The sequence below is a fragment of the Pezoporus wallicus genome, unplaced genomic scaffold (genome assembly GCF_028554395.1).
Source record: "Pezoporus wallicus isolate ANWC-B61680 ecotype Strahan unplaced genomic scaffold, APGP_CSIRO_Pwel_v1 contig_7237, whole genome shotgun sequence".
In the NCBI taxonomy this organism is placed as follows: domain Eukaryota; kingdom Metazoa; phylum Chordata; class Aves; order Psittaciformes; family Psittacidae; genus Pezoporus; species Pezoporus wallicus.
The window spans coordinates 84,314-200,391 of record NW_026635802.1 but is presented as its reverse complement, the minus strand read 5'-3'; the positions used below and the strand labels follow the sequence as shown (position 1 = coordinate 200,391).

At 45.9% G+C, this 116,078-nt stretch overlaps 2 protein-coding genes across 4 annotated transcripts; one reads left to right on the top strand and one right to left on the bottom strand.

Annotated features, from left to right (window-relative positions):
- Positions 1-2,031: 2,031 nt before the first annotated feature.
- PLCD1 (phospholipase C delta 1) lies at positions 2,032-60,238 on the top strand. 3 transcript variants are annotated; one of them, XM_057398273.1, is made up of 15 exons: positions 2,032-2,387; positions 16,238-16,402; positions 31,172-31,400; positions 36,258-36,387; positions 40,644-40,872; positions 41,990-42,191; positions 43,674-43,818; positions 44,858-45,007; positions 50,359-50,526; positions 52,318-52,474; positions 54,292-54,408; positions 55,162-55,340; positions 55,851-55,983; positions 58,542-58,691; positions 59,069-60,238. In XM_057398273.1, exons 1-15 carry the CDS (start codon positions 2,354-2,356, stop codon positions 59,158-59,160), a joined length of 2,280 nt encoding a protein of 759 aa, XP_057254256.1. In that variant the 5' UTR covers positions 2,032-2,353; the 3' UTR covers positions 59,161-60,238. The 3 variants fall into 3 exon arrangements, with proteins under 3 accessions (XP_057254256.1, XP_057254254.1, XP_057254257.1); XM_057398271.1 differs by lacking the exon at positions 2,032-2,387 and adding an exon at positions 11,204-11,473; XM_057398274.1 differs by lacking the exons at positions 2,032-2,387; positions 16,238-16,402 and adding an exon at positions 29,429-29,513.
- Positions 60,239-63,100: 2,862 nt separating this feature from the next.
- On the bottom strand, positions 63,101-98,336 carry VILL (villin like). Its single transcript, XM_057398270.1, has 20 exons — positions 97,783-98,336; positions 86,112-86,193; positions 84,566-84,640; positions 82,275-82,471; positions 81,067-81,175; positions 80,631-80,741; positions 78,930-79,129; positions 78,764-78,842; positions 77,294-77,392; positions 74,908-75,061; positions 73,796-73,896; positions 73,041-73,178; positions 72,330-72,488; positions 71,285-71,464; positions 70,396-70,541; positions 69,566-69,710; positions 68,709-68,897; positions 66,005-66,073; positions 64,781-65,038; positions 63,101-63,501 (listed from the first exon to the last, which is right to left on the bottom strand). The coding sequence occupies exons 2-20, from the start codon at positions 86,178-86,180 to the stop codon at positions 63,388-63,390; spliced, it is 2,592 nt and encodes an 863-aa protein (XP_057254253.1). The 5' UTR covers positions 86,181-86,193; positions 97,783-98,336; the 3' UTR covers positions 63,101-63,387.
- Positions 98,337-116,078: the final 17,742 nt, after the last annotated feature.

The window sequence follows — 116,078 nt, the reverse complement described above, 5'->3', positions numbered from 1 at the left end:
AGCCAAGAGGCATCTTCTCCATAGGAAATACTTGGCGATCAGGTGATGTAGCATTCCTCTGAGATGAAAAGCTAGTCCTTCCATTGCATACAATTAAATCAACATTTGAGTCATGCTTTCGGAGTGGAGATAGGTAAAGTGCTTTGCTTTGGGTTTGCTATGATTTATGGTTCACTGTTGGATTGAACCCTGTGAACATTTTTTGCTGTGAACACTGCAAATGCTGTTTGCTGCCTGTCCTGGGCTGTGTGTGCACAAACAAAAGAGGAGAAAGCAAAGGGGTGCAGGTGTCTGATGAAAGGAGAGCTCTCCTTGACTTCCTATAACTCCAGTTCATCTGATGATCTCAGCACCCCTACATATGGACCTCTTGGAGGGTGTGTTACAGAGGGAGGCAGGCTTCTTACCCAGCCTGGCTGACACTTAACTCCTTCCAAGCTCACTTACATAGCTACAGAGCAAGTGGGTTAATGAAGGTGTGTTCTGTGTTGAGTTCTTCACTGTGAGGGTAGTGAGGCACTGTGACAGGTTGCCCAGAGAAGCTGTGGATGCTCCACCTCTGGAAGAATGCGAGGATGCAATGGGGCATGATACAGAGAAGAATGAATGAGTTAATATAATGCCATTTCCCATCACCACTTTCAAACTGCCCTTCTCTACTTTTCCTCCCTTATAAAAACCGTAATGTCCTCATCACCTCAGCTTTACTGGAGTTTCCAGTCTGGCTGACTCAGCCACCAGCCTCCTCTACACTCCCCCCCAGTACTTTTCCCTATCTCCTGAAAGGATGAGTTTTGGTGGTGTTCTCCAGAAATCCCACTACCTTGAGGCTTTTGGGGCTGTACAAGGAACCTCTTGGGTGCCTCCAGCTGCTGTTCCGCTTGCCAGCATCCTACCTTGCTGCCAGTTTGCCCCTGTCTAAATCAATGTCTCCTTGTGTGTGGGATTGCAAAAGGAATGCTCCTCCCTGAGTCCTTTGGAAATTGTTTAGCAGAGATGACGACACTCCTTCCTCCCTCTCCCCCCCCCCCCCCCATGTTATGCTGGTGGCCTTGAGACAGAAGAGTAGTCTTTTGAGGAGTCACAGGATGAAATCTCTCCTCTTTTTTTCTCCTCCACTTGTTTGGTTTTGTTAGCTTTGTACTAGCATGAGGAGTTCTGCTATATTAGGGCAGTTTTCCTTGGGTGGCGGCAGTAGCCTCATATTTGTGGACTGTAAACTATCTGAGAGCAAGTCTGGGCTGTTAAAGGAGCAGCCCAGTTCCTGGCAGGGAGTGACAAACAGTCTTAGTCCTAAAGTATTTTTCATCGTGTCTCCCAGATTTGTTACGGGAGAGGGACTTTCCCCTTCTGTCAGTGGTGCTGCTGGCTTACCGCTGCTGAGGAGTGAGGGCTTTGAATCTGCCAACAACTCCATCCATTAGTTGCATCAACGTAACCTAAATAACAAGAAACTGAAATGAACAACAGCAAAACAATAACTGAAACCCTCCCTCAAACATTCAAGTAGAGGGAAACTTTATTTTTGCACACTGGATTCCCTCTTTTCCTCCTCGTTTGCCAGCATTGTCTTCCTGCTCTTAAAAACGTACCTCATTCAAGAGTAGAGGACAGAGTGGAAGAAATCAGTTCCACTCAGTAAAACCCTCAGGACAACGTAGTTTTTTCTGTCCCACTATCTCAAATGCAAAACTTGTAACTTCTGCTTTTAACCTCATGCCTCTGAGAGTGTTTGTGGTTACAGCTTCTATGTCTACATTGGCACTTTGCGACCTGCTTTTTCTTCTTTCCCCTGAGAAAAGAAATATGCCCCACTACTATGCAAAAGCTCTTTAGACCCAGTCTCTGATCAGTGGTATCTGCTTGAGGCCCTTTTCTTGCTTTGAGGTACCACGAAGGACAGATTTGCCGCACTCGGCGCCTTCTGGAAATCTTGCCGGAAAGGAGAGGAACGTGATAACGTGCCAGAAACAGGAAAAGAAGCATCGTTCTGAAGCTGCAGCGGTAGCGAAACGCGGGAGGCTGGGCCAGCGGTGAAGACGCCAGATCTCAGCGGGGAGGAGCCAGGGCCAGCGGCGCTGGGGTTCGGACGCTCCCTCAGTCGATGCGCCGGGCAGACGGCGGTGTGCGGATGCAGGAGAGAAATAAATGAGGAGTCATAGCGAAGACCTAGTATTTCTAGCCAAGGGGAAGGAGCAGGCCTCTCGGAAGGGAGCTGACGTTGGGGATTACTGGAGCAGCGGGAGCTGAGCTCACGGTTCTGGCTCCCACCCCGGGCCAGCGCTAACTTGTGGGCACAGCTGCTTCCCGGAGCCCTTTCTGCTGCTGCTGCACACCGGCTTACTTTGCAGCAATGGAAGCGAATGGTACTTTCCTCGCTTGTAACAGTAAGTCTGTAGAAATGTCCTTGCGTTTCAGCTCTCTTATCTTGTCCAAGAGCTTTACTATCCCTCCTTTCTTCTCTCCTCTGCCTCCCCATTCTCTCATTTGGAAGTAAGGCAGCACAGAGTCGGTATTACAGAGAGAGATACGACAGATTCTTCTCTGTAATAGGGTTAGCTGCGTTGGTGGGAAAGGTGTCATGGCTGGGTAAGTGTCCGCAAATCCAGAAAAGTTGATACAAATCTCCTCCCCTTTATGGTGAAACTGAGAGCGGGACGGTTGCTCAGCTAAATAAACTCTCTGGGCTCTGGTGAAGACAGCAGAGCCAAGATAAATCACCTCGGCTCAGGGTCTGCCCCCAAGACTCTATCTATAAATGTTAAATACAAAATAAGTAATGTTTCTGCGAAAGAAGTCCTCTCTGCCCTTTAGGCAAAGTGGTATTTAAGAAGGTTTGATTGGTACCAAGACTGGGAGGCTTGCCTTACAGACAGGGTAATGAAATATCTCTTATTCCCTTGTATGACTTTAATAGATTGCTTTGTTACCTCTTCGTTGTATTTTACTTACTCTGATGAGCAGAAGGAACTCAGAGCTGTGATAGCTACAGATTGAAATGGGATATTGTGATCCCACAGAAATGGGAAGAGGCTACAGTGCCTATTTTTATTTCATGAGGTAGATGCTTTCTTACTATAGATGAGCTATGAACAAAAATAAATCAATAGAGCAATAAGTGATTGACCATAAACATAATCAGTTTAGCATTACCAGGAGAAATGTGAAAAGATTCCCACAGGCTCAAGTTTTCCTAGATGCTAGAAATCTGACAGGAAGGTGAGACAGAGGTTAATGTTGTATTTGTTGTAGGTATCTCATTCATTATAGAACCACTGGGGAAATAAAGCTAAGAAATACATCTGGAACTATTGAAATATTTCCTATTCTGGCCTGTGGGTCATTTTTCAGTAAATATTATTTAGCCTTCTGGGGTTAAGAGCCAAGAAGAATTCAGTGGCTATTTGTTAATCTGTTTTCTTCTCTCAAGCAGAAAATACACGATACTGAATGAGCCAAGCTTTTAAAAAAGTATTTACTGAAATTCCTTGACACATAACACACACAAGTGCCAAAGTCACTCTGAATGCCAGACTACTGAGACAAGAAAAGTTGCTCACATGTTAGTTTGTTAGCAGAATCAGGCTTGTGCAAAGTAGTTTGTAAGACTATGGTGACAGGTACTGTGGTTTGTGATATGTTTTCCCTATGGCTGTATGTATGTATGTTGAAACTCAATTAATTCTTTCAGTTTTTCTCTTCCTTTTTTTTTTCCAACATAGATACAGCAACAGCTGTATTTACCATGTCAGAATTAGCCACAGGCACATGGCTCAGTCTCAGTAAAGTATGTGACAGTAAGTAGGAGACACCTGAGATATGTTCTGGTAGCAGAAGTGGGTATTACTATGGATGAGAGTCTCCTAAAATTTTATATAGTTTTGTTTGCTCCACATTTGGATAGAGATCTAAGTCCTGGGAAGAAAACTGAGCGTGTTCCCTTGTCTCTGCAGAGCTGGAGTAGCTGCTGTGATTTAGTGGTCTGTGCCTTGTATTTTGAATGCGTGAATTCAGCTGAATGGGCTTCTTGTTGCTTATTTTATAAAGAGTCATCCACATTTAGTACGCAGTGAATCTGCTAAACTCCGTGAGCTATTAATAATCTTTGTCTTGAATCATGAGTTAGTTTGATTCTGAACTGGGAGCTCTTGTGCTCACGCAGAGTATAGAATAGCTAATTTGTACTATGCATTGTTCTTATATGTTGACTTTTTCATCCAAGACACTGTGTACATTGTGCAGGGAATGCCACAGCCCTGTTACGGAAATGCCCTTTGCCACAGCCCAGGGTGAGAATCAGCAGGGAGGGTTAGTAAAATCTTAGAAAATAGGCCATTTCCTTGTTTCTTCTGCAGCTAGTCCTGAGCATTAACTTCTAGATTTAAATTTCCAAATGAATCATCTCTACCTGCCCTTCTTAGCTGAGAGCACTGAGGAGGCTCCTTCTGGGCTTCAGCCTCTGTGGGTGGAGATAATGTTAGCTGGGATCAGCCCTGGTGACTTTGATCTCCTTTCCTACAAACAAAATACTCCTAGCACACCTCATCTGATGCAGGTTGTGCCTGATGCTTTTCATGGGAGTTTTTTGAGCCATAGTGTTTCCAGTAGTGCAGGAGAACTTGCAATACTGACACTTATCAGAACATTGAACATGCAGCTTGTTCCATTACAGGACAAGTAAAATTAATTTGGGGTCTTTTTTCATTTTGACACAAAAGCTGCTAAGTTTCCAATCTGAGCAATGTCTGTTAGTAAAATTAAAGCCTGCAGTGAGTTTTGAGATTGCTGCTCGTGTGCAAACCCTACCATCAGGCCCAAGAACAGATTAACTGGGGCAAGACGTGGCTCAAAAGTAGGTGACTCAGGGAAAGAAGATGCTTGGAGAAAAATAGAGTTTAATGAGGAAATGAAAGAGGAGGAAGAAGGAAATGCAGTTGCTTGGAAAACCGCTGCGTGTAGCAGAGATGAAAGGATACAGCCATCTACAGGGAAAAGCAACTGGGAGAGGTATGTGGGGAAGAGATGGTTTGTGCAGGATCTGGAAACTCAGCTGACTGGGTAGGCAGATGAGGGAGACAAAGGTGTTGATAATTTGGGAGCAAAGTATAGTTTCCTTTACAGGGGGACTGAAATATATAATTGGGTATTTATGAAGGAAAGCTGCAGACAAATACTTAGTGATTTGATCATTCGGGGTGGGATTCAGCTGGCTAAATGTGGGTCTCTGCAAGAAATGCTAGGTTTTTAGAGCTCTAGAGAGATGAATTGTACTCTGTCTTCTCCTGGCCTCTTGTTCAGTGCATGTTAAATAACTAAATACTACAAGACTAACCCCCCAGGCCATGTCTTTACAGTGGGTGGAGGGTCTCAGTCCTTACTCAGCCAAGCCTACAAGAACAGAAAGCTGCAGAGCCTTGTCAAACATGGAGATTTCTCTTTTCCTTTATGCAGGTAGAGAAGATTTTGTCACAGTTTCTTCTAAACCAAGATACTTCCACACCTTAAATAAGCCAGTTTAGACAATGTGTGTGGGGTCATTCTCACACCTCAGGCTGCCCCTCATATGGATGCCTTTTAAAGCCCTGTGTTGAGATAACCACACAAGACAAGTCTTGTTTGCTGTATTTGGCTAAAGTTAGAAGTGACGAAATTCCAGATAAATCACTGGGGGGGGGGGGGGGGGGAATTAAATAACGTATATATGCTCCCCTAGTTTTGCATAATTCAATTGTGCAATTTAATTATTGCACAAATTTTGCCCTGCTACAGAAATGCGACGAGTGACCTGCACTTTGTCTGTAGAAGAAATTTCAGCTCCTGAAGAAAAGGTCAAGAAAAGCTGTTACGGGATCTTAAAAATAAAAAAGCTCGGACCAACCTACAGTTGACTTTGGTTTTATGAAAAGAACGTCCTCATCAGTGTGTGCCCAGAAACACAATTTAGAAATTAGGCAGCTAAGCTGCCAGAGTGCTTCTGGCTGTGGCTCCTGGTCCTATCTATCAAGTTGATATCCTTCTTTTCAATTACTTTATTCACGCTCTTTTCACACCAGCGACTGGAAAAGCTATAATTTACTGCAAGCCAGTGTTTGTTTTAGTGCCTCTCGCTCTGCAGCCAAATCTCTATATGCACTGTAATGCAGGGACCATTGGAAGGTCTGAACCAAACCTTCAGTGTGGTTTGGTGCAGTGAACTTCAGTAAGGTGTTTTATCTGGATTTCAGTAAAAACACAGGTTTTGATGGGTCACAACCTGGGCACAGATCCAAGCTCCCTTTGAGTGACCCAGACTGGCAGAAAGATTTATGAAGATTTTCACAAATAAAGGTCACAATTTGAACTGCCTGTGAAATGTCTGAGCAGGCAGCCTGGCTTCGTCTATACAAACCAAAGCCAGGGCTCTGCACTGTTTAACTGCCAGCACATTCCTCAGCATGGTTTTGATCCACAGCAAGCTAGCCCATAGCATGATCTGGGTGATGGCCTGGTCCTGCAGCCCTTTGCAGTAGGCGGTCTGGATATAGCCAGCCACTTTTCGGGAAAGATAGCTGGGCTGGGCAGGCTGGTCAGACCAGGGCTGGAGAAGTGACCATTCTCCCAGAAACCTTGCAGACAAGGCGAGGCAGCCAAAGGATACAGAAAGTGGTGCTGAAAAATACTGGGCATGGTGACAGCACTGTTGTAAATGCACCAGAAATCTGCCCATCATAGGACTTCTTGCCAGCACACCAGCAGAGGAAGGTTTTAGGCAGTGCTTTGAAGGGCAGCCACAACATGATACCTGGGGAGAACTCCTGCTGTATGAAACTTTAAGGTCACCCTGCCCCGGCTCAGCAGAACCTCTCAAGCACCCCGGAAAGGAAGTAGAGTTGGCAAGAAGAACAAATGTAAGGAAGAGAAGAAGGTTTGCTGATGCTGCCACAGGCTCTGTAGAGAAGCCCATTCTCAGTGTCACCACAAGGTGGAACTTGGTACATACCACATGCACCAGAGATGCGCCCACTGTCAAGAAGCAGGAGCATCTTTGGCCAGAGATGCACCAATGGTTATGGTTGCAGCATCCACCCCCTGGTCTCCACTCCCCGGAGGAAGCAAGGAGGGGAGGGCTGGTGTAGAGGAGTCACTGACGTTTTCTGTTGCTGGTGAGAAACTGACTATTCTCAAGCTCTGCTGTGCCAGAATGGTCCTCTGAGGATGTGAGGTGTGACTGGGGACAATAAAGCTGAGAACAGTGACTGGTGTCCTGGAGGTAGCAAGGAAGGAGGAAAGAGTGAGGTTTCTATATGTGGCATGTGAGAGGGCATGAATGAAGTGAAGAATGGACTCCAGAGGGAAAGGTAGGGCAGGTTGGACCCTGCAGACATGGGACTTTCTGTCCTGTTCTGGCAGGGTTTCAGCTTGGTGACAAGTAGCCATTGCTGGGACCACACTGATTCCAGGCACGGGCCTGCCAAGGAGCTGATATAAAAGCCAGGTTGGATATAATTATAGGGTGGTGACAGATGACAAAACGGGCATCTGCAGAGGCACTTCACAGGTAACATCGGTGATTTGCAAAAGCACTGCAGAAACCAACTAAATCCCTTTCACTTGGTGAATTTTCTGCTTTTCCAAACAGCAGCCTCTGCCCAGTGCTGCAGCTGGTTGCGCTCATTTCCAAGCAGTTGCTGCACTAACAATATTCCTCATACTAAGTGTGCAAAAGCAATCCTCAGACTTTAGTTACGACCAAGAACTTCATGTTCTGAGTGTTCCATCAAGTGACAGAAGGTTGTCACGTTACTATGTGTCAGCTGAACTATAGCTTTCCCAAACTCTCATGGATTCTGAGTTCACCTGGACTGAATGTTCTCAGGTTTGCTGAAGCCAAGGAATGTGTAGGGGTAGACACTGCAGTTCGTTAATGAGCAGTGACACTATGACTGTGCTATTACTCTTATTAAAATAATTCTATTGAATTTCACTGTGAGGCAGCCTGGGAGGGAAGATGAAATTAAAATGTGTCTTCAAAGAATGGCGTAATGTAAAATAGACATATTTTTTTCTTCTGGGCAGCAAATACAGAGCAAGGGCACAACCTTTGGCCTCTTTAGTGGGAAAATCTCCCCTTAGCATGATATTTGTTATTTGTTATGTAACTGCCATAGGCATTAGCAGTAATAATAAATAATTTACATCATGTGCATGATGCAATGGGGAAGTGGTGAGGTCATCACCAGCACAGGTGTTTTCATTCCAGGCCCAAAGTCTCCCAAGTCTGGGCAAAACGGCAGCTGACTTCTGTCACGTCACTTGTGTCAGCGTGGTGTAAAGAGACTATGATCAGCATTAGGGTTGCAGCACTTTTGGTATTGCCCAAACACGATGGTGGAGGGAGAACAAGTCCAGCCCTAAAGAGCTCAAAACCAACCTGCTTCTTCCTCTCTGAAGTGGTAATAGTGTTTCCTTAGCTCCCTTAGATAAGGATGTAATGGAGATTAATTCATTTTGGAAAAGTGTCTGAAGAGCAGCCTGTGCATTAATAGTTTTCTCACATAGCCCATTTCCTACCAGACTCTACAGCCTTTCTATTTCAAGTGTCTGCTTCCTGGATATTAAAGCTAACTTTAGGACCATATTCTGACATCCTCGTTCACATCGATTTCCATTTGCTCAGTGAGTAATCCAGCTGGAATTGATAGGATAATTAGCACAGCCCCAGTCCTGGGCATGGGGACATGAATAACTTCCCTCATGTGACTGGTGCCATTTATTTTGGTCATGTGGCTAAAATTGCATGCTTGAGTGTTTGCAGGCTTCAGACCCAGTCAGGTGTTGCCTGCAGTGAATAAGGGCTAGAGAATTTTTCCCTAAGCCATTTGCAGGAATCACTTCCTCCAGTGCCAGAGCATGACACAGCAACATGTAACACCAAAAAACAATGCCATGTAACCCACAGTGTCACATTTACCCCTCAGGCTTTGTCTGCAGGATGTGACATTGTCTTTAAATGACCTCAGGACCACAACAGATCTAGATCTGTTGTTTCCCAAAGGAGGGCACTTCTGGTCCGATGAATTTGTCTTCATTTTAAAACCAAACTGATTTTAAGTGCCTTACATCTCTGAAGCACTCACAAACACACACACTGCTGTTCTGTAGAAAGTGTTTAAACTCGGTGACTGCCGATCCTGTGCTTTGTGTGTTCAAGCTTCAGGGATAAGTACAGTAAGATGTTCTCTGAGAGCCTAGAAAGCCCTGAGCAGTGCTGTTGCTGGCACTGCTTATTAGGAATTAATGACAAAACGAAGCGCAGGGGCTCTGTGTGCTCCCAGATTGATCCCTATGGAACTCTGGCTGCTGTTGGACATCAGCTGATGCATGGAAGCAAATTGCGTTGCTAAGGCAAGTATGGGAGAGCACTCTCATCCCCGCTGCTTTAATTGGATCAATCTCTCCAGTACAATGTGAAATATGGGAAGTGCTGAGAGACTGCTAGCTAATAAATATCATCTAGCCATTACATCATGGTGCCCACCTCCTAGAGGTGGCAAAAGCAAAGCTCCCAGCTCCCTGGGGAGCACTACAGAGATTATGGCTCTGACATCCAGCCCCTGTATATATGCAGGGATCTCAGAAAAGGCTGGAGGGTTTCCTCAGACGCCTACTGACCGCCTAGCTAACATGCTCAGCAATGTCTCATCCAGAAAGCACCTTTATTCTTCTTTGCTGACTGTGATTTGTAGTTGCCATGTGTAAATAAAGCATTATGAGTTGTACTGCTGTTCAAGGACATAGGATGGCTCTGTCTTGTCCTCAGAGAGTTTCTTATGTGTGGCATATGGCAGTGATTAAAGACTCTAATCCTGACCTTGTGCTGGTCAGATATACCAGTCCTTGGTGTTTATCTGTGAGTATTGATAGACCTTCCTTCAAAATGCAGAGAAAGAAGGGAAAAATGGACAGATCACCAGAGATGAGGTGATAGAGAATGTTTCTAAAACCTCTGTTGAATATGAAGGGGGTGGTGATGGAAATGCTGGTGATGGAGAGCCTTCAGTTATGTCTCCAGCAGAAATGGTGGCATGTAGTTTGCTGCCAAGTTTCTTGGGCATATGCTGGTTCTTCAGTAGGAGACATTCACCCCAACTTGATTCCATGTCCTGCAGTATCTTTACCCTTGTCTTGCCTGGCAGGGCAGCAGCTAGCAAAGGCAATGACAAAAACCCACAGTCTGTGATAAGGTCTGTAAACTTGCCTAAGATGGAACAACTTAGTAAGTATAGCTGCTGTATTTCACCACAGAAGTGGTTATGGCTGGGGAAGAGATGGGTTTTAGTCCCAGCCATTGCTGTAACAATGGGCAGTGGTCAGGAGTTTCAGCAAAGGAAATTTATACTGGTCATAATGAACGAATTCTTCACTAAGGACATTTAAGCACTTGAACTGGGATTTAGATTGGCTGTGGCATCTCTATCTTTAGAGATATCCAAAACTCACCTGGACAAGGCTATGAGCAACCTGATGTACCTTTGAAGGTCACTCCACTTTGAGTGGGTGATTAGGTGAACTAGAGAGCTCCAGAGGTCCATTTCAACCTGAATTATTCTCTGATTCTGTGCAATCAGTGACTTGTTGAACCACTGAGGGGGGCTTGTTCCTGTACCAGACTCCAGGATAACTTTGAATTACAAGAATAAAGCCAGAGCTATGCAGAAATACAGGGTGACTCACCTAAGTCATACAGGAAATCGGTGGCAGAGAAGACACTATCCAGAGTCTTAGGAAAATGCTCTTCTCTAGGTGGAAAAAGAAGAGCATTAAAGCACAGTTTCCAAGCAGCTATTGGGCTGCGTCTGCCCTGGCTAAAAGGTGTTTCTAGCTTTCTCTTCACTGCCTGTCAGTGGGAACAGCACGGAGTAGCTCTGCACAGAAGAGAAAGGGTGGAGCCAAGCTCCCTCCGATCCAAGCATTTGTGGGCAGGCTAAGCTGACAAGCCCTAGTCACTGATTAAGAGCCGCAAGCAGTATCTGGGACTCCTCCAGCCCATGGAAGTGATGTCTAAAAACCCACTGGCATAGGGCTGTAGGAAAACTTGTTCCTTCTACCTGGGCAGGGGCTGGCAAGCGGCTCGGTGTGATTTTGCATCCAGCGTGTGCTGGTGAGCAAAGCAGGAGGAGAGACTTCCCACGGTCCCACCCCCAGCTGGACTCTGCCCTCCCCTGCCTTCCTCTGATTCTCTCCCGCTGCTGCCTCCCTCCGCGCCCTCCCTGGAGCCCCGTTTGACATCGCGCACGCTGGAGGCTCCTGGATGAGCAGCGATCCCCGCAGGGGTGGCGTAGCCCCCCGGCCTTCTCGACGCGCGACGCCTCTCCCTGGGCTCCACACTGGATCATGCAGTGCTTCCGAAGGCAGCCCAGGCGCAGCGTGTCCCAGGAAAACATCCTGCGGGAGCAGAGCCGTAGAGTGGCAGCATTGAATGGCATGAGGCTGGGTAAGGGACAAGTTGGCCAGACCCTCGGCACTTCCACATGCTGGCAGCCGCTTCATTTCTGCCTCTTTTCCCTGCGCAGAGGCGGTGCTCCACCCTAAAGGCAACTCCGTGGTTATTTTTAAACTCCCAAGGTTTCTTTTCCTTTCCTTTGCCTGTAACCACCCACCAGATGTGTAAACCGCTTCGTTTGAGGCATCAAAGTGGGACCTCTTTGGCAAAGGGTCGGTTTCCAAATCTCTTGCTGAGCTTTTTGAATTGCCGCTTGTTGAGGGTGTTTGGGGAAGGCAGTGCCCTTTTCCTGCCTGATTTTAGGACTTCTCAGTGGTGTATTGCCAGTTGCCGTAAGAGCCCGAGGAACCACTCAGAGGTCTGCATTTGCCAGATGAAAAGAAAGAGGAAACCCAGATTGTTTTGTAGCTTCTGTGGCTGGCTATGAACTCCTTGCTGGTTCCTGCTCTCTGGAGAGACAGCCCGAGTGGATACAAGTCCCTTAATTTCTGTGACTACAGAGGGCAGGTGGAAATGGAAAATCGCCATTTACCCACCCGAGTTCTTTGGATTTTATTGGGAAGGATTTCTGCCCTTTTAAGCTGGCAGACTTGACTTATGCCTGGTTTTAAACCAGGTGGGAGAGGGAGAGCGGGCAGGAGGTGGCTTGTTTTGTAGCAGTTGTAATTAATGTATTTATGTCAGATCAGCAGCTTTGCAAGTGAGCAATGCAGAAATACAGATTATCACTGTATTATATGGCATCATTGTACCTATCTCCATAGTGAACTCAAGCCTGGCTTCCTCCGTGACAGCTATTGTTTTATTGTGTTTCCTGCTTGCTGTAAAACTGAGACAGATAAGACAAAGGTCAATATTTTTGATGTCTTAGTGTCTAAAGCTTCATAGTGCAGTATATTAACTTCATGGTTATTGCAGCGCCGTGTTTGCTTGAGGAATTCCTACCTTTGCCAGACATGATTTTCACTCTGAACATTACTGCACACTAAATATATTCTGTTTCTAAAGTGTGTGATTGATATTTTGCCAGGAAGGGGGTCCTGACCCTTGGAAATTTTGCAGGCCAAATATGTATTTGGTATTTCACAGAGGATGCTAAGCAGGGCACAGTTCTGCCACGTTTCAAGCAGGATTTGGACATCTATGTCAGTGCAGTGATTGTGCTTCTCATGTCTAATGTTGTTATATAGTTGGAAACCAATATCCTTATCCTGCTGCACAGTGTGTTTTAGATGATGCATGTGTGTGATGACTCTGGTTTCTTTCATACAAGTTTCCATTACTGTGAGATGGAGCTCTGGACTGCGACCGTCCTCAGCTCTATGGCTCTGTTAGGCACAAATTCTCAGGAGCTGGCTCAGGCATAAAACCTGAAATGAGGTTTCTGCTGAGAAAAGGTGGTTTTTTTTTCCTGGAAAATAATTTCCATGACCAACTGAGACTAACGACCAGCTGGCACATCAGAGAGCGTTTGTGGTTCTTGTACCAGCAGATCAGAGGGTCTTCTGCTCCATCTATGGCCAAACAAAAATGCTGGTGCTTTTTAGGTAGGAATAGAGAAGCTAAGTGACTCACCCAAGGTCATTTAAAGGGTCTGTGGCAGTGCTTGGTCTGGGCATAGCAGGCAGGGCCCGAAACACTGGCCCTCTTTCCCAGCTGGTTTAGGTGCCGGAGCTTGAACTGCTGCTAGACAGACACAGAGAAGGCCTGGAACAGGCTGTGCCCACTCGGTTAAGGGGATGCCCCTCTTTCCTCCAGGCCCACCATTGGGTGATTCAGTCAATACTTGGGTTTACCACTGGCAGAGCTCAACTCTGTGTGGCTGCTCTCTGTCTGAAAGACCTCTCACATCAAGGAATGATGGAGCTGTTGGACATCCATGATTAGTCCTCTCACCCTTTCCTGGCCAAACCTGCTGTATCACAGAGGCAAGCTTGTCTCCATCCCCTCCCTGGCTTCTCTCACTGCTCTCTGACTCAAGCTCCCAGCTATCTTTGATCTTTGCCGTGCTCCCGCAATGCATCATCTGGCTTCATCTTTCGCTCCTGCTCTTGGGAAGTACAGTGGCCTCCTTTCCTGAGTCAGTTCACCTGGCCTGCTCCTCAGGCACAGTGGCCAAGGATGAGTGCGAGGGCTGCTCCCAACCCATAGTTAGGTCTTCTGAAGAGGAAGGGGAGTTCTGACCCACACTAATGCACTGACTGGGCTGTGCTGGTGAGCAGGATGAAGGGCTCTGAGCTCCAGCTTGTATCTGACCTCTGTGAATCAAGTGTGGAGGAGAGGAGTCTGCGCTTGACCACTGCATGTGACCATCCAGATTTGCCTGTATTACACTGATGCAGCTCTTTGGGATGTCCAGATAGCATGAGATGTTACCCATGCTGCATGTGGTGTCTGTGTAATGAGACATGCCCCATTTCACAGGGGTTTCTCATTACACATTTACGCACATAGGTACCCAAAGGAATTGGTGGGTTTCCTGCTTTCCTCTTCATGTCACCCTAGGATGGCATGTCTTTCTCCTAGTCCCATGATCATGCCTCACATGGTTGGGATCTGAAGAAAGAGAAGGAATGATGCTGGGAGCCAGAACAGGAATGTTGTGGGTGATAGAGCGAAGGAAGAAGTATGTTTCCTGCCCAGGAACCTTGAGGGGTACCACAGTACTGTTAGTGAAGCCTAAGTCTGTGGTATCTTCTCTGCACTTGCAAGACCTTTGCCATGCAAGGGAAGCCTTAACAACACAACTCAGGAGACCAAGAACCTGTGAAGCTGTTGTGGTGTCTGTTGTGGTGGTCTTGGCCTCTCGTCAACCCCTGACCATGCTTGAACCTCAGCAAACCCAGAAGGGTGTCCCAGGTCCCATAGCTGGGCTCAGTCTTTCACCGTTCCGTGCTTTGCAAGATACAGCTTTTTTCTTCTCTTGATGAGTTTCTTTCTGAGGTTTCTAGAGGAGGAAGCATTCAAATTCTCCTCTTGGGAACCTCCAGACCAAATAAGAGCTAGAGGCCCAAGGGATGCTGTAGCATGGGAAGACAATTAATTAATGAGATAAATAGCTAATTGAATGTAGAGGAAAGAGAGAGGCCACAGATGCCTTTTCAGGATCTCCCGCTCCCACTGTGGCACTTTCAACTCTGGGTGCCTCAGCCAGCTCCGCCCTGGCCATACTCCTTGACATCTGCAAAACCAGTAAAGTGTGTGAATGGCTCACTGAGTGGACACTGGACATCCCTAATATTTATCTCCTATGGAGACATCAGTCTTTCTTTGGCAATCAGAAATGATCTTTGGGTCAATGATCTTTAGGTCAGTGTATCCCAGTTACAAACTCATGGTGTTGCTTTTTGTTGCTGCCTCCATGACCCGCCTTGGTGCTCTGCAGGACCTGGCACTTCACTTTGCTGTATGAATTGTCAGGAGTTTGGGGATTTGGCAACTTGGTTCTCATGCTGGATTTTGCTTTTCAAGCAGACCTGAACTGATGTTTGGTAGTTTATTGCCTTGCCCTGTTTAACAAACCGCAAACCAAGCGCCATAGGGGAATGCCACACTGCAATATGAATGTTACTGCATAGATCAGTTAACTTGGATTTCTGCTTTGTGATACACTGTGTTATGTGGCATTGGAAAGTTTCCCATGATGTGTCAGGTGGCTGCAAGAGGCCAAGTGGTTATCTGCATTGTCAAGACGAGTTTAGCAAAAAACCCATTAGTCAGGATGTGCTTGATCAGTACTACAAAGTTAAGTGCTGTTTCACCAGCTTTGAACCAGCCTTTCATGCAATGTCAGAGATGCAAGGTGCCTATTACAGAAAGCCAAGGAAGTGTTTCTCATGTTTCATGCTCTCTACCTCCCCAGCCCACACATTCCAGATCTGTAATTAATGGTTTGTTTGAGGGGCAGATTGTCCAAGGTGTTTATGTATGTGAAACCTGTTTAGGAATGTGTATGTTGCTGTGACATTTGAAACGTTTAGAAAGCCCAATCTGTATTTTCAAAGTCTCAGCAGATGCCTGATCTCTAGATGCTAAATGCCTTTCTGAATCTAGGCCGTGAAATCTGGAGTTCATGGAACCAGTAGGTCTGGTTATTATCACTCGCATTGTGGTGGCCTAGTAGGGTAAGAAGGATAAAAGTCCTCTTGGATACTAGCTGGGAAATTAGGGGAACATGGTTGCTACCTTACTGATGTGATGCTGTCTCTCACCAGACTTATCTGTGTATGTCCTGGGCTTCGTGACACTGATCTTCAAAATCCCCCTGCGGATAGGGGGACTGCTTGCCAGAGAAAGGAGATATCTTTGTGTATTCCTGTTTCCACAAAGGAAATCTGTTGCAGAATGGATTTGAAATCACTTGAAAGTTCCTGACAGTACTCCAATTAAAAGTTACACAACTTTCTTTTGCCTGCTTTTACTGTTATGTTGTTGGTTTTGTTGTAGGCTTTGCCTCTTAACATTAGACTGTATTTGCTGGGAAGAAGATATTTTATGTTTGTAAAGCACTTAAGAATTATGGTACAAAAGCCTTTGGACTCAAATCTAAGAAATCTACAAGGCTCCAGCCTCTTGTGAGCATAAAGTATGACATGACAGATTCCTGAGTCTCTCTGCTCTGTAGTCCTCCCTGGACCTGGCTGCACTGTAGTGTTCTGTCTATGTCTGTGATTAGTGTCCTGTGGAAGGGAAAACCCTATGAGCATCATTTCTTGAGTTGAATCTTACAACAATACAACTACTATTTCTCTGCAGGGCTGAAAGATGACAAGGATCTGAAGTTCCTCCTGAAAGGCAGCCAGCTGCTAAAAGTGAAGTCAGGCTCTTGGAGAAAGGAGCGGTTTTATAAGCTCCAGGAGGACTGCAAAACCATATGGCAGGAATCAAAGAAGATGCTGAGGTCTCCAGAGTCACAGATCTGTAAGTAAAGTTTGCTTCATCATAGGCGTGGGGTTCTGTGGGCAGATGTGCTTGAAGTGAACCAGGACCATTATGCTTGCAGTGTGGAGCAATGAGCCCAGATCCTTCATACCTCCAGTAACACACAAACTGCGTGATGCTGTCAGCTCCAGAGACAGCTGGGAGGAATCTGCCATGTCAGGAATGGCCACATTTCCCAAGCTCATGAGCTACTGCCTAAAATCATTGTGGGGTAGGCCATGCTGGTCTCAGCAGCCTTGCTTGGCTTGTTTCTTCCCCAGAGCAAGAGTTCAGGTTACTCTGATGTCTGAAACCTCACGTGTGATACATGGCTTGAACATCTGTGGTGTGGTATGGTGTGCTTGGGCTGCTGGTCAGGGTTATGGCAGGACACTTCTTTTCCACCTACATTCCCTCAGAAAGCTGGTATTTAAGCCTTACGATGAACCACAGAGATGTCGAGATCCAAGGGCTGGCAGGAGCTATCTCTGGGAAGGAAGGCCTGTCCTCATCTTTATATTGGAAAGTCAGAATCTGCCCCGTTTTTAAGAGTTCAGCTACAGCAGTCACCATTTATGGACACAGAGTAAACCGTTCTGTGCCAGCATCACCCAGCTTAGTGCCATGATTGAGACAAGGATCCCAACTGTGCGATCAAAGTGGGATTGGGGAGGGTGTGTTTATATCTGTTTATGCCTGTTCTTATTTCTCATCCAGTGTTTTTCTGACAGATTTCTCTGTCATTGATCATAGACTTGTAAAGCCAGGAGGTAACTTAATAAAGTGGAATGTATTTTAAGGTATGTTGAAATGTAGAACGCACTGCCCATGTTATTTACACAATCCTTCTGATAACAGTCATAATTAAATAAATGAAGGGTGGGTCTTCCAAAGTACCCCCCTCCCACAAGCAGTGATAAGATTTTCAGGAGAAAGGTAGCAGGGCAAAATATGTTTGGTTTATCACCCTGACAGCCACACTCCTCTCACATGACCTTGGGCACCTCATTTAATCTCTTTGTGCATCCTTCCCCAAACATTTCCTTTTTCCTCCTCTATCTAGCTGTAAAATGCTTCGTATTGGAAGCTGTCCCTTACTGTTTGTTTGCATGCCCAGCATGGCAGGGTCCTGAGCTCAGCTAGGCTGTTTAGGTACCAACACAATAACCCATGAAAAAACCCAGCACATAGAGGCCTTGGGGAATGTTTGCTCCCTTGGAGTGCCTGCTCTGTGGAGCTCTGTCCCATATAAAAGCAAAGTCTTTTCCCAGTGAATGTCTTGGATGGGGCTTGGAGCAACCTGGTCTAGTGGAAGGTGTCCCTGCCTGTGGCAGGGAGCTGGAACGGGATGAGCTTTAAGGTTCCTTCCAAACCAAACCATGATTCTATGAAAGCAAATAAGGACATGAGTTGAGAAGAATGACTTTCAGAATTGCTTTCTTTAGACAGCAGTTTCCAAATGATGGGGGCTGAGAGCACCTCCAGCCTGACCCCACCTGATCCTCTGAAGTAAATGAGAGGGGGTCCCTATGCTGTGGCTCCAGGGACCTTGATGTCTGGTTGGAGAAACTGTGGTTGAACCTATTGCCTCTGTTGCTGGGGCAGTGGCAGAGAGCTGGCACAACTGTGATTTTTTTATATACTGAGCTGTAATAAGAGCCCTGCATCAAGATCAGATCCTTTGAGCTGAGTGTTGAGCAAAGATGGGGAGTGTGTCTATGTGGGTGTACATTTACAGCTCTCACGATACACTTTTCTAACTGAGCACGACCAAAGTTGCCATGCTGCTGGAGACAGAGGCAGTACCACTGCGGGAAGGAGATCTTGCTATGAGCTGGGAGTGTCCTCAGTGCAAAGTGAAGATGGAGGAATACTGCCTACTGACACACACCCCCACGTATGCTCCGTAATGTCTTCATGTATGCACACCTTTTCCCAGATGAAGATTCTTTTCTTTGTCATCAGAACAGCAGGAAAGGAGACAAGGCAGTCGAAGCAGAGTTTGTCCTTGCTGTGCTGAAAAAGCAAGCTCTGGCAGGGCTCCGGCCAGACTGGCTTTGCGCTCCTACTCCCAGTTGACTGCAAGAGCATGTCTGGTGCCAGGCTGACCTACCAGTGTTCTGGGGTAGGCTCTGTCGTACTTGGGAGGATGTGAAGCAGTGCCTGTGGTGCAGGCTTTCAGGAGGGTTGGAGGCCCACCTTGGGGCTGCTTTCAGCAGTTACTCTGGAGACACCTCAACCTGGAAGTCAATGAGAGAGATGAGTACTGACTGCCCAGTCCCATGCCATAACCCCAAGGACATCCATTTTCCCATGCCTTGCTCCTCTCTTGGTCTTCTGAGACCTTCCATTCCCAAGTTTTCAGAGTGGTCTCTGGGTTTGAGTTTCTTTCTTGAGCTTTTAACTTCACCAGGCTGCTTTGGGTTTAGGTATAGAGGGGATTATCCCTGGTCAGTGTCATTTGGCAGGCTTTGTCACTACGGCTGCCACCTTATTTGGTCCAGTGTGTGAAGGTGGTCAAATCAGAGGAAGAGTGCAGGTTCACGATTTGATACTCAAAATCAGGGACTTCAAAGAGAGTTTCTCCAGCCGGTCACCCTTCCTTGTTAACAGACAGTAACTTTGCCCTCCAGTATAAAGCCTTCCTAGAACTTCAGATAAGCTGCCCTTTTTTAGGGAGGAAAAAGAATGAGCAAAATGGAAACTGGAAGGTTTTAGCAGGAGGTCTAATCTTATCTGCAGCATTGCTGACAGCAAGCAAATGGAGACACCTCAGAGGAGAAAAGTCTGGGAAGGGTAAGGGTTATGTTCTTGTGTGGACAGTTTCCTGTTATTCTTGTTACTGTTCTTGTAATCATACAGCAAAGCTATTTGTAAACCATTGTGTGGTGATGTCTAGTAGATAAAACTGGGGACCGCCAAAGTTAGACAGAGAAATCTCAGATGCTTGAAGTTAAAAAACCCAACATAGCAGGGTTGTCACAGGCACAGATGTTGCCTGGGTTGGATACAGGGGTATGACCAGTACCTTCCTCTGTTGTCTTTATTTTAAACAACTAGAAATTTAGACTGGATGCTGCCATGATAGCTCTGTTACCCAGGGCTTTTTCCTTTTAGAACAGTATTGTGACAGGACTCTTTGGGGTATAGGCTGCCATTCCAATATCATTTCTATGCACATAGAAAGTACCTAATCCATTTTTTTTCTTTATTATCCATTATTTTTTGTAATATTTCATTTAGGCCAAAGGAAGGAGTTTTTTCCAAAAACCCTTGAAGCATCTTAAATCTACTGTTTTCCAACAAACATGTTATGCCTTGTGTGTACTCTCTGGCTTGCTCTAGCAAAAACATAGGAATGCTGGCATGAAGAACTACACAAAAGAACCTTTAAAAAATTGTTTTTCACCATGACCTGCTAAATCCTGTGTCTGAGCTGCACAGCAGGTCCATAAACACACTGCTGCTTTCTATTATCTTAAATGTCATGTAGAGATACAGTTGGGGTGAATGCTCTCCTGTGAGGAAAAGGCTGAGAATGTTGGGCATGTTCAGCCTGGAGAAGAGAAGACTCTGGGGAGATCTTAGAGCAGCTTCCAGTACTTAAAAGGGGCCTGTAAGAAAGATGGGGAGAGACTTTTTAGCGATGCCTGTTGCAAAAGGACAAGGGGTGATGGTTTTAAACTAAGAAGGGAGATTCAGGCTGGGTGTGAGGAAGAAATTCCTTACAATGAGAGTGGTAAAACACTGGCACTGGTTCCCAGAGAGGGTGGGTGCACCTGGAGACATTCAGGACCAGGCTGGATGTGGTTCTGGGCAACCTGATCTAGTTGGAGATGTCCTGCTCTTTGCAGGAGGGGTGGAACTAGATGACTTTTGCAGTTTCCTTCCAACCCAAACTATTTTGTGATTTTTTGGCCTGTGAGGCCTTTACGCATGTGATGGCTTTCTTCCTGGGCTGAGAAAACAGGGTTCAAGTGGCAGGATTAATAATTTTGGGGTGAAAAAAAAGTTTGTGTGATGGGGCTGCTAAACAGTTCAATTGGAACCAGTTCACTCCTGCATGTCACTGTGATGGGAGGGAGGAGAGCCGAAGGGGGAAGAGGGGCTTGTGTTGAAAGAGCAGCAGCCTGTTAGTAACACTGTCTTGTTTAGCTATGGTCAAACATCAGGTCTCATCTAAGTGGAAAGAAGAACAAAAAGGCATGTGCTGCATTCAGTGAAATCTATTTTTGAAAGTCTTTTCTTATACCAGCTGAAATCCCTAGTGTGAGCTCATTTAAGCCAGACTCAATTCCTTTAAAAACTGTCTGAACCTGGGGATTTGTAAGGATGGTTGAAACCTTCCAGTGAAACATCTTTTTGAGCTTTTGGTGGAGAAACAGAATATTCAAAGCCAGAGGGAAAAGACTAAATAAGTTATTTAGATTTAGGTGCACTACAGTGGAGCACCAGAGAAGCTGGTGTTTTGCTACCTCCTGCTCTCCTTCTCTGCTGGAGGCTCAGGGGGATGACGTTTCCTATGACAGCCATGAGTGAGCTCCCACCGCACCAAGGATGACTCACTGGGGGGTGTGTCGTTGAATCGAGAGTAGAGTAGTCAGGAAATAAGTTTAGGAGTTTTGGATGAGATATTTCAGTTTCAGGCCAAAAGCTTTACTTAAAAACTACTATTGTTGTTTGGGTTTTTCCCTGTATTTTCATTTAAAGAATCAGTTTTGGGAGCAATTTACAGAGGTGACCTAAATTACTTGTGCAACTGAGGGTTGCAAATGATAATTGGCATAATGTCATGTGATTGTCATCATGTTATGCAAGTGATTTAAAGTAATGAAATTGATATTTTGATCTAATAATTGATTATTAAAAATGCACAGATTTTGCTCCAGTTCCTCAGACTTCTGACCCAATTATAGGCTATTTTTATATGGTTTAAATATAGTTCAAAAATTTTATGTTTATAGCCTGTTACCAGTGTTCATCAGGAAATTTTTTCCTTCGTTTCTGGGTTCTTGTGAAAGTTAGGAATGCCCTTAAAATGTCATGTGATGAACATACTGTACCATTTTTGTGGAAGAATGAACAATTGTCTCCATTGAATTAAGGCACTGAACTTGCTTGCAGAAGAGCAGAAAGGATGTGATCTTGCTCTGTGCTTCTTGAGTTGGGAAGTGAAAACTTTAACTTCTCCGTGATAAATGCCTAAAGTCAATAGAAACTCTCAGCAACCTCTATACACACAGCAGGTAGTTGACTGCACTGACAGCTTCCTTCTGGAGCTGGATAGGCAGTTTCTTTAGGATCATTGCTTCACAGTCAGACATGTACTTGTTCCTGGAAAAATATTTGCTGATGTGAATGTGTTATGCAAGGCGGCCATCAGCTGTGAAAACAAAACCGTCTGTCTGTGGGTCTCATTAGTTTGTATCAAAATCACTCAACCCATAAACAAGTCATTTCAAATGCAGAGCTGCCTGTTTCTTAGATTTAATTTTAAATCAGGCCACCACATGTGTTGCTGGGACAGTTTTCATCACAGGCAGTGTGCTGACAAATATTGACCTTATTCTCCATAGCATATGTTAAATGCAAAGACAGAAGTGTTGAGAGCCTTAGATCCAGATTTAGTGGCACTGTAATGGCAGAAGTAGAAACTAGTTGCAGAAATAGTTTGCAGGGTCCTGGTTGTGATGTGTGGAAGGAATGTAAATAGAGATCACTCTATTTACATCAACGCCCCAAGCTGTGATGGGTAGACAGAAAGATTGAGTAAAGACCTGATATTAAAAGGTATTTCCAAACAACTTGTAAAATTACATGTGCATTATATCACTGGTTGTCAGCTGGTGACACACACCAGCAATGAGGGCTGACTGCTGTGCAGCAGATCTCAAGCTAAAACAACATGCTGAGCACATCAGCGGAGAGGGAGAGAAGAGAATGGATGAGGAATTAGCAGCTGGGACCTGCAGTAATTTACATGCAGGGAGATGAAAGAGCAGTGCGGTCAGGACTAAGAAGACGCAGCACAGTGGGGCTCATGCTAAAGCCACCCTTAAATCATTATGTGAAAGCCCCCTCGGGGATGAGGGTGATGGATAGCGTTTGGTGTTCCTGGTCCAGGGGAGCTGATGGTGCTCCAGCTTGTGCTGATTACAAAGGCCCTGATCCCAACTGTGTTTGGCCATTAGCATCAGCCACCTGTGGTGAAACTGAAATCAACTAAACTGCTTTTTCTGGGGTGAAACCAAAGAGAGAAGCAGCATGCAGTGCCAGCTTGCCCCACGTGTTCAGTGTGTTGTGAAATCCATGTAGTCTCACTGCAGATATCCTTGCTGGCAGGGCAGTCCTGGGGTCAGGCAGCAGCTTTCATCTGTTCTTGACAAGATGCTAAGCCAGCCTGGCTGAACTGCAGCTGGTGAAGGTCTGACCTCTCTGCAGACATGCAGTATTGTGTGCAAGCTATTAACAGCTGAGTACATTTCTCATCTGCATTTCCTGACAGTGAATAGAAGTGACTTACTGAAACAGAGCGGGGTGCAGTAATTCAACATGACTGAATGCCACATTGTAGAGATCACTTGTTAATAACAGGCAAGTAGGATAAGGAAAGGAAGGGATCTGAGGAGTATTTTCCCCAGAGTGAAGAAAACAGCTCCCCTCCCCTAATGAGTAACTGTCGTGGTTTAACCCCAGCTGGCAAATGAGCACTACACAGCTGCTCACTCACTCCCCCCTGCTGGCATGGGAGAGAGGATCGGAAGGGTAAAAGTGAGAAAAGTCATAGGTTGAGTTAAAGACAGTTAAATTAGTAATGCAAAAGCTGCATGCACAACAAAACAAGAAATTCATTCACCACTTCCCATCATCAGGTGGGTATTCAGCCATCTCCAGGAGAGCAGGGCTCCATCACACCTAATGATTACTTGGGAGGACAAATTCCATCACTCTGAATGTTCCCCCTTCCTCCTTTTCTTCCCTGTCTTTTATTACTGAACTGATGTCATGTGGTGTGGAATATCTCTTGGGTCAGTTGGGGTCAGCTGTCCTGGCTGTGTCCCCTCACAACTCCTTGGGAACCCCCAGCCTGCTCCCTGGTGGGGTGAGGAGCAGAAGAGGCAAGCACTGCTGCAAGCTGTGGAAGCACTGCTGAGCAGTAACTAAAACATCCCCGTGTTATCAGTGCTGTTTCCAGCACAAACCTAAAACATTACCCCATAGTAGATACTGTGAAGAAAAATAACTGTACTCCAGCCAAAGACAGCACAGTAACTCAAGGGCAGCTCTTTCAGTTGTGCCACCAAGTGTATCTATACATTGACCCTCCTCTGTCTCCTTATCAGCAAAGGCACAAGGAAGGAGAAGCAATTTTCAGTCCTTGTCCTTCACATGCTGCGGCAGGAGATGCAGGTTCACTTCCTTGTACTCCCTGTTTTCTGTAAGATTCTTGACAAAGTATCTCCTCTCAAAAGGTTGCCAGTCAAACAGGAGGGAGGCAAAGGGTGATTGCCCTCCGCCCCTGTTACAGTATCACAGTATCACAGTATGTTAGAGATTGGAAGGGACCTCGAAAGATCATCTAGTCCAATCCCCCTGCCAGAGCAGGAACACCTAGATAATGTTACACAGGAATGCGTCCAGGCGGGTTTTGAATGTCTCCAGGGAAGGAGACTCCACAACCTCCCTGGGCAGCCTGTTCCAGTGTTCCGTCACCCTCACTGAGAAGAAGTTTCTTCTCAAGTTTAAGTGGAACCTCTTGTGTTCCAGTTTGTACCCATTACCCCTTGTCCTATCATTGTTTGCCACTGAGTAGACCCTGGCTCCGTCCTCGTGACACTCCCCCTTTATATATTTATAGACACTGATAAGGTCACCCCTCAGTCTCCTCCTCTCCAAACTATAGAGACCCAGCTCCCTCAGTCTTTCCTCATAAGGGAGATGTTCCACTCCCTTAATCATCTTTGTTGCCCTGCGCTGGACTCTCTCCAGTAGCTCCCTGTCCTTCTTGAACTGAGGGGCCCAGAACTGGACACAATACTCCAGATGCGGTCTCACCAGGGCAGAGTAGAGGGGAAGGAGGACCTCTCTCGACCTACTAACCACCGCCCTTCTAATACACCCCAGGATGCCATTGGCCTTCTTAGCCACAAGGGCACAGTGTTGGCTCATGGTCATCCTGTCGTCCACTAGGACCCCCAGGTCCCTCTCCCCTACACTGCTCTCTAACAGGTCGTTCCCCAACCTATACTGGAACCTGGGGTTGTTCCTGCCCAGATGCAGGACTCTACACTTTCCCTTGTTATATTTCATCAAGTTACTCCCTGCCCAACTCTCCAGCCTATCCAGGTCTCGCTGGATGGCAGCACAGCCTTCTGGCGTGTCAGCCACTCCTCCCAGCTTAGTGTCATCAGCAAACTTGCTGATAGTACACTCAATTCCCTCATCTAAATCATTGATGAATATATTAAATAATACCGGTCCCAGTACTGACCCTTGAGGCACTCCACTAGTTACAGGCCTCCAACTAGACTCAGCCCCATAGACTACAACTCTCTGGCTTCTCTCCTTCAGCCAGTTCGCAGTCCACCTCACTACCTGATCATCCAGTCCACACTTCCTCATTTTAGCCATGAGGATGCTGTGGGAGACTGTGTCAAATGCTTTGCTGAGGTCAAGGTAGACCACATCCACCGCTCTGCCATCATCCATCCACCGTGTTATTTCCTCATAAAAGGCTAAGAGATTGGTCAAACATGATTTCCCCCTGGTGAAGCCATGTTGACTGCCCCTCATAACCTTCTTATCCTTGATATGCCTTAAGATGGTACCAAGGATAAGGTGTTCCATCACTTTCCCAGGGATGGAGGTGAGGCTGACCGGTCTGTAGTTACCCGGGTCCTCCTTCTTGCCCTTTTTGAAGACTGGAGTGACATTTGCTTTCCTCCAGTCCTCAGGCACCTCTCCCGTTTCCCAAGACTTGGTAAAGATGATGGAGAGTGGTCTAGCAATGACTTCCGCCAGTTCCCTCAGCACCCGCGGGTGCATCCCATCTAGACCCATGGATTTATGGATGTCCAGATTGCTCAACTGATCTCTAACCCATTCCTCATCGACTAAGGCAAACCGCTCCGTCGACCTGACTTCATCTAAGGTCTCAGGGGTACAGGGCTCTTCAGGACTGCCTGCAGCAGAGTAGACAGAGACAAAGAAGGCATTCAGTAACTCTGCCATCTCTTTATCTTCTGTCACCAGGGCACCCATCCCGTTCATCAGTGGGCCTACATTGCCTCTGGTGTTAGTTTTGTCTGCCATGTATTTGAAAAAGCTCTTTTTGCTGTCCTTGACCCTTCTCGCCAGGTTTAATTCTAAGGATGCCTTAGTCCTCCTAGCTGCCTTCCTACATCCTCTAGCAGCAGCCTTATATTCCTCCCAAGTGGCCAGCCCCTCCTTCCATGACCTGTAAACTCTCCTCTTCCACTTGAGCATACCCAGCAATTCCCTATTTAGCCACGCAGGTCTCTTGGCCCTCTTCCTTGACTTCCTACGTGTCGGGATGCTCCGATCTTGAGCACAGAAAAAGCAGTCCTTGAATGTCAACCAACTATCTTGGGCCCCTTTACCTTCAAACAGCCTTGCCCATGGGATTTCCCCTAGCAATTGCTTGAAAAGGCCAAAGTTTGCCCTGCTAAAGTCCAGGGTTGCAATTCTACTTGGTATTCTACTAGTCCTGCCACACAAGATCCTGAAGTCCACCATCTCGTGGTCGCTGCAACCAAGGCAGCCCTCAACCCTTACTGCTTCGACCAGACCCTCCTTGTTAGTGAGGATGAGATCCAGCAGCGCTCCTCTCCTGGTCGGCTCATCCACCATTTGCAGGAGGAAGTTATCATCCATACACTGGAGGAACCTCCTGGACTGTGGCTGGGTTGCCGAGTGGTCCTTCCAGCAAACATCAGGGAAGTTAAAATCCCCCACGACGACCACGGCCTGTGACTGTGAGGCCGCTCTCAGCTGCCTGTAGAAGGCCTCGTCAACTTCCTCACCCTGATCCGGTGGTCTGTAACAGACACCCACAACAGTATTGCCCCTGCCAGCCTGCCCCTTAATTCTCACCCACAGACTCTCAACTCGCTCATCATCTGTCCCTGGACAGAACTCGGTGCACTGTAGTTCCTCCCGCACATAAAGAGCAACCCCACCACCCCGCCTGGCTGGCCTGTCTTTCCTGAAAAGGACATAGCCCTCCATGACTATATTCCAGTCATGTGAGCTGTCCCACCACGTCTCTGTAATTGCCACCAGATCATAATCTCCTGACTTAACACAGGTTTCCAACTTAACACAGGTTTCCAACTCCTCCTGCTTATTTCCCATGCTGTTCCTCCTTTCCCTGTTTTCTTTAGGATTACTGAAGTATTTTACTGTCCATGCACCCAGCAGAGTCTGAGGAGCAGTGATGGGAGAAGAGATGGAGAGGCCAGTGGCCAGAGTTCATCTCTCAAAGCAGTGTGCTAATTAGGCACCTTGTCAGGCTTGTCCTTATGTCTCTTCAACACTTGTAGTTTTGCCTGCCCAGTGGCTTGTAGTGCATACATGTGACTTGAATACATTCCTGAAGCCTAAAAGCTCTGGGATTATGGTTTATAGGGTGATGGGGAGATTTGATTTATGTCTCTTCCTATTGCTTCCTTCAGGAATAATTCTCGCTCAAATGGCCACCCCCTCTCCACATGCATGCAAGGCTAAAATCCTTGCACTGGGGTGTGTTTCAAGGCCACCTTGGAGGGTCAGGCCAGCCCAGATCCTGCTGGAGAGAGGCAGGCAGCCTTGAAGGAAGAATCTAACTTCTGGGGGTGGGGGAGTTTTGGGTCAGGTGGAGCCGCAGGGGAGGCTCAACAAGGTTTTGTGAGTCACAGTTTTGGACTTGGGTACTTGCAGACTCTCTAAGTCTGGTTACCGGCACATCAGTGTGAATCACAGATTTGTTTTCCTTTGAGAGGTGTTCCTCTTCCTTCTGCCCGAGGAGATGATCTTGCAAGTGTAACTGCAAGCTCCTAGAAAGTTGTGAAGAGAGAAATTCAAATCAAGAGAAATACCCCAAAAATACGTGTTGGTTGCTTGAAAATATCAAGGCTGTTAAAACCAGCCGCCTACCTCCTGCGGGCCTGACTCACACATGCCTGCTAATGCTGTGGGTGCAACAAGAGACACTGGGCCGAGCATTGGTAAAGGAGGAGCACAAAGGCAGTATCCAGTGATGACAGTTGAAAGGAGGATTAAAAAGAAAGTTCTCAGCATCTCCTTGAGACTAGTTCAGACACGAGTAATTCCACTGGCTCCAGGGAATGCTGCTGTATGTCCATGTCAGCGGGGAGCCTTTGGCTGTGGCAGTGGCTGAATGGCATCCTCAGCAGCCAGAAAGGCTCATCAGGATGTAACCTGTTTGACTTGATGTCTGGAGGCCAGGAAGGACACAAGGTTCCTTGTGCTGTGCTTCATGTTTTGGGCTTTACACTAACCACTGCTTCAGCAGATGTAAATACTGAGGAGAAGTAGATGCAAACTTTCCAGATTCTCTTCTGCTTGTGGTTACCTCCCTGCTGTGGCGTGATGGGGAAGGAACAGGGAGGTTGCAGGGATATGTGATTGATGGCTGTGTTCTGTAAGTGTTCCTCTGCTGTGAAACATCTCTGTCCCTCAGTTATTCTGATTTCTCCATGCAGATAGCTCAGCTCAGCACACAGTTAGTTTGGGACTGCTAATACAGTATGCTCACTGTCTGGGAGCAGCTGATAATGTACTCATGCTGGGTTAAGATTTTCCAGAAAAGAGATAACATTTGCAGATGGCTTGGGCTGACTCCTTTGGCTTCATCTTTTTTATTGATAGTTGAAAGCAGTACACATGACCAAGCTATGGAAAGCTTTAAAAAGTGTCCTCCCTTACCCTGTTTTTTTTTAACTGCATTGATAGTTCCTCTCTTTATCTCTTGAGTGACTACAGTAGACACCAATCCTTTTCTTCAGCCTTCCTTGTACCTTTTCTGCACTGAAGAGCTCTGTGCTCTTTGTCATCCTCTTCTCGGAATACCCCAGAGGGATCAAGACAGCTCTTCCAGACACAGGTTTTCACTCTTTTTTTCCTCCCACACAGCTCTCTTTTCCAGTGGATTCACTTTGCCAGGTTATGGTTTCCAAAGAATCCATTCTAAATTTCCAATATTTAACATCAGATTTTCTAGTCTTGGAAACCCTAGGTTGTCGCCAACCCAGAGTTTAGGGATTGATTGCACAAGCAGACTAGCTAGCCATTCTGAAGGGACAATAACTTCTATGAGCCAAGAAGTGGTGAGCAATTGGCAGGTGATGAGGAACAACAGGATGATCCTTCCACTTGCACTGTTATAACCAGAAGAGACCCAGAGTGGAGAAGAATCATCTACTTACGGACCACCTGCATGATGCATGTCTGCATCTTTGATGCTCAGCCTGGACTTTCTGTTCAAGGGTCCACTGTAGCCATGGATTAAGAGTATGAATTATTTCACCCTAAAGTTTTTTGATTGAACAGGACAGAATATTTGTGTTCCAAAAGGTTCTTGGTTTTTGGTTTTGTTTTTTTTACATTGGCTATAAAAGGACCCTAACTAAACATTTTACACTTTCTGACTGAACTGAATCCATCCAAACATGATAGCATCCTTTACATGAAGGGTGTAGTTCTACCTGAGGCATAATCACAGTCATTTGCCTAATCTCCTACTTAGTGGGCTAAGAGCAAGGCTGTTTATTAGCAAAGCAGCTGCAAGGAAGTTGCAGCCCTTTTCTTTTAAGGCTGATTTTAGTACTCAAAACCAAAAACTTTCACTCTACAGTAAATTGGCCAGATAACATAATTCCACGGCAGCCCATCCCAGCCCAACCTTTTCCTCCCCTCCAACTGATCAACTCTTGGCCTTTACAAAGTGATAATGAAAGACCACACAGAGATAATTGCTCATAATTGTCAGGGAGGAGCTTTGCCAGCTCCTTGAAGGTTCTCATGGTATGTTCTTGTATAGGAACCAAACCAGCAAAGTGCAGTGGAAGATGTTTGGCCACCCCAACATGTGGTAAGAATTTAAAGCAAATGTCAGGTGTCGGTTTTGGAAAGTTACTGAGTTTTGAAGACTGAAGTTTTGGGTGGTCATGTTCCCCCCTCATCAGCTGAGCATTATCATGACTGCCCTGGGAAAAAAAGGGAAGATTTCAAACTCTAAAGAGCAGCTGATAAATATTGGATGATAGCAGGGAAGCCACGCTGAAAATGTGCAGGGTAAATACTGAGTTGTGCTTTTCTGCAGTGTTGACTTTGAATGAACTGGGCATTTTAATGGTGACATTGCACCTGTTTAAATAAAGGAGTGGATAAAATGGATGTTTAAAGGCAAGTTTCTCCTGTTCAGCTAACAGTGGGGATACTTTATAGGCATGTGCCACTTATCAACAATGTAAGCACAAATAAAATCTGTCTCACACATCTCTGACAAAGGAATTAAATTTTACCTGTAATTTATAGTTTGAGATAGAGAAGTTAAGCTTTTTTTTTCTTTTTTCCCCCCAAATTCTATGATTGTATCTGTCTGTGTCTGCATGCTTGTTTTAGAAGGTGGCTGAATATCTCTCAGCTGTATTGTCTTTTCTATGCATGCCCTGAAATGGTATTCGTAGATGTTTGCAAAATGTTAACTAGAGAAAATGCAATGAGGCTTTCTCACTTATGGGCTCCATCACTGTTGGCAAACATTTTTGCCATTATTGTGTGTAGGTGTCATCTCTACTTCAGTCTTAAGTTTCTCAGCAGTCAAATGTGATTAAGCAGTTTCTGGCTTTTCCTCTCATTCCTTTGCAGATGTATTAAGTGAGCCATGAAAGACATAAAGAGGCTATGCATGCTGCTGGGGGCTTGCCCAATTTTAGCACAGTTTGAGGGCAGCTGCATGCTCTCAGGAGCAATGCAGGCATCTCTCCATTACTTACACTTGTTTAATAATGTAGTCTCTCGAATGCACTGCTCTTTCTGGATTGCCTTATGGTGTGACTTCAGGGCTCATTTCCACTAGCTGAGGGGCAGAGGTAGAAATGGAGAAGGATAGACTTGAAAGGAGTGTTTTACTGTCTTGCAATGGAAAAGATCAAGTCTACCCTTGAAAGGGGTGAGGGTGGAGTATGGGTGACACCAGACTTCTCTGAAGTTGGTCTTTGCCTCCCTAATTCGCACTTGTGTGACTGAGAAGAATATATGGGATTTTAAATTTTGCCTTCTCACTTTTTTGCAAACTAAGGAATGACTGGTTGGCCCCTGCCCTCCTTTTACTGAAGTCACTTCTCATTTTCCTGTGAGGTGATGCTCACAGGGAGGCACATCTCCACTCTCCCCACCCTCAGACAGGGGCAGAGATCAAGTCAGGAATGCTCCAAAGTCTGGGACTAAGCTCTTGGCAGTGATTTATATCTCATAAACATGATATCGCAGTATGGCATCTAGCACATATCCTGAATCTTTGTTAAATAAAGAACAGGGAAAGGTTTTTCTTTTTAAAAATCTCTTGCTTTTTCTGCTCCTTTTGATTTGAGCTTTATTTAGTGACAAAGTTTGGGGAAGGGGGAAGAGGGAAGGGTATCCTCCAGAGGCTGCAGAAAAAAAGAGTACTTTCTTAATATCCCTCACCAAGTACAGATAAGCCTGACTGAACCCCTGCTGACAGCAGGCTCTGCTTTCTTTCCACAGTCTCCATTGAAGATATTCGGGATGTGAGGGCAGGCCATAAAACAGAAGGCATGGAAAAATATGCCAAGGATGTCCCAGAGTATCGCTGCTTTTCCATCATTTTCAAAGACCAGCGGAAAAACCTAGACCTCATTGCGAGTTCGGAGGACGATGCCAACCATTGGATCTCTGGCCTTGCGAAAATCATAGCCCACAGCAACTCCATGAACCAGAAAGAGAAACTCCAACAGTATCCTTTGCGTTATAAAGTGATTAATCACAGACAAAGATGCACTTGTCTTTCTCTGTGGGTGGAGATAGTAGACTAACACCCTTTTGTCGTATTAACCATGGGCACCGAGTTTTCTCTCGCACTGGTTTTGCACTCAGGCAAACTCTCTGGTTTCCAATGCTTTTTCCCCCTGTTTTACGGTGATACCAGCAAGAGTCAATTCAGGCTTAACATATCTCTTGAAGCAAAGAATTGCCTCTTTCAGGGAGCTCCAGATAAAACAGTCATTATTTTTTTTTTGTATTTCCCAGGGGTCTGTTTCATTTGTATTGCAGTAAACTCCAGGACAGGCACTTCTTGGTGAGGCATGAAAAGACAGTACTGTCTATCACGTTTCTCAGTAATACAAGGCGAGGGAACTGATTCTTCTCTTCTGACTGCCAAATTTACTGTGGGGTAGCTCCAATGACTTTGGTGAAATTACTCCTTGATTGCCTCGGCATGGGAGGAAGTTTTGCCCCAAAAGAATCTGTGAATGCTCTACTGACAGTTCAGACATCAGAAAGGAAAATTAGCAGAGCAGGAAACGAGGCTGAGTTAGTTGTGAAACGGAGCAGGAGTTGATTATTGGGTGAAATCCTGTCTCTGATGATTTCACAGGGAATTTTCCCTGGGGCTGCATTTCAGTCACTAAGTTGCTTTGCAGTCACAGCTCTCACATCCATAAAATGAGAAATTATCTGTGGGCACAGTTTTTGATGGATTTTCTCCAGTGCCTGTAATTCTGAGACACTAACCATGATCTGAACCTGCTGGCTGATTTCACTCTCATTTGACAGAGTTGCATCAATCATAAAATCCTTTAAGCTTTGTGAAGATAGGCATCCAGCTATCAGAGTGAACAGATAGTGTTCTCAGACAGAGAAAGCTGTGTGAGTTTCATGCCTTGTTCATCTCCACATCTGTGGAGAGGAGGGTAGGAGCAAAATCCTCAGCTGGGGAAAGTCACAGAGCAGGAGTCTGAGCATAAGCAGGCAGCAGGGAGCCTTGCCCTCAGTCAAGGCTTCACTCCATGTGGATTCCCTGCTGGGTAATGATGTACTGATGCTGAAGGAGGTGGCACATGAATGCTGAGCTTTCATAAGGCTTTTCTATTCTGTGGATTCTCTGAAGTCTAATAAGCACTTGCACAACCTTTGCACTTGCACAACTTTCCACAACTAATAGTGCTGCTCATTTAAAGGAATCAGACTCGAGTAGTTCTGATGTGCTGTGTTTATCTCCTGCACTATGAGTGTCTTTTTGGATGGTTTTTCAAGCCCTAGGCTGTAAAGTCATTCCTCAGCAGTGTTACCATTTGTGTGTCCATAGTGATAGGGAGCAGTCCCTAGACAAGTTGGAAATGTGGTACCCTGGCAGTTCTCCTTTTAGATGTGAAGGCTTCCTCCTCTCCTCAATGTGTGGGGAAAATCTGGGCTACAGAAAGTTGTCCCTGGCGTGTGTCAGGTTGAATATATTGCTGAAAAACTTCCCCGTAAGAAATGACAAGATTGCTAAAGGGGGAAAAATAACAATGACATTTGCAAGGGAAGAAGGCTGTAAATTTCCAGCATGGAAAAGTGCCTCTCTGTCTTTGGAAAGCAGAATAGAAGCTAAATAGGGTGGGTAGGCAAGCTGTATTTCTGGAAGAGTAATTACCGTGCAGTGCTGGCTTCCAATCTGGGATTGTCTCAGGCCATTTAACGTAACCTGGAATTACAGAACAGCATGATTTCTCATTTGAAATTTGATGATGTTTAATTAAAGCCTGGGATTTTAAATTTAGTCTGTCTTCACTGGGTTTGCTTGGCAGTGTGGGCTCACTCAGATCTTCCTTAAACCTCACAAGCGTTCTCCACATCTGTGAGCACAGATGGGACAAGGCAGTGCATGAGGAGAAGTGTTGGGTCCCCTGCCTGTCCCCCGTGACTGGAGAGTTGCCTTGCAGTGTATCTCTTCCAGCCTCTAAAACCTTGCAAAGCAAGTAAGGAATGTGCAAGGTTTTCAAAACAAATATGAAAACAAAAACCTTTCTAGTTTCAGATGGGTTTTGTCCTGTTTATAATATGACGGAGTTGCCTGTGTTAGCAAGGTGTTTTATTTAGTGTCTTATGTGTCCTTTCCAGCCCCACATGCTTGATGAGTACTTCTGATGTTTTTAAACATACAGTGCTGTTTCACTAAGCCTCAGATTCAACTCCGCAACAAGCTGGCAGAGACTATTTAACAAATATTCCAGGCATGTGTGCAGGGGAGACTTTAGACCGGCAAATACAGGGGACATTTCATTTTAGCAGTGTGGCACCATCTGCTTCAATTCTGGGATTTAAATATGAGCGTTTCTTCTGGTTGGAAAACACTTACCAGAAGTTTTGCAGCATTTCTCTTCTGAGCACATTCATGGGATATCTGCCAGATAGTTTCAGTCATTCCTCTTTGGTTTCTAATAGAAAGCTGGTAGGCTTGGAGCTGGCAGATCCTGTAAAAACAAGAGGCAGGAAGCAGGCTCTCTCCGGATGTATACAGGCATGGGAACAGCTTTTTCCAAGTCCACCCAGGAGGCCCAAATGGGTGCGTAAGGTGAAAGGAGACCCACAAGCAGGGCTGCAAAATGGTGTTTGTATCAGCTGAGAATTTCAACTGAAGTGTGTAGGTCATCCAGCTCCTCTAAATCCTCTCAAACCTGAGGGATCCAGGTGCATGGGGAGTTTGAGTGTTTTGGGGACTAAACTCTGCTGTTCGCTGCAGCAACAGGCTGAGGCTTCAGTTGTCCTTAGTCTCCTTTTTCTCTCTTTGCTGCTTGCCCTTGCAGTGAGAGGGCCCACTGTGTGCCTGTGCTTTTTGTGGGCTCTCTGATTTACCTCCTACTGGAATGGATAGAGCAGGAAAGCATCCTCCATTCACAGGCAGGACCCTGGCATACACTTTTGCAGATGCATTTGCTGCCCACATACTGCTTTCCAGGGTTGACTTTGGATATATGCATGACCTCTGGGTGCTCATCCTCCATGGAAATGACTGCAGACTTCTAAAATGGTGGGGTTTTTTGCAGTGCTTACAGCAAAAAGAGTAATTTCTACACACAGTTAGTGCTGCCTAACCCTGCTGCTCACCTGGCCATGACAGACTGGATTTCCTGTTGGCTCACAAGTGCTGCACATTACTCCTGCCTGTTCTTTTTAAGGAGGGCTGTGAAGGGGAGCTGGGGTGTGAGGGTCAGGTATGAATGGATGGCATTGCTGTTGGCACCATGTTGACATGCTGAGCAGACCCTCTCTGGAGCACATGTGGTGGAGGGGGACGGGTTTCCACCTGCCGTGGATGGAACTGTGTTCCCAGCAGAGCATCCTCTGTGCATGGGAGCTTCATGACTCGAACTTGGTTTTCTGGGAAGAATCAGACCCTGGTTCAGGGCCCTGGAGAGAGCTGGGAAATGCAGCCTCTCTTTATTTTGGTTTCCGTGTCTAAAGAAAGGGAATATTAATATTACCAGGCTTAGACAGAAGGGTGTGAGGTCATTGCTTAGCACCTGCCAAGATTTTTAAAGACAGAAAGTTCAACTTTCCATGAGACAAACAATACTTACAAACAGTTTACACTTACCTCCATAGTTCAGAAACACTTGAATGCAGTGGTAGCTGTGGTGAATGCTTTGTTTTAGGGTTATGTCTACAGACCCTAAGGCAGTCAGTTAATGCCCTTTTTGGGGGTTATTTTGAAAGGCCCAGTTAAAATGTTACGGTACTAAATGCCTCAGCTGGTATTTGCTGATCCTGAGGTTTACTCTGCTTAATATACAGGTTGGGCATTTTTAAAGATGTTTTTCAGAATGAATTTGAAGCAGTGCTTCCTGTGCAAGATACAGAAGGTTATATTTGTGGAGATCAAATCGTTACTTTGATCATTTTTCTATTGAAAAATAGGGTATTTTTCGGGATGCTTTTCTTACTTGACAGTAAAGCAAATTAGAAAGAGTCAGTTCCATGATGCAAAAAAGAATGAGTTTTTTGTTATTTAAAAAAGCAAGGTACCTCAACTGTCTAACATTATTTTCCTGAGAGACTGAATGAACATGGGAAATCCAATTCAGATTATCTGACATCACATTAAATAGCTCACTTTTTTAGTAATTACTCCAGATCCATAGATATACTAAAGTTATTATAAACTAAGCTCTTATGAACTACTATCACAGTATGATACAATATTAGATCCCATGCATTTCATGAAGGGTAGCCAAGACCCACAAAGTTTGGTTTGATTCTGCCCACAACAGAGTTCTTAAGACATAGCTAGAAATCCCTGAAAAAATACAGAAGCTGAAGGTGAGTCCAGAAATTTGTATTAATGCTTCTTTTTAGAAAATCTCTGCTCTTTGTTCACTTTGGTATACTGAATACTGATCAAATCTGTAATAATGAGTTTACCAAGTTGTACTTGAGAGCTCTTTTCATGCTTCCTCTATCCCCTTTAAACAGTCTAGAGCAGAATGTACTGTCTGTCATAAAAGAGAAATCAGACTGTTTCTGGCTGTGGCCAGAAACTCCTACAGGGTACAGAAAGCTGATCCAGCCTTTGGCCAGATGGTGAAAAGCTTCTCCTGGGTCACAGTAGCTTGTATTACAGTGCATTTTGCTTCTGCCAAAGCACCATTTTGCTCTTTCAGAGAAGAAGGTGAGATGATGTAGGCTGTTCAGTGGTAGCATGCTGATTTGCAGTAGCTGGAGAGGTGGTTCAGAGCCTTTATAAGAGGATTTCCTCCCTGCCGTGGGCAGCAGAAGGGTGGTATTTAGGCTAGGCACTGACCTGGAAAGATTTCCTTACATCATCCTGCAGCTGGATTCATACCTGCCTGCGGAAAGCTGATAAAAACAAAGACAACAAGATGAGCTTGAAAGAGCTCAAGAATTTCCTGAAAGAAGTGAACATTGAAGTTGATGACTATCATGCCAAGAAGATTTTTCAGGTAATGAGAGCAAGCAGATAAATTATTTACTTTTGTCTGAGGTCAAGGTCTCCCACAGCTTTCACCTTTTGTTGGAGACCTAAGCTAAAGTGAGCTCCTAGCATCTTTTCTTGTACCAAGGAAGCACTCTTGGGTTTTGGTGCTCAGCAGATTCCCACTAAGACCTAAGTTAGGCCAGCACAATGTTTTTCGTTAATGTGTGCTAAGTTCTTTCTCTGCTATTGATGCCAAGGATTTAGAGGTGAGATGCAAACATGGATAATGTGAGATAAAGGGAAAAACAAAGTTCTAGTGCTCTTTGAGTCCTGGGTGTTTCAGTAGTTCTGCGTACCACAACCACATGTCAATGCTGAAGTCTGGCTAAAATCGGTTTAGTTACAATTACGAATCTAGATCCTCATCTCAGAGGAGGAGGGTGCCAAGTGGCAGTATAAGTAAAAAGAAAGTGCAAATTAAGGAGAAAAAAAAAACAAAAAGCAAGACCAGATGCATAATAGATACGTAACATTGCTCCCAAGCCTGCACCAGCCTTGTTGATTTAATACCCCAAGGCATATTTAATCTGGTCAGGGACATACAATTCTAAATTCTCAAGATTTGGCTTGCTGGGTGAGCCTATCAGAATAAACGAAAGGCATGAAAATTTCTCAGTTGTTAAGCTTTTGGTTTCTCTCTGAAGAAGCCTTCCTGCTGAGGTGAGATAAAACATCTGGATGATTTCCAGACTTCCATCCTGTCTGAAGCAGGATTTGAATTCATGGGTATGCAGTTTTAGAAATGCGTTTTCTGATCAGTGTTAAACATGTGGGTGGGTTTGGGCACTGGACGGTAATTCTCCTGCTTCTTCCTGTAAGAGGATAGAAGGGAAGATTGGCAAGATCTCACTAGGACCTTCCCCCAAAGAGGTACAAGTTTCCTAGTTGTTGCTTTATGAGGTCTCTTTCTCTCTGGCAACTCTGCAAGAATTGGGGAAGGTCATCAACAGATCTTGAAGAATTTCAGCTTGCAAAATCTTCCAGATGTAGTGCCTGCTCTGGCTGGCATATCCCATGCTTGATTCCCTTCTCAGGAAGACCCTGGAAGAATAGCTGTAAGGCTAGGATTCCTCTGATCGAATTAGATGTCTGCAATGCAGACTTCTACATTGGAAGTAGTCCCTAACGCACATCCTTTGCAGTCTGTGTAGGTCAACCCAGTAATGGAGACCAGGGTGTGATTTACCTCATCCTAAAGGATGCATCTCACATATGTCAGATGAGTCACTCCCTACATGTTCAAACATTGAAAATTGGAAAAGAACACCCTTTTTTTTTTTAGAGGTGCAGTCTCCATTCAGTGAACCTCCTTTGCTACTGCAATAGTTACAAGACAGCTCTAGGGGTAGAAACTTGAAGAAGTTCAATCCTGTTTTTGCTTAAGGTCTCCAAGTAATTACTAAACCTTGATTTAAGCCATCTAAATGCAGACAGCCAGTTGAAGTACCCTCATTAGACATGTAATTGTTATAGGTTTCCTGCATAGCCACTGGAAAGAGGGTCTTCGAAGGTTAATTCAGATCTCTTGTGGGCTAAAGTGCCTTCAAGAAAAGTCTGTCTTACTTCTAAAGCAGTTTGATTTTCAGTTTACATACTGCCTAAAGGTAGATGGACTGAGAGACGTTGCAGTGTATTAAAAACGTGATCTTTTCTGTCTGTGTGAGTTTTTCTTCATTTAGTCACAGGAAGGAAGGCTTGGTGAAGGGTCCAAGAGAGAGCTACAGGGCTTGTTCTCACATTATTCTTGCCTTTCATCACCTAACTCTCTGTCCACATCTGGGTTTTAGACACACCTGAGTAAGACGTATGCAATGCAACCAGAAACTGTGCAAAACTTCTCTGGTAGTGCTCTTCATTTCAACCTGAATGTGTATTCTGGTGCATCAGAAAGGTTCTGACTTTTCCTGTCAGGACAAGGTTCATTCAAAAATCATGGTTCCAATCCATACAAGTGAGGTAAGCCACAGTATTTTGTGTTGAGATTATTTTTCTAATTTGGAGCTCTTGTAGCCCAAGCAAGGACCTCACTTTTATACTGGGCATCTGATCTGTTCTGGAATATGACTGATGCCAATGTGTTGTCCTATATCCATCACAGCCTTTAATGGCCACTAATGAACAAACTTCCCAAGGCACATCCCTTATAATGCCAATTTTGTAGAAGTAATATCATGTAATTTTTCCTGTTGTTTCTTAAAGAAAGGAATGTCTGTCATTCATGGCATCCCTGCAGTCTCCACCAATTCATGGTATCTGCTAAAGCCGCAGAACAGGATTATAGACATGGAAAGCAGCAAGGAAAAGACAGCTCATGTACTGCTGAAACCTATTGAAGGTGTCTGTAGTACTGAGCATTTCACAGGTTCTCCTGTCCCTGAGATTAAGCCCATAGCTTCTACTCAGCAGATCCTGAAGTCAGGGCAAGTTGAACTTTTTGCTGTTGTTTCAGTTTGTGAAACACTGTGCGTCATGATCATTTTGTTTGGGTTTATATGTGCACCATAAACAGACAGTGAAGGACTCCAGTGGGGAATTTACAAAGGATGAAATTCCCTCACTATCATCTTGCTTGGAGCACTGCCAAAGCCACTATGGCCATCACTGAGATCTTTAGCAGAGTTAGCTTGAGATTAGTATGATGGCTTGTTAAAGTGAGACATGAATTTCAGTCATAAAACCTAGGACAATAGCTCTACACATGTCATAACAGATCAAAGACAGAAAACAGTTTAATTCCTCTGGTCTGGCATGTTACCATCTGTCAGCTAAGTCATAGTAACTGATAGCATCTTGTCCATAGCAAGGGTGAAATGAAATGCACCAATATCTCCTCTGAGTGGGTTGGAGCACACTTCTGAGTTCAGGCCTGAAGAAGAAGAGTTTTTTAGGGCAAAGACTAAGTAAAGCAAGCCATGTCCTGCAGGGATTTTGGCATCCAGGCCAAAAATGACGTTTTTCTGATTTACCAAAATGTAAGATGTGAGTGGGCTGTATTAGATTGGGATACTACTTAAGGGTCTTACTGCTTGCTTTAGATACTGAGAGAGAGGGAACCATTGTAATAACAAGGCATTAACTAGAAGTGGGTTGACTGCTGAAATTTGCAGGGGAAAACACTTGGAAGCGGTATAACCCTCCCTGATGTAAGTGGGGATCTTCCTCTGAGATAGGCTCTTGTTTTCCATTGCAGCTTTCTTTTTTTCTCAGCCAATATTGAGTGCAGGGGTATAGATCCCAGAGATGACTGAAAAATAGTTGTTCACCTCTCCGTGAAGAATTCTGCTAGGAACAAACTACAACATTAATATCAGGATTTGCCACAGAAAAATATAATTTCTGATGAAAAATTGAACCCGGGAATATTTTAAATGAACTAGAAATATTTGTTGTTGGAAAAGTTGCTATCCTTCATGGGGACACTAATTTGCATATCTCAAATACATAACCTTTCATGGTCAGTCAAGTCCTTGACAGTGGCGCTCTGTCAGAGCTCTTATCTGGTGGAGAAGTTCAGACCTCAAAGAAAGGATATGACTCGCAGCTCCTTGAGAAGATGGTATCTGATTTGGGGTTATGTGGAGATTTTGTTACTTCATGTATTTTGGATGAGAATGGAAAATTTCCATGGAAAGAGGGATTTTTTTCATACCTGAACATGCACATATTTAGCAGTATTTTTAAGTTGGTTTAGATGCCATCTTTGCAACCAGCCCTGCTACTAGCTTTGACCGTCTCTCTAGGCCTGAGCTCAGACCCACTAAGGTCAAGGGGAAAGCTCAATTTACTTTACTTACTGGATTTTAGGCCACAGTCCCTACCAGTGGTTTAAGATGCATTGAGTTAGTTGTTCCCTATATTGCTCTACCCCGTGAGATCAAGAGTCACATTTCTCTTGAGTTTTGATTTGTACTTACATTGTCTTGAGCTGTCCTAACTTATGGTTTGCACTGTGTACAGTGCAGTAGAGCTTGAGGTCATGGGCCATGCCTGATACTTTTCAGCACACTGTTAATATGAGTAATAATGATAATTGTAACTGTTATATGACTGTTGGCCTTGTCAATGAGAACCATTGTCAATGACCAACTGCTTCTCATTCACTGGCCAGTAACTGTTTCCAATTATTTTGTGTTCTGCGTTGTGTAGCCCTGGTGCAGATTACGGCTGGCATATGCCAGAAGGAAAGAAGGTTTTCACTCCTTCTCCCCTCTACGTTTACAGCACTGTGACAAGTCCAAAACAGAGGCTCTGGAGGATGATGAGATAGAGGAATTTTACAAGATACTGACAGAGAGGAAAGAAATAGACAAGATATTCCAAAAGTACTCAGATGCAGAAGGATTTATGTCCTGCCAGAACCTGGTGAGGTTCCTCTATGAGACACAGCAAGAAGAAGATGCTGTTGTTGCTGCTCCTGCCTTAATTCAGAGATACGAGCCTAATGAAAGAGGTAGGTTGGAAACCATATCTGGTTTGGTTCAAAATCTTGCTTTTGTGATGAACTATGAATTGTTTTGCTGCTGTTTTCCTCTGCAGCCATGTGTGTCATTTTCTTCTCACAGCTGCTTCTAAAACACCAGTCTTCTAGAGGAACATTAGCAACTGTAAGAGAGGAGGGCACAAAAGAGCCTGGGAAATACTTGTCTTCGATTTTGACTTGGGTACACTGAGCTTCTGGAGAGGGGTTGATATAGAGTTGGGTAGGAGGTGATGAAATTCCTGAGGGAAGGGGTCTGATGGTTTATTCAAATGCCAAGACCTCTTGTGGCTTTGCAAGGTTAAGAATATAGCAGTATTTCTGTTCTCAAGAGGCAGGAATGGAGGCAGATGTTTTTGAATGTGGACACCTGAAAAGCTATCGGGTGATATCTGAGTAAAGGGCCCAGAAGGTGACAGCTGTTTAGGAGAGCAATCACAGAAATGTCTTCTGATCAGAAATTAAGTGAGTCCCCAGTCTGGAGTACCTTGGAGGACCTGTTCAAGAAATTAACACCGGATCATAGGTTTTGCACTGTCTGGGTATACCTTCAGGAGAAGCACAGTGCTTTGTGGATGTCAGACTTGGGGATTAGACTGAGATCTAGCTCAGACCTTCAAGATGGGAAGAGCTCAATTTCTCCACAAAGTTGGGTAATTTTGCATTTACTCTTTGCAAATCATGTATTCATCAGATAATCTAGACACGATTTATCTGGCTATGTTTAGGCATCTGACAACTTTTCTTTATTGGCATGGAGGAAGCTTGAAGTGCTCAAACAGAGATTTTTATACTGTAGGTCTCTAGAGAGGTGAGGTAAGGGCTGTTTTTGACACTTTAAAGGTGTTATCAAGGACAGTAAATGTCATGAAAAGCCATGCTTGTAAAGGAGTTTTAAAAGAGTGTTCAGGCAGACGAAGCTGTCATCAGTGTCTGAACAGCATCAATATCTTTACTCTTAGCTGAATGCCTAGGGAGCATATTTTGCCTTTGTGATTCTCTGGAGAGCAGTAGGCATCATGGTGAGGATGGCGGCACCATTGGGTGGTATCGGATTTTCAGTAGGGTTTTCTGTCTATTTATCTGGCAGCCAAGAGGGGTAACGCCATGACCAAAGATGGTTTTCTGATGTACCTGCTGTCCGATGATGGGAATATATTCAACTCCTCCCACCGTAAAGTTTACCAGGACATGACTCAACCTCTCAGTCACTACTTGGTGTCATCCTCGCACAATACCTATCTCATGGAAGACCAGCTCACAGGTCCAAGCAGCACAGAAGCCTATATCAGGTAAAGATTGTGTATTTGTATGTGTGTATTTGTGTGTCTGAATAGTTGATCCCTCTCTCATAGAAGACATAGGGTGCATCTATATTGTAAGGTACAAGAGGACTGAGAAGCTATCACCCACCCTGAGACCAGGCAATGTGGGTTGTCCCATGTTCACATCACGGTAAGTTGTTTCTAAGCCCGGTTGTCTATGCGCTGCTTTTCAAAGCACTTAGACGAGGGTCTCTGCTGGGCCCCATGTGGTGTACACCTGGCTGTTAGATGTATAATTACTACATTTAGGTGTAGTTTAAAATGTCTACAATCATGTGGGAACCACCTTGCATTGCTTCTGCTATGTCTTGTATTTTTATCAAGTGAGGCAGTGTTTCCTTATAAGCAAACCAATGACTTCAGTTCTGACTTTAGTGCTTCTCTGATTCTCAGGGAACAATGGCTGTCTAGAATCACAAGCTCAAAAGAGAAGGGAGTGAAATATGTCACAAGTTGCCTTTCAGTAGCTGCTTGAATTCCTCTTACAGGATCTTAAAATTACAAAATTATATTTTGCTTGAAAAGAAACCCCGAGAAACCCCATGATTCTGGCACAGGTTGCCCAGAGAAGCTGTGGCTGCCCCATCCCTGGCAGCGTCCCAGGCCAGGCTGGACAGGGCTTTGAGCAACCTGGTCTAGTGGAAGATGTCCCTGCCTGTGGCAGGGGCTTGGAACTGGAGGAGCTTTGAGGTCTACCACAACCCAAATTGTTCTGTGATTCTTACTGCAATAAGTTAAAAGGAGTTGTGTTAACTGAAACTTGTAGGGAGTAACTGTAAAAAAGACAGGATCATCTCTTAGACAGGTAAGTCTGTACAAGGGGAACCTACACTGGAAAGTAAATTAAAATGAAAATACGGATATATAGAGGCAAGAGTTTCAAGTAGAAATTCAGTCTGTAGACTCAGTTTGGGAAACTGGCCCTCAGCAGTCTCCCCAGCTGTGGCAGAGTTCACACAGCTCCCTCCCTGACAGCTCTGAGGATTCATCTCTCATGTCTTATTAGACCTAGATGAAGAAGTCACATCATCCAGGCTTCTTGACTGGCTTCTAAGGCTGAATGTCTTACTGTCTTTCTTCCAATGCAGCACTCTTGATTTTCTTCTCTTCACAATCTTTGGGAAAAGTTTTGGGGCACAGTTATGACTGGCCTTTCTCATCTGGCACTCACTATGTCTTCTTTGGATAATTCTTACCTTGGACTTACATTACCTCCTCTCTCAGATCCCACTACGCTTTCCTTGCTCAACCTTGAGCTCTCTTTGCTGACTCTGAGCTCTCCTGGTCCCATCCTTTTGCCATCTGTTTTCCTGTTTTTCCAAGCTCCTCTTTTCTTCCTTCCTTCCTAAAATTCCTGTCAGCCTTCCCAGGCAATACCCGTGCCTGATGCACCCTCATGAGATGGAGCAAAAGGTTTAGAACCCAACCAGATCCCTTCTTTGTTTCCAGAGCCCTCACTAAAGGCTGCCGCTGTGTGGAACTGGATTGCTGGGATGGCCCTAACTCAGAGCCTGTCATTTATCATGGCTACACTCTCACCTCCAAGATCCTCTTCAGCGATGTCATTAAGGCCATCAAGAACTATGCTTTCAAAGTAAGGATGAGGCACCACCTAAGATTTCTCATATTGCACAGTCCAAGACTGGTAGCAGGTCTCTGCCCTCCCAACAGAGAATATAAGCCATGAAGACTTTACCTTAGCTTTTCTCATGGGTACGAGATGTGTCCTTCTGAGTGGGCATTCATCTGCTTTCTGCAGAGGTCCATTTTGGGGAGTTGCAGAGCACTATATCCAAGGACGAGTTTGAATCTATACCAGCACAGCTGCATCCTGGACCTCAGTGCACCAAAAATAATGCCCAATATCTTGAGCATCCTTGGTGGGAAGTGCAAACAAGCCCATGACTTGTGTAGTTTTGGTGTCTCAGGGTCTGCTGTTAGTTTAGAGGAACCCATGTGCATGTGTTTTGGAGGGACTGATGCGAAAGTCTGCTTCTATTCTGTTTTAAAAGGAATGAGCAAGTCTGGAATCTTGTATGGCAGTTCTGGGCCAGCAGCCTTTAAAAATACCTTGGGTCTGTCCAGACTCACTGGGCTTTCTGCTATTTTCCTTGAGTGCACCTGTTACTAGTATCAGTTTTCCTTTGGGGCTATAAAGCAGTGACAATGCCAATAACTTCAGCACACAAAATGACCAGGAGGGACCACAGGGAACCAGGTCAGGCCTATTCACAAATGGAAGGAGGATTCATGTCACCTAAGGATTTGAGAAACCCCAGTGATTTCAAACCCTCCCTTCCCAGTCCTTCCTCTGAGGTAGGAAGGTGCTCAGACCCACAGTGCAAGTGGAGAATGGAGGCACAGGGAGCCTCATTAAACTGCCCCAGCAAGTCTGTGGGAGGCATCCTGACCCAGCCTGGTGCCCTGTCATTGGGTCATCATCTCCAGAAGGTACCAGCAGTAGCTACTGCACAGGTTGTCCATTTTTGACAAATGCTCATTTTAATAGAATGCTAGACCTTACAGTTGTCCCACTCACTTGCAGAGAAAACAGCACTGGGGTTTATATCAGTTGCTGTAGACTAGTGAAATTGCAGAGTTCACTGATGATGTAATTTGCTATCTTACTGTAGACCTCACCATACCCTGTCATCATCTCCCTGGAGAACCACTGCAGTGTCGACCAGCAGAAGGTGATGGCTCAGCACATGACGACAATTCTGCAGGACATGCTCTTGGTTGCCCCAGTAGATGGAAACAAATCCCAGTTCCCCTCCCCAGAGGTAAACAAGGATACTCTAGCACTTTCTGCTTTCTGAGGGTGGAACAAGGAAGAGGCCTGTCTTCTTGCTAGGTGCCAGGTAGTGGGCAATATACCTGAGGACTGGTGGGAACTGCATTTGCTGAGGAACAGAGATTGTCTGTGGGCAACTGTGGAATAAGGAATATCTAGAAGTAGCCTGTGCACATCAACCACAAAATGCCTGGTTGCTCTTTGTTTATTGTCTAAGGTCTCAGAGGAGATATTCCTGCAGCACTGAGGACATTCCTGGTTCCTTTACCAAGAGTGTGCTTCATCCCATGAGGAGGTTGCTTTTCTGGCATTTCCCAGAGGAGCTGAATCCTGAGAGTCTGTCTTGTGTCTTCTCCCCGCAACCCAAAGCTGAATATGACCTTCTTCAGGCTAATCCTCTGAAGCACTGTTAGGTTGCTGCATGTACAGAGAACATTAGCACCACAAGGAGTGACTACAAGGTGTCTCTGTGGTTTTAATCCAGCAAGACTGGATACTACCCATACAGGTAGCCTAAATCTATATAGCATGAAGTGTTCTCCCACTTAGAATGGCCTGGTGGGGTGGTGGGGATGAAGATGTCCATGGAGAACAAGGGGAGGCAGAAGGCTGCATAGAGATGCCCCTTTGATTCCCATGAATCAGGGCAGCCACGAAGCTGGGAGCTGAGCTTGGACGCTGCACGCAAAGAAGGTATACAGCCCTTAACAGTGGACCACCACTATGAAGTCTTTAGCTGACTATTAGAAAAATGTTGGAAATGGAATGTTGATGTGAAAAAAAAGTTTCCAAAACAGAAGCCAAAATGAAATGTTAATCTCTTCACTCTTTGGGTTTGTGTTTTCTTTCTCTCTTAAGCACTTTGGAGAAAGGGGTTTCTGTGTGGATAGCTGAAGTTCCTTTTAAATTGGATTTCTTTGCTAAAGAAATCATTTGCCAAAAATTGGTTGAGCATGCCTAGCCAGAGCTGGAAGGAGTTTGTGGGTGGGATAAAGCCGGCAGTCATCAGGGGAGAAGAGAGGAAAATGATCCACCCAAAATATCTTCTGTATTTGTTCATCCTCTCTCTCCCTGATTCTCTTTTCCCTTTTGTTTGGGATTGTCATGCGTCGCTTGATACAATGCCTAGCACACAGGGAAGCTGATCTGGGTTGGTCCCTGGGCACCAGTACAATAAATTAGGATGAATCATAACTTTAGTGCTGCTGCTTCAGCAAGACCTTTGCACTGACACAGACAAGGTGACTACATTTAAGAAGTGACTCTCCCAGGGTGAGAATACACCCAGCATGGAGGCAGGTCTCTGCAGGCTGTTAGCAAGTTGGAAAAATCAGTCTTCAGTGTCACCACCTGGATTATTATTTATCCTTAGTGCAGGATCAGGAAGGCTGCTGGTGGCTTTTCAGAACACTACCTTGTGACCAGGGGAATGAAACAAAGCAAGGAGAAACACCATGGAAAGAAATGTGTGATGTGTGAACCCCAGCTTCCCAAAGATGTTTTTCCCATTCCTGCGCTTGTCTCCTCTCCTGCCAAGATGGACATGTGGCCCCAGCTTGAACAAAACAGCCCAGATCTACCTTAGTGAATGGTTTGGGCTTATATGCTCCATTGGAGGGACTGATCTCTTTAGTTTAAAGGGAGAAAAATTGCCAACACAACAAAACCTGTCCTTTTCCTTCTGCTACTTTTCTTCTGCCTTCCTGCTGTGTGAACTAGGAGAGTGCAAAGAGCTGAATTGCTGCTTTTTTTGGTGAAAAATACATTGAAGCTGAAACATTAAGGGGAAAAAAAAAAGCCAAACTAGAAGCCTCTTGGATTTTCCACTTCCTTGTGAAGCTGACATGGGGAAGCCTGGGACAATGTAGTATTTTTTATATTAAAAAAAAGTTGGGCTCTGTCTGAGGCTGAAAGGCTGTAAATAAAAACAGGCAAAGCATTGCTTGCCACAGATTGTGTTATCAAGGCAGTGTCAGTAGTTACAGGAAGATCGACACAGTTTGGATTCATGCTAACGATTCATGCCACAGCCCAGGGCACCACATTATTGGGCTCCAGTCAGGAACAGTGTTGGGCTACACAAAGCATCTAAATATCTCCCTCAAGCTGCTGTCTTTAGATCCCAGTAGTAAATTAAAGGCTTGTAGGATGAACTGCTAAAAGCCACATGAAAGCTCCAGGCAGTGTCAGGGAAGAACTGATCCATCTCTGCTGCCGATTGCTTGGTGCAGGTCTTTCTACCCTATCCCTGATCTGGAGATTACAGGGCTCTGACAGGGCTAATTCCACCTGTCCCTGCATTCTAGCTAGAAATGCTGCAAAGACCAGCCCTGGAACAAGACTAAAACAGTTTCTGACATTGCATGCAACTATTCAGCATATCAGGCATATCTGGAAAGTCCTACAGATTTTTGTTCCTAGGCTTCCTTGTTTACAACAGTGGCTTTGGGTTTAACAGACCTGCCTTGGTAGGTGACCCTTAGGGATATGAGCCTGCGTAGTTGGGAGTGCGGTGGCAGGAGCCTCTGCCACCCCTTAACTCCACTGTCCCACCAGCTCTCCCATCCATTGCTGTGTCCAGTGTCCCCATTCAACATCACTTTGAGCCATGCAGCCCAGAAACCAATTCCAGTATAGCAGTGGTAATGCAGGGATCAGCACAATGGAGCACTGATGAGCTGAGTTGTCTTTTGCCTCAGGCTAGAAGCAATATCACATGTAGGGGAACCAAGAGAGATAGAACAAGTGCATATGTGTGTTTGTGTCTGCCTGCACCAGCTTATTTAAAATCTTGTTAGAGAAGACAAGCACTCAAATTTATGACTGCTTCCTAGCACTCATATTAAATGAAAGAAGACTGGGACTGGCAGCTTCTGCAGGGTGAATTCAGTGCAATGCAACTATAGAATAGCAGGAAATGGAAATGAAAATATTTTATTTTGAAGTGAATTTCACCCCTCATTGTATACCAATAAGCTAATGCATCTCTTCTGGAGTTAGGTGGCACATGGACTGCTCTGCTTTGTAGGCTTGGTAGAAGTTATCTGCACAGGGGATACTAAACCTCTGCAGCACTGAGGATCCACTGCTGGGAGCCCTGGTATGGGGTGTGATGAGGAGACAAGCTGGAGGCTGTGTTGCTGTGCCTTCACTGCTGATGTATTCAGCCATGTAGGATGGTCTGTGCTGGAAATTACACCTCCCACTTGATGGGTATGCTGTGGAGAAGCTGGGGAGAACATGGAGAAGCTTACAAGAGGGTAGTATCCCTTCTGGTAATTAAGAATCAAGCAATCTGCCGCAAATACCTTGTCTCTAGTTCTTTACTCTTGAGCTGTGAGATAAGGCAGTAGCACTTATTATGGGATGCTAGAAAGCAGAGGCAGATAATGTATTACATAGCAGGATGATATCTGCAGCCTATGAAGGACAAGGTCCCCCGTGCAATCCCTCTGGTCTTGTCCATTTGGATTGTTGACTGGAGCCTCAAAACTCACACAGAACTGGATTTCACCTTCTTCCAGTAGGTGTTGTAGAAGAACAGTGAAGAGCTGGATGTTGAGGCAGGAGGGTGGGAAGAGACATGAACAGCAGACTGACCTGAGACTCTAAAGATGAGCCGACTCATTTCCCAGCCACGGATGTGAAGAGCTGTGAGTGTCACAGCTCTGCCTGGAAGAGAGCTGGGAGGATGGAGGATTGTCTGGGGATGGGCAGAAGGATACTGCTATGCTCTGAATGCTCCTTTGGGCCTTTTATTCCCAGTAACTAACTGGTGCATTCCTTCCAGCTGCCTTTGTGTAGCTTTTGAGTGACAGGGAAAGCACCCCAGCGTAAGCAGGTCATTTGTGCTAGCTGAATTAAAATGCTCTTGGCTGATTCCTCAGGTACCAGTTTCAAATTTCAGCTTGCACCAAGCTTTATCCAGAGCTTTGGGGTGGTGAGGAGTTGGGCTGGTCTGTGTGATGTGATGTGATGCAATTTGCTTGCCCCCACAAAGGGGGAATTGTGTTCTTTGAAAATGCCTGTGCTGCTTTATAAAAGGTTCTTGGTTTTCCACAGCCCTGTCATTTGAGAATGATGGGGTTTGTTGCTTTTGCTGTTGTGGAAAGTGCAAGTAGAGGGTGTTGCAGAGAAAAGTGGAACATGCTACACAGACCGATGGCTATATTTGCTAATTCCGAGATTGCTTCTTTCTGGAGTACTAGCACCCTTCAAAGCCAGGACTACTGAACACATCCAGGTGTCGACAAGTCTCACACTTGACCTCACTGGAGGCTGCAGGGTTGAGGTGTGTGCCTGATTTTAATGCATAATCCTGTCACTTAGAGATTGCACCCAGACAGTCACCATTCTCTCAGCACTCCTCCCTGCTGCCAACATCACTGCTGCATCATTTGGGTTCAGTCAGCCCTCTCCAGGCTTCAGCCTTCCACAGTTAGGTCTTGCACAAGAGATACATCTCTGGTATGGTGGTCTGTGAGCAACCGTGCACGGCTGGTGTGTTTCTACACCTGAGGATTTTTTGTGGACTTTGAAAGAGGCTGGTGAGAACTGACTCAGCACAACAAATATGCTCCTTGGATTGGCTCAGCAGCCAGCTGTGTTATGTTGGCCCATGCTGCTGCGTATGATTAGTGCTGTACCATGGTAGCAGTCATAGGAGAAGCGCTTTTCAGAAAAGGAGGTATCTTTGGGAAGGGTCTGGAAACTCTTCCTTAGGCTGTCAGCACCTTAGGGTGCTGACAAGATCCTTTACATATTAAAATCCCATGTCCGCTTGGCAGAATACCTCTCCCCCCATTAAAATACCTAGTGGAGCAGAGGGCTGCACTGCTTCAGTCCCTGTGTGGCTGTCATCATTTCCAAGTTGTGCATATGTTTATAACCATACATTGCAGAGGCTGGGGTAGATTAAAATTCAGGGCCACACAGAGGGGCAGAACAGTGCCATGAATAGCTCCCATGAGCCCTGACCTCCAGGCTTGGCCTTGTTTGCTGAGCCACATTCAGTTTTGAAAACAGTATATTTTTACTGCCTCTAAACAGCACAACAATTTTAGTTTTCTAGTTGAGGGGAGGGTCATCTCTGTATCAGGAGGGAATCAGTGGGCTATCTGGCGTCTTCAAACTCATGGCTTGTGGTCTCAGAGGCTGGCCAGAGGCAAGGCAAGAACTCTGGAAATAGAGACTTATATTTACCTGTGTAACCACCAGTGACTGATGCAACTCCAGAAAGCCCTGGAGTTGCAGCTGAGGAGCTGTTATACCCTTGCTCCTTCAGGGTGAGCTAGAACCTTTTCTAATCACCGGCTATTTTGTACACTTTTCCTTGTGCAGCAGTTAAAAGGGAAGATCCTTGTGAAAGGCAAGAAGCTGAGTAGACACGAGGACCCTGCTGGAACAAATGGGAACAACAACCTGGAGGCAGAGGATGTCTCTGATGAAGATGAAGCAGCTGAAATAGAAGATGAATCTGTAAAGACTGAGATACAGCAGAAGGGGAAGGTAAGTAAAAGAATTAACTGAGTCCTGAAAAGGGGCAGACCTGGAAAGACAGAAAAGCTACGAACAAGATCTTTGCCAATTGCAATGGCTCTGAAACTCTGCATCAGGAAATCCTGTTTTGTTAGCCTGTCCCGTGACTCATGCTGGGAAACAACTTTATAGGTGGATTTTGTACCATGCCTAAAACAAAACAAAAACTCACCCAAAAACCAAACAAAACAAAACAATTGAAATAGACTTTTAATATGTCCCCTGCTAAGACAGTTTTCAGTGTGGTTTTGACCACTCGGCTGGGGATATGAAAGGGTAAATTGTTGAAACAGCTGGAGCTAAGAATCCTGGTCCTTGCTCACCTTAATGATCTCTGTCCCAAGAACAAGCAGAGATCTTGCAGAGCCAGCCAAGCATGAAGGTTGGCTTCTTTCCTTAAAATGTGGCTGGAGGACCTGGCAGCTGGGACGGCCCATGTAGCATTTCTGGAAGCAGTGGAAGGGCACATATTCAGTCTGTCTGATTTCCAGAAATCTATTTGTCGTGGGAGCATTATGACTTTGTTTGTTATCAGAGACTAGTGCTTTTCTAGCCACATTTTGAGACATAGCTGCACCCTCACAGGCCATATGTTTCTGAACAGGAGGAAGGAGGGATAGGGAGAGCTATGGATCTATGGGGAAGGGTGGTCTGTTTCCAAAGAAATTGGAATTACCATTTTGGGAAGAAAATTCTGGCCTTTACACCAGTATTTTACTCCCTCATATGTGGACACTCATTTTTTCAGACTGTAGGTCACTCAACCAGGTTCATAGGAGATGTAAATACATTCAATCCCACAGACAGCAAAGCTGATTGACACTGCCTCTGGATCTGGTCTGATCTATGCTTCCCTTTGCTGATTTGCTCACTCTTTGAGGATCTTACTTCTTTCCCTGAACTGTAGTTGACAATGTGTGTAATTTTGACGTCTGTCATTTTTTTTTCTGGCCTCTAATGGGAGCTGGTGGCTAACACTTCACTCTTGCACCAATGAATGTGGCTGTGGAGTAGGAGGCATCAAAGCATTGTAAGGGATTCCTAGTTCAAGGGAGAAAAAGCCCAAGCTCTGTGGAGGCAAAAACGTCCTTCACTTTCCCTTATTTCCAGGCTTGCATGCTTGGGACCAGGACAATAGGGAAAACTCATTGCTAAGACTCTATTGTAAAGTTTAACAAGTGGAGACGGCCATTGATGCTGAAATACAAGTGGTCACGCAGAGAGCAGCAGAAAGGGTATCCCACCACCAAGGAGAGAATCCAGATGGAGAGCATCATGCAACAAAGGTGCTAGAACAGCAAAGCATCTGTTGTGTGAAATCCTCTCTTAGCTCTCCACTACAGACTAATTGGGTTGGTTGCTACTGTGTTTGTGGCCCTAATCACTTGTGAGTTGTGATAGTCAAGCTGAAATACTCATTCATATAATAATACGCAAATAAATGCAGAAGGAAGCATGGCCCAGATGAAATATTCTTGGTAGTCACACTTGGGAAGTAAAGACACTTGGACAGGCCAAGATGGGCCTGAGAGGAAGTGATACTCTGAGAGGCAGGATTAGAACTCCATGCAGGGCAAGGCATATGGCAAGGGCAGCCTGCCCCTTTTCCACCCTCTTTTTGCATAGGGGTGCACTGAATATTGATAGTATATACCCTTTTCACATGAAGATGGTGGAGAAGAGAAGCCTCAGGCATCCTAGACAAAACATGATTATTATTTTTGAGTATGACTGCAGAAACTCTTGCTCTCCTGCTTTTAGAGTGACACCTTGAAGCTGGCCAAGGAGCTGTCAGATACAGTTGTCTACTGCAAGAGTGTCCATTTCAATGGCTTTGAGGACCCCAGCCATCCTCGGGCTTTCTATGAGATGTCATCGTTCACGGAGAGCAAAGCTCTGAAATTAGCCCAGGAGTCTGGTATGTATGTTCTGCCCTGGCAAAAGGCCATCCTCTGTCCCAGTCCCCCATAAAGGAACAGTGGTTAAGCACAAGGAAAAGCAAACCTGAAAGACAAGGGTTATGATCTCTTTGGTTATGCATGCCACTGAGAAAGTGGGAATAACTTAATATCATAGAGGCTGTTACCAAGAAGAGCATTTTATACAGGTAGTTCACATTTGGCTAAACTCACTAGGCAGAGGAGCAGTATATATAAAGCAGCAACAATTTAGCTGGTGAATGAAGTTGCTAAGCCACTGTCCATTGTATTTGAAAAATCATGGCAGTCAGGTGAAGTTCCCAACGACTGGAAAAAGGGAAATATAACCCTCATTTTCAAGAAGGGGAAAATGGGTGACCTGGGGAATTACAGACCAGTCAGTCTCACCTCTGTGCCTGACAAAATCTTGGAGCAGATTCTCCTGGAAGGCATGCTAAGGCACATGAAGAACAACAAGGTGCTTGGTGACAGCCAGCATGGCTTCACTAAGGGGAAATCCTGCCTGACCAATTTGGTGGCCTTCTATGATGGGGCTACAGAACTGATGGACAGGGGTAGAGCAGTTGATGTCATCTCCCTGGACTTGTGTAAAGCATTTGACACTGTCCCACAAGACATCCTTGTCTCTAAATTGGAGAGACATCAATTTGATGGAGGGACCACTCGGTGGACAAAGAACTGGCTGGATGGCCATACACAAAGAGTTGTGGTCAATGGCTCAATGTCCGGCTGGAGACCAGTAACGAGTGGTGTCCCTCAGGGATCGGTGTTGGGACCGGTCTTGTTCAACATCTTCTTCACTGACATGGACAGTGGGATTGAGTGCGCCCTCAGCAAGTTTGCCGATGACACCAAGCTGTGTGGTTCAGCTGATGCGCTGGAGGGAAGGAATGCCATCCAGAGGGACCTTGATACACTTGTGAGGTGGGCTGATGCCAACCTCATGAGGTTTAACCATGCCAAGTGCAAGGTCCTACACCTGGGTCAGAGCAATCCCAGGCACAGCTACAGGTTGGGCAGAGAAGAGATTCAGAGCAGCCCTGCGGAGAAGGACTGGGGGTTGTTGGTTGATGAGAAGATGAACATGAGCCAGCTTCAGTGTGTGCTTGCAGCCCAGAAAGCCAACTGTGTCCTGGGCTGCATCAAAAGGAGCGTGAGCAGCAGGTCGAAGGAGGTGATCCTGCCCCTCTACTCTGCTCTTGTGAGACCTCACCTGGGAGTATTGTGTGCAATTCTGGTGTCCTCAACATAAAAAGGACATGGAACTGTTGGAACAAGTCCAGAGGAGATCCATGAGGATGATCAAGGGGACTGGAGCACCTCCTGTATGAAGACAGGCTGAAAAAGTTGGGGCTGTTCAGCCTGGAGAAGAGAAGGCTGCATGGAGACCTCATAGCAGCCTTCCAGTATCTGAATGGGGCCTATAGGGATGCTGGGGAGGGACTCTTCATTAGGGACTGTAGCGACAGGACAAGGGGTAATGGGTTCAAACTTAAACAGGGGCAGTTTAGATTGGATATAAGGAAGAAGTTCATGCTGTAAGGGTGATGAGGCACTGGAATGGGTTGCCCAGGGAAGCTGTGAATGCTCCATCCTTGGCGGTGTTCCAGGCCAGGTTGGGCAGAGCCTTGGGTGAGATGGTTTAGTGTGAGGTGTCCCAGCCCATGGCAGGGGGGGTGGAACTAGATGATCTTAAGGTCCCTTCCAACCCTAACTATTCTATGATTCTATAACAAGAGGAGACAAAATTAGCTGCCTTCACTAAAAGAGCCATTTTCTTCTATTTTTTCCGTAGCAACCAGTTTTATTCATCACAATGTCAGGCACCTGAGCCGGATCTACCCTGCAGGCTGGAGGACAGATTCTTCCAACTACAACCCCATTGACTTGTGGAATGTCGGCTGCCAGATCGGTGGGTGCAAGTGGGATGCCAGAGAGGGTCACCCAGGCTGGCTCACCCATGGCCTGGCTATGGAGGGGCTTCAATTGATGTAGAAGTGTGATCTCAAGCCCTTTGCAGGCAGAGAGGCTCAGTGGTCACTGGGAGAGGTCAGCCCTTCAGCCAATGCTCAATGACTTTTCATAGACCATTTTCTGGCCCCCCTCAAAACTGTTAGGAGAGCCTTTTCTGTATATCTGTTTTGGTCACAGCTTCTGTACTTCTACACAAAGAGTTCAAACATGAAGAACTCTGTGGTCTAACCAACAGAGGCATCAATGTCCCTCAGGATGGCAAATGAAAATAAGCATATCTGGGCTGGAAAGGAGGTTTTATAATGAGGCTAAGTATCCAGAGAAACAACTGAGAAGGATTTCCTGGCTTCACTGCAGGAGATAACTCCTTTAGCACAGAAATAAATAGGTTTATCTAAAACATGCAGTTCCTCAACCAGGTGACATAAATTCAATATAGGACACTTTTTGATCCTGTTGAAGGCAGGAGGACAAATGAGATGGCTGTAATGGCTCCTCCTGCCTCTAACGTCTCTGCAAGAAGTCCTCCGTGGTAGCAGGCTGTGAGGGTCAGAGTTTATCACTGTTCTTTGAAGTGTGGAAAAGCAAATATTTATGTCCATGAAGTGCAATTTCATGTGAACAGAATTAGTATAAAAAGATTACCATTGATTTATCTGAAAGTGACTGTATTTATCTATTTATGTTGCAGTTGCCCTAAATTTCCAGACAGCAGGCACAGAAATGGATGTCTATCAGGGTCGATTCCAGGACAATGGGTTTTCTGGGTACGTCTTAAAGCCAGAATTCCTCCGGGATGAGCAAACCAAATTCAATCCAAAATCCATCACAGAAGGAACATGGGGGACAAAGAAGAAACTTCTGCTTAAAGTAAGAATAGAAGTTGGAAACTGTCTCAGTAGCATCCACCTTCGGGGGGGGGGGGGGGGGCATGTAGGTTATACCTTCTCCTTCTGGCCAGCTGTATCCCAGCCCTACTAATTTCCCACTACTGGGTTTCTGCTTCAGTCCTGCATGGGCTTTCATCCTCAGAGACTTACATATTTAATGTTTGGCAATAGGAGAGGTTAATGACAATATTCACTGTCATTACACAAACATAAGGCAGACATGCACTCAACAGTCACCACTCTTGTTTACAAGTATCATCTAACCGCTGTGGGGACAGTTAGAAAATTGCATCTCTTAGCCAGCTGGCTGGGCTGGAGCAGTGTTCCTAAGGTGCTTTGGCTCATGACAACTTCATCTGAAGGATGTCACTCACTCTGAAAGATCAGCAACAGTGTGTTGCAGCAGGTCCTGCACTCCTGGAGAAGGGAGTGGGCCAGGGAGTCCCCTCTCCTAATGATGACCTGACCTCCTCCTCTGTTTCTTCCACAGATCATCTCTGGTCAGCAGCTGCCCAAGGTGAACAAAAGCAAAAACTCCATTGTTGATCCTAAGGTAACGATAGAGATCCACGGTGTCCAACAGGATAACAACAAGAAACAGACCAAGGTCATTGAAAACAATGGTAAGGGGTTTTGTTCCATGCAGTGCTCCCATGGGGCAGTAAACCTTTCATTTTGTGTAGCAAAGTGTTCCTTGCCAAGACTGCTGCCCTGTGGCCAGGCTTGCTCAGGTGCACCCAAGCTTCCCCACACTAGGCAGTGTCACAAACTCACAGAAGATGCTAACTCAAGTTGCTGGGAGCATTGCCCAGGTGAATTTTGAGTATCTCAAAGGATGGAGGTTCCTCAGACTGTCTGGGCTTTCTCAAGTGATCCCGTCTTTGACCGACCTCATGATAAAATAAGATATTCCTATGCTTAAGCAGGAATTTCCCTGTTGCAATTTGTGCTTATTATGCATTAAGCTTTTGCTGTACATCTGTAAAAGCATGGCTCTATCTTCTCTGTAAGGGAGTAGTGGAAGATGGCAATAATAACCTTAGCCTTGAAAACTTGACATCTTCTCTGTACAAAAGGAGAACATTTCTTTTAACTCAGAGCCCCCTCACAAGGCAGGGACGCTGCATCTGCTCATTCTTTTGCCCAAAGTGGCACAAATTAACACACATCACAGCAATATTACAGGTGACGGATGAAAGCCATAAGCTCCCACCTCCAAGGAGCCTGGCTCAAGCCTTACCCACCGCTGACCTCGGAGATCTCACAGACATTGCACTTCCCTGTAGGCCATTTGTCCTCACTCAAACATGGTAGGGATTTCTCTCTGTGCAGTGAATACTGGGGACTTCTGAGTTTGCAGAGGGCAAGTTCAGCTCTCTCCTGGGAGAGCAGCGAGGCAGTAGGGGTCTGAGAAATCAGTCATTACCCTCCTGCTGACAAACACACAGGTACACACACACACTGCTGTTCCGTGTGGAGTAAGAGCCAAGTGCTAGAAAGCCAATGCATATTTTCCTCCCTGCTAACAATGTTTCCCTTTTCCTCTTTCCTGTTTGAGTAAATCTGGCCTGGCTCCTAAAGCTCATGGCCATTTCCGTTACCTATAATGATTTTTATAATGCCTCGAGTGAAAGCTGCATAGGGAATGTTTCAGACCTGCCAGGCCTGTTCCTTAGGGCTGCTCAGCACACCCTGCCCCACAACCAGTCCCTGGTTGGCTGCAGTGATACTGGGGTGATGCTGGAGGGAGTGTTGCTCAATGCAAAGTGAATCAAACAATGAAAACATTAGTGTTGGAAAGGGGCAGCTGCAGTGAGGGGGTTGTGTTTCATGGGCTGAGGTTTCAGATATGTGACCATGCTTCAGCAGTTCACCTGGTTTGATGTTCTACAGTTGGACTTAGTCTTAAGGGTCTTTTCCAACCTAAATGATTCCATGATTCTATGATTCTGTGTTAGTGGGACCAGAGAAGGGTCTATGGTCATAGATCAGGTCATAGCAGAGCAGCTGTGGAACTCGAGAAGCTGTGGAAACTTGCTGGCTCAGCAGCTCTAAGCATCCCACCAAAGCTCTGAGATGGGTTGAAAATCCTCCCTAGAGGATCAGTACAGTGAAACTACTGTCCTAGGGCTGATGCCTTTCCCTTGACTTTCATGATTTCTGCTCCCATGGAATCAGCAACACTGTTTTTTCCCCAAAGATGAAGGGGGTAAGGAGCAGATGTGTGTTTTCTGAACAGTCCAGTTAATTTAATCATATGAAAGTCCAAATAAATTGCACCAGTGTAGGTATTTTGCTATGGGACTGTCCACAGGCCCATCTCAGCATCTTCAGGGCCAGCTGAAAGATCGCTGCTTCCTGCAGAATCAACTACAAATCCTCTATGAACAGCTGACATTTTGCTGTTCTTGGGCTGATGCCAGGAGGGTTTCAAACAGGGTGTCCTCTCCTGTTTGTTTCTGGGGAGTGGTTTATGGACACTGCAGAGAGCACCCACTGTGACCTGGAGAGAGAGCATTGAGCTTGTTCTTCAACTCCCACCTGATGTGACAGTCTCTGGTATTGTTTGCTTTGTGAGTCCGGACCGCAAGATCCTTATCCATAACAGAAGTAGGGCTCATCTGGCTGTCTCAGTCACTGCCCTTACACAAGGAGACATAAAACATTTTGTCCATAGACTTGATGATGCTTTTGTAATCGTAAACCTTTCTTGAAGATAGGGAAACTGAGGCCCTGTGTAGTGACTGTTGGATGTACTCCAGCACTCAGTGAGGCTGTTACAACACAAAGGCACAGTTCTTCTTTCTGCTCTTCTCTGGTTTAGGGCTGCAAAAGTTTGCAGGTGGTCCAGTGGCAACCAGAGACATCCATATATCAGCCACTGAGAACATGTAGAGCAGAGCTGAGTTCACCTCCCTCCTGCTTCTCATTGTCTTCTGGGACTGTGATGCTGAGGTCTGCAGTGAGTAGCCTAAGCTAAGATTTATTAATACCAGGTAGGAAATCAGTATCAGAGCTGGGAACAATGCTCTCAGCCCCTGCCATGACCTTTGGCTTCAGTCAGGCAAAGTCTCCATCCATTTGCAAGCATCTCTGGCTGCCATCCTTGCTTGTGAGCATCTCTTGCTTCTTTCCTTGTTTGTCAAAAGCTCTGACCATCATTCTTGTGTATATTGCCCAGGCTTTAACCCAAAATGGGATGAAGAGTTTACATTTGACATAGAGATCCCTGCACTTGCCCTGGTCCGGTTTGTGGTGGAAGACTTTGACATGTCGACCAAGAATGACTTCATTGGGCAGTACACCCTTCCCTTCACCAGTCTGAAGCAAGGTAAGGCCCTATTCCCTGTTCCTCACAACAGTGAGCCTTTGGGAAGCTCCAGTGTCCCAGAGGAGTGATCCACATCCATCACACCTCAGGTCAGAATAGGTCCCCTCTCTGGGATATGGGCAAAATGATAAACGGTTTATTGGGCAGCTGTTAACACTGTCTATGGGGAAGGGAGCCCCTTGTCACCAGTGGTGTTGGGCACAGTACATCATTACCAACGCTCAGAGCCATGCTTCTCAGACCTACCTGTTCTGGGTGGTACTGAGAGCAAACAGCTCTGAGACAGAGGAGATGTTTTTGCAGAGTCTTGGCAAATGTTACCAAATATTTATCCAGCTGGACTAAAGGCCACTTTCCATCTGTGTGTCTGCTTCCAGGTTACCGCCACATCCATCTTCTAACCAAGAACGGAGACCCGTACTCCTCCTCCACCCTTTTTGTGTACATCAATATTGAGGACTGTGATTAGCATCTCAGCTCTTTCACAGTGAACCTCCTTATTGATGTAGAAGGAATTCAGCATGTGAAGTCTGCCAATGTCAGGGTCCCATCAAATCCCCAGCACATTCTCTGGAGCAGCCCGTGGTGCTCCACAGGACCCCTGATGTGAGATAGCCATCAACCTTCTTCCTTCTGTATGCTGGAAACATCCTGATGCTGCTGTTGAGATTAATCCTTTTGTACCTGTTTGACCAATCCAGCTGTGGTTTTAGTTCACTTAGTGTATGATTTTTTTAAATTTTGCTTTTAATGAGAGGATAGGAACTCCTTTTGAGCAAAATACAGCTCTTGGGTTGGGTTTGGTCAGACATCTGGACAAAGCATCTGTGCAAGAAAACACCCACCCTACCGTTGACATCGGTGGCCAGATGCCAGGTGACTTCTTGCAGCTTCAGATGTCAGCTGTGTTTCACCGTATGAAGTCTTAAACGGGGACTCGATTCCCCTCTTTCCTGTTACAGATTTAAAAAGAGAGCTGCACTACAAAGCCCCACGTTACATAACTCTGCTTCCCTTTTGTATTATAATGAAAAATACATGAACACTACTCTGCCTGTGTGCCTGGCTCTCGGCCAGGGCTCTTTGCAATCACAGCCTCGCTCTGCTCCTCTGAAGGAGAAAGAAGCTGCCGAACTGCAGAATTCCCTCTAACCCAAAGCGAAACCCGCTCAAAGGGACCTCAGAGAATGTCTTTTGTCAGTGTCAGTAGAAATACGCTCAACTGACCGTAGGCCTTTTTTTGAAATGCAGTAGAACTTTCTTCGTTTGTGTTTTTATAGAAAAACATAATTTTTTAACACAGAGGAAGTGGTGGTAGGAGCTGTTGTGAATGTTAGCCTGTCCCACTTGCACTGTAGAGGTAACCTAGTACAGACAGACAACAGTGTTTTGAACAGCAACAGAGTATTTATGGCAACAAGTGATTTTTCTTCAAGTACAAAGTTAAGGGAATATTGTTGAAATAAAATAATATATATTTTGAAGTGCCAACTATGTTACTAACAGTATGTTAGAATATTAAAGTAAAACAATCTGGAAAAATCCAATTACTTGTAACTATTTGCCTTGTCTTAATTGAATGCAGCACACATGAAATTGGAGATAAGACCTGCTTAAGTTCTTCAAGCTATCAGTCTTTCTGGGGTTTTCCATGCCCAGTGGTAGAGAGGACAGGCTGCTGTCAAAGAGGTTAATGTCCCTTTAGATCTTTTCCATTTCCCACTTATTTCTGAGTCCAGAATAGCCTGGATTTCGTAGTTCTTGGGTCCACAGCAAAACTGGCTTTCATTTAGTCCTACCTGGAGTTTCTTATGCTGCAGTTTTCCTTGCCGGACACACTGAAGTTCCCTCTTCACTACAATATTGTGTGATGTTGTAAACTGTTGCCAGATTAAATGTGAATTATACCCACAACTCAAAGGTTCATATTGAATTAACAACCAAGAGTTCAAGAGTGGCAGAAGCCACAAAGGCTGAACAGGGTGTCCTGCAGTGCCAAGGGCTCTCTCTCAGCTCACCTCTGGGATGGGGCATTTGTATCAGGAGACCCATTTGAAGGCCAAGGCAGGAGCATCCTTGACTCCTACTCAGGGTGAGTCAGATTAACCTGCTGAGCTGACTGAGAGCAAATTATTCGTGGTTTGGTGTTGCAGGATTAGACTTCAATGGATTATTGAGCTAAACGAGCCCTCAGCTGGCTGCTGTAGTCAGTACCAGAGAAGTGGGGGACAGGGAGTGGAGAGAGATGTGGGGCAGGACCACACTATCCAGGGCCAGAGTGGGCTTATATAGACAACACAGAGAGGCCAGGAGTTTGTCTGCTTGTTGTGCACTTACTTACATAACAGTAGGCAAGATCGGTGGGAAAAGAGAACATCCCTGATGACAGGTAGGCACAGCTGGGGGAAAACTACTGGAGGCAGGTGGAAAGTAGCTGTGATGGAGACGGAATGAACCAGAGCAGGATAGATAATGCTGCGAGGTCTCCCTTCTCCCCAAAGGAAGGAGCATGGTCCATGCTGTTATCATAGGATGTCATCTCTGAGTAGATTAGGAATTTCTGGAGCCCCATTATAAGGAAGAGCTCTGGTGTAAAGAGCAGCAGAAATAGGACATGGCCCACCAGACACCACAACAAAAGCAGCAAGTGGCATGAAAAGGAGAATGTGGGTGAGAATCCTTCCTTTAGAAATCAGAGGCAGAGAGTAAAAACAAGTCTCCCAACGAGGAGAGAACAGCAGCAGTTTACACAGGTCCAAATACTAGAAGGCTCTATTATCTGTAAAATCCCATTCTGGTTTCCAAGTCCTGGCAGAAGCACTTCTCTCAAGCGTTGGTGAGCATTGTGGCAGCAGGAATTAAAGCCATTTGTAGCAAACTGGCCTGATCTCCAAAACCCGACTATTTCTGCTCATCTCCATTTGATTACATGATGATCATTAGTCCCATACCCAGGGCTGATAGGTGGCACTTACGGAGAAGCACATGCAATTCGTTAATTTGGGAGCTGGCAGGAGCATACCGCAGAGGGGTGATGCAAATATTGTTGCTTCCATCAGTGGCAATAGCAACTGAAATAGGGATAATGGGCAGTGAATGTATCTAGTGTGGACACAGCAGGAGCAATCATGCAGGTAACTTGGCTCATTTGTGTCTCTGACCCTTACCTTATTCTTCATGGGGTGGGGTGCAGGATTCAATGGGTTTCCGGCTGGACCCTCAAGCGGAAATTGGACAAGTGGTGGCAGGAGCATGGAGGTAATTTGAAATGACTATCAAATCTTAAACACACAGATCTATCCAGAAGACCCCATCACCTGCAAAGGTTCGGGCAGGTCCATTTCATGAACATCGTGGGGTTTCAGGAGCAGGGTATATGGGCATGGGGGGGACAAATGGTCCTGGCTATGGTGTTCAGGAACAGATGGGGTTCAAAAGCTCCTCAGTTTGTTTTTCACTTTTCAAAAAAAAATCCAAATTCTACTAAAGACCAGGTGTTTGAAGGATCTCTGGCCCTGCAGAGCTTTTACCTACTGCCATCCTGCCCACATGCTGATCAAAGACACTCAGAGTGCTTCTGCTGGCTGTTTATTAGCAATCACTGATCAGGTTGGGAATGGAGTAAAGCTGCAAACCCACATCTTCCAAATTCTTAAACATATGTGTTTCTTCTTTTAGTTTATAGTTGTGTCCCTTAGTCACTGATCGCTCATATTTCCCCCTGCCCTCCCCAGTTAGGCTAAGCTGACAGTGTAGAATGAGCTCTCATCACAGAGATGGAGCCCTGATAAAACCTTCAGTGGGACATACTCTGCCTCAGGTCATACCCCAAACCCTCCCTGCTTCCCCAAGCCAAGCCTGTGGGCAGATGGACTCTTTTCACCTGATTGTGCTCAGGGAGGACAGGTGAGATTGGAGATGCTGTCTGAATGAGAGGAAAATACAGTCTTGTCTGGCAGTCAAACCCAACAACAGCTGTGTCTAGCCCTTAGTCTCATCATCCTTTTGAAAAAGATCACCTGATAAATACGCTTTTAATAAGTGGGGTTTTTTTTCCAAGTCAGGTTCTTGTTCGTTTTACCTGCACTGGGCAATGCATTTTAGTCTACAACTGCTTCTTGCTGTTCTTTGGTGAATAGTTTTTCTGTGAGCTGAGAAGTGTCAGAACTGTCTGGTGTCACTCCATGAGCTACACCACCACATATCTGGCTACTCCATTACCTTTCTCCTGATCTCAAGGCTCCCCCTCTGTCCTCCTAGGGTTTCCCCCTCCTCTCCCAATCCAGAATTCATGTAGCAGCTGCAAGTGGCCTTTGTCTTGCATAATTTTAAACGTCTACAAATGAAGGAAGATCATGACCTTGTGCATGTGGCAATTTGCAAAAGGGAGAGAAGAGGCTACAATATGATTGTGTGACACACACTTGTCTTCATGGCTATCAGCAATAAGGTGTCAAAAAGAGGCAAAATCATCCTGCGAAGTCATTCCTGCAAAAGGTTTTGCCTCCTTGGATTCTGGGTTTGTGGGAGAAAAGAGCCATCCCCTGAACAGTGGCTGTTGGAATAACTGCATTGAGATGGGCCTGATTGAGATGTTGGGTCGGGGTCATTGAGCAAATGTCTGTACTTCCCTGCAGCTCCTAAGAAAGCAAGGTTTGGTCCCAGAGTCACTGGATGCCAGATGGCCCCTGCGGTCTCAGAAGAGTCCATACTGCTTCTTCTCATTCTGCTGCTTCCATTTGGGCATCTGGTAGAACTCGTCCTTGGACTTCCCAAAGATGTCATAGAAATCAGCATCAGAGAGATAGTACTGCAGGGGGAGGAGAGAGCAAGGACAGGTCAGCTTTGGCTTTTGCAGAGGCTGGGACACCTCAATCAGCTGCATCCCCTCCTCACTGTGCCATCTCTGACCTCTGACTCCAGGCCAACAGCTCCTGTCCTTGTGGTGGGAAGTGGAACCCAGCAACTGTTCCTCATCCCACTTCTCAAAGCACCAGGCTTTGAGAGAATAAAAGCCCACCAGCCCAAAGGGATGATCTGGTTTTGAGGGTTAGCATGTTCTGGCTGGAACTCGGCCTCCACTAATCACACTGAGGCCAGGACAATTCCTGGTGCATGGGAGAAGTTCTGCTAGCCAAGGTTGTGGGTGGTTTATTAGGCAGTGATTCACAGTGAAAGCATCCCCCCCTTGCTCAGTCCCTTCCCCCAAATATTCCACTGGAAATGTTCACTCCCATTGTTGGAAAGAGAGAGAGGTTTGTAGATAGCAGGCTCATCACCGATACTGAGAAAGACCCTGTGGGAAACAGAAGTTGCATTTTCCCTGGGATTTTGGGCAGAAGATAGCACTCATGTACAGCCCGGCTGAAATACATCCATGGGCATTGCCGTGGGGCAGAGCTGCTGCTCAGCTCCCTAGCTGAGGGTGTTGGCCTTTGCCAGGAGATCTGTTGGGGCAAGACATCAGTCAAACACGGGTTGTAGAGAGTAGAGGGAATCAACCCCTTGTGTCTCTCCCATCAGCTTGCTTGGACTCAGCTACAGAAGTTGCTGAAAACCTTGGGCTGATCAGAAATCTGAGACCTGGCATTCCTCCCTGTCCCTGGATGGGATTTGCCAAAATGCAAGCTTTCTGACAAAAAAAAAACAAACAACCGAAGACAGAATGGTCCCTTCCTGAAGGAGTTTCGAATGAAAACTAACACCCACAGCCCAAGCAGAATGCAAATCCCAGCTTCACTCTCAGCTGTGTCACCTTGTCTTGTGGGAACTATCTTTTTGATCCTCTGTCCCTCCAAGGACAGAGGCTGGGCTGCAAAAATAAAATTCCATCAAAAGAAAATATTTTTTAAAATGACTACTTAAAATTAATTTTTCTGTCATTAAAAAATTAGAAACACTTAAGCCACAGTAAAACTACCACGATTTCCTCTCTCATGAAGCTCTTACTTTTTTGATGAGATCTATGTGTCTAGTTAGTATCCCCTTAAGCCTGAAGAAGGACTTACTAGTCTAAAGTACTAATGCACTTAGCCAATGACTAAGTGCCCGGCTAAGCTACAAAGGCATCGAACCAGCAATGCTGTCACCTCTTTTTTAGTGGGATCCACGCCTTCTGGAAGTTCATCAACTGCCCTGTTCATCAGCACCTCTCGGGAATAATTTCCTTCACCATTGGGCACCAGAGAAGGGCTCCTGTCACTGTTGTAGTTGCTGCTATTGCTGTAGCTGTTGCTGTCATTGTGGTTGAAGTGTGATTTATACTCTGGAGAAGCATTTGCCGTACTTGAACCTGCCAAGTTGGTCATGCTGAGGGTGCTCTTGTTCAGGCTGATGTTGTTAAGGTCCTGCCAAATGGAGGAAAACGTATCAAGACAAGAAGCTCTGGCAGATCAAGTTGGGGGTTGTCCCAGGATCTCTCTCTATCGGGGTTGGAGGGACGCTTTCTAGCACAGACTATCAGTAACACTTGGCCTGTTACTCCAAAGCAGAAAGGAGAAAGTCTAAACTAAGACATTAGTTCAGCCCCTCCATCAGTGTTAAAACTTGATGTTAGGAGTACTAAAAACACAGCACTGATAAGAGCTCTTAGATATAACTGAAGATACTTATGGTATCTTAAGTTAACTGTGTTATATCTACTTAGATATATATAAGTTAAATGTTGAGAAGAATGAGACTGTAGTCTCAATTCTTCTAAAGATAACAGCAGGTAAGTTGCATGTGGGAGGACAGAAGGCGAGATTAGATATCTACCATGTCTAAAACTTCTAAACTACCTGCATACCCCTCCCTGATATGCAATCTCTCCTTATTCAAAGCTGCTGCCACTTCCTTACAGCCTTTCTCCTGCCCTTTTCCAGGGCAGGATTGATCTTGTATGACAGTTGTGTTGGGACTGTTGGGACCTTCTTTCCTCTGTGCTCTCTATCTCACATTGGGTATGTCCTTCTCGACCAGGGGTCACTTGTCCGGAGTCTCAGGGACACGACCACTGCAAACTACTCATAAAACATTTACCTGCTCACTGTCATAGCTGCACACACTTTTATTCACATGCGTAGCTTAGAAAACAGCTGGTCAATCTCCTGCTCACAGGCCTGGAAAAGACCCAGGAGATCTGTGTGTATTTATGGGTTATTAATCACATCTCCTTTTACTTTCCACAGAGGAGCACAGCTCTGATCCTGACAGCCTGAGGTCCCCGTGCCTGCTCTGATCGTTATGTCCTCTCCTTTGTGCGAACAGGCTGGGGCACGCGGTGGTGGTTAAACCCAGGTGTTTCCCACCCATGTGGTCAAGAAGCAACTCACCACTTTGATCTCGGATATAGCCGACATGTCTCCTAAGCTGTTCTTCATCTCCTCATAGGACTTGCCATCCTAAAGGTTAAGAGAGTTGTAGAAAACACAGGCTGCCTTTAGTTAGCACATGCTCCTGTTCTCTAACAGGGTCAGGAGATCGTATGAATTTAAAGCCCAGTGGTGCCCACTGCGATGCCACCTGGTGCCTTATGCAAACCCCAGCTCCTGGGATCAGGAGACTGTGCCAAAATCTGAGCTTTCACTTGAAAACAAAGAAGCAAATGGACTTTAGCCTTTGCAGTTGAACAATAAGAGGTGAAAACAGGAAATGTAAAGACTTCAGAGAGGAGAAGGAAAATCAAATCATATTTAATGCTGGATTTACATTTTTTAAATTTTAAATGAATCTTGTAAAGGATGAAAATCTGGTTTATAACATTTTTCCTTTTTCCCCCTTCTCTGATTCATTCAGCTAAAGCAACAAGTTTTTTTAAAGTCTCAATCCCTGACTTCTTATAATTTGGTGTCATGTATTACCAGCTACCCTTTATTTCCTGCAAAAGGAATAGACTAAATACATTGGCAAAGCTCTTGACTGTGTTTTCCTAAGCAGCCAGGAGATGTCAGTTCTTAGCAGAATCATCCAACAAAGCTCCCCAACAAGAAGAAAATAACATAAACACATGGGCTGCAGAGCAAACAGATTTAGACCCAAAACTGAGCAATGAACACACACACACCAGATGTTTCTGGGATGTCAACAGTTTGGATTGCTTGTCTGTAGTTGCTGAAGCTGCCTACAGGGGATATTTTTAGAGGCATATATTTTATGAGCTGTATCCTTGTTTTTCAGCAGTTCCTCAGAAAAAAAACCTCCAAGTTTTGACCTTTGTTCTAAGCATCAATGTTGTTTTAAGGGTTGCTGCTTTGGGAGTTGCTGTCTTATCTGTCCAAATCTGGCTATCAAGACAGGCTCTCTACCACCACACTGGCTGCAAAGAAAGACAATGCAAACCAAGCTAGGGGAAATAAAATATCTCTTATGAGTCTTACTGCAGCGTGAAGTCCCCTGAGGACCTTTGTGCTGTTGCCCTGGCTGTCCCAACTGCAGGATCCAGCATGGGACTTCACTCACAGCCCTCTAGGCAACTAAAAAATATGAACTGTTTGACCACTGATGTTCATTGAAAACACCAGGAGAGAGAAGGGACAATCAGCAGCAGCCTACCGGGAAAGGCTCTCAGAATACACCACCTGGGAGCTGGGCTTTTCTCAGCTGCACATCAGCTGCCTTTTTCATTTAAGTCACTCACACCAGTGCCATCAGGTGGAAGGAATTTAGGTGCACAGCCTGGCACCATTGTTTCCACCTGCCTGTTTGTATGAACCACTACTCTGGCTGTCAACCACTAAAGCCCGCCCAGGATTATCCTTTATTCCCAATACATGCTGTGCTGCAGCATAGTCCCCAGGCAGACTGGACTGGCTGGTGGATGGTCTGCATGGATTTAAGTGCATCACTCCTTCCTCTGCCCAGCTATGCGCATAACCAGGGTCGGAGACACTGCATGGTGCAGCCTTATGCACTGGCCACATGAACAGATCTCTGCTCCACATTATACTCCTGAAATGATTTGAAGCCCATGAGTTTGAAAGAGGAGAGAAAGGATTTCTTTCTTTCCCAGGCATCTCCTGGGGCAGGTTTCCATTTCTACATAGCAAAGAGCTATTATTTGTAAATCAGCTTTTGAGAAGAAGAAGGCTTGTATGTATGTAGGGAGCAAGGGTGACCTCGCTCAGGAGCTCCTCGGCTCTGACGGGTAGTCTGCAAACCTGAACATGAGGCCTGTCTGCTCGCATCTTTAATTTCACCAGAGTTTGCCCTTAAAGCTGGGTCATAACATTTTTTATGTGGCTGCATTTTGAAAAATGTATTCTTTATTTTTTATTTTTTTAGTTTTCTCTATGATGCTTCTGTTTTCACTCTGAAGATTTTACTACTAGCAGTCCCAACACATTTTCTGTTGAAATCACAAACCTGATTTGGAACCTAATTGGTTTTTCAAATAAAAATGTGAATATTGTGAATTCAAGCACATTTATGTATATTTACAGAAATATTGGTTTCACCAAACAGGTAGTTTTTGCTGGTAAAGGAATAAAAGCTGCTCAGGTAGCAGCACCAGGAAGCCATGAAGCTCAGGACATAGAATTACAGAATGGTTTGGGTTGGAAGGGATGTTAAAAGATCACCCAGTTCCAAACCCCTGCCATTGTGAGGGACACCCTCCACTAGACCAGGTTGCTCCAAGGCCCGTCCAACCTGGCCTTGAACACTGCCAGGGATGGGGCAGCCACAGCTTCCCTGGGCAACGTGTGCCAGGGCCTCGTCACACTCACAGGGAAGAACTTCTTCCTAAGGTCTCATCTCAATCTCCCCTCTGTTGGTTTAAAGCCATTCCCCCTTGTTCTATCACTCCATGTCCTTTTCAAAAGTCCCTCTTCAGATTTCTTATCAGCCCCTTTAGGCACTGGAAGCTGCTCTAAGCAATCCCCAGAGCCTTCTCTTCTCCAGGCTGAATGACCCCAGGCTGACAAGGTGTCATAGCACGGTTTTGCTCTGTGCAGCATCAAGGATATGTTCACTGACAATAACACCCTTTAACCACCCCTGAGCATGTGTGCACACCGCAGGGCTTTTCTAGAAACTTACACTCCATTTGTAGGGGTCCCAAGCATTGAACCATCCTGTGAAGTTGAGGGGTTCATAGCCCTGCTTCACCAGTATTATTGGAGTTGTCAAGTCTCTCCCTGCTGGATGGGTCTTGAGATACTCCTTAGCTGAGGCTATTGCCTCATTCCTCTCATATGTGTTGGAGGCTTTGCCAACCCAAAGGAAAATCTGCAAGGAGAGAAGGTATTGAAGCCCAGTGAGTACTTAGGACCTGTGCAGACACAGCTGTTTACTCTTCCCTGCCAACTGGAGCAGAAATAAGACTGAAAAGGCTGTGTCCCAATAGTCCCTTGGGATTATGATCCCAGATTTACTCCCAGCCAAGAAATATTTTGCTTTTGAGACATGCATAAAGTATAAATATTTCAGGAGACAGCTCTTGTACATTTCAAGGTAGCTAAATCCCATCCTTGCATGGGCCAAAACTCTAACTCAGTAAGCAAACTCCTCTGAGACATTTTCCAACAGCCTAAAGCACATTGTCACCATTGGTGCTAGAAAATGAAGGGGAGGGCTTCCGGGTGCCACCCCCTTGTATGAGCTGGCAAAGACTGGAGCATGTCCAGCTCTTCTCACCTTGGAGTAGGGCATGGACCAGGTGCCTCAGTATCCTCCTTTCTCAAGCAAGGTGAGCAATGTTACCTTACTCACATGTTTTGTACCTGGGTGAGGACTGGACATACGCCTGCTTGTCTGACTGAGCATCATGAAGTGTTTGGAGATGGGACAGAAGGCATGTTGCCCTTGATTTCACACTGAATGTTGGATTCAAACCAATTGAGCCCTAACCTGTCAGAAAGTGTCTGGGGAGAAGGGGAGGGGGGTTCTGTGCTGACCTCTTCCCATGTGTCTAGCAGCATAACATCATCCTCATCCAGGTCTTCCTGGCAGAAACCCACCACCTCTGTCATGATGAATCGACCCGTCTGGTTGGAGCACTCGAAGAGGCGAGGCTGGTACTGTGTGATCTGCTCTTGAAACCTTCCTCATGCGCAGCAGGGAAAGAAAAAACAAGAGAGGTGGAAACCTTTTCCCCATGGTTTACATGCCACTACTTGTCATGACCTTGATGGAAGAGGTGGGAATATGGCAACACTCATCTGAGGGCATGAAAATCAGCAATGTCAGGTCTCAGGGTACTGTTGGACCATTCTAACAATTTTTGAAGGTAACTTTTCCTCCACCCAAAAACAGGCAAAAGCAGAACACTTCTCTCATTGTGGAGATGAGCCTGATGGCAGGTGAAAGCCACATCACATTGCTTGATTGCAAAGGAACCCATCACCTGCCCAGAGGGCTGGGGAAATCCAGGTTGTTCAAAAGCAGATATAGTTTCATGAATCTTATGGGGCTGCCCATAAAGCTAATAATGGCTAGAAATGGAGCAAGTGGTTCATGTAGCTCTTATGGCAAGCTATGGAATGGATTTACTGTGGGAAAGGAGGATGTAGCACACTCCTTTCAGCAGGGTTTGGACCTGCAGCTCCTACTTCACAGAAGGCCTGAACCAAAATCTAGGAAAGAGACATCTCAGTGTGGTTTCCGAACAAGCTTTTGGTGATACCCTAACCTTGTGCTCCCTTTAGTGAGGACACAGTATCAAAGTTTTGATCCCTTGCTTAATGTTGCCTGGCAAAACCTGGAGAAACAAGCAGGTCACTTTTACCTCTTTTCACTGGCATAAGGTGCTTTGCCACCTAAGGCTTCCCAGAACTCTGCTGGCTCTTGTCCTTCCAAAATAGTGTGCTTGTCCCTCTTGGAAACGATGTCAGCTACCCTTTTTGCCATCTCCCTCTCATCTCCACTGCATCCCTGTGCTCAGGACAGAAGGTTGAGGTGGAGTTAGGTACAGACTGGCAAAATTTATCTGTGGAGAAAAGCTGGCTAGGTTCTATCCTCCCCTCTAGAGAGTTTTAGACCTGCTGGAATGCTTTTGAGGGTCTCATCTAAGCTAGTCACTCAGAATACATTTCTAGTCCTTCAATGGGCATACAGTGCAGCCAATGGCATATAGGACAACACTCATAGAAAGGTTTGGCTTAAGGGACCTTTAAAGATCATTTAATTCAACCTCCCTGCCATGAGGAGGGACATCTTTCACTAGATCAGGTTGCTCAAAGCTCCATCCAGCCTGACCTGGAACACTTGAAATTATGGGGCCTTTGCAACTTCTCTGGGTGTCACTTCTGCTTTGGTTTCATATACCATCTCATCCTAAAATTGAAACATGATAAATGAATGTGCTCTAATCCTGGATAATTTGTTACAGCTGGGGTGCTGTAAGAACCTGGAGTGCTTTATTCAGCTGAAAGCTTTATGAACATCTAAAATGAGGTGAACCCCAACATAGGTTATTTTTGTACAGAGGAGGCTGTGTTACTGCTAATCCTTCATAGATGGAGATTTCTCCAGCTTGCACCTTCCTGCACTGGAATTTAATGGGCTGCCTGCCTAAGGGTATACCTCCATAGCTCAGTGGAGGTAGGATGCTCAAGCCCAGCATCAGCAATTTTGGCTCCCTTAAGCTGTTTCACCTGGACCCGTTGCAGTCTCACCTTTCCACACCACAGGTAGCAGACTTGGCTGGTTGTCAGCAGGAAGACATCATTGGAATTGAGCGAGGAGGCCCTGGCTGGCACCTCTGTGGCCTTTGTATTCATCTCATCTGTGCCTCTCACCTGGAAGAGGCGGACCGCTGGCTCGGGTGCACTTTTCTGAGCCCGGCTCGTGCCACCCTGCAAAAAAACAGAGAGAAGGATGGTACTGTGAGGTAAGGAGGACAATCAAATCCAGAGTGCAACTGATTGGAGGAAGAAGACTGTTGGGCTCGCAGCTGTAATGATGGAACATGGTTCTGTGCAGAGCAGGTAAGGAAATTCAAGTACCTGTTGGTTCCAGGTCAGAATAAAACTTACATGGCATAACTTCCACTTTTCTCCCTGATTAACTCTGAGCCTTGACTAGCTCCCACTGAGATGCTCAAGTTCAATGTGAGCAGATCTTACTGCCTGCAAAGCATTTGCCATGTAGACAGGGAAAGGCAGCTGGACTCAGATTTCCAGCTGTGTGTGGCTCACTGAACATCTGCCACGGAAGCTATGTGGTGGGACCAACGCTGAGAACAATCCCCCTCTTCCCCAGCCATTTGCAATGCCTCCACCACAGATGTCAGCAGCCACTGCAGCAAGTAAAGTGGCTTAGGAGTTAATTCAGACAGGGACAATTCAAATCATGTAACAGTTTGTAAGCTATTTTGCATATCCATTCTGGATAGTGTTATTTGTAATTCACAGAAAGATTGCCTTCTTATAACTGCAAAATATTTTGGGATAGAGTTAGAAAGAATATCACACATTAACACTGGAACTCAGGGGTGGACAGCTGAGTCTGGGTCAGTCCAGGACTGTGTTTACACATATGGTGTTCAGGCCACTTGGGAAGTAGTAGAAATGTTCCACCGCTTCCATCTGCCAGCCCATGCAGACCTGGCAGTGTCATTCCTGAATATCAGCCCATTTTTCTGGACTATTTCCATTCCAACTGCCAAGCCAACACTAGTGTTTGCACCTCCCGTTGCCCACATGGACAGAGCTGCGTTACCTCGTAAATGATCAGCTTGCCCTTGAAGATGGCCAGGAAGTGTGCGGGCTCCTTGCCCATTGTCACGCGCACCTGCACAGCCTCATCCCCATGTTTCTTGTCTAGCTCAATGGCATTAAGGGCACAAGCAGTGATTTCATCCACAGAGGCATGACGGCCCTGGGGAAGACAGAGAGATGCCTCATGCACGCTGATGAGATGCAGGGTATAAAGCTCTGCACAATGTAACATCTTGCCAATCCAAAGCCCTGCATATAATATCGTGAGATCAGAGTTAAATCTTCCAGATGTTTAAATTTCACTTGTATCCTGGTTTTGAAGACTTTAGCATCCCATTTTCAAAGCATCTCTCTGCCTCTTAGGAGAGGAAAAAAATGCTTTAAAAAGGAAAGCAGAAGTATTTATATACCCACAGGGCTCCAGGAGCTGAGGCTCTATGGGACAATCTGAAAGACTGCAAGGTTTGACCTCAGCATTATAAGCCCCAATATCCTTCACTTTTTCTGACACTGCTGGGTCTCAGACTGATGCCTTCTTGAGCTCAGTGTCCATGCTGCCCAGAAAGCACAGCTTGGGATATTTGCAATGGACAACTGAGGAGCAAAGGGTATCTGAGTTCTTCTGAATGCTTGGGTTGCAAATTTTTTGTGCAATTACTTCTTGCAGTTTCGATCTTATAGGCAACGCAATCACTGTTTCTGTTTGACCTACCTGCCACATGTAGAGGACATAGTGAGGCCTGCCTGATCTCAAGTAGGTGTACAGGACCAGGTAGCAATCACCTCCATAGAACTGCCCATATGTCTTGGGATTCACCGGCTGCATTTGCAAGTCCTCAATCCTCCACACCTAGTGAAAGAAACATTTTGGTGAGCAGCAGTGGGGTCTGTAAAGACAGAGCACCCCCCCTTTGCTAGCAGACCACTGAAGTTCAGGTCTTCAGTTGGAAAGATAACCCATCCCTGGATGCCAGTTCCCCCAGCTTGACTAAGTGCTTGCTGGCAAAGTCCATTTTCTCCTGGCTGTCACGATACATGTGCCATTAATGGATCTTCAGCAGTCAGTGGTCCTCAAGGAGAAGCAGTCTCCAGCTCCCTCACAGCCCCTCTCCCAGCCAGTTCCATCTTCCATGGGAGGCCACAAGAATGGGAGAGGGACTTCTGCTCTGTACAAATTTGGTTGATATGGCCTAAACAGAGAGTGTTTGACTGTATCAGTCTCCTGGCCCACACTCATGGCAGGAGAGGAGTCATCATGGTGACTGCTTTGCTCCATTGGTCAAAGGTTGGAGAAGAAATGCCCCTGAGCTACTGTAACTGATGCATTAGAGTTCACAAGCACTTTGCTCTGGCTGCAGCTGTGCTTCCTTGGGGAGGGTAGGTGGGCACAGCATCACAGCTCTATACATCTGGTCTGTGTGAAACGCTGATTACTGCATCCTCTGCTAGCAAAAGGAGCTCTCTCACCTCTATCTCCCCGGAGGCATCATCTACCATTCTCTGCTCAGCAGCGAGCTCCGGTCTGGCATGGAGCTGAGTGGTGTCAAACTTCACCTGCTCCACCTTGGCTGCATGCACCAGCAGAATAAAAACAAGAACCCAGTGAATGAACAAGAACATACAAATGCCCTGCATCACCCTCACACACGCACACGACTGTTTTACATGTGAGAAAAACCTTGTCTACGGTTGCAAGAAGCCAGTCTTGCCACTAGTAAGCTAATACTGATTTTGGATTATGCAAGAGTTCATATGCTCCAGTGTTGACCTGTTACAGGTTGGCAACTGGCCATATGCACATTGCAGTGACAACTGGCTAGTAAAAATACTAGTTGTCTTCTGACTGAAAATTCATAATTGTTTTCCAAATCCATACATACCTCATTCCTTCCAGAATGTTGCTTTCAGAAATAAAATGGCTACATTTTTCCAGCTTATGGTAAGGAGAGAGAGTATTTATGGAGAGCACAGAGAGATAGAGGTGGAGAAAACTTGTAAGGGAAAGAGATTTGCAGCTCTCAGGCTATTATTGATGGAGACATCCAGCATCTCTGTCACCGTCCCATCATTCATCAAGTTCTCTCTCTTTGGTATTGTTTACTCTCCGGGGTTAATGCATTGTAATATTCACTTCAGCAGTGTGATAAATTGAGGCACCGTTTACACCTGGTGTAAATACAGAATAATTCCATTGATGTCAGGAGGGTCTTGGGTGGATGCCAGTGTAAATGAAAGCAGAATGTCGTATAACACTTCCTCATCAGGTTTAGCATCAGTCCTTTATAAAAAAGTTCTGAAAGTATGAAATTTTGCATACAAATTTTCAGTGATCTTCTGTCAACATTTACATTTGGATTAAGTAGTAGTTTGGTTCATATAAGAAGCCTCAGCAGTTCTCAGTGCTTTTCAGCTCCTGAATCCTTTGCATCTACTGAAGAAGGTGGAAAATACAAGGTATGGGAAGCATGTGCACTAGATTTTCAAAATACTGAAGGCAGGAGGCAGTTAATGTGAATGATGTTCCCTCAGCTGTTGCTTAGCACAGGTAGGAAAGACAAAGTCAGGACAAACATGCTCACCAATTTTGCCACTAGTGTAGATTTTGCCCAGTCCTTGTGTTTCATCCTTTTCTGTCCACCTCTGGAAAAGCTGTTTAAACATGGCTGACTCTGCTCCATCACTGATCACTTCAATGTTGATGGATGAAGGATAGCCTTTGGCTTGGATAAAACCCTAGTGGGTTTGAAAAAGGACATCAGCGGGGATACACCAAGCTTTTTACAGACATAAAGAGGGATGTGGACCTGAAGCATCTCAAAGAGTGAACATCCCTCACTGAACACAGTGGCATGACCAAGGACAGGATTCACCACAAGACTTGCATTCAGACTTACAAATGGAGGTGTCTACAAGCTCTCACACATAGCCATGTTTATTCTGTATTTAGGGAACTTCACCCTATCCCTACAGGCCAGTCATTTGGATCCTAAACTTAATCTCTACATAGCGCCTTAGTCTTGACAAAAATGTCTCTCAGTGGGTCTCATGAAAAGCCTCCTTCTCTGTCTCAGATATTTCTGTAGATGACTTCTAGGGATGGATCTAGGAGTGAAGGGGAGGGAGCAGTGATACGGTGTGCCCATGACCCAAGAGCCTAGTTCAGTTCTTTGCTTTTTTACAAACATTTTGTTCCTTTCTTAAACAGTAAGACGGATCTTCCTGTGTTATGATAGAGGGCTTGAAAGGTAGTGAAAGGATGGAGTCAGTTAAGTACCCCACAGCACGATGTGTGTTCTGAAAGGACTAAATTCTCACAAATCTCTGCTTTATTTTTTAACTTTTTTCCCCCAAACCCAAATTATTTCTTTACGATAGAGCTACTATTGAGTCAGAAGACTACTTCAGCAGAGGTGCCTGGAAGAAAATTAATCTGTGTTCTGCCACAACGCCAAAGTCATTGTTCAGTTCTGGGAACTACTCTTATGCTTATCTCAGCAGGCCCTGGGATGACCTGGAGGTTCAGTGCCAGCAGTCATGGTTCAGGGAAGGAGCCTGACTGTGGGCTTCTGAGCATTCATCTTCTGCTGTAAATACTACAGCCACACACTACCTCCAGGGAAAAGCAGAGCAGATGGTCCTCCCATCCCTCCCAACTGCCGCACTGAAAGAAAGAGATATCTTTTGTTCTACATGTGTAGCCCAGGGCCAGAATTTGAAGAGCTGATTGCGTAATATAAAGCACCTGATCTAAGCTTTTGAAAAGAGCACTGCAAGATAAGCTTTAAGGTGAAGTTTTTCTAAGCTTTGCTTCTCTAAGACAATAGGTGCAATCTTTATTGAATCTGGATGTCTCCAGGTAAGACCTTACTGATGATGGAGCTGCTGAAGTTCAGTATATCCTAGTAAGAGCTCATGGAAGATGAGTCTGTTTATGGTATCCACATAACTGAGCAAACGAAATAAAAGCTATGATCCCTTGTAGTCTTCACTTCAGCATGTCAACTTGTAAAAAAACCTACTAAATGCCTTTCTTGCTCAGGCTCCCTTGAGGCTAATGTTTTATGGAAAGAAGTGTTGAGGCACGTTCTGCCAAAAAATAACTTCATGGTAGCTCATCTGGAGGAGCACCAGGGCATTATGCTAATGTGCACTTTCTCAACATGAATCCTGGTCTCGCCTCAGGTTTGCCAATCTGAATTAATGGCAGTTATTAACAATCTCTTTCTACCCATTGGAAGAGCCTTGTATCACCTTCAAATTCACATGCAGAACCTGGGCCATTGGTGATGTGAAAAGGACATGTTGCTTATAATGGACTTGCGGTTGAGGCTTGTAGCACCTACATTAAAGGTCTGGCTTTTACAGAAAGCCCAGATCAAGTTTCTCACTGACTTGCCCAAGATGTTACCTTTGGTTGGGAACACAAGAGATGCTTTCAGGGTCAAAGCAGTGGTCCATGCTGCCTGGAACAGCGGCATTAAGAGATGCTGTTTAGTGAGCACACACGAGCTTGGTGGCTGGCTTCAGTCTGATCCCTTCACTCTCCTCAGCAGCCACAATATTGGGTCATGGATGTTAGAGATGATATAAAAGCCCCTTTATTACCTGTTTATGGACCTGTTGACCATGAATTTGTCTAATCCCATCTTGACCCTGCTGATTCTCTGTGTCCAATCAACAGTGCCAGCAGTCCACCGTTTACTGAGTAATGAAGATTTTCTTTTATACTTCATTTTCTTTATAAATTTCCTCCTAGTTTCAGTGGCAGGTCTTTGTTCTTGTGCAATTTAGTGACTAGCAATTTTGTGTTTGCATCATCTTGCCTTGCTTAGACGTGCAACTTCTCTCTCTGTTATTATGCAGGCCAGCTCTTTAAGACCTACACTTAATTGCAATTAGTGGTCAGATCTAGATTTGCGCTTAGTTAACCTCCCATGACACTGTTTGCACTATATTACAACTCACCACAGCTCGAGAGAAGGCTGCTTTTTTCTCTTCCAGGCTGGAGGCTTTTCCTCTCCAGACATAAATCTTAAAACCACCTTGGTCTAAAATATAGCAGTCCTGAGGTGAAACAGAAAAAACAGATGTAAAAAACTCCACACAGGCAAAGGTCCTTGTTTGTAGCCTACTCTGGTTGGATCCTTCATGAAGATTCAGATTAGATTTTGGTTTAGCTCATTTCCTTGCCTTACAGAGCTTCAACCCTGGTGCAATCATTAGCAAAGGCAACACAGGATGGTTCATAAATGGACCACACCTACCATCAACCATACAGTGCAAGCACACCTGACCCAGGGAGCTGACCTTTAACTATAATGAGTTAAAATATGTATTTTTCTTAAGCATCGCTCAAAACTGGCCATTACCATCTCCTAAGAGACGTTCCCAAACCGACAAACACCAGCTCCGAAAGGCTGGAGGAAAAGTGCTGAAATATAATCCTCAGCCTGCTGTGCTTCAGTGCTGCTGATGGTGGTGCTCATTTATGCCAAATCTGCTACTAAAGGAGCAGGAAAAGTCAGAGTTAGACATCTGCATGACTATTCTGTGTTCCTAGTCTGGAGCTGAAAGTGTTGAATCATTGTGAAACACAGCAGAATCCTGAACCCAAAGGAGATGAGGTGGCTGCCAGGCAGCCTGTCTCCACTGCAGAGAGCTGGTGCTTCAACCAGACAACTGTGTGACCAAAGGCTTCTCATTTTTCAGGCTGAACTTTGACAAAAAAGAATGAAAGTTTCGTATTCCTGTAAAAGGAGACTGAGATTTAACAAGGCTGACACCAGCATGAATAAGGGAGCTGGAGCCTTGCAGCCCTACACTGTCTTGGAATAGGCTTGTTTGTGCTGCAGAGAGTTAAGGATGAGCAATTCTCTGCCAAAATTCAGCCAGGAGGATATTAGGAAAGCTTTTGTTTTCTGAAAGCCTTTTGCCAGAGGGTCTGTAAGCAGTCTCCTTCCAGTGTGCATCACTGAGACCAGCCACTTGCTACAGCAGGATAACTATCTTCATGATTTTGTGAGCAGAGTATTCATTTGCTCTGAATTCTGCAGGTGGAGGGCTATCCCCAGATATGGGGTATTAAGAAGCCTTATTTCCATCTGGAATTTATTCCTGGCCCACGTCTCTCCTTGACTCTGACTGCCAAGCTAATATCATCCTTGGCTGAGAGGGTCAATTTGCCATCTCCTGTTAGAACAGCCTCAATGAATCACCTGCCTTTGGCCACTGAGGCTGTAGTAGGCCACTGGCTACTACTGAGGCTGTGGTAGGGCTACACTGTCCTGTTTTCAGAGGACATCTGATAAACCTGAATGATGGAAGGGCTGGTAATTTTCAGGAAATGGGGTATCCCATTGAAATAAGTGTTCAGCTGAAAATAAAGCAAGCCCCACCATCCTTTTCTCACTGTAAAGGCTGATGGCTTTCTCTCACCTCATGCTGGAGCAGATCCTGTGTCAGGGGCCGGGTGGCTACCTCCTGTACCATCAGGTCGTTGTCCTTCTCATAGACGCTGGAACACAGAGGCATCAAGCAGAGTCAGGCTTCACAGTGCTCACTGTGAGAAAGGACAGGGTTTGGAGAACTTTTCCGGACTTACTGGTAGAGCCGAACATTTGCTTTCTGCAGCTCATCTGCTTTTGTATCCGGGATGGCATCTCGGAGCTCCCCACGCCTCTCACCCAGCACCATCTTCATGATCTGCATGAGGTCCGGGGAGTCTTTCTCGTTGTCAATGATGCCAATTTGAGCGCGGCCGCCTCTTTCACTGTCCCTGATGCTGCGAGCCAGCATGAGACCCTGTACAAGGATCAGCAGGGGGTAAATCGTGAGGCTGAGAACAAACTCGGTGACCCTCAGACCTAAAGCAAAGACTGAGCACCAACAGTCCCAGCCAGATTACCACAGCTCTCTGAAGCTTCTAGTGTCCTCCAAATTTAGCTATATAAAGTAGTGTATGTGTCTGCAATGCCTGCTTAGGAACTAACTCTCAGGAAAATCTTGCTTATGTTGGATCTGACCTATCAATAACTTGGTTACGTGTTCTTATTTGTCTCATACTGACCAAGCTGGAATCACTACTGGGGCTTGCTCCCACAAAGCACAGGCATGTGGTAGCCACAAGAAGCATTACCCATGTCTGGCTGTACATAAACAGGTCCACTGATCTTGTGACATGCTCTGGGAGAGACACGCACACTGAGGACATTGCTGAAGACAACGAGATTGGATGCTGCAGAGCTGCAGGACCCTGGATGCTCCGTGGTGACTTTTTACATTTAAATGTTTCAAGTATTCAAAAAACGTGGATGCTTTCTGTGAAAAAAAGCAGTATGAATGCCAGGCAACTAATTAGGCAGAAATCTCAATTTTCCACTGAATTCTCTTTTTCCATGTCTCTTACCACAATAGCTCTGAAAGGGGCCCCTCTTTGCAGACCTAGAAAATGACCTGCTTGATTGCCAGGCCTGAAATGAGCCATGTCCTGTTCCTCACAGCAGCTGTCCCTCTACCTGCTCTCCCTTCTCTGTGTCCTGAGGGTTTCTTTGTCTCTTCTCCATTCTGTATTCAATCTTCTCCTCTAGCCATTGTGTCCTGGAAAACTGCCTTTCTTGTGAAGCTCCCACCTCTCCTAGCTCATCAAGTGACATCATGCGAAGAGCGGGCCTGCCTACCTTTTCATGAATATGATGAGTGGTTATGAGTTTGGCCACCAACTTTGCTGATGAGCCATTGACATGATTTCTTTATTATATCTCTGTATCTCACTTTTTCTATCAGGAAAATAACAATAAGACCCCTTTGCAAAGTGCCTTAAGAGCTATGGATCTGACGTATCAACACTTGGGTTATGTATTCCTACTTGTCTCATACTGACAAAGACTGAATTCCCAGTGATGCTGCAGAAAAGAAAGGAAATTCATCTACCCCTAGTGTAGTTACTGCAGCCAAACCTACTGGTGTTACTGACTTTTTAGTCCTATGTCATACAAGCCATAGGGCACAGAGGGATGGAGATGGACCTCCCCAGAGGGGGCTGGATGCCTTTCTGGAGCCAGAGCTAGTGATGTGCCCACAGACACTGAGGCCAGGTCTGAACTAAAGGAAAGCAATTCCTTGGGCCTGTGATACCAGCAAATGGGCAAGCAGAAGATTTACCATGATTTTCTCTGTTTACCTGTGTTGCTGATTTCACTGAGATTTTCACTGTGCAAACACTGAACGCTGTTTTTCTATTTTTTTTATCCTTAGGCATCAAAAAATATTACTAGTAAATGAAGTGGCTTTTGCCTCTACTCACTCTGGATTTCTCAGCAATGCAGCAGCTGGGTCCATTCCACTGAATCAGCACTTTCCCAAGGTCCAGCAAGAAAACATCACCTTTATTGAAACTGTCCCAGGAAAGTGCTACCTGTCATGAAGAAATGAAAGTGTTTGGCAAACCAGGGAGGACAACGAGCACTGCAGGAGACAAATCGCAGCCACTGGATCTTGCCCCTGGGGGATGTAAGAACTGGTATGCAATGACACACTCATTTTTCCAGCACTCAGCTCTTCACTGAGCCCAATGGCTTCTCTCATGACAATACTAAACCCTCTAGTGAGGTCTTGAAAATTACCCTGTAGTAGGGGTCCTTGAGCAGAGATGAGCTAGCTATCAGGTGAACCTGACTGAAAATGAGTGTAGGAGGAGAGGCAAGGAGAAATGATCCATAAGGAGACAGGTCTCTTCTTACCTCTGTGGCTGATACATGCTTCTTCCCCTTGACATGAAGAAGACGCTTGATGTTATACATATTGGTCTCCACATGCTTAAATCCTGAAGCCACTCCTCCCTTCTTGTAGCTGTTGTGTAGCAGGGAATAAAGTGTTAGAGCTGGTTAGAAAACACTTTCACCTATATGGTCTGAGAACACCTCAAGATTCTGGTGATAACTAAGATATCATAGCTTGGAAAAGGCTGGCAAATGTAGTGAGGCATGTGATTCAGAATACTTGAGATTTGTTTGGTCCAGTTTAACATACCCACAAGAGGATGCTGTGGTGATTAGTCTACCTGTAAAGATGTGGAAGGAGCCTACTTTAATTTCTCATTCCGCCTCAGACTTCCTGCTCAATCTTAGGGATGTGGTTTAGATCAAGATGAAGCCTAACTTGTACTGATTTCAGAAGCAGATATGTTTCCAAATAGACTTATAAACCTACATGTCCTTCGAAACCTTCATTCTCCCTTACTCATCTTTAAGATGAGGGTAAAACCAATTTCCTGTCTCACGAAAGTCCTGAGGAAACTCATGAGAGCTTGTAGAGAGGCACAAAGCCAGATTGGGATATAGAGTATAGACCGAGGATCGGTTTTCATCTGAGTCTTCTTCAGCTGTTTAAATGCAAGGCACTTAAGCTGTTTATTGGCAATGAAGGCCCCCCTGGAAGACAGCTATTGAAGTCACCTTAAAAGACCCCAATGTGAGCAAAGACCACAAGATTGGATTCAACAGTATCTCTTAGGTGGCAGAAGTTTAGAGTCTTTAGAGTCTTTAGAGTCTTTTAGAGACTTTACTTCCACTACATGAATATTACTTGAAGTATGAAACAAATCAGCACTTCAAAGTGAGTATTAGTCTGAAGTGCCTTAACGGGCATATTTATCTGAAGTGTGTGGAGGAGAGGAAAGAAGACCCTAGGGTGAGCAAAAGGGAGGTTAAGAGGAAATTACTGCAAATATCTGGGAAAATTACCAGTAGAACAAAATGTCATGGTTCCAGACTTAATGAATATAAATGATTCTTTCAAAATGAGAATTTTTTCTTCTGGATTTTGACCAACTTCATCACTGTCCATATTTTTCAGGTTTTTGAAACACTTATGGCTCTGAGATATAGAGAAGCAGAGAAATCCCAGGGACCATGACCCACCTCGTTGCAGGGTATTTTGAACTACTCACATAATGCCATTGCGGAAGTAGCTTTGGAAGGTCTCAGACTCATGTCCCTGCACTTCCCGGTGCTGCACAGGGTTCCCTCCAAGCGCATTGTCCAGCTGGGTGACATACAGGGCTGCGGCCCCTTGCTCATCCTGAGATGAATCCTTGCCAATCCAGTAATGCAAATCCACAGCAGACCCACGAGAGGCTCTTTTGGTCTGGAAGAGGTGGGAAAGATAAGTCAGAATGAAGACACAGCCCATATGTGTGTTTCAAATAATATCACTGCCCCAGGAGACCTGCTAAAACCTGGAAAAACCAGGTAAAACCTGGTAAAACCAACCAACCTTTCCCAGAGCTTTTCCCAGTTCTGCCTTTCTCCTGGGCAAGGGGAGGCAGGACGGAGCCTTAGGATTCTCTCTGGCAGCTCAACCTGGAGCCAAGGACCTTATTCAGGAGAACACTAATGGGCTTTATGTACAAATTGAACTGAAGGATGTTACTGTCTGATATTCCTTTATAACTCTTGTCATCAAGGAAAACTGAGCACCTGTGCAACTACAAAATTTAATTTGTTTAACCTGCTGTACTTTTGTAGAGTTTTTTTATTCAAACTTAAGGGAGACTCTTCTCATAGATTGCCTTTTTAAATGTAATGTACGCCGCTGTTTATTTGCCTGGAGATACTACCCTTTCTTTCCTGTTCTCTTTCTCATATCACACTACATAGTAACACAAACTGCCTCTGAATTCCTGCCGACTTGCAAAACAGACATAACTCCAAATGAAGCTGAGCCTATGTGTGCATGCTGTGATTTGTCTTATTACAGAAAACTCCAGTAGCCTAGAAAGAGGAGACAAGCGATCTGAGAACAGGTATTCTTATCGTTATCTGAGTTGTGCCAGTTATTTTTCAGCACATACTGTGTTAAACTCCATTATGGACACCTGGGAAAGGTAATAAAAGCTCATTTTATAAACTGGATTTGACACTAAGTTCTGTTTATTTGCTTTGTGCAGTGATACCACAGCGAAACACGGTAGAAGAACTTGGAATAAAATACAGCTCAGTTCCTCTAGCACAGATAATTAATTTGTGGCAAAATTGCTCCATTTAATACATTGTACTAAACTGCCTTTGTCCTGCACACAATCTTTGTTTGGAGAGCCTCCACTGAATATGCAGAATGCAAAGATGAATATTTTTATCCTCCCATCTGCCATGGCAAAGGAGTGTAGTGGATTGATTAAAGGGTTTTTCTACCTGGAAAAGATATTGAGCCTATGAGCATCAAAATCTATACTGGTATTTACAGTAAACTCCTTGCAAGGACACTCATATTCTGTTCCAAAGCATGTCTTTGGTGGCTACTACCAAATCAGTTCAGCATTGAAAGATAGCATAAAGGCTCTGCATGGTGAAGTAGAGCAGGAGACTCATTCTATATCACTATCCCAGCCTGGTTTCCTGGCTTCATGTATAGTGGATGTACAACTGTTTATTGTGCGATAGAGGTGGCTTTGCTGCCTCTTGACTGATGGAGATGTTTGCAGGAGGGACACTCAGACTCAGGAAGTGGGAAGTGCTTTTGGTTTCCACTGTCTGGAACTTTTTTAATACAATGGGCCCTGGGTTGCTGTATGCAGATGAAAAGATTTGGAAGGAATTCTGGGGGCTGAGTGCAACACACCATCCTTCCACAGAGGTTTGGGAACACAAGGCAGTTTGCACAGCCCATAGGGTAGAGCTGGTCTTCCCAAGTTCCTCATGCTTCTGGTTAGCCTGGGTTCAGCTGGCTGCAAGTAGGTCTGGACCAAATTTGTGTGGGACAGATGAAGTGTCCTAATGGGGACATGAGAAGGGCTGCAGAGCCTCTGTGCTGCTTGTGTGATGCAGAATAGGTGGTACACCTCCATTACCCACATCATCTGCTGAAAATGAGACCTTCCATTTGGCCACTTCTCACACCCTCAAAAGACTCCTACAAGGCATGCAAATGTGGTCTTTGATTTAGTTTGCCAGGAATGTACTGGCTATTTTGCCATGTCTGGACATGACTCAGTTGATTAGAAGATAAAGGATTTTAATGAATAACTAAGCTAATGGCTCCTCAGGACTTCTGATTTACTAAGCATACAATATTGTTGCAAGAGCTCCATTAAATGCAGGTGCTTGATTAGGTGGTGAACACACATGCACAATCACAGTGGTGCTCTCACCAGTGAGGCTACCTAGATCCAAGTCAGAACTAAAGAAAAAGGGTTGAACCAGTTGCCTGCCACAGCAACCAGTGTTTGCCAGCCTTACTTACATGCAGAATTATGTAACAGTCTCCTTCAAAAAATGTCCCATAGGCCTTTTCAGGTATAGGAACCATCTTCATATTCTGTAAGGAAAGGAGAGTTTGGGTCATTACTAGAACTTCAGAGCCAGAAGTTGATGTGTGTGAAACAGGACAGCTGCGGTGCACTAAACACTAAGGTGATAATTGGGGTTTGCAGAAGGAAGAATCTGTGTGGTGCTTGTGAGCTGGGAAAAGCTGCTTCTGAGGGAAATCCCCAAAGTACTAAGGGGTGAGAAGGGACAAATTATAGTGCTTGGACAGACTGACAAGGTCTCCTTGACCTTCTACAATCTTGTAGGTATAGAGAAAGAAGACCCAAGTGCTCCAGAGCTTGCATTTGTAGGTAATTTCCCAGGAAAGTGAGCACATCCCATCCTAAGTTTAGTTTTGGGGCATGGTTTTTACTCAGTACTTATAAGTTCAAGGATAACTTTCAGAGCTCTGGTAAGATGACCACTTTACCAGGGGCTCATATCAACTATCAGTGCTGAGAAAAGACAAACTTGAGGACACTGATATGTCCTTCACTCCTCCAGACCCAAATTGTACCCTAATCTCATACAAGTGCACAATTAACTAGCCATGCCTGCCCAGAGCAGGTGCCTGGATGTGCCATCCACCAGAATACCTGCAGCTCCTGGGCTTGGACAGGCTCTGTGGTTCCCTGGAATCAGAGACATACATTCTTCTGGTGGGCTGACCTGCTCCCCAGCATACCAGCTTGACCCTTGTCTCTAATTACAGAACCTCTGGGAAGAAGTTAAGTACAGTGCTTTGGAGAGGAAAGGGAAAGACCCTGTGATATGTGGAACATAGCTGGGATCTGCAGAAGACCACCACCACTTGGAGACGTGTTGGAGTGCCTTCCCACTGCTCCCCGGAGTGGACTCTGCACCTCAGTCTATGCCCTTTCATTGCAGGGGAATGTTCTTGGAAAACTGGGCCAGAAAAAGCAGAATTGAGCACAGACCGGCTCCAACCCACAATCAAATACCACCACAAGCAGAAGGAAACTTGCAGGCTGCAGTATCTTTCCTTGCAGTGACCCGTTGATCAGAGTTGGAAAGACAAGGATGAAGTGCAAATAGACTCCATGGGATGCTTCTGCTGCAAAAATGGGTGCTTTGCCCACAGCAGCTGCTCATACACACTAAGGTTACCTCTGCATAAACCCTCTTCTTGGTGAAACAGGGAATTAATTTCTAGCATGCTAAAGCAGCCTTTTATTGGTTCCTGAAGGGGGTGAGAAAGCTTCTAGTGTTGGAAACACAGCTTCAGTGACACCACATTCATGTTTCCTCAGTCAGTATTATCGCTGTTTCACAGAGCAGGAAACCAAAGCAATAACACGTTGAAAGCTGCATAGGGAGATACTGGGTCTCCTGTTTCCCACCGTATCTTATCTGTAATACCCTCTTTTCCCACCCAGATTACTTCAAGAATATCTCTTTCTTGAAACATATATACACACACAGGTGCAGAGGACATATGCCATCACTGCGTTTTGTCTTACCTCTATGCCCCATATCTGCAGTCCCAGCTTTCTCTCGATAGTTGGGAGATTTGTGTCACCGTCTGTCATCCTGCAGTCTGAGCTGGAAGGGAAAGGAAGAAGGAAAAACAAAAGAAGTATATAATTGGATACAGCAGTAAGTGTGCTAGTCTCCTGGGTTCCTCTTACTGTCAGTGGAGGCTTAGTACAGATAATCTATACCTTGAAATGTCACTATCTCTCTGCTGACTATGAAGGGAGCACAGCTGCAGTCATCACCAGTTAGGTGGGATGAACCCTCATTCCCAGGCTGTCCATGTTCATGGGGGGCCAAGCAAAGTGTGTGATCGCAGCACAGCAAAGACTAGATAGGATACCATTGCTCTGGTGTGGAGTCATTTTCCCCTATTTAAATAGGTAGAAAGGATTCACCGGGGTGTTGGACCTGACATCAGGACTCTTTTGTTCCCATCATGGCATGAAGGGTGGCAGAGACAATAGCAGACCTCCAGGAAGGAGGGCATGGCAGGTGTCTCTTGAGCAGCTCAGCTCCACTGTAGCAGCCATGGGACAGATCGTGTTTGTGTCAGGGCAAGACCCATACCAGCCCTTCCTCTGTGAGTTAATCCTGCTCAGAGATCAAGGCTCAGTTTCAAGAGAAAACACAGCTCACTGATTTCTGTGTTTTGCATCCATTTGCTTTGCCAGTGCGCTCCCCTGATTTACATTTGTTCATGACAGACTGAACAATTGTACTATGTTAAAAAACAACAACTTGATTGACTGCATTTTCTTCTGTGTCTCTGGATGAAAAGGCTGCACTGACTGTAGGCCACAGCCTGTCTGCTCTCCTCTGCTCGGCTGTAGGAAACCACCTATGAGAAGAAACGGTGCCATTGGCTGCCTCAACTGGGCACAACTAAGCCATGGTAAGATGAAAACTACAAGAAGCTATTGCAGAAAGCCATGGAATAAGCTTCTTCTGAAGGACGGAACAAAGACAGACGATCCCCTGCCAGAAGGTATGTTAATTGCTTGTGCTATGAGAACATGGGAAAATGGGCTGCATTGGCACCATAAAGTCGTAAGAACCGATGGCCATTCTCCTGAAAAGTTTGTACACTAAGTAAGAGCAGAATAATTGACGTTCTAGGCAGAAACATTGGTCCATCCAGACCTCCCACAGCGGAGAACTGCCAGACCCTGGCTCCTTACACAGGCAGTAGTAGAGAGACACAGACTGTTGAGAACAGCCCCAACACCTCTCTGCAAACTGAACAGGCACCCACAGTCTGGCAGCGCTCAGTAGCAGGAGTCAGACACGCTCACTCCTTCTTGAACATGGTTATATCTGAACGACTGTGAAAGACTGAGTTCATGTGGCCTCCTTTACCTACCAGGAGTGTATTTAGTAATAATCATCTCCTCCTCAGGTCCTCCATATAGCTTCCAGACAGGAAGACAGGCAGCAAGGGGTAAAAAAAGACATTTTTAATCTCAATTTTTCATCTCAATTCAATACTTGAGACCCACACAGATTAAAAGCCAGATCCAGAAAGATATTTCAGTGTCTACAGAGGAGCTAGACTCTTTCTGAATGTCATCCTGACTCACCTACTGTGAAGTCCAGGGCTATCAGGGACTGAAGCCAAAACCATGATCCCAGTTCAGATTTTTAACCAAAAGACATTTAATACTGCATGCAAAAGGTCCCTTTTCAAATTAAAAAAAACAAGTGAAGCTTCCTTCCCTCAGCTATCTTTTTAATTTATTTAGGGTTTTCCCTTCCAGCATCAAAACAGGAACGACCTGAAAACAAAGCCAGTAAAGATGTTTATATGTGAGGGAAGTGTTCCAGCAAAACTGACACTGCTCCCTGTGGAAGGCAGCAGGCATTTTGCTCGCTTGCTAACAGTGCAGGAAACCGGCAGCTGGCCAGCTGTGAGACACAGCTGGTTCCCTGCTTCGTCCAGCATCCCAACCTCTCCCATTGGAAAAGTTAACCCAAAGGATGCTGAGATTTCTCCAAGCACAGACAGCCATGCTGGACAAAACCCTCCAAGATAATTGATAGAGCAATGCTCTATTGATTCCCACCTCTTTGACTTAAAGCAGGGATCTTGGGTACACTTCCTCTGCTCCTGGGGCTCCTTTCTTCACCTGAAACCTCTCCATTAGTGCTGGTCCCCACTTTTCTGGGAAATGCTATCCCTCCCTTCCTCCTTAGTCATTAAGCTGGGGCAGTGAGAAGCACAGACAAGGCTGGATGTTTCCTTTGGGCTTTCCAGTTTCTTTCAGCTGGAGGCCAAGTTAGAAATAATAGGAATATGACTTAATATAATCAGACAGCTTATTGCATTAATGATTTAATGTGGGTTTTTAGTCAGATGACCCTATAATTCAACTCCTGTCCAGACACAAAATTCAATATTTATGGAGTGAAAACTTCCCATCTGTGCTGAAATCAGGAAGAGCAGAAACTTTTCCAATTTAAAAAGAAGAAAAGGGATGTTTTGGGGCTTGGGTTCACTGTGGGGTTTCAACAGCGGTGTTTGGGTCAGTTTCTATCTCAATCTAACCAGTTTTGCCCAGCCCTAAGTGAAATACAAATTGACAAGAAGCAGAAGTCAACTGCCTCCAGGGAATTCACCAAGGCAAAACCAACTAGTACCAGGAATGGACATTTGCTTCCTTGCACACAAACACAGCTTTACCTGCAAAGTGGGGAGAGAGGCACTAGAGCAGCTGTAGTTCGCCTCTTTGTCTCCAGATTTGTAACATGTAACTCTCCGATTTCCATCTCCAGGGCCAGCTACTCTGTGTCCACTAGTTCCAGGGACTCTTGCACCATGGAAAAAGGAGACAAGCTCACACAATGAACGCAGCCGAGAGGTGGTCACTGCATAGCAAAGGCAACTTCTGGCTTGTAGCTGTTCTGCTGCGTCATCACCACTTGGTTAAGATGGTATAAATTAAACTGCAAAGAGCAAAAGCTGCTCTTGTTATTTCAGAGGACCTGGAAACCACATGTCGGTGGCCGGATGTCACAGTCAAAGACAACCTGGAGCCTCTAGAGTAAAAAGCAAAGCCTTCCCTAACATGATCTTCATAACAAAACTGGTGGGTGAAGGCAGATGGGTATTTATGACACCTGCTCCTCTTCACACACTGCCAAAATCACAGCAACACTCTTGTTTGCTAAATATGTTCCCCAACTCCTCTCCAACAAGCACAGTGTGGGGAAAAGCTTTGCCTTCAGGAAGGACTAGATGACTAATTAAGTGTCAAGGTCACTCCCAGGACTGGTTAATGAATAACAGTCTGGGTGGAAGTGCCAGCAATCACTACTTCATTTTGGTCAACCTGGCATGTGCCGGGAAAGCAGACTTAGCAGGACATTTCTTCAGGCAGACTCAGGCTGTTTGGGTGGGGAGGGAAAATAAGGACTCAGAAGGGGGACAGGAGATCATTTCAAACTCCTGAAGCACATTCTGAATTAAGCCTGATTTGGCTTGTCTGGGTTTTGGCGGCATACTCACTAGGCTGTAGTCACGGTAATAAAAAAACCCCAGTGAAATGAGTAATGCTCTGTACAGCTTCAGGAAAATAGGAAGCAGCTGTGGCTCCAGCCTTTCCAGGCTGAAAGGCCTAATTATTGGGAATACTTGGACTGGCATTAGATGAGGTAAACCAGGGCTGTTGAATTGCTTTCATTGTCTCCATTATAGTTGGGCATCTGGGCCCAAGTAGGTGCCATTTTGTGTTTGCAGAGAGGACAGCAGTTAACTCTTGTTTTGCCCAGAGGAATGAAATTCAATGTTGAGTTTCCTTGTGTGGCTCATCAACTACAGCTTGGGACCACTGCTTTGAACTGTGAATGTGCCTAGCGAGTGACTGTTCAGAGGCACAGTACTCAATCAGTATAATTTGCCTTATTTTCCTGTCGCAGGACGAGTAAAAGAGGCTTTTCTCTCACATGGAAATGGTAGGTAGGGAGATCAAGCAATGGGGCTTGACTTCTTTCTCATGTTGCCAAACACTCACGTAATATCCTTATCCGTTCTTTTGTCAGGAAGCCGAAGTTGCCTAGGTGAGAGCACCTGTGACATGCATGTCCGTATGTGCATGTGTCGGTGACAGCTCCTGTCCTCTTGCACAGTCACAGGAAGGGTAGCAATCAGAGAAGTTGGATCACACTATCCATGTTGGATGTGCTGGGACATGGTGATGTGGCAGGGAACAGGGTATGTGTCGGGGGGATGACAAAAGGGGACAAAGTACAACTCGACTCACCCTCCTCCTCTAAGTTGCGCACGATTCAGGAGCATTGTGTGGTCAGTGAGCCAAGGAGAGGGCTTCATAGACATGCCCAACTGACCATGGAGAGCACTTCTGCCTCCTTGGAAAGAGCTGTTGCCTGGCAGCTAAAATTATGTAAAACAGGCCTTGAAATAAGATGCTATTTCTGATCATGGTGGGCAATTAACTATTGGAACAGCTTATAAGGAAAGCTGGCAGGCTCGTCTTTACTTAATGTCTTTGAAATGAGACAGCTAAATGGCCGGGATGTGCTTTCTGGGCTCTACTCCTCAGGGTCTGTGAGCCCTTGTTCAGGTGCTGTACTTTCAGCAAGCTGTGCCTTCCCATCAGTTTGGCATTAGGGCAATAAAATGGATTGATGGTTCAGCCACCTCCACCAGTCAGAGAAAATCTCCTGTCCATGCTACCAAATCCTTTGAGTGGATCGTGAATGGGGTTGAAGGGATTTTTTAATCGTCTTTTCAGTAGAGATGGATCAAAACTTGAGACGGAGCACTGGACAGGATGAACTAAGTTTGTGAAGAAGCTTCTTGCTCACCTTATCAGGATTAACGGCTCTGGAAGTAAGAAGGGACTTCACTGGGTTCAGATGGGCAGGTTTTCCCTTTTTCCATGAATGGCTGACAGGGATCACCAAATAACATCTCATCCAAGCAGCTACCTACGTCACAGGTGACCGGTCTTTCCAGCTCTTTGCTGACTGGGCAAAGTCTGGGATGCTGAGAACTGAGATGCTAAAGTCTGTACAGGGTTAATGTGAGTGAAGATTTATGAGCCTGGGATGAAGTGGAGAGCCACTGAGTTGATTTTATGTTAATGGCCTCTCAAACCAGAAGTGCTCTGTGCTTCAGGAGAGATTTGAATTCCCTGCTCAGTAAGCTCAAAGCTGCAGAAACCTGGACCCACCTAGCCAGTTCCCAGGTTCTGTGAGAGCAATAACCATTTCGCCCTGTCTGACAAAAGCTGACCAGTCTCCCCAGGACCCAGCTGTGTCTCTTGAACCCTGGAAATTTACCCCATCTTCAATCTCTCTCTCAGGCGGTACCAAGAATCAGACCTTCCGCTTAGTGTGTCTTCCTATAGCCTGTGCTTTCACCCCCTTTCCATTTCTGTCATCTCTGACTTAGTAGTTTACACACGGTCTTCCCCAAAAACCCACTGGTGATGTTAGCCTTTACCTGTCAGCCCCTTGTGAGCCACATGAGGATGGGCTTTGCACTAATTCTCCAATCCTACCTTTATTTAAAAGCAATGAGCAAAAGGAAATACAAAGCTTCTGTGATATAACCACCTTCCCAGTTGCAACAGCCCTCAATCTGTATCTCGTCTGTCTCTTTGGATTCCCCAGAGGATATCTGATTTAGAAGGGCAGGCAACTCATGATTTATGTCCTCTGATTTTACTAGTCCCCTCATTTCCACCTGCCATAAATTCTAGCTCAGCAGCTCTCTCCATCCAGAAAATCTTGCTCATCTCTCCACACCTCTCTTTATGACCTCCTTTGTCCTCTCTATCTATCTCACTGCTGGTAGCTTTCCAGCAGTCTGATCTTCAAGCAGATGGTCTTGTGAAACTGATTTGTAGGAGCAGATTTTTTCCGAAACTGCTGCTATTTCTGAATCCTTCCTCTAAAATTTTAACAACTGATTGTTCGTCCTGGGAACAGTAGAGCTGTATTGTCCCAGCAAACTTCTCAACAATGTAAGAACAATGTACTGATGAATTGGATCGGAAAGCCTTGCCACCAGCCGCAACTCCCAAGTCATGAAGTCTGAGTTTCCACATTCATCACTCTGGATGCAGAGCCCAGCACTCAGCAATGACTGGCACTGGAAAAGTCAGAGCAAATTGGCTGAACGTGGAGGTTGGCAGCCCTTGCTGTGGTGTCCTATAGAGGAGGTCAGAGCAGCCATGCAGCTCTTGAGTTCCTGCTTTCCGAAGAAGTCCTTGTTCTCCAGGATGCCTTTGAAAGCAGCAGGCTCTCCCAGGCAGGTAGCATCTCCGCAGGCTGAGGGCAGCCCTATTAGACTCAAAGCTTTCAGAAGCAGCATCAGAGTCTGAACGGCAGTAACTTCCCCCTGAGATCAGTCCCAGTGACCAGTAACAAACTCTTCCCATGCAAACCCACCTCTCTCTGAAGATCCTTGAGGAAAAAAGCAGTGGCACAAGAAGCTGTTAAAAGCATTCTGTGTGCAAGTGCCTTGCAGCAGCATTGCCCCTGATATGGTGCCAGGTGTATTATTCTCAAATAATAAAATGCAGCTTGGTGCACACCTACTTCAGGGGTATCCATTCCACCTCCAGCTCCTTTTCATGAGGTTACTGAGTCAGTAATGGTACAGAGCCATCCCAAGGGAAAGGCAAGCGTGTAGCTTGCCAATTCATTATGAACAAATCTCTCTTTTCTTTCAGCTCTTTCTCCCCTGGTGAAAGGGAGAGCTCACTGGCTCAGGACCAGCACTACATCCAAAGGCAGAGCTTCGTGGCACAGTGAAGGCAGGAGATGCACGCAGAAGGAAAACAAAGCTGAAGCCATTTTAAATTCCTGTTCCTGGTTTCCAGAGAAGTGGTTCAGATTAGAAATGTTCTCACAAACTGCTAATTACTCACCATCCTAAGAAAAAACTCATGATTCTTTCCCACATCAGCATTTTAATGGAGCATTATTTAACCTATTGACAGCAGTTCAGTAAAACCAGAGCTGAGACATCAGGGAGGAGAACACGTGTGGTTGGTCACCTGTGCAAGACCTTCCTGAGCCCTGGGGAGCACATGCACTTCAGAAGCTTACGGAAAGGTTGTTGAAGAGAAACCCTGAAAAGAAGGCATTTCCCCAGCTGAAACTGAGGAAAGGGCACCACTTCCTATGCAGGATTAAAAGAGCCTTGAGGAAGGCTACGAGAGGGGCTTAGAGGGTGGGATTCACACACTCTCATTTGCATGTCTTAGTTTTAGGTGCTGAAGAGAACTCTCCCTGAGTGGTTCCCCTCATCTTGACATTGGGTCTAGGGCAGATCCACTGAATCTTGGTCAGGAGGGACTTATTGTCCCCTCTGCTTATAGGGAAAGCCCCCAGATGGAAAACTCTGTTTGCCACGATGCTCTTCACCTCTCTAAGCGTGGGAGCTCAGTCCCATCCACTGTGCCCTGAGACTCTGCTCACCAGATCTGTCAGCATGAACCAAGCCAAATGCCATAAATAAAACCACAGGTTAAACCCAAGTACCGTTGCCCACCTGGTCCATCCTTATAAAAAACAAGTCTAAAAGTTACGATTCTGGTGCTGCATATAACCATTTTCTATTTATTTTAAGTGCATGCATCCATATATGTGCATGTATGTATGTGTGCAAGATAAAGAACAGGTTTTCCCTGGTGCACAGTTTAACTAGTGCAGTTGAATAACCCTTGCTATCAAGACCTTTGTTTGATGGTGATGGAGCAGGGGTGCTGGTCTGGCTCCGCTCAGACCATCTGGAGAGATGCTTCCAAGAGCATTGGCTTTCCAGTAGGAAGTTGCAAGATTAACTATCAAAAGGACTGTTCCAGTTTTGCTCCAGTGTGGATATGCAAGCATCACATCAAATGTGAAAAGAGAAAACCAGGACTTCTGCAAAAAAACAGGTTTACATTTTGAATTGCAAATGAAATGATCTGGACTGAAGCATGGTGCTCCATAGGTGACTACATTTCCATTGCTAGCCCAACGAGATGCAATGGATTTATTCACGGGAAAGAGTTATTTTCTGAGCTGCAGAGTAAAGTTCACTTTTTGCCTATGTATGTTGGCTGACACACTTCTGCCAAAAGACACCTAACTTATGTCAAAACACATAAGTATCAGTACCAATCGACCCAACCCAGGCTTCCGCTGGGATGGGGTGCTGACCCAAGGTATGAGTTACCTTCACAGGATCTTCTCCCAAGGGAGCACCAGCAACACACAGCTTTTTGGCAGCAATCACCCATACCAGTGTTATCCTCTAGGCTTGAGTTCAGCGTGCTTATCACTGTTTATTCAACCCTTTCAAACTGGGTGGGCTGCTGTGAGGTCATTCTCGATCTTCCTCTGACTTTGTGGGTGCCGCTCAGTCTCTACCTGAACCTCCTCACTTTAAGTGATTGCTCCTTGAGGGAGACCCCGTGATTGTCTCTTCTTCCCAAGATGGCTTTCAGTGGCTATTCACTGTTGTGGTAGGAAAGGGGTCCAGGGAGACAATGGGGCAAATGGAGACGGGGTGGATTAGTGGGAATGAGAGCAGAGGTACACGGGACAATATGAAGGCATAACTTTGCCCCTATGGTATCACGTGCTGTGTTGGTGTTGGTACATCGTGATTTTGTGAGCTAAACCCTGTGCTGCCCAGCTCTGGGGCTCCTGCATGCCTGAGCTCTCCCCTGACATGGCACAGCAAGGAGCAAAGCCTAACCCCACGCACCTGTGCGTCTGGCACTTGCTTGGCATAAAAAGTGAAACCCAGTCCACGCAGGACAGAGCATATGAATGTGGGAAGAGTGTGAACTCCCTTCTTGGCAGAAACGAAGGCCAGCTTTGACAAAGTGACACGTCAACTGCACAAAGCCAAATGAATAAATCATCCCTGCAAAGACTGCAAACAGCTTTAGAGAGAGTCATTCATCCGAGACTGCCTTTTGCACCCAGAGCTGCCAATGGGAGTTCTGTCTGAGCACAGGGAAGGGGACCAGGCATCTGAAAGCTTGGAATGGATGGGATTTGCTCAGACCCAGGCAGCTATTTCATAAGCAGCAACAAAGTATAGTAATTCAGGCTCTAGCACACTCCCAGCAAAAAAGGTAGATATCTAGACAGTCTCTGTAACTCCCCCAGAAAAGAGTATAATTTCTTGTGCTGCCTGTCCAGCTGTTCTTTTAAGAACAGTTTTAAATAAAGGGCCAGACAGAAACCTATTCTTTCATCCAAGGGCATAGCAACAGGACATTTTTAGGTAGGAGAGGTCAGCTGCTCTGAATAGCTCATTCCACTGGAACTGCCCAGGATGGAGCTCAACCATGCAATTTAGCATCCCCTATGTCTCATGTCTTTGACGTGGAAATAAGGTAATAAGAAGTTTCAGTGTTACTCTATCCAGCACTGCCTCAGATAAGCATGAATAGGCCCAGATAAAGATGCATAACAAATGGTAGGTTTTCTGCTTCAAGCAGAGATCCTTGGAAATCGAGGTAACTGAATCAAATACACATCACCCCACGCTGGAAATTAAGATTGCTTCTCACAGGACTTTTCAGACTGAGAGGTCCCAAAGACACAGTGACAATATTCACCCCTTTCTGCATTCCTTTTACACTCAGAATGGGTGGGAACACAGTGGAAATGTATACTCATCCAAGATAAATCACAATTAGGCCCATTTCCAGGGTTGTATTATATGGAGAGGGAGAGCACGAAAGGAGAGGTTTTAATGAGTCGTAGGAGCGTGTATCCCCTGGTGACTGTACGATCTGTTTCTCTGAAGGCTAACAGAAACTGAAGTATATATGTGAATAAACAAAGAGCTGGAGCAGAGGTATTTTGGGTGTGGTGTGTCCCCACTGGAGTCCTTCCTTGTGCAGTTGGACACTTCATGCGTAGCCCAGTCTGTGGCATTGTGTCAGTCCAGAGCAAGTTTCAGCAGGATGCAAAAGAGCCTTTTCCCTGTGATGAAAGAGGGACCTTGAGGGAGGGTGATGGCTCATTCCCCAGGGATGGTTAAAATGCAGCTGGGCCAGGTAACCTAAAGGTGGCCCAAAGGCTGCACCCAGAGCTCTCCTTCACTGCACAGGGCATTGCACGGCTCTGTTTCCAAGTGGACTATCACGCATTTGGCTCTATTAAAATGGAAGGCATTTTGTCCAGCAGGATGTGCCTGGCACAGAACAGAACCCCAGCATCTCCCAACCATGGGACAGGTTTCTGAGCTGGTTTCCTCCTTGGCTGGGGACAAAGCAGCATGGTGGTGCTGGAGGCCCAGGATGCAGGACAGATCCAGCCCAAAGTCACAGAATCCTTGGGGCATCTCCTCCATGCCACATGTCCCGCGCCTCTCCAGGGGGCCCATAGCTGAAAAGGTAACAACCTTCATGCTTAAAGTCCAGAAAACACTCGCTCAGCTCCATGGAAAAGATCAGGAAACACCGTGAGCGTCTTCAGCATCCCTGGCTGTGCAAGAGCAGGGATTTATTGTCTCAGCCTAACGAGGAGCCCCAGGGATACAAGGAAAGGCAGGAGACCAGGGTGACGCCGTTTGCAGCCATGGCACAAAACCTTTGCTCGCAGCTGGGAGACCTTGGCAACTGTTGCCACAAAGTTCTGCCTGGGAAATAATGTCCTGAGACCTAGGTGTCTGCCAGCGGGAAGGGAGGCGGAGGAGGAAAAGGGCAGCCTGTTTGTGCAGGGAGGAGGAGGAGGGGAGGCTTACCTGGAAGGTGAGGGAAGACGGGGATTTCCTGACGTGCACTGCGCTGGCTAGTGCCTATGCTAACATTTGCTCCCACCAGGCAGGGAATGGCAAAGAAGAGGAAGGCTGATGCTCTAATCTCTGTTTCTCAGGTTCTAATCTGCCCATTTAGCGGCAGTGTGTAAAGTGCACCTGGATGATTCACGCTCTCAGTGCTGCTCTGGTGGGGCCAGTTTGCTTCATCTGTTGCAACATTTGTTTACAACTGTGCTAGGGCAGTCTGGAATAAGTGTGAACCTCCCACAGATGCTAATTCATATCGGTTCTCCTTTGTGTTAAGTATTTATAGGCACGCCTAAGCAAAATATTGGCAATAAGCCTGCAGCTCAACTCCATTACAACTCAATTTTTACCTCAGTGCAATTTGCATCTGGAACAGGATGAGAAAACAGTTTGTACTTATAGAGCAAAACAACCCAGCAGTTCAGCCATTAGCAGATCTATCGATTAGATGACACAAGAGCTATCAATGAGAACTTGTGTTGCTGTCTGGACCCGTAATGAGTTGCAAAGACCGGCGAACTTTAAGCTAATCCTCATGGCAGCAAAGCATAAAACAAACCAGGCCAAAACAAAACACCATTAATTGCTCATTGTGTGAAATCAAAGCCAGCCTGTGCAGATTGCTAAATGAAAAGCATGTGTCCTTGGAGCTGATATGTAGCCGGGATGGGCTCTCATGAGCTGAGATAGCTGTGTGTTCCAACCCCAGAGACAGCAAATCAGCACGGGCTCATTGCTTTCAGTAAAGGCATCCTGTCTGACACCAGGTGAGAAATTCTTTAAAACCTATTAAATCTATTAATTATTTGTTGTTGTTTCTTACTGTCCACAGAACGAAAGTCATTCAGCAGCTTTAGCAATAAACTTCAGGAGGGTGCAAGGAAGGCACCTACCTTGCTGGAAAGTGCACGGTGTCCTCGCAGGTCTCCCTTCTCTGCCAAACCCAGCGCCTTCTCTCCTCTTTGGTGAGCTAGTTTCAAGGCACTTTTGTTTGCTGTTCTGCTACCTTGTCAGCTCGGGAACAGCAGTGCTCGGTAATTCAATCCTCTACTTAACCACAGAGACACTCCTACTCAGAGATCACACCCATTCCCAGGCTCACGGAAGGACGAAGAAGGAGCCGGTATGAGAGAGTTTCAACCAACTGCATCAAATATCCACCAGCTCTGCATTCACGGAGCAGTAATGATTAAGCGCTGCTTTAATTAGAAACCCGATTTGTCCAGATTTGAAAGGGCAGGGGATGGTTTTCACCCCACACCCCCCCTTTTCCCTGTCTCTGCTGGACAAAGCAAGGTGTGGTGCTGCTCAGTGCCACATTAGCGCTTGGGCCCAAGACTGACTCCAGCCGCTGACTCCAACTTGTCCTGAGTTTTGGTGCAGCTGGCTTGAGGACAGAGCCTGCTCCTGCCCTCAGGGAGCTACGTGTCCCTGTCCTTGCAGGCTGGAGCCCTGCGAGTGTTGCAGCCCAGGGCGATGGGGAGCAGGGGTCAGGATTGCCGTCAAGATTCCTGGCTGAAACTGGGACCTAACAGAGCACTGGAGCATGCAACCAGGCTGCCCTCCCAGGAGAAAAGTAATGATAAACCCAAGCAAAGCCAGCAGTGTTTGTTGTAGCCACCTTCTGAGGCAGAAGGCTGTGTCCGTGGGTACTTGTTGCGATATCGTAGCTCTTTGCTAAGAACAAAGCATCTGTAATATGCAGGCCACTTGCTCCAAAAGCTGCCCTGATGCCACTGTGGGGCTGTGGATGACTTGAAGATAAACTATCTCCTCGCATTCCCATCTGGTCCTGCCTGGCACCTGCATGGTGCTGCTGGCTGCGGTGGAGGGAACATCCCTCTCTAGAGAGGTGTGGAGGCACTGCCATCATCCAGTGGTTCTGCTGCTGGGGGACCCAGGACTGCATCCAGATGTGTTCTAAATACCTCCAGGGACAGAGACTACATGAGCTCTCTGGACTGGGAACCATCCAAATCCTTCCCTTCCCACACATCAAGCTTCTCTTGCCATTTCCTTAATTTTTTAGACTAACCCACGCAAATGGAAAATAGATACGTATCAGCTCATCAGCTAAACCAGGCGTCAGAAGAGGTTTAAACCAACAGTTTCCACAGATCTTGTCCACTGACCACCTAAGGGACCTGTAATAGGAAGAGCACCCAAAATACCTGTGACATTACCTACAGACTGGTGCACCACAGAGATAGCTGCAAATGAGGGCATGGGTTGAACCTGCTCATTCAGCCTGGGTGTGCCCATATATGAAGAGCACTTCATAGATCTTAGTTTCATGGATGAAAATGCAAAACTGACTCTTAGCAAGCAATTTATCCCTCAATGGCTGCAGGCTACAGCTCATAAAACCCATAGCAGCTTTCACCTTTCATTTTTCATTCTTTCCTTCTTTTAAATTCATCACGTTGAGTGACTTCCTTTGTTGTAGGGAACAGAGGAACCATGTTTTGCGTCTTCCTCCAGTCCACAGAAGATGGGAATCCACAACAGGGTCTGCTTTTATCTCTGGAGTCAACCCCAAGTCCACTACTGGCCCAGTGGTGTGGGTCATACACCAGCAGCTCTGGTGGGAGACATTCAGAAGATGGGGTGAAGACATCTCAGAGGATCAGCACGAAACTCCATTGTCCCCTTTTCTCACATGAAGTCATTATGCCCAGCACCAAGGGTTTAATTAATAGCTGCTGTGTGCCTGAGTCCTTTTCAGTGCCGATATAGACTGATTAAAACCAACCTGTTTCTGTGTTTGTGACTACATGAATTTGAGCTCTGGGACAAAGCATGTCATTCCTATACCCACAGTTTATAAAGCACTTCAGGCTCGTGCACAGATGATGTTTGAGCTGCCTCTCCCCACTTTCCATCACCACAGTGAAGAAGTAATAAATAATCATGCTGAGCTTTTAAAGAGCCCAAATCTGTAGAAATATATGTCAAGCAGTCAATGCGAAAGGAAAAGAAAATGCTTGTCATAAAACATGGGCTCATTTAGGGCTGAGCTGTAGGCACTTTTGCTTCCTGCTAATTCTGGTCATGCCACAGGGTTATGAAGCAGAAAACATTATTTCCAAGCAGTTTAACTCAGTACTGGTGGAAACAGAATAGCCTGACTTTCATAAGCAGAACATTATTCGAGATGTTCTTGTCCAGCTATTATTCCTATGTTCATGATCTGATGCACTCATATTCTGGTCCTAAGCCTTGACTCACTATTCCCAGAGCTCAAAGACCATGTGGTTTAATTCTTTGTTTCATGCACACAGATAGCAGATGAGTCTGTTTTGAGTGTCCTAGTGCAAGCCTAAGACACTGAAGATATTGTCACAAGTTGATACTGGGGTAAATCAGAAGCTGCTGGGAGGAAATCTGCTGAAGCGCAAACTCAAGGTTTGGCAGTGTAATGGCCCACAACCGCCTCAGCCTTGACAACCCCACGTGCTTGTGGACAAGGTTAACATTGTCACGGGGAAACAGGCTCTGCCAAGGATGTAGTTGCCAAATGACATGTTGCAAAGGTATTTCCACCCTGCTTTTGGGTATGGAGCTCTGGGAGGAAGAGGGAAGGGCCAAACCCTGCAGATGAGATAACACCGCAGGGGCCTCACACTTTGGAAAAGCAAGGGAAGGAGGAAAAAAACCCCCACAAGTTGCCCAAGACAGCCGTGCAAAGACCCATCACTTCTTAGGTGAGGTTAAATGTCCTGACTTGTGACAGCCACAGCAATGAATGGATTTCTGAGAATGTTTCAGGAGAGATTGCTTTGACCCACAACCAAAGCATGTGACATTTTACTATACATTCCTCACATAGCCTTGCTCAGGCATTCCTCTGCCCTGCAAAATTGTGATGTCCAGATGAAAATCTACATAGTGCCTCTTACAGGTCTCATGCCTCTTGCAGATCCAGTAGAGGAGGATTGGGTTATAATTTACTGTTCCCTCATCTGCTGTGATCCCCAGTATGGGGAAAAAGATGGGAAAGCAATATACATGCATGTATATTGACTGTAGAACGTGTGAGGATCTCACTTGTTGGGGCTTATATCTTGCTGAAGCAAAAGACCCCCTGAGAAGTACATCTCAGCCAGCCATTGCATCTGACCTGCAATGATGACCATGATGGCGATGATGGCCATCTAATCATGATGATGAGGCAGGGATGACTGGCAGCTGTAGAAGGATGGAGCTCCAGCCTCAGGATTTGGCCTGGCTGTGTGCAAGGGGAGGTCTGGTGCTGGAAAATGAACACAGATTTGCTCTTTGGCCTGGCAGGCTTGGACCAGTGGAGGTTGGAGCTTTGCAAGGAAATGATTTGGTAAGGAAGTGCTCTGTGAGAGCACCAGCTGATCGAACAGCACAGAGCTGCCTCTGACATGTAACAGTGCTGGTTAATGGCTAATAACGTTAATGGAATTGTCTTGGAACAGGAAAAGATGCCTGGGAAAGGGGGTGAGGAGTGCTCCTGTGCTGCAGTGCCATGGTGCATGGCTATGCTGCATTGACAGAGATACATCGTCTTGAGCTGTAAGGAGTCATTGCATGCTCCTCTGGTCAGCTTGTGTCAGTCAGTGGCTTTCAGCACACAGAGAAGCCTTGATCCTGCAAAGGATCCTTTTTAGCAAAGCTCCTGGGCAATGCTGTGCATGGAGGATCCCATGGAAGCAGGTCTGGATGGGCCAAATGGTTTCCTCTGAATTCAGAAGAAAGGAGTGGCCTTGGCAAGCCACGACGCATGGCTAAATACTCATTTCAAGTTTTAGTGAGAGCTCTAGAGATGCAGTTCGGCTTCCTGGAGCCAGCAGCTTACACCAGGTTAGGACAGGAACAGTCCTTCTGGCACAGGAGTTTACCACATTGAGGCAGAAGGAACCTGTAGCTGTTGTTCCAAATTACTGCTTGGCAATCTTAGTGCAAAACCCATTTCAAGCCAGCTATGCTGGGCTGTGAACTGGGGATACGGGACTCATGTTTCCCCAGGCTATGGGAAAAAGTACCCCCCAGAAAAAGAAAAGGAGAGGGCCAGAGATGATGACATCTTGTAGCATGACAGCAAGGTTTTCCAAGGCTTCTGGTCAGCTTTGAATCCCTCTTCTATGTCCTAAAATGTCTATAACCCATCCTTGAATGTGGACGGCACAACTCTAAGCCTCTACTAGCATAGGAGAGAATACCTCAGTGACTATAACTGCACTGACTATGTTGATGGGAGAGAACACAGCTGATGAAAACATTCTTACCATGCCAGTGTCCCCCTAGCCCTTGGTCTTCCTGCACGAGCTCTGGCTTCTGCTGAAGGTTTTGAGAGCAATATTCTGCAGCATGTTTTCTTTTCCAAAGTTACATCTGTGGAATTGCAGAGAGAAACACAGAGGGTGTCTCTCCCAGACTCCCATTGGTGAACAGCTCCTGCCTCAGAGCAAGAGAACTACCATCACCTTTCAGGAGGTTAATCTGCAGCTTCCCTGGGCACAAGGGAGGTGGCAATCCCTGGGGTGTCTGACAGTGCCCGTGTGCACTGCGGGCGTGGGCTCCCCTGCACCTCTCTCCACTTGCTCTTGCCTGCCGCTACCATGAATTAGCAGGTGCACTGAGCAAACAGGATAGCCAAGGTGGGACCATGACGTGGCACAGGCAAACAGCAGCCCTGGCTGCCTTCCAGCCAGGGGAGGAACGCGGCACAAGGGCCCTGGTTTAGATCCGGATCTATTCAGAACATTGTTCTGTCTGAGGAGGCTTCCAGAAGGACCTGAGTCCCCCAGACTCATCACCCCAAGGTCACTGTCAAACCATACTAATGCTGATGCTGGAATTGGGCACCTGATGTCCTCCATGTTACTGTCTGCTAGGATGAATGAGGTTTGTGCTAGAAAAGCTTAGATTTGCTATGGCTTCAGAAAACTAGCCTGCTTTTCCAGAATGCCAAAAAGCTTTAGGGAAGTACTTGGTGGCAGTGAAGACTCAGCAGGAGCTGGGCCTTTAGGTAAAGAGATGGAGAGCGTAATGGGGTGAACTTCAAAGCAACATGGAGGACTTTGCAGAGTCTAACCATGGGGGAGAAATATGTGGGAAAGCAAAACTATTGTGTCTCTGCTCCTGAGAGGTTCTCTCATTTTAACATAAGCCATAACCAGCTGAGCTGATTTGGACCATCAGCTGCTGATTATTGTTATTAAATTACAGTCTTCTAGAGATCTTAAATCCTGATTCAGCCGTTCTCAAAGCAAATGCAGATGAATTGCAGACTTAATCCCAGGGTGAGGCATCGTGGGAGCCTGGCACTGAGATGCTTACCTGTCTCATGTCTGCCCTAAGACAGTAGCAGGGATTATTACCTGCTGTTATAAGGATAATACCAGGGAGGGAGCACTGGATACAGGTGGAAAACGATTCCCAAGCAGTATCACTGCAGAAACCGGATAGTAAAGACAAGAACAAACCCAGATCACTCAAATACCAGCCTGAAAACTTGCTAATAAAAAACAACCTCCTCCTGAGCATCCTGTCACCACTGTGTCCTCAGTCCTCAGCCGTGGTATGGAGCAGATGTTTCCCCTAGGTAGAGCAGTGTGTCTACCTTGAAAAAGAAGGCAGTGAGGAGAGGAAGACAACAGCAGAGGATCAGTAAAACCAAACATCCCCACAGATGGGGCGGGTTTGCAAATTGCTATACAGATGGATGGCTCAGGAGTTTCACAAAACCTCAGGGGCTCTCTCTCAGCCCTAATGAAAACCGTATGAAACCCAGCAAATTCCAGCACGCTTTGGTCAGGGTCATCAAGCAGAAGCCTCTGCGATTTCCAGCGTCAGATGAACCCAGCAGAACGGAGACGTTTCACAGCAGAAGCTGCCCAGGCAGGGGAGGCTCAGCCGTGCCAGCACTGGTTAATGCATGTGTGAGCCTGGCAAAGGTTATCCCACAGCAGCCCTTGGGGCACTGGAGGGGTAACTCACTCGTGCCATGGTGGTGACACCCCCTGAGGCCCAGGCTCCTTGGCACTGTCTTTTCATGGGACTCACACTGCGAGCAAGCGAGATGAGGAATTAATGTCTTGTTCTCACTGGGAGCTGAAGCGAGCAGAGGTTATTTATACCTTTTGGACAAGATTATATGGGAAGTCCGAGCAAGAACAGAAAGTTCTTGTGTCCCCAACAGCTCACCTAGCCCTGCAGGAGATGTGGCCTGGGTTTCTCTCCTGTGGGGTATAAAGCTGGTCCTTTACCACTCACTAAAGCCAATGGATCGTAATGGTTTTAACAACGTGGGTTAGGTTCATTGGGTGCTGGAAGGTACAGTTGCAGAACACACTGGCTTTACTGGCCAAGGTTACTGGTGCTCTCGCCCTTTCTGTTTGTCTTTCAGCATTCAGGCAGACCAGCAGTACTCACAACTGTAGGAAACCCAGTAGCTCACACTGGTGACCGTACCTGAGTGCCCACAGAATAATTCCTCCCTCCCTTGCAAACTTAACTTTTAACCCGTTCCATTCCAGCTGCACGTGTGACTGTAGAAAGTTACTCTCTGCTAAGGGCTGGGGATAAAATCCTGAAGCCCTGCTGCCAAACCATACCAGCCTCCCCCACACAACTGGTGTCATAGCAGCTGCCCAGACACGGAGAGTGTAGGGGACATCCATGTACTGTGTCAGATGGGAACTGTGCCCTGAGGGAACATCTTGATTTTCCTCAGGGGCTTTTGTGTTTGTTCCCAAGTCTTTCACCAAAATAGAGTAAATATTTCCCCAGGACAGGCGGTCTGGTAGCTGAGCTGGCTTTAGTATCTCCTGTTGTTCACATCTGCTCAACAGAGCTAATAAATGCCAAGTCTTAGGAGGCAAAGGGGTGTGAGAACAAATCATGCAAGCTGCTGAGCCTGGGGACCTGCAGGCAGAGCCAAGATCACGCTTACAGGGCTCAGGGTGCAGCAGATAGCTGGTGCTGGGGACAGCCATGCAGCGAGCTATTGTCTGTAGGAACGCAGCCCTGCCTGTGCCAACCAGGAAGGAGCAAGAAAAATCAATCACCCAAAAGACTGAGAAACTGTCACCCTGCTACATGTTGTCCCTCCCTGTATTTCTCAGTCCCAAAGGGCCCAGAGCACCATCTACTTCTGACGTGTGTGCTTGGTCCATTACCCCCATACATCAGATGCTGGTCACGTCACACTGCTGGAAGGAGCTCCACCGCTGCAAGCATGAGAAGGGCATTGATACTCATCACAGCCTTGGTTCAGCTGATGAAAAAAGAGCTGACACTTTGCTGGGTGCTGTACACACTTCCCTGTGTGACCTATGGCCCGCACATCATCTCCACCTAATCCTTGCCAGACCAGCCCAAAGATCACAAGTGAGGGACCACATGATGGCTGGATTAACTAGGATCCACAGAACTTTTCAAAAATGGAAGATGAGGAGCTATTTGAGGGAAACAACTTGATTTATATTATTACAGCTTTCCAGTGGTAGAAGATTCCACACAGCCACCACGATGCAGGCAACATCACAGTCTAGAGAGTTAAGGTGCCTTAGCAGAAATGATCTTCACAAAGTCAAAACCAAAGCTGAAACTCAAGGCTGTTGTACTCCCTGTACTACCCAGTGAGCCATACATCCTACTGTATTGCATTTGGAGCTAAAAAGCTGGCTATGGATGTGGGTGCCAATAAGAAATGGTGTCCCCCAGCCACCATCAGTCTCTGCATGCAAGGCTGGTGAGGAACTGTGATGCTCCCTGAAGCTCTCTCATTTTCATTGAAAACAGCCCTGAGGCTGATACATCCAAGTCCTCCTGAGAACCTTTTGATGGTTCATCTGTGCAAACGCTAGCACTGGTCAGAGCAATGGCGAGGAGCTTGCGTGAGCCTTTTCCCGGGGAGTTCTGGTTACCATGTTTGGACACTAAACAAGAAACCTGCATTACTTCTGTGTGGGACAGGACTCTTCCTAATACCAGCGAGAGGTCATCCTTGGGGCATCCTTGTGCCGCTCCCCAGCAGAATCTGGCCAGTTTAGTGTTTCTCCTTGCTTTGTTTTCCTGGCTTTTCTGAACAGCAGCACTGGCATAAAGAGCTCATCCTGCAAAGGGTAGTACTACCTTAGCAATTTCTGGCATGAAGTCAAAGCCACCCTTACACCCAGGGCTTGGCTTATTTGGATCATACATATTATCCAACAGAGAGAAATGGACACCAGCTCTATCTGCAGGCATTCGCACAATGCAACGAGCAATTTCACTTGTTACCAAAACTGCCTGGGGACAGATGATAGCGGGGTGCCAGGGACATTGCTTCGCATGTGATGACACCAGTGTGCACTCACATGTGGGCTTTCTGGATGTGTTTGCATGGGTTGTGCCTCACCTGGAGTCAAAAGCATTGCTGCCTTTGCAAATAAGGAGGAGGAGGAGGGTGATACTGAGGCTCACCAGCCTCGGGAGAAGGAAGGTGCAGGGCACTCGCTCCCTGAGCAGGAAGTGAGTCCTGGCCCTAGGGGCAGATCTGCTGCATCCGCCTTTGGTTTTAGGACATTTTCTCTCCTAGACAAGGAGATCTTGGATGAGACCAGGACGCGATTCCTCTTTGCTCAAAGATTTACTGGGAGGACTTTTCCAGACCACATTCCTTCCACACAGAAATCCAGCTCCAGAAGAGCGTTCTGGGAGAGGGCTGCAAACGATGCCTCCAGGGTTACATTCTTGGGCTGGTGGATGAATCATTTTCCAGTCCCACAAGGGAAAAGCCCATCTCCAACGCACTGGTGGAGGGAAGGGATTTGAACAGGATGGACTGGTTTCCAAGTTTCTGGCAGTTGAGGCAGCTTCAGAGTGAAGCTGAAGGAGAGCCATTAGTACGGAGCAATGTGCGTGTTTGCACACCTCTCTGGTCCTGGCAGCTGCAGTCTTTACTTCCTCTGCAGCAGGCAACATGGGGATTGCTGCTCTGATAACCTGCCTGGGGAGCAAAAGGACCTGCCGTTTTAAAAGGACCGTGCTTTCTACATAGGAAGTTCATGGTGCAGAGCTGCTTGTTTGCATGAATAACTGACAAATTAGAGATTTCTTCGGAACATTTTTCACTTCACCCACAAAGTGGTGATTATTCAATAAAAACCCACACCCCAGCTCTCAGCCTTTTCAGCCAAACTCCAAAGCACTTAAAATCTCCGATGATGCAGGCTTGAAGCTATTTCCTTACAGCCTTTTTCTCCTCTCCTAAACCAGCCTTTCCAGCTGGATTACACTTCCCAAAGGCTCCTCTAACGCTGCTTCACTGGGGTGCTTTGCCCTGAAAGCAAATTATCAGCAAATCAGCATCCTTCCTTGCCACTGGGAGCTTTCAGAACATTTGCTTTACAAGATGAGATGCATTCGTGCCAGAAAATCCCAGCTGCAGATATGTACCTGCAGAAACACATGGTGCCTTGCTGTCCAGAGACGCTGGAGTGGTCCAGGGAAAGAAGCATCACCAGCAGTACAGTGATGGTGGCAGGGTGCATGCTCTGTTTGTCTAGATGAGGGGTGTCTCCCCTTACACAGGGAACGACGAAGTGTGAAGGATCCTGAAGAGGCCATACGTGACTGGCAGCTTGTGGAGTCTGCAGACTCACACTCTGCCAGAGTGCAGTCCGGATTTGTTGTTCAATACCTCCACTAAAGGGAGTTCATAGATCCTCCAGGTATCCTGCTTTCATGTTGGAGAAGAGGGAAAAAAGGGAAAAGGGAAAAAAAGGATAAAAAGATAAAAAAGGAAAAGAAGGGGGGGGGGAAGGAAAAAAGAGAAAATAGGGAAAGAGGAAAGATTTCAGTTGGAAAGGACCTACAACAATCATCTTATTCAAAAAAAGGGAAAAGGGGAAAAAAGGATAAAGAAATAAAAAAGGAAAAGAAGGGGGGGGGGGAAGGAAAAAAGGGAAAATAGGGAAAGAGGAAAGATTTCAGTTGGAAAGGACCTACAACAATCATCTTATTCAACTGCACCATGCATGCCTCCTTGCAGCTAGGACATAGCTCTGCGGCAGTCCTAATACATTGCTGAAATCTTTTTGTTGAAGGTAGAGCTGTCTTCTAGACATGAGACAAATCTGACATCGTGCTGAAAAGCAGGTGTTTATCCTGACAACAACCTCCTCTCTTCTAGAATAACCTCTCTGTGTGCTGCTTTCCTACAGGCCATGCTTTCTGTACCCTCCTTTCTGTGGCACTCCCCGTCCACTTTATCTATAATTTCACCCCTAGAGCACACTGGCACTGAGCACAGCTCCAAAGTCTCTCTGGCATCCAGAAGAGCAGCAGCAATATTTCCCAGATTTCACATAACTCCCCATTTGAATATATTCCTCGAATGAGATGGTATTTTTTTTATTGGCAAGGGTTTGGTTTTTTAAACTCGTGGTTGTTTTTCCTTCTGAAGGATGGCGGAAGTGATCCAGACCTTGTCAGCTGCCACATCTCCCCACTCCTTTTCTGCAGCACGGCTTCTGGTCTCTATTCATGTATTTGATCTGCTTGGATTTGTCATGCAGGGAGATCTCTCTGCTCACATCTCTAGTTTTAATCCTCACTGTGAAAACTCACCTCTGCTCCTCATAGTGTTTGAACTGCAGATTGCTTCCCCATGGCTTCAGAGACCCATCACCTGCACCGCTTCCCTGGTTTGGCTGGGAGACAATCAGTCAGGTGCAACTCCATCCACAGCCCCACTGACAGCAATATGATTTTGCATGGTCCTTCCCTAAAACAGCAGCAGCGTTTAAAACAATGCCTCTCTTTTATCTTCCTCTAGCATGATAATTCAATTTGCTCAAGGCAGTAACCAAAACCATGCAGAAAAGGGTTCTCCCTGAGGGAAACTGCATGAAGAAGTGATCTTTGGAAAGCCCCACGGAGGAGTTTAAGTAGATGACTTTGAGATAGGAGGGTTTAGGAATTTCGCATCACTAAAGGAATTTTTGCTCAAATTTCTTGTAAGCAATGCACTCTGGATCAGGCTGAGAGAGCTGAAGGATGAGCAAAGCTATGTTACATACCTCTGCACAGGCAACAAATGGAGATGAACATCGCCTGGACCAGGTAACCGCAGGGAAAACACTGACCTCAACAGGATATGACTTTCTGGCCATAGGGACCTAATGAGTTGGGCTGACCTGTGACGAGGGAGGCTTCTCCCAAGACAGGTCTTCCCAGCAAAAAGCATCTGATGTTATTTTTCCTGATGTTGAATGTTTCCCAACTTGGGCAGCTGAAGTGCTTTGAAGTTGCTGCCTCTGTTGTAGATATCAAGGCAGCTTTGGTACCTGACAGCTTGTGCTTCCCATCCTCCTGCCCACCCTCGCCCAATAAAGTCATGCTCCCCTCCTACCTTGCCACTGTGCAGTTTTAAGCAGAGCATCAGGATTAAGCTCTGAACAGACATTCAGGAAAGCAGGACCGTGCCTTCACACAGCTTACCAACTTGGATTAGGATCATCCAGAAATCAGAATCTCACCCTCCAGTTCTTTCCCCTGAATAGTGGTTTAAGGCTAGCCGCAACTTAAAATTGAGTGTTCAGAGGCCAAACAGAGGACACTGGTACTGCAGCAGCCTTTGCTTTCCCATTTCTGTGTTTCTTTCAGTACAGTAGTGCAATTACATATAACAGCCCTCAGACCAGCTCTTAAGGCTGTTAGCAAATAAAAGTAACGAGGCTATAGTTGCTGCTCATTTAAGGAAAAAATGGGAAGTATTAACACCAAACTGTTTTGAACTTAGAAAATGCTATTAAAAATGTGACTGTTTTTCATAAAACAGGAGAGATGAGCAGAAAGTCTGTGGGAATTCACAACTTTGCAGTTTGTTTTGATAAAAGATTGTAATTTAAAACATCTTTTCTCCTACAGCGAGACCTTTGACATCCCAGAGTGAAGCTAGAAGTCTGTGGGAGCAATCATGCATTCCCCCTCCATCAAAATGATCCACTAGAACTCACCTAGTTAGTCCTTGTTAGATCATATTGCACCAAGATGATTTTATAGGCTACATCTGAGGCTTAATCTTATCCCAGTTTTGCTCCAGACATTGTGCTCCAAATTTCCAGCTTCTGCTCAAAATAATACATCAAGAGCAAGCCTGTGCCATGAGACAAGAGATGGGAGGTTTGTGGATGGGCCACTTTGAGGTGCTGTGCTGCACTGGGAGTTGATACCTGTGGGGAAGCAGAGACAGGAGATGGTTTGTGGTTTTATACCAGGATGCAAAGAATTTATTTGATCAGTGAACCCAAGCTGTTCTAGCTCTTGGCTATTATGTGAGCACAGCCTGGGTGACCCAGATCCAAACCAAAGCTGATGCAATGGCAGGATATGGAGACACAAGCAAGATTAGGCTTTTAAGAATACTTTTCTCTCTTCAGTCCTTCAGCTTTACAAAGGCACACACCACTGCAATGGATGAGGTTTCTCGTAGCTAGCCTGGCCCCTTACCCCAGCAAAAATCTGCGGCTGGAGGACTGCCACAGAGCTGAGAGGGTGATGCTCTCCTATGAAGACAATGGGATGCCTACTGGTTTGGGCTGCAAGCCAGTATGGACTAGTAAATCAAACATGCCCCGGTCAAGTAAAGACTGGCAGTACCCCATCACCCACAGCCCATGCTGCTGTACCTGGGTGGTGAGTGCATAGACTTGATACTTGGGGAGGCCACACTGTGGACCATGGACTGGGACACAGGGGATGCAGGGCCCATGATAAAGCTGTGCCACAGGTCTCCTACATGATCTGGGATGGTGTCCCCTCTTCCCATCTGTAAAATGAGTATGTTGCCCCTTAATGGCACTGAGGAACACAAAACAATAACAGCTTTCTTCTGCCCTGAAGGCAGAGACCTATAAACAACTTTGATTTCTTGTCCCACCAACCATCTCGGCAGCTAACCATGTTTCACTTCCCTCTGGGTTAAGTTTCATCAGCTCCTGAACCACTTCATTTGCTGGAGCAGTTCTGTACATTTATCAAGCTGCTCATCTTGCTGGAGGATGAGCTGCCATTCTCTTGAATTATGGAGATTCATAAAGATCCGATTTCTGCTTAACTAATATCATGGAATAGTTCTAAGGGGATATTGCCTCTAAGGCTGAAAATGTTATTAGGGAAGAGAACCCACTATTATGGCTAATTAGTAGCTCCGCTTCAGCACTTCTGTCTCCAGGATGGAGCTGATACCATTTTGTTGATGAGATCCCTAAATATGGGTGAAAGTATAGAAAATGGGGGGGTTGGACGAGATGATCTCCAGAGGTGCTGTCCAACCCCACCATACCATGCTGTGGAAGCCAGCACTTGTGCAATCCCGCCTGTCAAAACCAGTATTTTATAAAACGTATCAATAAAGCACCAGAGCTGACAACCTGGTTACAAAGAAGTTAAAAGAACATGATTTTCTATGAAGTTGAAATTTAGGAAATGTGAAACAGCCAGAAAAACTGGTTCCCTCTGCTACCCGCAGATGACTCACTGCAGGCAGATGAAAAGCAGTTATCCTCTAGCTCCTAAAACATGGATTTTCAGGAAAGCCAGGATGATAGGGAATCAAATGAGACAAGGCAGAAGCCTTTACAGAAGATATTAGAAAACATATTATTTGTGGGTTTTTTCTTACCCCTCGGAGGATGGGAACTCAGGTAATTTCCTTCCTTTCCATCAGAGTGAAGGTGAGAAGCAGCTGTGCCCCAAAAGCATTCAAGCTATGGAAACAATTCAAGGAGAAACAGGATCCTGGAGAGATCAGAGACACATTTAACATCAAATCATTAACTGGAGCCTGACCTTTTCCCTGGCACACAATATATCACTGTAAAGGTTGGGAGATGCCTCTCAAGGAATTTTTCTCCTTTTAATTTAAATTCTCCATATTGGCTGGGTTACATTAGTTGAGTTGCACCTTTATTCTACCTCTCATGAGGAATATGTATTCACAGATAATCGGAATTCTGGAGCACAAAGAACACCTTTGTTTTGCAGACAGACATGCAGGCGTTACTTGTGGTAGCATCCCCTTAGCTCCAGCACCCCCAGGGCCCATGGGGCGGGAGGCTGCCCATGATTGGCAGTCAGGAATTTGGCCCAGGCATGGATCCCAGCCTGGGATTTAACTCTGAAGGCAGACTCCCCCTCACCATGGGAAGGCAGGAAAACCTGCGGTGCTTATTTAAATCCTTTTTCACTCTTCGCAAGGGCAGCTTATATTAATAAACAGACTGATTCAAGGCTGGAGCTGCATCTTGTAAAAAATACGAATGGCTCTAAGAGGATGAATGAATCTTCAACTTAAACACAAGCGGCTCCCCCCATGGTGCACGATATTCCCCGGTGATGCCAGATGGGGTTTGCTTCTCCCATGTGCATCTGAAAATACCCATCAGAACTTTTCTGGCCCCATGTTGTCTCATTGGTGAGCACACAACTTCCTTTCTAGTAACTGTGTTTGCCTACTCAAATGGCAATACAAGCAAGATTAAAATATTGTGACTAAATCATGGAATCCACCAGCTTAGAAAAGACCTTTACGATCAAGTCCAACCGTTACCCCAGGCCTGCTAAGGCCACCACTAAGCTATGTCCCTAAGGGCCTCATCCATATGGTTTTTGAACACTTCTGAATGAGAAGAGTGGTTTCACTCCCCAGAATTACTGAGGATTCCAAGGGGTTTAGTATGACCTCCGATCCAGATGTTTTGCACTTGGAGAAATAAAACAACTAACACTAGGGGAAATCTGTTCAGTCCTCTAAAACAAAGGGCAAAAGAGTGGGAAACAACTGAGCAAATAGCATGTCCAAGGCATGCTGGAGAGTTTGTGGCAGAGCTGTTGGGGATACACTGGTTGGATAAATCCTCATTGGGTGCTGGAGCTGCAGAGCCCTTCACTCTCACCAGGACAGGTGGACATCCCGTTCCCGGGGACAACTTGCCAGGAGATGGAAGAAGACACGTGGGAATTGTAGAATCAAGGAACAGCTGAGGTCGGACGAGACCTTGCATCTGGTCCCACCTTTTGTGGAAGGGAAGCCTGGATAAGGTTATCCAGCACGCTGTCCAGTGCCATCTTGAAAACCTCCAGCGATGGAGACTCCACCATGTCCCTGGGGAGGTTGTTTCTGTCATTGACTGTTCTCACTGTAAAAAATTTTTTTCGCATTTCAAGATAAAGCCTCTCCCAGTGTGACTTGTAGCTGTTGCCACGTCTTCTCCATAAATCCCTGTGAAGAGAGAGCCTCCATACTCCTTACAGCCACCTTTTAATACTGGAATGCTGTCATGAGGTCCAGGCAGAAGAGACCCAACTCCCTCAGTCTCTCCTCATGGGGCAGATTCTTCCAGGTGGGAAGGACCATCAACTGGAAATGCAATGAGAGCAGAAAGCAGGGAGATGGACTGCCAGCTGGGGCTTACACGTTGCAAATCCACCTTCTCGCAGCAAACGAGAGCGTGATGGCCACGTAAAACCAGACAATGCACTGACAGGGAGATCCATCCCTGCAAGGGTGCTACATCCCCTGGCAGATGCAGCCCTTCTGGCCTGGCCTCAAGCCCTGGGTGCCCGGCTGCTGTCCCCCTTCACCCCATGCGCTGGCTCAGGTCTTGGCACAGCTCAGGGCATGTGGGTCGGCAGGGATGCGGAACAGGCTCCGGAGTGATGCCTTGTTATACACCTGCCAGCTTGGCACCAGATTTCTTCCCTCGTTTTTTCCTCCCCCTCCTGGAGACTTAACATTTGTCCACTGTCCTCATGATGCGCTTCAGCCAAATCCCGATACAAAATGATGCCGCTTTAAAGAGAAAGAAAAAGGTTAGTAGCAAAGCTTTCGTGTGTGTGTGTGCAGAAATGGTTTACCACACTAGGGAAGGTGTAAGGATGTATTTTTGAATTCAGCTATTCAGGAAATACTAATTTCCCTCTGTATTTTTCAGGTGTTAATCATATGTTTCTGCATTTTCATGGAAGGAAAAATAAATGATCAGTAACTAAAATTACTGCAAATACTTAATGTGCCCTGTACTCTGCTGTGGGGCTACCAGCTCCTTTCCCCAAAGGAAACTCAGCATTCATCGGGCAAATGAAGACATTGCCTCTGAAATACTAAGGGAGGTTTTTAACCAAAGGAAGATGCTATCTGTGGACCAGTGGAGTGCAAAACCTGGTAGGAGATTCAGAAACCAAAGCTGTGGTGATGATTTTACTTGAGATAATGTCTTCTAAATTTCCTTTACGGCGCCTTTAAAAGCCAACGCTGCACAGCTGCACCATCTCGTGGTGCGACCAAGCCCTGCATTGCCCAAGCCTTTAAAATCCTCTCCATTTCCAGGAAATTTTGATGATTGATGGGTGTATAAAAGCCAAGAGCACCCACCACCAACCCACGTCACACCTCGGCCCACCACAGCCCAGAGCCACGAAGTCACCTCAGACCTCCCCCAGCTCCACCTTCCTCTTGCTCATTCTCCTCTCTGGGATGAAACAATCCAACCGTTTCCCAACTGCAACCATCATTATCCCAAATATTTGCCAGTATCCTTCCAGTTACTATTTCGAGATCTGTTCAGCAGGTCAGGGATCAGGCCAGTGAACTATTATTCATCTGAACCTGCCTTAACCAAATTCCTAAGTGTTACAGAGGACTCAGGGAAGATCAAAGCTCCAGTATTTAAAGAAAACCTTAAAAGGAAAATATAGGGTCAGACAGGTAGGTACAAAGCCCTGTGACACAGAGCCAAAGGCAGGACCCGTATGTGCTTAGTCTTAGCCCTACTCTTAACGCAGCACTAGGCCCTGGTAAGCTAGAAATGGGCTCGGGTCTCCACAAAAATCTCCCTCTCCTCTTAAATGCGTTTGCTCATTAAGGAACAAAATGGTCCACGACACCAGGTATTATGCCCAGAATTCAGGTGCATAAAAATACATGCATGTATCTACAGTTCCCAGTGTCACACAGTATGATATACAGCAACCAGGTGATTACGGAATCAGAAAAAAAAAAAAAATCCTAAAAAAAATTTGTAAAACTATTCCTATTCAAAACCACACAAAGGTATGTCAGGCTTTTGTATTCTGTGGGGTAACTTGCTAGCAAGTGCTTAACTTACACCAGACTCCTTCAGCATGATACTCACACGCTACTTACTATGTGAGGGCATAACTCAAGGGACATATACCAGATGAAGTGCAGCTTCACTTGGTCACCTTGAGAAAATCCAACTCAAGTAAAAGGCAGCTCCCCAAGTTCACTCCAGGCATAAATGTTATTTGACTGCAGACTGGTCGTCACCGGTTAACACAAGACCAGTGTCAGGTCACCTGCTCAAAACCACCACGGATGGATGCACTCACAACAGGCACAGAGAGATGCCACTGCAGCCTGGAAGAAAAAGCAGCAACGCGCCTCCTGATCTGCTCTAAGCCCCAGTAATCTATGCAAACCAGGGGTGGACATGAGGAAACCACTGCTGGCTTTAGGGGGTGCCCCGAGTGCAGTATGAGGGGTGCTCCACACAAGAACTACACCAGGGTTGTACCTGGAACCCCAGCATCATGTTTTCTTCTGCTGCCTTATGCCCTCCCAGAATCCAGGATCTGCTACGGTCCTACGAAGTCTCCGCTCCCACCCCTAAACCCCCCTCCCTCCCCAGTATTTCCCCCATGAAGAATGACATGTGGATGTGAATGACATGGAAGGGGATTTCTAGGAGTGGACCTCAACTATATGCATTATCAGACATGAAGAGGATGAAAAAAAATAACACAGATAGTTTATTGTCAAACTGAATCAAAGCTTGAAAAAAAGAGAAATCACAAAGCTACACCGGAAAGGAATTTGGTTTTCATCACAGAAGCTCATTAAAATGTGACAAAGAAAACAACCCACTGTCAAGCCTCAGACTCTCCAAGTGCAACATGTACTGAAGTGGTGGGTATTCACAGGTGGTGCACATTGCATTTGTATGAACAAAACCATCATCCCTCGTGATCTAGAAGAACAGTGGTTCTCAGAGGGGGTGACAAGTTTCTGGCTCAGCGGTGACTCCTCTGTTCATCTTCAAGTAGCAACAGTTATCCTTGCTGGAGTTTAGCCTGAGATGATGGCCAAGGCCGAGGGGCCAGCTGTGTTTCGTTTCTTCATCCAGCATTCTCCTGCAATTCGCATCCC

What these genes read in the sequence shown, in the direction of transcription:
- PLCD1 (XM_057398271.1), top strand. Translation starts at nt 11,374, where the DNA reads ATGCAGTGCTTCCGAAGGCAGCCCAGGCGCAGCGTGTCCCAGGAAAAC. An exon ending in AGCACAGAAGCCTATATCAG is followed by an intron (nt 42,192 to 43,673) that starts GTAAAGATTGTG and finishes CTTTGTTTCCAG; the next exon opens with AGCCCTCACTAAAGGCTGCC. An exon ending in AGAAGAAACTTCTGCTTAAA is followed by an intron (nt 55,341 to 55,850) that starts GTAAGAATAGAA and finishes TTTCTTCCACAG; the next exon opens with ATCATCTCTGGTCAGCAGCT.
- VILL (XM_057398270.1), bottom strand. Translation starts at nt 86,180, where the DNA reads ATGACAGACGGTGACACAAATCTCCCAACTATCGAGAGAAAGCTGGGA. An exon ending in TACTTCCGCAATGGCATTAT is followed by an intron (nt 81,176 to 82,274) that starts GTGAGTAGTTCA and finishes GCTACACAACAG; the next exon opens with CTACAAGAAGGGAGGAGTGG. An exon ending in CAGCCTTCTCTCGAGCTGTG is followed by an intron (nt 75,062 to 77,293) that starts GTGAGTTGTAAT and finishes CAAACCCACTAG; the next exon opens with GGTTTTATCCAAGCCAAAGG.